Genomic DNA, 144,179 nt, shown 5'->3' on the forward strand with positions numbered 1-144,179 from the left:
AAACCGTCCGTTTGGTTATTTGCACAGAATGGGTGGTGTGAGTGAGAAAATGAAAATCTTGCAAAGAGGACATAAAAAGTCCAACTTTTCCTCCTCTGTTAGAAACAGACGTAAAAGGAATGAATAAAACATAGTGAACAGTGAATGAATGCTATTAATGTATGTTAGAATATAAATAAGCATTTATAACACAGATGCTGGTGGTTTGGGAAACTTTGGTATTTCCTGCTTTTGGTCACTTATCAGTGGCATATAAATCTGTCATCCAATATTGGATTTTATTAAATCTGTACTAACTAAATCTGTGCTGGTTGGACAAACTGTCCTTTCCTGGGCAATACCATGTGCTCTTCACAAAAATAAACACACAACTCTGGCCCCCTTTAGTTAACTGCATTTACTGTATAAAATGTATAAAAGTCATCTTGGTACCTTGTACAGACACATGTCTAAAAACACATTTCCTGACCTGAAAGTGTAATTCACGTTACCGTGTACTCACAGGATTACCAGTGATATTCTGCAGTTAAAAAGACTGTGCTGGCATAGACGTGCTCAATTCCAATCACTAGACCAGCTGTAAATTATCACAGAAAGTGCTTATGGGGCAGCGAGTGATTTAATATAACAAGAAGCAGTAAGTCAAAATAATAAAAAAGCAGGCACATAACTCTACCTTCTTTGAAACTGATTGAAATTTAGTTTTACAGAAACTTTGCTTTTAGAGGGAAGATTTGGATTGCAAGTATCACTGCAAAAATATTCTTAATTCAACCAGCCTGGATTTGATGAGCATAAAACCTGACCACTCACTGAAGTTCCTGAGTTCCCAGTCCACGTGAACACATGCACTGAGGAGACTTCAGAAAGACTGCAATAATTGTAAATCTGCCAGTAGGTTGTTGCAAAAAGATCAGTTTATTCTAATCTGTTTTTCAGTCATAACGGTACTGCCTCAATAGTGTTGTCTGCATGACATAAATGCATGTTTCTGTACATGAGACATTTTCATTTTTACAAACTTAACTCTATTTGATTTAAACTTACTGGACTTATAAAGACTATTTGGGTGATAATGAGGACATGTTTTGAAAGTTATTTTGCTTTAAAGTTTAAATTATTCTCTTACCCTCTCTTGTGCTTCTGGTCATTAATTTTACCTAAGCATGCACAAATGTTTGTTTTCTTAATTACATACAGAGTCTAACCATAAAGCTCTTAAAGGATGGAGCGGGATGTCACAGCCCAACAGCCCAAATAAGAGAACCATAGGGAGGGTGTGAATTAGTGGTACAGATAGGGCACATAAAATCTGGAGTCAAAGCACAAACACTTTTGTAGTATCAAGTGGTTACTGAGGAGTATAAATCCTACTTGCCAGAATCCCTTATTTTTTGCCTTTTGGTCATGGTACATCTTTAGACCACTAAATGTAAGACAAAAGGCAGCTGTGTCACCATGCAGCAAACACCATATGAGCTCCAGAGAGCTCTTCAGGGAAGGTTACTGCTGAACATCTGAGTGGAGAAAACATTTGTCTCTGACTCACTGGGCTTGATGAAAAAAAATACATATATTTGAAGAAGGTTTGTATGATAAAATCACACTTTAATTATGGTCCCAATTAAAGGAGGAATAAGAGGAGGGCTGGTGAGTTCCTTCCCATGAACTGGGTATCTCCAGTGTCCCACGGCACAAGGAGCTTCCTCCCAGGGGCCTCCTCCAGTCCTGGTGGGCCATGATGATGCCTTGGACACCTGCACTCTGTAGCTCCCTTTCTCCAGCCCATCACCGTGCCAGTCTGAGGGTGGATCCTCATGTGCTGATGTGGAGTCCACTCCAGCCAGTGGCCTTGATCAATGACACCCTGATAAACTGTGCTCTGACAAGAGTCATGGCTCTGAATGTTCTGAAGGTGTGGCTCAAAGCTCTCTCCTCTAAGCGATAATTTAGAGATCTGCAGTGTCATTTAGTGCTGAATTCATGAGGCCTAGGAAAAAGCAATAGCCCGGAAACTTAGCTGAGTGTAGGGCTCATTGCTTCTGATATTCCTCAGACAAATGACCTTCACTAAAATATGATTCACTAAGAGAAAAAGAAAAAAAAAAAGGCATGTAAACCTTCTACTGTATTTAAAACAAACAAACACAATTTCAGTCTAACATGATCTTGCAGAAGAGGGGACTTATTTTTGATTGTGAAATGAACACAATCAAACACCACTTCTGGGTAGATTTACAGTTATCTGGATGATCCGTGTGCGTATTCCCATACCTTAACTCATCTCAGTTTCTTTTAAAGCACGACTTTCAGTCTTTAGTTTGAGCAAACTACGACATCCTCATAATGAATTTTAGCCTCAAAGGCACATTTCAATAATCTCAACTCATGTCTAGTAGGTTTTTCCATCCCTTGAGAATATATGTGAGCTCAGTTACTCCTGAACATAAAGTATTTGTCTTTCTGTGAATTTCTAGCCTATGTTATGTTAGCAATTGAACTTTCCATCAGCAACAAAACCATAATAAATGTTCAGCTTCCAATGGACAAAAGAAAAGTCAGAGTAGAGTCTGCTTAGCTTCCTTTGCCTATGAACTAATGAACAGAGACCATAAATGATTGTCCGTGAGATCTAGTTATCTATCTCTGTGAAAGGAACATACACTGCAAGAGAAAATGAGATTGCAGGCAAGTGGGAAGCTGGAGGATTAATGACTGCAGGAAAGAAAACTCATTTAGAAGCCTAACATGATCATTATGTAACTAAGCTTTGTTCATGACCATTCAGATAATAAAGTGGTATAAACTGAGTCTCAACTAATGAACTGCTTGGAGTGCTTTAGAAAATAACATTTGTTTATATAAACTCTGACCAAACCCAAATCAAGATGACTGTTATTATTTATATATTATTTTTAAACGTGTTCTTTACACACCAAGAGCGCTTTTCTTTCCAGGAAATCCAGGTCTTAGCGTTAAAAAGACTAATGGATGTGAATTTTTCCTCAGAGAGTCACCTGCAGCAGCATGGAACCTGTAAGAGTACTGGCTCATCTAATTTAGAACAGGGATGCACAAATGCATTTGCTCTCTCATTGCACCTCACAAAACTACAGAGAAGAATCCTTAGGTAACACAAGTGACTAGCCAAGGCCATCAGTTGCCAAACCTCCACAGTGCAGCTGTGTCATGGCTACTCATGAGGACCATAACAGGAGTGAAAATGCTGTGTGGTGGGAAGAAGAGCTGGGGCTTCTTTCTTGCTTAGAGATTTTGCCTTTAAAGGATGTATTTGAATTCTTTTCTGTCTCTTATCTGTTTCCACACATTTCTTCCAACATAACTGGACTGTCGTGGCAGCAGCAGCTTGACTCAAGTCTTAAGCAGTGTGAATGACTGTCAGCTTGAAGAAGTCTTTGCATGTTAAGGAAAGTAATCACAAGCAGCCTACTGACTGCTCTTCCAAAATCAAATATCTTTTAACACCTAGCAAAACTCACATTTTGGGCAGCGTTATTCCCCACCTACTTAGGGAATCTGCTAGCTCCTCTGACCCTATGAGTGAGTGCTTGTTAGACTGTCTATCTTCTGCTAGATGGCAGCAAAACCAAAAGACCTGTCTCTTCAGAGTTGGTCTTGCAACCAACAAATGATTTTCCTTGTTTTTCTTTCCAGTAATTCATCCTGGTGAAGGCAAGTAGCCACATCCAGTTCTTAGCCCATTTCATGCCATGCCAGACACCTAGCAGTTGTTCCCCATGTTCATGTTGAAAATTATCTTGTCAAACTTAAGTATGAAAAACGAAACAGAAGAACAGTGAAATGGAGGCACAGACAAATTAGAGTAGGGACTGTACATCAAGATATAAATTAAAGCAATGTTGAACAACTCTAAGAGTTAGGACAACTCCTGCCTATTTCCATGGTCCTGACATGGAAAGGCCAGAAAGGCCAAAAAAAAACAAAAAACAAACAAACAAAAAAACCCCAACAAAATAAACAAACAGAAGTTACCAGTCAGCTTGGGACAAAGTCTGATTTTATTTCCCTAGGTGGAAATCTGAGATTCAACAGTATGTAGGATTTCCATGAGCACTTTTTCCATTACTCAAGACTTCTGTTGCTTCACTGTGCTTGAGAGATCTCCTCTAGGATACAGCATAAGAAACAGAGGTCCATCAGTACATCATCAGGGTATATTAGTCTGGAAGCACAGAATAAAACCCAAACCAACAGCAGCTTTCAATGTCTTCCAGAGCTTAGATGTAAAATAAACTCATGTAATTCTTTTTTATTCCATTTTAATGGTGCTCCCAGGTATAAACAGGATTCTGCAGTTTGTCTTAGAAATGATGAATTTCCAATTATATGAATCAATCATAACTGAAAAAAAATCACCCTGTAGCCTCTTGGAGTGACAAATACTAGTCCATGCAAAAATTGTTTATCTCCAGTGTAAAATTTTTGTAAAAAATGAATGTAAATTATTTCTTAATTGCCATAAAAAATTAGGCACTCACAGACAGCAAACAGCCAGCAATCACGTAGACTTATAAAGAAATTTAGAAGTGAATAGCAGCATGTATAAAGATTGATGTGAACGATGCATTTATTTGTGAAATGGCTACTGCTGTCCCTGATGGGTGAGCAGGATGTGAAGGATACGATGCCCTCTTAACATCATGAAGTTCAGAGTCATTAAAGTAGTAGCAGTATTTATGACTTCAAAACACATCGTAAACATTGGCTGCTGCATCCTCATGACATCCCTATGAGGAAGACACTATAAATGGGGATACTTACAAAGAGATGCAGTAATCTAAACAAGGTCACAAGTACAGTCAATATTAATAGAAATTAGTACACAGTGTTCATTAGTTTCTTAAATATTTAATGAAAAATATATTGCACACCATTCTCACCCAAACAGTTCTGCAGCTGTGACAAATGCTTTGTCTAGAAACAAAATGACCTTGTGCAGAATCATCTACTCTACCTCTTGTCAAGTATGGCAGTCTGTTTGGTTTGATTTCCATAGCATATAAATCTGCAGAGAAATTATAGTACAGTACTATTACCTACACTGTCTTCCACAACTTGACTGATTATTATTAAGTACTTTATATGGTAAATAACAGAATTACTTGAGAAAACCTGCTCTCAAATATCTGTCTGCTTATTCATGTGACATAGCTAACTGTCCTAATGCTCTAACTGAACAAGTTGGTAAAATCATTAAAGTTATATGCATGTTCTTCAAATTCATGATTGGAATCAGCTCCACTGTAACAGGGTGATAAATTCACTGGGCCAAATTCATGGGTAGACTTGATACTAAGGACAAATAGAATGTGCCAGTCAAAGAGATCACTGCTGTCACCTTGCTGCCAACCACTGGTCACCACTCTCCTCTGTTTATTTCCTCAGTCACTTCTGTTTGTTCAAACAATCCTAGTTGTAGGTATTAACTCATCTCACTTGGACTGATACAAGGAAGAAAGGGCTACAGGGAGTAGCCCAACTAACAGATCTGAGCAAAAAGTGAATCTTATGGCGGCCCAGCAGGAAGAAAAAGAAATTGAGAGAGATTGCAGGCATGGTCTCTGAATACTCTTCCACTACTGTGTAGTCCTGGATGTACATAGATTAAGAGACAAGTGGCTGGAATGCATTGTTGCAGAAAGAGGTCTGGGGATTTTGACTGATAGTCAACTCCATCTGAAGTCTTTAGCAGCCAAGCAGTCCAATAGTGTCAAGCAGTTGTTACTTGCATGCTGAGGCAACACATCAATGCCTCTTACGCCTTCAGTCATCAGGTACAGGGGATGCTTCACAGAATCACAGTATCACAGTATCACAGTACCACAGAATCACAGAATGGCCCGGGTTGGAAGGGACCTCAAGGAACATGAATCTCCAATCCCCCTCCGCCACATGCAGGGCCACCAACCTCCCCATTTAATGCTAGACCAGGCTGCCCAGGGCCCCATCCAACCTGGCCTTGAACACCTCCAGGGATGGGGCATCCATGACCTCTCTGGGCAGCCTGTTCCAGCACCTCACAACTCTTATAGTAAAGAACTTCCCCCTGACATCCAACCCAAATCTTCCCTCCCTCAACTTAAAACCATTTCCCCTTCTCCTGCTGTTATCTACCCTTTCAAAGAGTTGATTCCCCTCCTGTTTGCAGGCTTCCTTTAGGGACTGAAAGGCTGCAATGACCCTGCAATCACCTCACAGCCTTCTTTTCTCCAGGCTGAACAAGCCCAGCTCCCTCAGCCTGTCTTCATACAGGAGGTGCTCCAGTCCCCTGATCATCTTCATGGCCCTTCTCTGGACTCTCTCCAACAGCTCTCTGTCTTTCTTGTACTGGGGGCTCCAGACCTGGACACAGTACTCCAGATGGGGCCTCACAAGAGCAGAGTAGAGGGGGAGCTCAGTCCCACTACTACTTCAGCTCCATTATAGCATCAATCCCACTATACCTATAATCCCACATCTGATGCACAAAAGAGAAAGCAAGAAATGCTACACGGGTTGGCATGTCAGAACACTGCAGTCATGACCATCACTCCCATCTTCCAATTATTTCATCTTAAATCTAAATCCATCTCCTCAGAACTTTTTACTCCAGCTTCAATCCCTCGACGATTACAAATTAGGAAGAAGACAACAGCAATCTAGAGCTGACATGTGGGAGTTTAACCCACACCTCTTCTCTGATCTGCAGACTTACAGCACTGCTCGGCTTTTATTTCCATCATTCAGCATTTCCATGATTACTGACATTATTTGATTTTCTTATCTCACTTTTGCTGCATCCTAAGGTGCAGCCTATTTTCCTCCAACTGTAGTTTAGGTATACATTCTCAAAGGGAGAAATGAGTTTGAACATTGGTAAAATAGTACAGAGCCGTCTCTGAAAGAGAGCCATCTATATAACCACTGGAAACATCTGTAGATCATTAACATAGTTATAATAATTCTTCTCTCTTTTATCCTCCCAAGCTACGTTCCAACCTGTTCATTTTTTTGTGTGTTCATCTAATTGTAACAGAAATAAAACTGGCAATTTGATGCCTTTTCATAGTAAAGCAACATGAGCTCATTTCTTACTAGACCAGACATCCTTTCCTTCCATTAACTTCTGCATGTTCTGCCTCAGGTGTATGATTAATAAAGGGCCAAGGTTGGATCCGTTTATTTATCCAAAATAATCCTATTAAGAACAGTGGGAAGTCCAGCTGCTGGTAAGGAAAATAATCCACCTGTTGAAATGTTTGGGCCAAGTAAGAGAAAATGTGTTCCATCTGGTTTTTCCATATTCTTAAGTCAAAATGACTAGCTATGCAGGAAAATACATTTCTGGTGTGCTTTAATATTGTTATAGAACAGTTAGAGACCATTTTCAGACAGAGAGAAAAAAATCTGGAAATGAGTACAATTCCAGCTGCTGAGTTTGTAACAGCAGGGCATGGAGGTTTGGTTTGAGAGAACCAGCACTGAGCCACCACCACTATCCTACATTTGGAAAAATGGAGTTCTGTTTTTTAGTGCCATTTTAAGTACTTCCATTATTATAGATATCAGCAGCATGGCAGATTGCATCTCCTAAACGTGATTAATTATATTTAATAGTGTTTAATCTCAAACATTACACTCTGGAAATGAAGAAACTGCCTACAGAACTGCCAGACCTGGGGAAGGGAGAGCAAGGTGAAACCAAGAAATATTTGTAATTCTGGAATTGCTGCAGGATGGGGTCAGTCCCTAACTGATCAGTGGATTTTTGTCCAGATTCTGATTGGTTCCATAATCTACAATATTTTTTCCAATATATGCATTTCTACTAAGAAAAAATAAGATAATAAAGGGAAGGGGAAATGCCAGACCAAGAAAAATAGGCAATTGCCAACCATGCATCCGAACAACTGAAGCATTACAGATCCTATTACTGTTTTCAGCAACTGGGATTAGAAATGCCACAGAATACCCTCCTGCCATCCTTTTATTGACAGCACTCTCCAAAGCAGAGTCTCCAGATTAGGCCCATAGCTCTAGTTTCAAGGAGACTTCTTTTAAGACCCAAGTAAATTTCAAAGTCCTTATCATCTTGGATAGGCCCTTTGGCACTGTAAGTATCTTGGATCAACATCATTGTCTAATGGATAAGGAGGAGAAGAAAACCTGTTTCTTTTTAAATTCTGGTTTATTGCAGCCTAAGGTCCCATAAGTTTCCAAACCACATTTTGGAAACTGCTTGAACAGCTGGCATCATAACAGCAGTTTTGTGTTACATCTTTCTGGATTCTTTCTATTTCTCAAGCTGATAGCCTCTGAGCTATTCACCTGCTCCACCTTTCCAACAGCTATAAAGTGACTATATACCTTCCCCCACAGAATACTGCCTGCTAAAACTGTTAGCAGATAATGACAAGGAGGAATTGATCCTCCACTATCCCACAGATGCCCTAGTTATGCCCACATCTCCTGGGCGATTGAAGAGGCTGGGAATGCACAGAGGTCCTGGACCCACTTTCATGCAATGTGGTGTGATGGTGTCACACAATGTGTGGGTCACAAAGAGCATCAGACAGAGTGTGGGTGCCAACTCAAATGGAGTGTTGATGCCTTCCAGGTCCTGCCACATCCCCTGGGACAGATCTGATCTCCAGACAGGCTGCAGGCCACCATTCAGGCTCAGTGCAAATGCAGCTATCACCCCTCCAATTAATATTATCTGGCATCTCGTGTCCAGAAAACAAGTATAAGACCCCTGTCTTGAAATACTGCTGAGTGCCAGTACATGAGCACACTGCTTACTTTCAATGAAACACTCACAGTGGCCTGCAATAAGCTCCCACAAAGCAGTGCAGAACAAAAGCTCCCAGCCACTCCTGCTCACCTCCACAGATGTTTCCTTCCTTCCACATGGATGTTCTTGGGAAGAGAATCCACGCTCTGTTCTTCTTCAGGGAAACAAGATAGCTATCTATTTATAAAAATGGATAAACACACTTCAAAGTCATGCAGAAACTCTCGACTCTACAGTCTGTGTTGTTGCTGTAACCCTATGAAGCAGCATCTGGCTCAGCCCTGCACTAGCTGCTAGGAACAGAACTACTCAGGGTTTCTTGTGTTGTATGGTTAAAAGGTGGGATGCTGCTGCAGGGAGCCCTATCTGGGGAAATACTGCCTTCCTGAGCTCCCCACAACCTTGCTAGCTACCCCAGTGTATAGAGAGTCCATGCTCTGCAGAACAGCTCTTTTGAGTGCTGGAACAATTGCCTACTTCTGTACAAATTGTTTCTGTTTACATAAATTAAAAATTGTTTTTGTTTGTACGCCTGTTTTACAATGTCCATCTTAAAGATGATTTCCTGGGAGCTGGAACCCACCTCCCTCTGTGGCCAGGCTTACATAGCAGTACCAGGCATCACTGATCAGTGTGATACCTGGAGTCCCTCAGGGAGCTTGGGTACCTCAGGGACATGCAGAAAGTTTGGGAGTGTTACCCTTTGCAAAATGAAATCAATACAAACTCTGGAAAGGTAAAAAATGAGTTAAACCAGTGAAGCACTTGTTTTTTTCTACTTCTATAAAATGAAGTTTGTGTTTACACAAATGGATGGCATGTCCAGTAGGCAGACAATGAGAGGAAGAAGGCTTTCCTACACTTAAAGATACTTTTATACAGGAATGCAGTATACACTCTGAAAAGAAGGAAACTAACACTCAGCATGTGCTTTCAACTTCAAACAAGTGGGTAACTGTGTGAAACAAAAGCTGAATGTGTATTTTGATGTCTGAACAGGAAAACCAACATCTTTTACGGCTACAAACACCTTCATTTCGTAGGAACAACTCTTGAGTCTTGGGCTGTGTCTTCCAGGCTTACAGCAGGAAAGAGGACTTCCAGCATGCAGGCAACCTTTAGCACCTCAGGAATCACAGCATGGTCCATTCCTGGCCAAGGGAAGATGGACAACAGAGAAAGATGGGCGCTTTCTGGAGGTATGTGAAGCAAGCTGAAAAACAACTGCAACCTGGAAGCAGCTGTGCTGGTTAGGCTCTTTGGTACCTTGTGTAAGTGTCTGACATGAAGAGGAAGGAATCCAGGCCACAACTCTGAAAAACCTGTCTTGATGTCACAGCTGAAACTTGTCTTTGTGATGCCCCTTTCGATTTCCACCCATAAGCTGCCAATAGACATTTGCTTAAAGCACAGAACTAGCATGTCCAGAAAAAGAAGAAATAATTTCTAAGAAATAACTGCTGAGAAATAATATGATTGAAACAGACTTTCTCAAATGCTGCAGCTAGATCCCAGATAGGTGCCTACTACAGAAATATATAACAGGAGGTAATCAAAAAATGCCATGGAGAGGCTAAATACTACCCACGACACCAGTAACTAACTTACCGTGGCATTTACATACGAAGTGATGCACTGAAGGAAGCCATACCTCTTCTGCAAGAGCTCAATTGATGGCAGCTTTAGACTCAGGAAACTGAGGGAATCAGAGAACCATCAGCTAATGCTTACCTCCCTCTCTAGCGGGATGGGATCTTCCAGGGAGAATGGAAGCAGGCATAGGTGAAAAAGAGAGGTGGGAAGATGGGAACACCAATGAATTGTTTTCAGACCTCAGTGGACAGGCCTCTTCCACCTAGATTTGCGTTCCCAATTCTCAACCAGACAACAACAGAGTCAGAGTTGTATATTCTGTTCTGTACCTGCACAAGGAAGCTCACGGAAATCTTGGATGTATGTTTGCTATGAATGTACAGACCAACATGACAAATCATATTATCCTCATTGCAGTCTTGATGTCTCCAGAAGAAAAGAGAACCCATCTTGTCAGTATCTAGCTGCTGCGATGGCTCCCTTGCCAAAAAAAAAAAAAAAAAAAAGGCCTTTGTGAAACAGCTTTTCAAGTTTAAACTTTACTCTTATCTTACTTCTCTTCTGTCTACAGTGGAGTCACTTAGGTTAATGGCTCTCTTGTTTTGTCTGTAGTGTCCTCTAGACTGTTTGGGCACTGTGTGTCAGCAGTGTGTCAGACCAGAGCTGACGCACTCCAGTGAAGCAGCCAGCCAGCAGAATTAATCACAGCTTGTAAGCTCTACATAGCAAAAGAAAAAAAAAACAACAACCCTCACTTCTGCACCTCTGCACTGATAAACAAACAAACCAACACAAAAATGCTCCAAGTGCCTACATTTGTCACCTGCAGCTTCCTTGAAGTCCAGAGATAGACAGGCACCCTGAGAAAGTAATTTAGATCACAGAAGGACTAAATTGCGTTCTGGAATTCCTTGTCTACAAGAATCAGAGAGCTTAAGACAATGAAACCCTTAATTTAGGTGCCTCACTAAGTGCCTAAAATGAGATGGGATGAATTGGGGCAAAATTGTTCACAGCACTGTAATATCAGAATTGAGTGAGGGCTGTTGCTGTGTTTCTACTTGGAGAGAAGCTAAGTCATCATTTTCCCACGAGCCTTTGATCTCATCCCAGTGGCTCTGCTGAAGTCACTAATCCCCAAAAGCCCAGAGCATTCCATTTTCTTTTCAGTTTAGGAGAGTGGGTGTATAGAATGTACCAAAAGAGTTTGGGGAAAACAGAGAAGATGGAGAATATAATTTCAAAACCTTCAGCAAGGGATGTACTTCTTTCTTCTCTTGTGTGTTTCAGTCTTTCTGTTATTGCTCTAAAGGCTGAGTGTTTAAACAGACATACTGTCCTCTTGCCTGAGGACAGCTGCAATGCACAAAGCACATTTTAAGAAATCACCACTTTTATTAACAGCAATTATACAGAGCAGTAATGAAAACAAGAAAGGATTATTATCCAGTCCCTCCCACCTATCAAGATTCATAACAATAAGCATCACTTTATTGAGGTATAAAGCAAATAGTTTAAGCCAGCCAGAAATAGCCAATGTGGGAGTACAACTGACACAACTGCCAGCTTTCACACACCACATTTCTGACCAGAATTCTGCCCACTCGATGATTTCATGGTAAGTGTTCTTGTCTGGGGAGGAAGGTGACTGCACAAGAATGTGAAGGATTGTCTCACTTTTACACTGATGTATACCTTTCATCCATATATTCTGGGATAAGCGAAACAGAACACAACAATAACAGAAAAATATTAAGCTATTCAGAGACTAAGCTGCTATTGAGATTGAAGCTATAGGAACACAAAAATCTAGGTCGGAAGCCACAAGTTAATGGAAATGTAGATTGGAAGCCGTAAGAAAATGGAACCATACGTTGGAAGACAATGGAACATGGAGGTATAGGTCATCTACTCCCACTTTCCATTCAAAGCAGGACTGTTGCTATCCCGAGGATGGAGATTTGACAATGCTTCTCAGCACCCTGCTCCAGCACTGCACTACCCTCCTTGTGAAGAAGTTCTTCCTGATGTCCAGCTCTGGGTATCTCCCGGACTTATTTGTGCTGGTTCTGCAGTACTTCCAGTCTGCCAAGTTGCAGTCACCCATAAGGACAAGGGTGGCTGATTGAGAGGTATATCTTAGTTCTTCAGTCCTGCTGCAATGTTCCTTGTAATATAGCCTAGTATGTTGGTTGCTCTCTTTGCAGGGAAGGTGTCCTGTCAGCATCTTCCACCACAGATATCCAGGGCTTTTTTAGCATGCCTGCTACTGCCACAGGTACAAAACTTGGCATTTCTCCTTCTTAAACTTTTAAAGCTGTTTAAGTTGCCCTAGTCCTCTCGTATAGCAAAGATCCTTTGGATTGAAGCTCTACCTCTCATCTCGTCAGCCACACATACTAATTAAATATTTTTTACAAATTTGCTGATGGTTTATTACCATCAGGTTGGTGATAACTCATTACCAAGCAGGTTGCTAATGAAGACATTAAACAATTTGTCTCATAAATGGCTGCCAACCAGATGGGAACCACACTTTGAGCCCAGCAGGTCTCACTTTTCTCACACAGCGAGTCACAGTGTTGTGGAGGGCAATTCATGTTGACTGTTTCTCATAACCTTCTTGCCTGTTGTGTCTGTGAACAGCTCTACCTCTGCTTCTATCTACACAAATGGTAACTTGTTCAGTATGAATAAACTCTTTTTCTCCTGTTTATATCCTGCATCTCAGGTCAGGAAAATCAGAATCCTGTTACTCTGAGAAGCAGGGTCTCCTGCAGCCTTATCTTTTTTCAGGATCCTCTTCCCATTTCTTCAATCACACTGTGTGACTTAAACAGAACTGTGTTTGTTGGCCTCCTTTCTTATCTTACACATACACAGAGTTTATGTACCTCCTTTCAAACGGGCTGTTGAGGTTTTCTCCAGCACTTGGGTATCAAGTTATCCATTAACACAGTCTGTGCTGTCTGAGGTCCAAGTACCCGGTGGTTACACTTAGCACTGATTTTCCAGTCTCTCTCACTAACCAGGATGTTTATTTTCCGTAAGACTCTTATGAGTTTAATCTCCTCAAAGGAATTTGTATTTGTCTCCTGAACGTAAATCCCCTCCCCCTTGCACCTGGTGGCCTCTGACAAAGTAAGCTGCTGTTACGGGGCTCCCAAGCAAAGCCAAAGTCTCATCTTCCTGAGAGCCCCTTGGCTTTTGCACTGTGCTGGCCTCAGGAAGGTGCCAGTGTGGTGCATTTTGCAGTACCTTGAGGGCGCTCAGCTTGAAGAAACTGTCAGTACTATTTAGCCCCGTCTGCCTGAGCCAGCTGCTCATGAATTTTGCCAAGTGGCGTTTTAGTGAGATTTTGTGCTCTTAGCGGGATTTTTATAAGGACTTATCAATAATGGGGATTAGCCCTGATTTGAGCACTCGGAGACCAAGCTCTAGTTCAGGCATACTGGTGCACACATGAAGCCAGCTCCTTGCACACCCAAAGCTGATCTTCATTTGAAAGTGCAGCGTGCTCCGCCAGTGAAAGCTGCCGATTTCTGCAGCTGCTCAGAATTCAGCCCCCTCTGGCAGGTGTGTTACACCTAGCCCAGAGCCACGGAGCAGCCGCTGAGCCTTCTGCTCCTCAGCTTGCACAGGAACAGCAGATGCTTCTCACATAGATGCCAAGAGCTGGAAAGGGATTCTCTGTTGCAGTTGTACTTCGTATATGCTGTGCTGGCAGAGCACTTTCTGTTAGCACAACTGCATCTCCGCTCCGGCTTTTGCTGGCACAGATGTTCCATACTAAAACACATGCCTGTCCAGCAGCCAACATTCTTGTTGCTGCCAGCACCTTCAGAGTGAGCCTGGCTGGAGCTCGGCAGGCCGTGGCCGCACACAGCCAGCCGCATGCTGCTGGGTGAATCCTCTCCTGAAGCACAGTGTTCCAGAGGGATCTCCTCAGCAACACTCACCCAGGCATGGAAGCATTTCTGAATGCATTTTGTCTTTCAGTTTAAATTAACTATATTTCAGAGGAGTGGTCGATTTACATTAATTCCATGATCACCATTCCCATGATTCTTGCCTCACCAGTAATTTTTTTGGAACCTCGCATAGAACAGAAAGTTTGGAAGACAGCTGTTTTTAAAGCAAAGGCACTCCAGAATACCCATCTTCAGCCAAACAATAGAGGTTTGGCAGCATCCATAGCAGTCTAGCCAGCTTCCAGCTCCCTGTGAGCATGCTCACCAGAAAGTCACGCTGACACGGCTGCTGTCACACCCAGTGAGGAAAACGAAACACAGAGAGAAGCCCTGCCTCCCACCCCCTGCTGCTTCCCCCACAATAAATTCTGCTGGAAGATTATTTAAAGTTCCTTGTGTCTCAAATCCTATATTTGGCAATAATTCTTCATGCTTACATTTTTTGTAAGTGCCGCAGGGAAGAAAAATGTTATTAATTGTTACACTTTTTGTTGAGGGAAAGCTTTCTTCCCAAGGCAAAAAATAAATAAATAGACACACTTGAACTTAATCAGCTTATTGCCCGGGGCTTGCCTTAACAGAAAGCCATCCTGAACAGAAGGAAGCAGAATCAGTAAGGGGCAGAAACCTGAGCTAGCCAAAAGGAAATGCTTCCAGGAAGCGTGTGGTGTAACCTCAGCCTGCTCCTGGGGGTGCTCCGGTTTGTGCGGGGTGCTGTCCCCCCAGGCACCACATACTGCTCACCCTGCCCTGGGCTGTGGCCTGCCCATGGCCAGGCAGCTCACCTGCTTGCTCTGGCTGCCCCTGCAGTGTGCTCCCCTGCCCTATAGCTTTTATTGCATTGGTTTTTAAAGCTCCCACTTCAGTTTGGGTTGCACTAGCTTGCCTGCTACACAGTTGAAGAGAACTGTAGTTTTTTACTTTTAACCTTGTTTTCTAAAGTGTTTGCTCTCAGCTCATCAGCATAGGCAACCGCTGAGTACAGGTAAGCACTACTGGTTCAGGCTCAGCTTTTCTTCTGTTCCACATCAGAGGGGCACCTTGCATTTTCACTGTGTCAATCCTGCATTTTGCAGGTATTTCTTTCATACCTATCTCATGCAGTTCATCCTGCCTTCCCTGTCAGCACTGCCAGGCCCTAGGTCCAGACATCTGGATCTTGCCCAGCTGCTCCCAGCACCTTGACCTTTCCTTGTCCAAGGAAACTGGTTTCTGTGTGCCATGCTCCCAACAGGTTTGTAGTGGGCACAGACGGGCGGGATTTGGTAGCTGTGGCTGCAGGGAGGTGGCCATGTGCTGGTACCAGCCATGTTCCCAGCCATCTTGCCCAGAGCCTTGCGTAGTTAAGGAAAGGGACAGGAGATACAAGAAGAGACACAGGGATATCATGTAGCTGAGAAGAGCCCAACGTTCCTGGGAACACACCTGGAGCTGCTCTCTTGGGGGAAGCACTCTGTGCCAGGATTGACAAACAAGTCACCGCCAAGGGAGCTCTCTGCTGGAACCTTCCACTTGTCCTCTCTTTCCGTGTCCCCTCCTCCCACACCCCCAGAGCAAAGTAAGCACAGCCCACTGAACAGGGAAGCGAGGTATTTTCGGGTGTACAAAGAGCAACATCTCCATGCACAACTCTGCCTTACCTTATGGAGAATGTGGGGAAACAGTTGTGCAAGCCCACTGTGCATGTGGAAACCATCATTCCAAGGCCTTGGCTAGCTTCACTGGAATACCAGAAGGCCATTGCCTCTCCAAGGGCAATTTTCCTATAGAGTTTCATTCTTTCCTTACACTCACCCATTTTGACACCAGAGCTGTACGAAACAATCTATTGCTTTTCTCTTCCCCTCCCTCCCTTTTTTTTGCATCAGGTGAAGGGAGAATATTTTCCCCATCTGCAAAAAATAAATGAGCCTCTTTGCTTGCACATTTAAATTAATTCCAGAGCTAAAAAAAAAACGACCTCATCTCAGAGGCTGAAAGTTTCAGCAGGTAGTTAGCACCTGAAAATAGAACCGCCGAACAGGAATGGTGTGGCTGTGATGGTCCGACTCTGGGTCTCCATGAAGAACCAGGGGAAGGAGCACTCAGCTGACCCCGCTGGCTGCTCACCACTGCTCTTGCCTGGCTGCAGACTCACACCCCACACAAAATCTGGTATTAGCCCCTCAAACCTCCCACTTTGTCCCCATGAACCCACAGAATAGTGGAAAGAACTGCGCTACAGAGAAGGATTTCTCCTTCCCTCAGACTTCTACAGTGGTATGACTGTCTGAAGCTATCAACGTTAGTCCTAATGGCAGCAGATTTGCAGAGACTTAGTTCAGGTGTGTTGGAGCTCAGCCCTTCACAAATCTTCTTGAAACTCCACAGACTTACTGCTAATGGTGGCTGCTGAGAATCAAACCTTCAACCTCCAAAGCACAAAAATGTCTTTTTTGTTAGAGGATTTAGCTACTACTTAGATTCATTAGCAAAGGTAATTTTGGCCTAATTAGTCTTCTAATTTCTATGTTATCCCTTTTAGAAATATGCCCGCAGAAATTAGTAAAATGGTTTATAATTTATGCTAATCACCATAATCTGATTTGTCTTTAATTATAGATATAACAGGGAAACTAATTGAAAGATGGAGGGTATTCTGAAGGGCCAAAATGTATAAATCAGGAAAAGAATAGAATATTATCATTAAACAATGAAAAAACATGGAAGAATACTAGTTACCTACAGTGGAAACATCAGATTGCAGTATTTCTTTTGGAGCTCTTTGTTAGAGAAAAACTGTTTCTTAAATGTAATGACAACTGATATCTTGGTCTTACAACACCTGCTGGGGCGGAAACAGAATATTTAATACTGGGAGAAAATTACGGAAAGATTATCTACAGAATAGAAGGCAAAGTAAAAATAAAGGTGGGAATTATAACAGTGGTTTCCAAATGAAATTGCCAAATGAAATTTTCTGCTTGAAGGAGCCACGTCACCATTCACAAAAGGCATTTGGTCATTAAGCAACTTTTCAATGTGTTTGTTCCCTTTCCGCGGATTTAATTGGCAGTGGCAGAAAAAAAAATAGTAATTTCCTGAGCATTTATTATTTCAGCTCTTGAGAAGTGCACTTCATATGAAGCACTGTCAAGTTTTAGCTATGCTTGATCACATTGTTCGGAAGGCTCTTTCTGAGAAAATGACATCGGTATCTGACTATATTCAGCATTTCAGATCGGAGTGCATTTAGATTATGACAAAGAGACTCAAACACTCAAAATTTCCCCTTTGTACTTTCAGTCTGTGGCAATGGTGGCCACAGCAGTGGCCACACAGGGTGGTGAGGCAGAGGGTACATTCAAGCAGAGCCTTACCTCTTACCTTAGTTGTTAGCAAGTACGATGAGGTACAAAGACTTTCATTTGAGTTGTCCTTCAGCACTTAAGCAGAAAAAGATAATGCCCTGTTTGCTTGCTTTTGTCTCGACACAATAAATCTTATACTGAGGGCTTTTCCAGATTGCCAGTTAGTTTCATTTATACCATTTCTTTTGGAGGTTTTACGTCAGCAGAGGGTTCAGCCTAATGAATATCATGCGCTGACATCTCCTCACTTAGGCAACATAAAATACCAACACTTATATTTTTTAATGCCTTGTGTGTACATGAGGGAAGATCTCAGCCCAGCAGCTGAGATCCCAGCACAGCGGGGACAGCGATGCCATTGCATCCACTCATCTTCTTAGGAGAACAAGCGGAGCACTGGGATGTGCCTTCAAGCTTGTTCTTAATTTTTTAATATATTTTATTAAATAGGGGATTTGGGAACCAGAGAACATTCATAAATTTGCTGTTTCCTCTGTCAATAGGACAAAACCAGGCCAGCTATGCAGGATAAATTAAACATGAGACGGTTGAAATATTAATTTAAAATAATACTCTTTATAGACACAGATCTTTCATAACGACAAAACATTCAAAAGATTTTCTAATTGTCTGTGAATTTGCAATATTTGCTGAATAATTTGGACAAATAACTTTCCCATGAGGTACTACAAATTGTTTCAACTATCTGCCAAGTCTTCTTGTTTGGCTGCTAACTCGAGTCATCTGGTATTGATTACAGCTGTTGGAACATGAAGAAGCAGCAAATTTAAGCAAAAACAACCTGCCCCTTTTACATGCACTCACAATAATTAAATGCCTTTGTTACAGTGGGGAAGCCTTCAGAATACCGTTGCCTTTCTGAACATTTACAGTTATTAAAACACACAAGCAGCTGAGCCAAGCACAGGTGATTTTTTTTCAATAAGCAAAGTGTGTTGCTTAACATATTCATAAAGAATCTAAGTCAGACATCTCAGGAGTCGCTGGAAGTGGCACCCACTTCCAGTGGGATTGCTGAGGCTCTGCAATCCGCCTTGCCTGCCTGCAGTCCACAAGGCTGGGGCTCAGCCCTGGTCCTGCCATGCCCAGCACCCACTCAGAAAGCTGTGCACACGCACAGTCTGCAGATGCTGCTACGAACCATCACCTTACAGTTCATGGTGTGATCCAAACTCTGTCACTGCTGGTGACCTTCTCCTTTCAAGGAAATACTTGCTGCGTGCATTTAAACCTTCCCATGTAAGAGGTTTTGTGAGATGCAGTCTGTCTGCAAATGAAGCTACCAGCTGAAACGTAACTCTAAGGAAAAGCCAAATGGGGAAGGTAATCACCCCTCTCTGGTGGGCTTCGTTTGAACTTCATTGCATTTTTCCCCCACACGTATTGCTGAGCGAGCCCACGTGTGGCCTCACACCATCCATTATGAACACACACACACACAGAAGATGCAGCGCAGTGAAGAACGGTTTGAACAAATCTGGATGACATTTAACATAGTAGTTAATGGTCATATTGTTCTTGGGTCTTATTGAAAATTGCCAGGCGGGCTCTGGAAAATATGTGTTGTTGGGAATCTGTTCAGAGTTTTTATCAAAGCTTCTTTGCAATTAGTGGCAAATTACCGTTCATTCCTCTGGAATTCTTTGAAATAAGATCATCCTGATTTCAGCCCGATGCTATTCATGGCCCCGCAACGCGTGGCTCTGTGGGAAGCGAGCTTTAATAACAGACGTAATAGCAAGCATTAGCAAGCGGCAGCGATAAAATGCTAGTGCCCATCTTGGCATTCTCCCCCTCAGGAGACTTGGCGCACCTTAATCCACACAGCTCCCTGTGCAGAGAGCTGTGAGCAGCTTATCTCTCTGGGTAAGCGCCCACAGCACAGCTAATCCAGGGTGGGCAGGCCAGGCCCGATAAGCTCCAGCACAGCAGCAGGAGGTGCAGGCTGAGCAGCCCGCGATGGAAGAGGGAGCACAGACAGCCAGTTGGCTCTCTTTAGATGTCCACCTGCTTGCTGTCCACAGGCTGCATCACTTGTCTTCACACTGAGCTGTGGTAGGAAATGAGAATTAACTGTTCCTCTGTTGGGCAGCCACAAAAAGTCTTAATGCAGCAATGTCTACACCGTTTATGAATGCAGTGCCGGTGGGCCACCGGGCACAGAAAAATAGATGATTATTAGATAGTGCACTGGGAAAAAAAGAGCATTACGAGTATTACTGGTAGCTGGTTCAGTGCTATGGGGCAAAGAAGATGAACCACGATGGAAAGAGCTGGAGTGCTGTCAGTACGCTCATGGCTGTTCCTTGCACTCTAATTGCCAGTAGCATGAACAATGGGAAAGCATTGTTAATTTAAGCTGCAAAATATTTGCAAGTAATTTATGCAGCAAAAAAGCCCCTGACTTTTCCAACAGCCTGAGTGAAGGCACGTTATGATTTTAAAGGGAAAGATAATACTAAGAGCTCCTTTGAATTGATGAGACACATAGTTTCTTTTCCTCAAATAACAAAAAATGTTACTAATTTGATTAATGGTGAATCTTCAGAGATTAAAAATGAAGCATGGAAATCTTGATTAGCAATCAACTGCTACCCAAAGTTAATGATTGTTAATGATTAATTAACAATTGCTCAAATGAGTTCCTGCAGCAATTGGATGAAATTATATCGGAAATTACTGTGCCATGGTATGCTAGACAAATGATTCCCCCGGTGTATATTTATAGAAGTAAATTGCACAAAGAAAACAGCAGAGCAATTATCCAAATGAATTACTTCTAGAACTTGGGATCTTGTTTACCTTTTATCTGGGGCTGTTAAATGGACAGCAAATACCCATGAAAAGCAGTATCATCAGTGGCAGAACAGCATCTGGTAATGGATACCGACCCAGACTACCAGACTTTCAGCAGCAACATATGCTTTTCATGTTCCCTCTTAACCTTCTAGTTTTAAAGGAAACATACAAAATTGCAAGGAGTCTGTATTTTTCAATGATCAGAGTCGGGGATTGTAATGACAACTGCATTTCTCTTTTGGGGTCTTACTCAGCAGGGAAATGCCAACTGGAAGCTTTACAGGTCGATGTGTGACTGCTGGTTTGAAGGAAGCAATGCAGATCTATTTGCATTCATCTCACTGCAGGATCAGTTCTTGGTCATTTATTTTACTTAAGTGTGCTCGCAGCAAAGCGAAGGTGGAAACTGCTTGATATTATCTTGGAAAGGAAATGAGGGGAATAAGGAGGAAAAATTATGCAGTCATCAGAAAATGATTTGAAACAGCAATAAATTTTTAATAGTCTAATGAAAAAGTGGAACACGGAACTGCAAAATTTGTCACATGGCTGCATTTTTTTAATAAAGGAATTTATTTTTTAAGTGAATGGATGAGTCACATGGAAAAATATGTCCTCGGTGTTCATCATCTGTGGGAGAGTATTGTTACAACACGCATAATGTGGTTTCAGAGAGAACAGTTTGGCTGTGTGTTAAATATGTGGGCTTTAGCAGTAAGGAAAGTCTACATTACTTTAAAAATCAGTCAACGTTCCATAAATGAAACTTTATTTAATGGAAAAATATAGCATCGTTATTCCCAGCCAGTTATTATGGCTTGGTGTCATCACGCAGAGAAAACTACAGTTGGTTAACCATGCTACTGAACCATCTGATAGTCTCCTTGAAAGACACCATCCTACCCGCGTTATAACTTGGCGGTGACACAACCACGCTGTAATTATCTCTCCTCTCCCAATAAATGAGGGTCATAATGCTGCAGTGGGCAGAAATATCCATATCCTTTCATCGCTTCTTCTGGGCCATAAACCCCTCTGTTGTTGTGCATACTTTTCCTTTCTTCTTGCATTAATTTATTCAACGTGGAAATCTACTGTCAAATGAGCTTCTTATTTAAGTTTTTGAAGCCAAAAGCTTGCTTAATGGATGGAAAGGAAAGCACAGGTTCTTCGGTGCCTCCAGACCCAGTCCTGCCAGTGATTGCATCTGATGGGAACAGCTGGACTGGCCTTTGGTGACCACAGGGTGCTCGTACACAGTGTGTGGGGAAGGTACACTTGCTCCTGGGCACAGGACAGGAGAAAATAACTAGTTTAATTCATTAAGAAACAAAGCAAAGATTAAGCATAATTTCTGCTCTTTGAGCACGGTTTCCAGAGACATAATGTTTGTACCCAGCACACACAAAAAAGGAAATTTTCCATATATCTCTCATTCAATCTGAAAAAAAATGTAATACTTTTCATCCCCTCACAGAAATAAGATGGTAGAAAATCTTCCAGCGGGAGACTGCATCCATCAACAGGTACTACAGGACAGTAGCTACATCCCTGCATCATTGCTTTCCTGTTGCAATACATAAAGGAAGTGGACTTGTGTTTTGGCATGACTTTCAGCCAGGTTCTATCTTTCCTCCATAAACATCACTGACCACACCAAGTATGCGTATGTAAAGCCATAAAGGCAATCCATTTAATGTGTATTTTTAAAGTAACATTTCAGGATGAAATAGGAAAGTAAAGAATTCCAGACCACTTGCAGCCACACTAAAGGAGAAAAATGAACCTTTGAATAATATTTATATTAGTAACTTGTATCAGCATCGGCAATCCTGATACAGACTGAAGTAACACTTCTGCAGCCAGCTGTCATACATGCTGCACGCAGTCTGGAAAGATCAATATTTTGACACCTTTCTTTTGGTTAAACTTAAATTAAGACCCAAGTTGTATGTGTTACTGAATGTCCCCACGTGGGACACTGCTTGCTCCCTGCTCCCAGAAACTCAAAGCCATCTTTGTGCAGAAGTCTGTGAAGATCTACTCGATACAAGAGGAACACAGGTTCCAGTTTCCTCGGAAGTCTCCCCAAAGGCTGGGATGGCTTCACCAGATTTGTTGTGTCACCGGAGCACACAACGGAAATCTGTCCCTAATGATGAAGCTGAAGGAAATGGCCTTAATTGGTCTCTTTGGAAATGACAAAGGATTCAAGAAAATTGGTGAGTCACCAATGAACAAGGAAACGAGCCAGTACAGCCACAGAGCCAACAAGCAAACAAATGAGCTGCCCAAAACTCTGAACTAAGAAGCAGCCGTGTCTTTCAGCCTCCTTGTACCCGCAATGCTCTTGTGTGAGAACCCACTCTAGCTACAGGGCAAGAGGGCTGCTTCCTGCCCACCCCTCGTATCCCTTTGGCCTTCAGATTGCTTTTTAAAGCATATTCTTTTGTAAAACCCTAGTATTCCCTTCTCCACCACAAGGCATCTGATGCTGCTGCTCTTACTCTGAGCATGCCTCTGCTTGATAGAGACAGCCTCTCTGATGTTAACAGCCTATTTGAGCAAATAATAGAGTGAGCACTTCAAGATGTAGCCAGGAATAGTGTGCACATGTGCTTTTCAGACCCTCATGGGTATGCTGCTTGCCAGCCCACCCACACAAGCTGACTGCTGTGCTCTTTGTATGACCACTCTTATTCCCACATTGAGCGGAATGTACCAGCACTCCTTGTATTGCCACTTTCCCTGAACTATAAATAAACCAAAAGACATCTCAGAAATTCCAAAGTCTCGATCTCAGAATCAAGGAGCTATGCACAAGGAGGGCGGAGTGTGTTCTCTTTCTCAGTTCGCCCAAAGGATTGATGTGGGCCAGCAGCTCTTTCCTATAGAGAACAGGCACCTGTAGGCCTGTAGGCAGCTGTGCTGCAGTTCTACCTGCATCAGCTCATTAAGCTGACTGGTCAGGAGGCCCAGATACCCAAAACCCAAGTAACAGCTGAATAAGGGCTACATAGCACAGTTCTACATCTCAAACAACTCTGCAAGCTGATATTTAGCTATCTCACTCCAAACAGACTGCCAGATGTTACCTTTTGCTGAAACATCATTGCTTTCACAGGGAACTTGGAGCCCTGTGTCTCACCCCTCTAGAAATCAATTAAATACTTGTTACCAGAGCACCTGCTGCACAGAGCTTTGCAACACCCGCTGATTGCTCACCTGCAGGCTGAGGAACATCCCTGTGCTGCTGAGGTGACACTTCCCAACAAACACGCTCAGGCTGTTGTCAGGATTTTCAGCATCACTTGCCTGCGTTCAGACTCTTCAAACACATATTAATCCAGGAGGGATTGTATACAGTGTAGCTCTCCTGGACCTTAAGGTAAATCTTTGTGTTTGTGTTTGCTGAGCTGGGCCTTTTGTAGCATAACGTGGTACTCCAGATGAATAAGAAACCATCTCCTGGGAAACTGCATTCTTGTAGACATTTTCATTGGTCAGTGTTTAAAACACACACTTTGAGAAAATATGGAAGTGCTTTGGTTCCAAAGGGTGAGGACTGCAGAGTATTTTGTAAGCCTCAAAAGCATGAATACTGCAATTCTGCCACCCTTGCTGAGCTGCCTGGAACACATGGCAGGGCAGAAGCCCCAACAAGGAGCACAGTGCAGTTTCTGCGCTATACATCCACACCAGGGATCATTTTCACCTCGGAGAACCAAAGCCCAAGCCCCTTCTTCAACTCCAAGGCCTGACTACACTGTGGTGGCACCAGCCTCCTCCTCCCACCGACTCCTGTGCCTGAACAGAGAGCAAAGCCAGGTCCTGCAGCCACTGCCTGCTGCTGCAAAGCAACTGAGAGATACTCAGTGACCGACTCAAGCTTCATTCAGAATCACAGAATCATAGAATCATCGAATATCCCAAACAGAAAGAGACCCATACAGATCCAACTTCTGGTTCCACACAGGACTACTGAAGAATCAGACCATAAGTCTTAGAACATCATCCAGCTCAGTGCCATGACCACTTCTGTAGGGAACCCCTGGATGAAGGGACTTGAGGTACATCCTAACAAATGTGTTTTGCCAGGGACCTTACTTCAGGCTTGACTGGCTGAAAAATACCCACTGTATAAAGAGCTGCAACAGCCCGGGCATGAGGAAAAGCAGGGCAGGCAGCACCTTTTGCAGGACAGGTGGCTCTCCCCACCTGCTGCCTTCACAGTCCCAGGCTGGCAGCCTGGCGAGGACAGCACGGCAGGCTCATCCTATCCTCCTGGGAAGAGAATGAATTCTGGGTTTCCCAGACTCTTGTCCGCTGCCCTAATTGCAAGGTTATCCTGCACAGAGCTGCCTCCAGGGCAGCTGGCAATAGCATTTCTGTGAGAACAATCCTGCCTGTGTACAAAGCCCAGCAATGGAGGTGGGGCAGGAACATTTTGCACAGGATCCCAGCTGGCCTTGGGCATCCTCTACACCCCAAGGTGGCATCTATGCCAAGAACAGGGCAGCTCTGGGCCCCCTATTCCTGCAGCAAGGGGCAGCCTTAAAACTAGGAACTTGAGGAGCTTTGCAGCCAGGTACAAACACTCTTCTCTAACTGTCCAAGTCCTCTTTTGGATTTAACTGCAAATTTTTTTTTTTTATCCATAGACTGTACACAATGTGCTAATACACTGAGGAAAAAAAAACAAAACAAAACAAAACAAAACACAAAGCACTCCAGGTGCTATGGTGTTATATAAATATCTTATCTGGCATCTAGTGAATAACAGCAGCAGTGAGAGCTGCTGGTCTTAAACAAAGCCATGAATGCTGACACCACAATGCACAAGTACAGTGTTGTACATTATCTGCAAGAGTCCCCCTCCTGCTCACCCCAAATTAAACCTTCTGGGAAGACATCCAAGAAAGAGTACACCTAATACTCAGGCCCAGGTCCCCCGTGACAAAACTCTATAGAATGGAGCAGAATTGAGAGCAACGAAAACCTAAAGCAAAACAAAGAAACCCATTTTTAAGAGCTACACCAAGTGCCAGAAGGCTAAAGAAGACTTTATCTACTCCCAAAATAACAAATTGGTCCAGTGCCACGAGGAGTCTAGCAGCTCTGGAAAGCATGTGCCAACAATAATAGACACCTTCAGTCGAAATCGACCCCTTTACAGAGATTTGCCATATATGACTAGTTCAGACAGACTGTAGTACATTAAATGTCTGTTCCTTATTTATATATTGAATAATTTATAGCACAATGAAATTCTAACATTAATACATCGCCTAACAGTTTTATTTTGTATTTATATTCCAAAACTTCTTCCCTTAAGTATAGTTGAGCAAGGAAAAAGAATCAAACTATAAAATACCTCATAAATTCAATGGTAAACACGCTGCTTAGACAAACTAACATAATTTGATAGGAGTTATCTGCAAGGGCCAAGACAATAGATGTGTGCTCTCTAGTAAAAAAGAAGCTGTGGAAATGATGGAAAGATGGAAAGTGCTGCCAGTGGAATGGAGTGTGCACCTACTGCAAGGGCATGAGGTAAAGCACAGAGCAACTCCAGCATGAGAATAAATTTCTTATGTGCAGAATATATCGACACATTGCTGAAAGAATGGGAAGGTGGAGTCATCATCCTTGGAGGTGTTCAAGAAATGTGGAAACGTGGCACTGTGGGACATGGTTAGTGGGCAAGGCAGTTGCTGGTTGGGCTAGGTGATTTTAGAGGTCTTTTCCAGCCTTAATGATTCTGTCATTCCATGATTTGGTGTGCCAGCAGTGTTAACAAGCATGGTTTAGAAAATGCAGATGGGCATGTAGGCTTTGGGGTGGAGGCAGCAAAAAGACTGCCAGGCAAAGGGGCAAATGAAGGATGGAGCAACATGATGCGTCCTGCATTTTCCATGCAGAAAGAGCAAGAGCAGGTGAGGCAATGACAACAGAATGAGTAGCAGGAAGTGTTTGCATAAGCAAACGGGTAACCTAGAAACTACCTCCATATGGATTATGGAGGCAATTAGCTTAGAAAACATCAGGAAAGGATTATGTTTATACAGGTCTGAACATCACATGAAGTCATGGTAGCTAAAATAAATACTTCCCAGGAGCACTGACTTTCCTCATTGGAGAAAGATTCTGCTTGGCAGTGCAGGCTGCAGCGGCAAGAGCAGTGCATGGTGTCACTGACCACGAGCAGTCCCATTGCCAGGCTGGTGGAGAGCCTGAGACCTCCATGCCCAGGTGCTTGCAGCTAATTGGATGCAGTGTTGCATCTGATTTCACACCTAGTTGGTCTGCCTGCCACCTCTTGGAATGAGAGCTGCGCTCCTGAATCACAGCAACACTCGAAAACCTCTTCCTGAAATCTGAAATGGGTGAGAGCAGCCTGAGCACAGAGAGAGCTGATGTGTGTGTGAGGTCTCCTGGTGCATGCCCCGAATTTGTCAAGCTCCCTGTGAACACTAAAGCAGCACAGACTGATGGAAACCACCAGCATTTGTTACCATGAATGTGTAATTACCAGCAGCTGTGTCACCACTGGTTAAACCATTGTCTTTCTGCTGATCTCCCTTTTGGTTTTGGTACCACAGTCCCAGTGTGCAGCAGAAAGTGCAGTTGTTCCATCTCCTCTTCATTTTAGACCACAGAATGGACCATCAATCAATCATCAAAAATTGCACAAACCTGAAAAATAATCTTATTTTGCCTTGTTCCCTTTACAATTAAAAAAAAAAATTTCCTCTTATGTTTTGCATAAGATGACTGCTTTTTGGAAGACCTGATTGCCATTGGTTTCTATTAACCTTTCTGCTAGGAACACAATGCTGCACTGAAAACAGGATCTGCTCGCATGAAAACGATTACACGGAAATAAAAGTTGTAGTTGTGAATTTCAGCCCCGTGTAATTATCCGTGGGACATTACAAGCTGGTTTCGGAAAAACATGAGCAGTGCCAAGAAACATTCTTGAGGTCTGATTCCCACCAAACAACCACAGGCTGCAAACAAAGCTCTTTCAAGGAAGCAAACAGAAAGGTTAGATTTTGGAATGCAAAATTAATATGAAGGCTCTTTAATACTGCAGCATCTCACATGTTGGAAGCACGCGGTGCTTGTTGCTCCTTTGTCCTGCTGCTGTTCCTGTGGGGAGCTGAGCATTATCTGTGAGACACAGGTGCTGCAGCAGCTGCAGGCACCAGGCTGGAAGCCTGCACAGTGCAGGCAGAAGGCATGCTAGCTACATCCCAGAGCGGGATAGGGTGCTACTTTATAAAAAAACAAAGGGCTGAAAGCATGCTCAAGCCTCACTGAACTCCACAAGCCTCTTTTAGACATTATTAGCAGGTTATTGACTCAGTCCTGGCTGGACTGAGGGCAGCTCAGCAGCACCACTGGAGACCCACCAGACCCACACCTCAGCCACGGCTGTCCCAGGGTTCCGTGAGCCATACAGCAGCCACAAGACCCTTCTGGGAGGGGCTCTGCCTCCCACTGTTAGCCCCAGGACAGGGCATTCACCACCTCTCTGGGCAGCCTGCTCCAGTGCCTCACTACCCTTATGATAAAAGACTTTTTCCTTATATCCAACCTAAATCTCTTCTAGTTTGAAACAATTTCCCCTCGTCCTGTCACCACAAACCCTGCTAAAGAGGTTGCTCCCCTGCAGATATTTATGTATCCCTACATATATGTGACTATATCCATTTCAAACTTGAAATCTGTTACTTTTAAAAAAAAAGCACAAATTATTTTGAGTTTTGGGAAAAAGCTTTTTGGTGGTAAGGAAAAAAAAACACCGTTAGCTCATAAAATGCCAGTTAATTGTTTATTAAAGCTTTCAAACATCGGAAAAGGAGCACTTGTGGTCTTCTACTGTGAAGAAAGTCTTTGGACAGATAGCACAAGCGCCATGATTTGCAAGAAATACAGAAAATAAACATATTTCTACTTCTAGAAGCCAGGCCAGAGTTAACACACTTCTGAACTGAGGGATAGGAGCATAACCTCTGTCCACAAACCTTGTTCAGCGTTCACGTCTCAAACAACATTAGATGTTGGCTCTTTGTCCTCATCCAGAACACCTTATCCACTGGGGACGCTGCATGTTATCTACCCTGTTACCCCTGCTCCAGTTTCCCTTTTTCCTACTCATCTTTCTTCCCCATTTGCACATTTCCCTTCTTTGCTCTCTTTTTCACCCCACGCTTGGCGATTCCTGTGCTGCTCATTCTGCTTTCCCCAGCTGTGCCTATGAGCAATCTCCAGAAACCTTTCCTCAAGATTCCTCCTTGCTTCCTAACCTTCAGGCAATAATCCTCTTCAGCTTCTGTTTGTATGTCTTCTCCCACTTTAACTTTTATGTTCAGTAAGTTCTCTTTCTGACATGCATACATGTGTGCTATCTCTTGTTGGGTGCAATGCATCTTTTAATTAATGGAAGAATCTACATTCCAAGAAGGCTGGAAATAACCTTGTGATACACAATGACAGTTTGCAGCATTGAAGTTAGTGCTGATAAACGTCTCATGTGGGCTAGAAAAGAAAACAACAACAACAACCACAACAAGAGTTAATTGTTGACCAGAATCTAGAAAGATAAACTGGCTTCGAACACAAAGTGGAATCAATAAGAAATGTAACAGCCTTGTTTTATTGTGTTGCTCAGTGAAGGGTGAAAAACAAACTGACGCTGAAAAACAAACTGAGCACAAGGAGAATAGAATAATTGATTTTTAAGTGTGCTCCAAAAATGACATTTGTAATCCACTTAAGGAAAATATTGTAACTTATTTGGGCTTTGACCTGATCTCAGAATTTCCCTTTTGTTAAAGCTGGTCTTCTTTTCCAAATGATAAAAGATCTGTAGAAATCTGCTAGGCTTTTTCATTGCCTTTTTACAACAGCAATGTGATCTGTATTTTCATGGTGCCCCCGCTACGTGTGCACTGTTACAGGATGAGCATTATGTGACCATAGCTTTTATAAAGTGAATGCTGTGTTAAAGATAATTAATAAGCCAAGTGTTGAAAGTTGACCATCAGCACCATGCAGAAGAGGCTCTGACACCCTGTAGCTTCCTAGTGCTTGTGTTTGTGCCAAGAAAAATGGACGATTGCCAAGACTGCGTGATGTGCAAGAGCTAGCCAACGTGATCTCTTTAAGCACAGCTTGTTTTCACTCACTCTTTGTGGAAGGAGGTCATAAATTGTTATCCAAAGAAACCACAGAAGAGCAGAGTGCCTTGCAATGATTTGTTGCTGAGGATGTAGCTGTACGACCGGCCGGAGCCAGCTCTGCCATTATATATGATTTCTGCACAGTCTGCAAGAGCTGGGATCCATCGGACATCCCAATCAGTGCTCCAGCCAGTGAGAGGGACAGGGCATGGCCAGGGATGGGCACAGGGAGCAGCAGCAGGACCAAGGGCCCAGCAGCACTCCAGCGTCAGTACAACCACACTGCATCTCCAAGTATTTGCTCTTGGCATCCTGCTGGAGCTCCTGTGCATGGAAAGGCACCAGCTGGAGGCAAGGCTAGGGCAGATGCTGGGTTTGGGATACTTGTCCTCTGCTGTCCTACCACTGGAAAAAGGACACCTCGCATCACACTCATCCACCCTATGGTGACATCTGTTTGTCATTCAGACATCACAGTCAGCCACAAAGCAGGAGTCTGGTGCCGATCTCTGTTTAAATGAGAAGTGGAAAAATACACAATCCCATGGAGCCCCTCCACAGGCAGGCGGTGCCATTAAACCTCTCAGTAATGTGAAGAGACCTGCTAGAAGCTGCACACCAACTACACATAATAGCTCATTCCCCTTGGGGCTGGGCAGGTTTCCTGCCAACATTTCTTTCCCTCCCTCCCCTCAGACCCAACATCCCCAGCCTAGAAAACATGAGGCATCTTCCAGGTCGTGCTCAGGGGAGAAACACTAAAGATCTATTTTGTAGCACCAATGAGATCATCCTGCTTTCCAGCAGGCACCAGCATGCCGTTCAATCTGTGCACTGACCAACCTCTGGCTGCTTCTGGGGAGTCCGAAGTGCTTACCTTTTGAGGATGCAGGAATCTCCACAGTGAGAGTGGGATGCTTGGAGAAGCGCCTGCCCACCCCTTTCCTCTTTGCGGCAGCGGGCAGGGCTGGGGATGGGCATGGCACAGCTGCCCCCAGTGCTCTGGCAGGCAGAGCCGTCCCACCTGCAGACTTGCCTTTGCAGCTCCCCATGTTAGGACACGACACAACACGCAGCAGCGCTGGGCAGCTGTAGAAGGGTGCTGGCCCTCAACCTGCCCGCAGGAACAGGATGATGGGGAATATTTCCTGGGTTCTTGTCCCAGCCTAACCACTGCCTGTTTTTGTTATGGACTGTGTGTCTGCCATCCGCTTTCCGGGTAACATCAACCAGCAAATGCCTCAGCAGCCCAATGGGGCTGAAGAGCTTTGCAACAGCAGCAAACTAGACTGTCTCACCTTGTTATCCCCTCTGCGTCTGCTGTCTAACACTAACCACATTTCCTTGCTCTTGTGGCATTATTGGAACGAGTCACATGGGTCCTCATGTTCTGTCCTGCACTAATGAAACTGTCAGTCAGCAGCAGAGCTTGTACATCTCGGGGATTACCAAAGCCCTCATCTGCAGCTTTTCCCCTGGCAAGATGTGAGGGATAATCCAGCTGCGTGAGCATACAGTGAATAAATCAAGCTTTATTAAAGAAATCGATACTTTCAACCTAGATTATGCCTCCTGCCAGGAAGGTGACATCATTACTGGTGCAGGTATTAGTGTTCTGCTGAGCTGCAACTGGAATGGAGCCTGTGCTTTGCTAAGCTTCTAAGGAGTTGCCATGCAATACCTCAGCACTCAGACTTGGTAGCTGTGGTTCATGAAACAACGCTAGGTTGGATCGTGTTGTTTATTGCATGACCAAACTGCTGTTTCTTAAAACTGCTAGGCAAACAAGGCTAATGATAAGGAAAGCAATGAGCTTTGACGGCACAGCCTTCTCATTCTGAACGTCTCTGAGGTCTCTACTTGGGATTTAAGCAGCTGTTTTAAAAAGTCTTGGCTGCGGCAAACTCTAGAATTGTCTGCTGCATTTTCATTACTTTGTGCAAACTTCATCAAGTTATCATTGTTGAACTTACAACAGAAAAAAAATACAGTAGCACTACTGAGATACATGAATATTTAAACACAGAAATTAATTACATAGGTATGTCCTCTTAGAACAGGGGTATGGGAACTGAGCAGGAATTCGCTTTTCACTAGCTGATGTTGCACAGAGCTCATTTCAAAATCCCTTTTAACTAAGGGTGCATGTGGATGAGAAATCAACCAAGGTAAAGCTCTGTCTGTAGTATGAACATTTTGCTAAAATGATGTCTGGAAAAAAATGTAACAGAATTTGACTAAGCCCCCCTGCAAAGTAAAATGAGAACCATCTCAAAGAAATGCATGTAACATAACAGCAAGGGTTAGCAAAGGAGCACCAGGGGAGCAAGCAGATCACCTGAGCTGTAAACAGACTTGCAGGACCACACCAACAAGATCAAACAGGGATAAGATAATCCCAGGTGAGTGGAAAGTATTGAGTGGATGCAAAGGCCTGGGGCCAGTGATGTGTGACAGTGCAGTAAAGAGGTCAGACAGTCTGCTCATCCACTCAGTGCCCAAAACGTGGAGAACAACTTTCACATAAGATTACAGTACAGAGGACTAAAACAGAGGGCTTTGTTTCGAGGTGATAGCAGTGGGTAAACACGCTTTGGGTCATTTGCACGAAGGAGGGGAGGACAGGTTATCATACAGTGGCAGGCTTGCACGTGGCCACCAAGCAGAAGCAAGCAGAAGCACGGCTCCCTGCTCCCAGGCCCCACGTGCCAGAGCTGACCGACCGATAGAAGAAGCAAGCGGGAGTTGTTGATAAACCTCAGTGCTGCTTCTCAGAACAAACTGACCTGATTACAGACTGCCCTGCTCAAAACAGCACAAATCAGGAAGAAGCTGGCAGGCACCAGGAGCCCAGCTGTGTGTGGGCACCAGCTGGGCGTAGAGGAGGGCTAGGGGGCAGTGGGGCTGGCCAGGGAGCAGGAGGAAGCTTGGGGTAACAGGGCCAAGGGGAGGAATGTGGAAGGGTTGGATGTATGTGTTATCTTTAAGTGGTTCTGAACAACGGCCTCGGGAAGAACAGAGACCGAAAAGAGATCTGCTGAGGAGATAAAGTATGTGTGTATACATAGATAGATCTTGGCATATTTGGAGAATATAGACATATAAATAAGCATGCATTCAGACATAATATTTATGCATATTCATATATATTTATAAAGTGCATCAATAGAAACAGTCATTTTCAATAGAAATGAAACATGTGGTGGAAGTTTCCCCTCTCGTTTTTGGTTTCCTCCATTCCAAGGTGGGACCCCTAAGCTCTGCAGCAATGGATTCCTTAACACTGTTCCCACAGCTGTGGGCATACCAATGTCTGTGCGTCCCTCCAAGCTGCTCTGACAGGCTGACTACTGGACACAAGAAAAGTAATTGTTGGATGTGGAGTGCCAAAAAGAGTTTCATGATGTAGCAGCACTGTCCTTCAGTCACAGGGAGAATTTCTTTCTCATACACCCCGTTTTCCTGAACTGGAGAGATCCTCTCCCTTAGCGCTATCTCCAGCCCACGACACAGCAGTCAGTATCGCTCCCGCTGCTCTCTGTGCGCCCTCAGAACCTGCAGCAGAACGTTGGCTGAGGTCGGTCACCCTCTCGGCCTCGCTCACAGCCAGCACCATCCTACCCCACGGGAACCCACGCCGAGCGCTGAGCGCAAGCTGGGCACAAGTCCGTCATTCACAATCCACTGCAAATGGAAAAAAAAAAAAAAAAAAAAATACATAATAATAAATGGGAAGGAGATGGCTGGGGCTGGGGCCGGGCTCGCGGAGGCTCCGCCCCGGTGCTTTAAGCGGCTGCGGGACCGCGGTGCGCCGAGAGGTGCGGAGTGCAGCCCGTGGTAAGTAGCCGTGTTGGTCGGGTCCTGTCCGCCGCCCGCCCCGGGTGCTTGTGTAGGGACACGAGGGAGGTCGGGAAGGGAGCCCTCATCTCTTTTTCGCCCCCTCCTGCCGCTGACGGCCTCCGGCGGCACGCAGTCCGGCTTTCCAGCCTCAATTCTGATGCTTGTTGCAGAGGGTGAGGCTGACCCGGGTGCCTGGGGAGCTAGCGGGGCGAAGCCGGGGGCACCGTCCTCTGCCGGGCAGCGCTTGGTATGTCCTGCTGAACGAACGCAGCTTTGGGCTGTTCGGCTCCGGGACGGGTGGCTGGAAATGTAATTTTGTGTGCTTTAAAGATAACCTCGATTCTTTAGTGTTTGTCTTGTGGCTGTTCTTGTATGTAAGCTCTCTGCTAACAAACGCGCTGGAAAGGACGGGGCAGATGAAGTAACTGGCTGCGTGCAGAGCACCGGCTGGCTACTGCGGCCTCCTCTTGGCTGGGCACGAGCACCGCAGAAGCCAGGGGGTTCTTATCTCAGGAAAGTGGCTGCCAACACGCCTGCACTCTTAAGTCAGAGCTGCTTGTGCTGGCAATGAGATCACCTGGCTGCTTAATTACAGCTGCTGAGCTCCCTGGAGGCCTGCCTGGACTAGCCAAGAAGCCTTTGGCGAGCAGAGCTGCCTTTGGGCAGGGCGTGGGGCTGGGACCTGCTCCTTGTGGAGCGCGCTGTGCCCCATCACCAGCAGCTGGTGGGCAGCCACGCGTGCGTGTGTGCTGTCCTATGCCCGTACTTCCCAGACATCGCTGCCACGGGCAGCCTTTGCTGCTGGCTAACTGAAAAGGTGCTGCTGTGAGCTGGCATGGGAACAGCATGGGGAGGATGAGTGGAAGTCTCTTCTGTGGAAGAGCGCAAGGTTAGCATGAAGTACTGACTTCAGTTTCCTTTTGTTGTTTGTCTAACGAATTCCCAGCATCCTTATCAGGGTATCGGAGCCAGCTTCTGGGTGCTGGGTCCTTCAATACTCTGTCCTCCTGGGGAGGGGTAGAGGGGCCGCACCCCATGTTGCCGAATATTGCACGGGAAATGTGGGATGAAGCTGGAAACCCGAGCCAGGTCTTCAGGTCTGGTGTGTGTGGAAACCAGATAATGGTTTGTTAGTGGAGTGATTAAAATAGTTTAAGCTGAAGTAAATGCAGAAAGGGATGCGAGTGTGGGGATGGTGAGAGGAAAAGGCAGAAGTAGTTCTTGAGCCAAATTCCTACCACTTCTACTTTGGAGAGTGTACAGAGTGGAAAGGAGTCTCCTCTCTGCTTTTTTTCCAGTTAATGGTCTCCTTTTGCAAAGCTTTGCACAGCCCATATTCCCTCTGACTGAGGACGCCGTCTGCCATGATTGATGTCAGCTGCTGTGCGGTAGCACGGCCAAACACTTGAATAAAAGAAATGGAATCTTAATTTTTAGACTGTACGATTGTGCCAAGAATGACTGAGGCAAAGTGGTAAACGTCATAAAACTAATTTTATGAGCTCGGTCAGAGTATTAGTGCTAAACCACAAGCGGTAATGGTGTTAATCCTGTGAAAGCATTGAACAAAGGAATATCTCAGTAATTAGTGTCAGTGCTGTAAAAGGCACTGCTCAGCCATTGATGAAGTTTCCTAAGCCTCTGGTTAGGAATGTACCAGAGATGCCCCAATTCACGTTAATAAACTAATCTTATTTTCCCACATGCCATAAATGGCTGCTTGCATATCTGGGACAAAGCTCTTTTATCAGACACTTGGCACTGGGTCATGCTTGGGAACCGTGCAGCTCTCGCTCATACCCAAAACTGCTGACCCGGTCAGGGTGCTTGGCTGGAGCATGGATGAGGTGGGTCCCTTTGTTGTGGCTTAGCAGAGTTTGTGTTGGGATTTATGAATCCTAAGGAGTTGGGTGCCCATGAGAACCAGGCTGTGCACCAGGAGGGAGCAGTGCCACCGGGGGGGGGGGGGGGGGGGGGGGGGGGGGGGGGGGGGGGGGTGGCAAATAGCTCATAGCTTTGGTAGTGGCAGGGGGAGGAAGCCCCATAAAAGCTAAGGGTACTCTGTGTTGGTGCTTCAGCCTAGGGCAGCTCATGAGACTTGCTGAGAAGGAGAGGGAGATCCCAGTCAAGCTGCGTGGAGGGAAGGCATGAGGAGGGGAGTGGGGCAAGTTAGGATGGGATGCTGTTGCTTCTGGCTTTGTGTAGGAGACTGCTGCTAGGGCTGCAGCTGGACGTGTCAGGGTATCTGTCCCTCTTCACCAGCCTCCTGGGCCTGCTGCAGATCATGTGGGAGAGAGAGAGCTCTGCTGCTGCTTACAGCAGCTGCAGGCCCTCAGACACTTGCTTTTGGCTCCTGTACCTGTTCGTCAAAGCCAGTTCATGCAACAGTGATGGGTCTGTGGGAATCAGTCTCCCTTCAGCCCCTTTGAAGCCCAGGCATGGTCTCAGAGGAGTTCAGAATGCCCCTGCAGCCCCAGCGAGTGGTTCTCCAGTGGGCTGAGCTTTGGCTTGTGCTCCGTCCCAAGTGATGGGCCCCGCAGTAAAACAAAATGCTGCTGTTGGCACAATTGGTTTGCTTCCACCAGTGAGGAGCCTGGAGCTAATGAAGCATAGAAACTGAAATTACATCCATCTGGGGGGATGTTAGCTCAAAGTACGGTAAAACCCTTGTGCGTGAAAGTGTAATTTGTGCATATGCAGTTTACGTAGCTTTGAAAGCCTTGAGTATGGACTGGGAATCATCTCATGGGCTCAGTGTCTGCTTTCCTCGCTGCTGGGCAGCAGCAGCCGCTGTTCCCTCGGGCCTGTCAGGTCCTTCGGCTCCGGCTGAGAAGCTGCTCTGAGGAAGCACAGGTTTTTAAACACTTGGTGAGATACCAAGCTCATGCCTGACAGCTGGATGCAGCAGGTTGTGTTTGAGGGAGCACCAAATCCCAGCGTGGAGGCAGGGCCATGAAGGACACTGTGTCAGTGCAACTAATGAACCTCTCCTCCCCACAGCGCCGCCATGCCGAACTGGGGAGGTGGCAACAAATGCGGTGCCTGTGGCCGGACGGTCTACCATGCTGAGGAGGTGCAGTGTGACGGACGGAGCTTCCACCGCTGCTGCTTCCTCTGCAGTAAGTACTGCCCTCCTGGCCCACCAGAATCACCCCAGCAGAGCTCAGGCCTGCAGCTGTGAGGTGGTGGCCATCTCATGCTGGGCTGGACACTTGCAGGTGCATAGTGCCCAAGGGGAGCCTGTGCCATGTGCCTGGAGAAGTGCTGTCCTACCTGCTCAGCACAGCGTGGGTGAGATGTGCCCAGGGCATTGCTGTGCTGTCAAAGCTTTGGCATGGCCGAAAGCCGAGGCTCTCTTGGCACAGAGGCCTGTGGCTTATTTCAGATGAAAGGAGTCCAAAGCACTGTTCTCCAGTCCAGCCAACGAGTCCACTGAGGCATTGAAAACAGCTTTCTCTGCTGAAAAGACTTCTGATTAGATGAAAGAAACAAAGGGTCGCTTTATGGTTTTGAACGCTTTGCAAACCAGCAGCCTGTCTGACCGAGTCAGAGAACTTTACCTTATTACAAACATGAAGTATTGTTTTGTCTTGTTTGCTGGTGCTCAGTGCCCGCAGACAGAAGTTGGGTTTAGCCTTCTCTATGAGCTGCTGCTGCAGCTGGGCCTCTGGGTCTGGTTTGCCATTAATCTGCATAAGGTCAGCATAGTGGGCTGGCATGGGAGCCTGGGCACACCTACACTCCTTTTCCTTTGCTCTACAGCAGCCACAAAAAAAAAAAAATCAGATGTCTCAACTGCCTCATTTTCAGCCTTTTATGGGAATTTCTATTAAAAGAAACCTGGAACTTACATTCAGACAATGGCTCTAGTGTGTCTGCCTCTGTGTTTGCTTTTGCCTAGTGGATAATTCTGCTGGGGTTAAAGTCTGCATGCTCTAACAAATGTGCATGAGTTGATTTACTTATTGGATATTTGTGTCTTATAAAAAGAGCCTTGGAGCTAATGAACACCGTAAACAAAGGCCGCCATGTATTTTGAAGATCTTAAATTCTTTTTGAAGACAAAACTTGTAAGGTTTTCTTTATTTTACTCTTCCCAAATCCACATTCTTCATTGCAGCAAACTGTTGTTGCAGACTGAGAGCACATCAGTTGAGTTGAGTTACAAAAGACGGCTTAAGAAGAGCAGGAAATAGTTCAGCGTTCGACTGTAACCTTGAGCAGGGTGCTTACGCTGTGCTGAAGTACGACTGCCAGAGAAGACAGGCCCCTCTAGTGACAGCTGTGAAACAGTACCAACTGTGCCCCAACCCAGCACTGGGCAGGAGGGTGAGCTGGGGACTTTCCTGCACAGATTTGCTCTGTACTATATGGCATCTGTCCAGGGAAACTGCTGACTGCTCTGCTGGTTTCTGAGCATGGCCATGGGAAGGTAGCAGGGCACAGAGCCCTTTATGAGGCTATGCATAATTCACCAATTCAAAAGACAACCCACGTCTAATCTCCAGTGGTCTCACAGCCTAATCATAACATTCTGGACGAGGAAACCCCTGTCAATGTTTCTTGCTTGACTTCAGGCTTACTGCATGTGCTGGTGGAAGTGGGCGCTCAATGGCGTTTAACTTTTTTCCCTCCAGTGGTCTGCCGGAAGAATTTGGACAGCACGACTGTCGCGATTCACGATGCTGAAGTTTACTGCAAATCTTGCTATGGAAAGAAGTACGGCCCAAAAGGTTACGGCTATGGGCAAGGGGCAGGCACTCTGAACATGGACAGGGGAGAGAGACTAGGCATCAAGCCTGAGAGGTGAGTTAACTAAGCCACAGCGTGTGTGAGCTGTGTTCACCAGCAGCACTCGCAGGCATCTTTCAGGCTGGATTTTGTCTAATTCGTGCCTCCTGGAACAGAAATGCTGCAAAATTCCCCAGTGTAACCAAGTGCAGGGCAGTTAGCCAGCAACGCACAAACCTTCTATAGTGGCTCTGGGTAGGCCCTGTTAGGGCAGGTGTTGGCACAGGTGAGGATGTGAGAAGTGAGCTGCATGCAATGCAATGGGATGGGATTGCTGACCCACTGAAGGTTCTGCAGGAGACATTGGCTGGTCGGCACCCTCTTGGTTTTAAGGATGCTCTCTTAAATAAGCTGCAAATGCAGCTGCTCAGCAGGTTTGTGCAGGGACGGAGTCAGGGGAGATGCAAATCTGGGGCTGTAAGAATGAGTTTTTAATTGGTAAATGGAGAACTGTTTGGGCTTAATTATAGCCAAACCGAATGACTTACTAAACAGTAAACATTCCTAATCTGATTAAGTTCTTGCTATAAAGCAAAGCATGTGAAAAGCGCCTGAGCTATGCCTCACAGATGATTTTATGCAAGTTCCCAAACTGTTGCTTGACTTTGTCTAAAAGTCCTGCCAGAGCAAATCCAGAGATGCTAAATAGCTCTGTACTTAGGGTCACTGATCAGATCCAGATATGATCAGATGACAGAAATTTAACATAATTGTTTCTAGCTTGCTATAGCTAAAATAAATCCGTGTCCTGATACAGGCCTTGGTATCAGCATGCTTCTAGCAGTGAAAAGGGGAAGGGCCCTTGGAAAAGTAACTTTTCCAGTAGCTCCTTAGGGTCTTTTGAAACTAGGGAAAAAAAGAGAAAGCCTTGCTTGGTAAGCATCTCTTCAGTTTTGAAAAAGTATGGTATTCTGTTCTGTGTGTTGCATGCTGCATGGTTAGTGTTGTCGGGAAGAGCCAGAGCCCTTAAACTACAACAACAAAATGTCCTTTTTCAGCACACCCTCTCCTCACCGACCCACCACAAACCCAAATACTTCAAAATTCGCTCAGAAGTTCGGAGGTGCAGAGAAATGTTCTCGGTGTGGGGATTCGGTTTATGCGGCAGAGAAAGTCATAGGTGCCGGCAAGGTAAGGGAATGTGACTTTTGTATCTATCTGCTAAATGAACTCCAAAGTAAGTGAAGTATGTTATGAAGGCTTCCTGAAGCGTGCTGTTCAGAACTGACCGTGGCACGGTCCTTAACACTGCATTTCTCAGAATTGGAAATGATCAAATCAATCTAGTCTTCAGTTTTTTGAACTTGAAATGGAAATTCTGGGTAATGAGCTCTCAAGTTGTTTTTCAGAAGTAAAACTTCAGTACCTCCTTAAAGTACCAGAGCCCTCCAGATGAGGGAATGATGGTTGTTTTTCTTTCTCATAGAGCTCAGGAAGGGCTGAATGTTCAGCAGAACAGGCATGTTCTCTGCAAGCACCGTGTAGCACTGTGCGATGCATTCTGCCAGCTGTCTGGCTCACTATTCGATAGCTAAGATCAGAATTGATTAGGGCAAGCTCAGACCTCTCAAAACACTTCTTTAAGTGGGAAGCAGTGTGGAATTCAGGCCTTTGTGCCATCCAAAAATACAGACACTCCTAACTGGTTACTGGTGCGTGCACCCCGACTGGTTTTCATTGCACCAGTATAAGTAAACAATTCTGATGTAGTCATCTTTAGTTAACTCCTTTTTAAAAACAAACTGAGGCATTCTGTGTATTTAGACTGTCTTTTCCATTTCCCCCCCAGCCATGGCACAAGAACTGCTTCCGATGTGCCAAGTGTGGGAAAAGTCTAGAATCTACAACCCTAACTGAAAAAGAGGGAGAAATCTACTGTAAAGGTGAGAAAAGAAACAAGATGATTGTTTAATCCTAGAATCATAGAACGGTTTGGGTTGGAGGGGGCCTTTGAGATCACCTATTCTCACCCCCCCGCTATAGACAGGAACATCTCCCTCTAGGCCAGGTTACTCGCAGCCCCATCCTTGAATGCTTCCAGGGAGGAGCATCCACAACCTCTCTGGGCAACCTGTTGCAGTATCTCACCACCCTCACAGTAAAGAATTTCTTCCCGATATCTAGTCTAAATCTATCTTTTTCCAGTTTAAAGCCATTTCCCTTCATCCTGTTGCTACCTGCCCTTATAAAAAGTTCCTCCCCAGCCTTCCTGTAGGCCCCCTTCAGGTATTTGGAAGGTCACTATAAGGTTTTCTTGGAGCCTTCTCCAGTTTGAAGAGCCCCAGCTCTCTGTCTGTCCTCGTACGGGAGGTGCTCCAGCCCTCTGATCATCTTTGTGGCCCTTCTCTGGACCCACTCCAGCAGCTTGACTTCCTTCTGGTGTTGGGGCTCTCAGAACTAGATGCTGTACTCCAAGTAGGGTACTCTCCTCATGAGAGCAAGAGTAAAGGGGCAGGATCACCTGCCTCGACCTGCTGCTCACACATCTGGTAATGTAGTGTAAGGACAGAGACAGAATTTATTCCTGTTTCAAGAAACTTCCGGGCTTCTGTCAAGATGATAGAAATGGTCTGTAAGTCACAGCAGCAGAGCTGAGTACTGTGCTAGTTCTGAGTCTGCTAATGTGGCATACGTATGCAAAACCTTGCTGGATCTGGACATACTGAGCTGTGTAGTAGCAGCCCATGCCCTTAGACAGGTCAAGGAAGAAAGCAGAGGATGGGCTTTGTAACAGTCACCATGCCATACCTCCTGTGGCACCATGGGTGACCCACACCACGGCTGGGTGACAGCGTGCTTTGATGTGTACTCAGTCACAGAGCTGGCGTGTGAAATGCTTTCACTGAGCATCACCTAAATCAGGAGCTACCCTGACGAAAGAGATGTGGGTGTTCAGCCATGCCATTTACCCAGAAGAGGTTGTTAGGGGTTGCTTTGTATTCCAGTGTTCTGATAAAGAAAGTGGCCAAGTGGCTTAACCTTGAAAAACGCAGCTCTTCATGAACAGCTCAGAAGCCTCAGCTCTTATCAGCACCTCTCTCTTGCAGGCTGTTACGCAAAGAACTTCGGCCCTAAAGGATTTGGCTATGGTCAGGGAGCAGGAGCCCTCGTTCACGCCCAGTGATGGAGCACAGCACAACCTGCACAGCTCTGCGCTGATTCAGCTAAAGGAAAGTTTCCAAAATGTTACTAACTACTGTGAGACAGATGCTAGTTGACTGTAGTGTTTGGGCCATACTTTTAGATGATTTTTTTTTGAAGCACTGCTTTCTTCCTTGCTTTATGTACCACACTTTTCGTACTGTGTATCAATTCAATAAAGCTTTGCTTGTTGACATATCTTAAAGTCAAATGTTATCTTGCTGTCAGTTGTGAAAAGGTTGTTACATATACTGTTACTGGGGTGCTTTGGGGGGAGCTGGATAGAGAGACAACGGCTTCACTGAGAGCCTAGCAGGACTGGAAGCTGCAGAGGTGAGTAACCACCTCACTACCACAGGGATGCAGCAGCAGGACAGGACATTCATCTGCTGCTGCGAGCAGTGGTGTAGAGCTGGGTGTGCTGAATTTAACTGGCTGTACACATAAGTGAGCAGTTGTCCCTGCCCTGGATTCACTATGGAGGAGAAAGCAATCCTTGCTCACCAGAACCTTCTGTGGGATTACACCTGCCTTGGTATTGAGTTTTTGTTACGTACAGGGTTTGCATGGTTGCAAAGCACTAACAGGCTCAGATGAGTACCACCCCTACCCCGATGACACGCTGGACAAACGTGAAACACAACGTTAAGAGAAGCTTTTGACCTTTTTCCAGTAGTTTTACAGTCCTCCATTCCCTCAAGCCAGGGGAGGGTTGTTTGGGGTCTGCACCTGTGGTGCCACACAGAACAGAACAGTTCTGCCTTCAGGCACTGGGGTAGACAGTGGGACATGGGGTCAAGCTGGCTGGGTGAAGAGCACAGACAAATAAATGCGTCACACGTAGCCTAGATTTAGTGTGATCATTCCAGTTGTGTGAAGGCCCCTGCAGTCAGCCAGGGTCCTTGAATCTGCTAAATGTCATAATAGGATTTGCTGAAGGCTTACTGAAATTACTTTGTGCTGTTGTCACATCTTAAGTGAAAACCTCCCAGAAGAGATGGGCTACTCCTAGGGGCTGGAGCATCTCCCACTGATATTGCTAAACTTAAGTCAACAGCACCTCAACTTTCACTTCTTGTAGAGCAAGTAGGGGTCACTTCCTCAACAGCAGTCCCGGGTCCAGCCCAACACAGCAGCCTTATGTGAGAATGAGGTACTAAAACTGAGGCAGAAGTCACTCACTCAGGCTGAGGGAAGCTGCCTCCTCTTCCTGCAAGGAATCAGAATTAGTAGAAATAGCTTTGCTGTTTTTGTTTTTAAAAACATCCATGTTCCTTGAGCACCAGAAACACTTTCACTGGTGTGCTCAGGATCCTCATCCAGGCTGCCATCAATTACATCCCTTCACAAACTTTCTGCCTACTGGAGGAAGTGCTGAGGATCTGGGAATCAGCTCCTTATCCCACACTCTGTACCTCAGGAGCACACCTGAGCTGCAGCAGGTAACAGGTTGCAGGAGGAGCTTCTTCCCATCCCTTCCAGTGCAGAATAGACTCCTGCACAACAAGGAGGTCAGTCAGGTGCAGACTCGAGTTACAGCACTTACAGCCCAAGCAGTGGTTGGAGCAGAGGTGGGATGTTGTTTCTCTTCTCGTCCTGCCCAACAGAAGTTGTTACAGAAAAGATGAGAGCTGAAACCGTCTGGTTTTGGGAGCCGGCTGATACCTTTGGGGAAAAAAAAGCCTTTACAGAGTGAGTTCATGCAGACATAAGCACGACTAGGAATGCTGCAATAAAATGGTAATCGTGTGTGAGCTTGGGCTCAGGCAGAGGTTCAAGCAGCGTCTACCGCTCCAGTCTGAGGTAGTGCAGCAGCGCCAGCCAACTGCCTGATTAGAAAAATATGTCCGAGTCAAAGTAATCCACAAAGAGAATTTTGTACGAGTTAGGGAGGAACAATGTGGATACGAGGAAGAGCAGACAGGCAGATCAAAATGTGAGCCAAGAGCTCGCATGGCTCACACACAGGGAAAGATTACAACTGAGAACGACACCAGTAGTGTACAGGCAGCACACGCTGGGGTAGCAGTGAGAGCACAAGCACCAGTGCAAGCCTATGGTCCTTCATAGTGAAGAATTTAATACTCTTCTGCTACAAAGTGATTTTTTTCCTTTGCTGACTTGACACTCGTGCAGGAAGGCTTCTGCGCCTCCAGCCCTCCCAACCACACCAAAGGCTCACACCTCCACCGCCATCACCGGCCTCCAGGGAGTCTGCCCTTGTGCTAACCACAGAGCTGAGAAGCTGGCCTCTGGGAAAAGGGGAAGAAGGCCATTGCACAACAAAAAAAAAAAGTTGAAATAAACTTTCTGAGCGACTCAAAATGAATTCCTGTAGTTAAATCGTAACTTATCCTAAGCTTTTATATAAGCTCCTACCAGACTTTTGCATTACTATATACAGTAGTCACAAAAAACTGCTTTCAGTGCACAAACTCAGGGTCCTTTAGGAAAGACATTCTTAAGTAAGTTCTTGCGAATTATGACCATTTAATAGCATATAAGCCATTGCTCCTAAATGAAATTTTACTTAGTGCGGGTTTTGTCACTGTAACCATCATGTTCAGATGCCACCATCTCAAATGTGTAGAGTGTCTCACAACTGAGGACAGAGCTACTCTTCAAATGCGAATTTAAGAGCTAACTAAAATGAGGAAAAAAAAAAAAAGAGCATTTGATCAAACTTCCTAAATACATTTATGCACACACACTGGAAAAAAAAAACAAACAATGTTTGGTCACTGTGTGCAGGCCAGAAATACAGCACAAAATCTACTTATTTCAGAAATCTCTACAAGCACTTCCAACTTAGCTCAGTAAAGGGTATGCTGTGTGTTCTTCCTAAAATCCTGCAGTACTGCTAAGACTTTTATTGTCTTTGTTCTCTTTATTTCTAACCAAGTGCAGGGAGGCGTGCAGCAGCATCACTGCTTCAGCTGACGTCTGTGTGCACGGCCTGCTTTAGTGAGATGAGTTTGAAAAGGCCTCTCCTCCTCACCAGACCCGTTTCATAAGGTCATTTCACAGCTGAGGTTTTTTTCAGAGTCACCAAACAGAGCATCAAAAGCATTTCAGAGAATACAGTGCACAGAGTACTGCAACTAAGATTGGAACTATAACTGGAAAACACAGACAACATGCTGTCTGGCTTAGTGATACTTAGGAAAAAAAGACACTGAAGGGGAAATAATGAACTGATGCTTTCTGCCTCAGCTCTAGACAGCAGCTCTGCCTGTCACTGACCAGCAACAGTCCATCCAGACACCTGTGATAGATGTGGCTCCCTTGCAAACAGTTGCAAGAAGGAGGAAGACTAATTCCAGACGTAAACTGCATCTCCCTCCTGCACCACGCAGAGGCTGAGGGCAGTGCTCAATGCAGCCTTTGCAGCCGAAGAGTCCCCTGTCAGGCACAAGGCTTCCCCCCACTGCAGAGTAACCTGGACTGGGCCAGCTCAAACTTAGGAGCCGAATCCATCCCCAACAGCTGAGGACACAAAGACAACGACAGTAGCACTTTTCTGTAGCCTTGTTACATGATGGAAGTGCTTCCTCTTAGTGACGTCCATTTCCAGAAAGACTTCTGAGAATGGACAAAGCCAGTGCTGTGCATAACCACACCAGAAGTCAAGACAAACACTGCATCTAAGAGTCAATATTTATTTGATTAATAACTTACAAAATTTAACAGATTTAATTTATGTAAGGAGAGCTAATTTATTAAACATTTTACAGATTTTATTGTTCACAATGTAATACATCAAGATCTTGACAGTATTAAAATAATACTTGGCACAGTTATAAATAAAGAATATACAAAAAAATCCATAGCTTAAAATGTAGTGATGCTGTTTTACACATTAATTAAAAAAAATAATCTGGTGGACATCAAAGAATACAGAAACCTGCAAACAAACAGCACATGTTTAGGGCCAAGACAAAATTCCCATTTATTCTACCTGGATCAGATCAAGCTGGTCTGATCTGTTGTTGGTCTGGATGAGCTTCATCGAGTTTCAGAAGCAGTGCAGTTTTGGTTCAACAAATGAATTGCAAGTTTGATAACTTGACAGAAAAATGCTGCATAGTTGGCTCCCCCCGCTGCGCAATTTTATGACTCCTGATCCAAAAATTCAGTGTTACTCAAGACAAGTCAGTCTGCACTGGAAACTTCACATCCCAAATCCACACACAGGTTAATATTAATAACAATCAATATTGCCCCAATTCTACAGGCCTTCACAAAACCGTCACCAGAGAGTTCTTACCAAGTGAAAAGTGCAGAATTCACCACGTATTACCAAAGATCACCTTCTCTGCAAACTTTTTAAAAGGACTGCGTGACAATCCATGGCAGTTAATGCTACTGGACAACGAAAACCAAAACCTGTACCACGTGCTGAACCGCTCTTCTGGTGCGAGGTGGCTTTTAACAAAGCGGACTTCAGTTCTTCAAGTCAACCAACCCCAACAGAAATGTGAGAAGTGAACAAGTATGCAGAACATTACCGATAAATAAATAAATGACGTTGCAAAGTCTTCAAGCTTTGTTCCGAGATTACAAAAAAAGATGAGGAACTGATAGCAACTGTTTTCACTGAAATGGAATTGGGATTACAATTTTGTCTGACAAGAACAGCAAAGCTTCTTGCCTCCCCTGTACCCACACCTCTCCATCCAAACTGTGTCCACGATGATGTTGTTTGTTCCAGTATCAAACATTCAAGTACTTTAATGCTGCACTTCTGTAAATCCTGATATCTGGTACTTGCAAACTAAGCGTGTGTCTCGAGATCCACAAACAACTACAGAAAAAAAAATGTTTACTTGCAAATACTGAACATCAACTATTTACAGTTTCACTGCTCCTCTTACTAAGGCAAGGGGCGGGAATACCACTAGATTGCTTTATTACCTGTAATCTGCGTCTTACAGAAAACGCTAATTTTGCCAAGCATCAAACATGCAGTGAATTTGCAGGGCGTAACGCCTATTAACAGCAATATTTAACATCACTAAAAGCTCATTAGATATCTTCCTATACTTTTTGGTTGAATAAAATGAAAATGAGCAGCTTTAAATATACTAAACACACACTCACAGAGAGAAAACTATTTGATAAATTATTTATGTACAGATACACATTCTTTACACTGGTCTCAGACATCGGCTTTCAGGTCCCCTCCCCAGACTCCCCTCACAGGATTCTCGAACCACTAGGTTGCTACAGCACTTAGAAAAGAACTAACCTGATTCTCAGTCTCTCTGTAAACAATAGTTAAGGAAGCAGTGAACAATTCACTATGAGTATATGAAAACACCATAACAAAAATCAGTGCATCACATTCAAGAAAAGCCCCCCTGGAATGCCATTTCAGTTGATTCCTTACCTTCCAGACATTTCTGTAGCATGAGAACTTAAAAACACTACGGGTGATTCCCACTTGCCAATACACCACCTTCTTCAGAATGTTGCAATACATTTTCTATGTGCGTGTGTTATTTTGGAGATATGCTTTTTTTCTTGTTTGTGTTTTTTTTTCTTTTTAAAGTTTGGTTTCCATTATTTTACAAAATAATCATTTCAGATGACTGTGGCTTCTTCTGCATTTGCAGCTGATTTGAAACTATTTTACTTTATATTTTTATAACTGAGATTTTTGTTTTCACATCTTTGGTTTCCCCCATGCAACTACTCTTCGAACACATTTGCAGCCACATTACATTGTGCTGTCTGGGGACCAAAGCCAGTACTGAAGCACTGCTAGTTTGTGAAACGTTTATACATTTACTTCAAAGATAATTATTTCTTTTACACTTTTTTTTTTTCCTGAACATTATATAGTGTAACCTACTTCTGCAGGTGCATCATGCATTTAAGCACGGGTTCAACTTCGACAGAAGAGCTTTCCTTATTTGTGCAATCTTTTATTTCAGACTATACAATCTCAGAACAGGGCTTCCACAAGTATTTAGTTGTACCAGTAAACGGTGACAATAATAATCACCAAAAAATGTGGGCAATGTATTTTTTTTCTTAGCATTACCAGATGTGCATTACTGCTATAACTGAACATTACAGGGGATCCCCGCCACGTGATGTTTATCACAGTATTGAAAAGCACATTTTTCAATGTACATAATACTACAGAAAATCTGTAATTAAAAACAAAAAAAAAAAATCACATTACAGGAACTACACCAAAGCAATCAGTGAACTTTGCGCCATGAAATTTAGCTTTATATTCTAGATTCTCATTTCAGTGGAATTATTCATATTGGGAAATGATTTTTTCTGCTCAGCACAACATAACTACTTATGTCAATACTTCAATAATGTCATGCTCCATTGTGAAAGATCTTAAATAAAAAAAAAAACAGCAACAAATACTGTGAATATGCTGTTGCGAATAATTCTCATGTTAAGAACTGTTAAAATCCCTTTTTGATCTTCCTCCTCTTCCTTATCAGGTTTGGCAGTTTATTCTGTCCATTTTTACTTGTGTTAATAAAATTCTGATGAAGAGAAGGTACCTTAAGATTCATCACCAGCCCTACACATAGCATGCTACTCTTCAAGGGATGTGGTTTCGAGAGAGAGAGAAAGAAAAATTTCAGGCACCACTCAGATATGATATGCTCACAGGATGAAGGTGGTGCTACACCAGCTGGTAGCCTGATCCTGATGTCTGGTCGTATTCAATCGTATACTGCCTCGTCCAGTCCACGATAACAGGCCGAAAAAGACCACAGCATCTGAATTCAAAGAAGTCTATAATGTTCCTTATACAACCATGGCTAAAAACAGAACAGAAATACGTGTAAGTAACAACAAAGCTCTTCTAACAAAGTACGTTGTTTTTTCTTTGTACACGTTCAGTTTCTCACCCTAAGTTCCCAACTGCACAGAACCAATTCAGATAAAAATTGGCTTAGTGCTTGCTGATGGAACAAGCTCTAAAATAAGTCACTATACTGATGAATTTTTGTCCTTGGACACAATCATGACACTACATTTCCTTCGCTACCTGCTCTCTTATTCCTTCAGCTATCCACTGTTCTTACCCAGAATCACTTCTATCTTTCCTAGCACTTATTTCTGTCATACCTAGTTCACAGCTGTGGGTCTAAGATCAATTAAGTTCCTAGACAACACAAAATTAAGGAAGCATTAAGGAAGTAGATGACACGTTCAAGGGCTTTCTGCTGCTGAATTAGTTCACCATCATATGTTTAAGATGCTTGCATCAGAACTCCAACACTTTTTTTTTTTTTAATAACTGCACACAGGCTGAATATGTTCATGATTTTCTGGAAGAGAAGCCTATGTAATAACACACCAGAAAAGGTCAAAGCAACAAGATGACTACTCCTTCATTTGACAGGTGATGCCAATTAGTTATTTTAGATACATGGTGTTAATTTTTATGAGTCCTTTTTATAATAGCAGCTGTTCCACCAAATATGGTTTGTGAATTGGATATCAATATAGGGATAAAACCAGTAGTTTTTTTTCCTATCCTGCCCACTGCTCTGTGTTCTTTTTTTCAGAAAATGCAATTACCTGGTTTTGCTACAACTTTTTTCTATGGGAAGATGTCAACGATAGAGAGATGCTTGTCTTTTTCTCAATTAAGGTTTTATATGTAAAGATATTAAAAGAATCATACAAACTTCTATTCCAGCACAAAAATCAAACTACATACAACTAGGACTTCTACCTGCTCTTCCTTCGGGTACTCTCTGAAAGAGCAGCAGCTCCCACAGAACTGACAGCATTCACTGCAGGATGAAATGTGCTTCTGTCCTTTCTCTGCTCCTTCATAATATGCCCTCAACCCACCAATATTCCAGCTTCACTCCTTCATTTATTTCCTGCTTTGATCTACAAGCTTGTCCATTCTGCCTTATTCCCCTGCTACAAGAGCTAACATCCCAGTGCTACACCATCCTGTAGCTCTCCTCTCTTAGCTTGCACTCTTCTCACTACAGAAACTAGAACCTCACTATACCCTACTCTTCACGATAATGAAAAGCCTGTGTGTTACCTACACAACATCCACTTCAGCTCCTGGGACATCCTGCACCCCTCCCCACCAGTATTTAGCTATGTTCCGTTTCAAAAAGCTGCACAATTCAAACATGAGGAGCAACACAAGTGAGAAATGCATGTTTACGCTTTAACACTTACTTGAATGGGCTTTCAATAGATGTGGTTGTAACTTTAAAGTGCTTGTATCGTCTTGCATTCATTCTTTCATTTGTAGTGATTCCTAAGCAAGATATCTGAAGACAAAAAAAATAAAGTAAGCAATCTAGCCAACATAAAAACAGGCAAACAAGCCCTGTGTCAGACAGGCAGAAAAAGAATTTTTTTTTTTTGTTACATTTGTTCCTTTGAAGAACAATTTTTGTCCTGCTGAAACTGCTGGATCCCAACATAAAATGCCATACAACCGCTGTACCAGATTGTGCAAAATATTTAGTAGTGATCAGAAATAAATCATGATCACTGAACAAACTGTGCCTTGCTAGTTCATAGGGTAGAGATGCCGTTATTAATCACCAACTGAAGTGCACTGTAAATAACAGATTCAGGAGTTTATACAGCATTTGAATCACTTTCTTTTCCTCCTGACATTCTCATAATAGTATGCTATTATGACAGTGCTATATTTCCCTCTCATTTAAAACTCTGTAGCAAACTTTTCTGTCATTAAGACAAAAAGTTGACTAGAAAAAGGGTTTTTTTTTGTTTGTTTGTTTCAAACCACAGTCGTTTGGCTAAAAAGAATACAATTTTATGTAATAACTTTCCAACTACTTCAGCCTAACAGGGTACATATAAAACTGCAGTTTACTGCAATGTGGTGTAATTGGAAACAGAACTGTGAGAAATCCTTTAATAGTCTACAGCAAGATAAAATCTTATAATTCCCAGTGGAATATCAAATCAACTCTGCTACATGTTACAAAAACATGAACACTGAGAAAATTAAACTTGGGCTTGCTTGCCTCATTTGGATTTACTTGTCTCAAGCATTTTTCTCTCCCTCCATGAAACCCAGTGGAGTTTCATTTCCATGTATATAAATGAGGTGTTAATGGCCAACTTCTGAAGTTGAAGTACAGTTTTTTAATTACTTTTATTTCATACGTAGTACTTTGGCAGGAGTCTCAGCCAGTTCAGTGTAAAGGGCAAGTAAAAACTTGATAATGGAGGGAAAAAACAAGGAGCAATAGCAGAGACTGTGTAGCTGCACAGCCAAAGAAATAATCTGGAGAATAATTTCATCAATTCCTATGTCAGACTGGACAGAAAGATCTGTCAAACAAGATCCTAAGTTTTCTAAGTGCAACACTGTATTAACATGAGTATGTTTTTTATTTTATTTTCCCAGGATTAATAAATAAGTGCTAAGACTATGTTGCCTAATTACACTAAAGATACAAAATACAATGCAATGTGTTTTTCCAAGCGTTGCATAATTCAAAGATTCATCTGCACACAGATGATATTTACAAGGATTCCCAACGTGGAGCTCAGTGGGTCACAACAAATATGACAGAAGGCTCTCTGCAAAGTTACACACTCATCTCATTTGCTATAGAAGTCTTGTGGTTCAAACTGGCTTGAAAGCCACATGAAATGACATGTTTATCTTTGCTCATTTGTTTTTCTAAGGGTCTTCTGCTGGTCAAGACAAATGTCACATACACAAGATTCCTGAAATTGGCATATATTGTTAATAAACATTCTACAGAAAGGAGGAGAAAACCCCAATTTCCTAAGAAGTTGTACTTAAGTTTTAGAGTGTGATTTTTATTTCCAGGATCTGTGGACAGATCAAATCAGTGTCTGGCTGCTCATTAATGACAAGTAATATTGAAAGGCTTCCAGCATGACTTGTCTTTCATTAAAAGGGATACAGAAAAAAATGGGTTTGGTCAGATTACAATAAAGTCATGTGATGATGAATCACCCTGAAGCAGTTTAAGAAATTATTGCATCCCATTTGAAGTTACCACCCAGCTAATGACATACTGCATTATTCCTACTTCTACCCACAGATTTTATCCTCTAGGCTTCTATTAGTCTTTATTGCCTTTCTCTGGTCTATTTTGCCTTTTTGTCATTCTGAGAATGGAAAGTGGGAGGTAAGTATTTTAATCTCTTACACAAAATAAAAGAAGTGCAAATGAATGAGAAGCGAGTGATGCCTTCTATTATGCAGAGACAACAGATGCCTCCCTCCTGCAGCTGTGGCTGAGACTGAGCACTTGGTCTTGCATAATGAACATGAACATTTAATCAACAACTACCCGATATACCTATGCACTCCCAAATGAAATGCTCTTCCATACCTGATACATCTGACACATGAGTAACACAGCCACCCACATGAAGTGAAAAACACTGTTTAGAAACATCCAAAACATCCAAGGAGAACAGGTAGCAATCTGTGTAATATAGGTCCAAAATCCATCCTTTGCATAACTTGTCTCACAGTGGAAACCCCAGTCTGAGAAAAAAAAGAAAGCAACAAACACCATAGAGAAGATTTAAGATACGTTTACTATACATCAATGTAAACCTCACATCAGAACACGTTACATGAAATATGAAAACAGCAGTGTACCAAAAGAGTTTTACTTGTTCTGGCTTCCTTTTCCAAATCACTGAATATATGACATAGACACACACATGGTTGTGAGGAAGACAAAAAAACAGGACAAGAAAAGATCTTTTAAGTTAAATTAACATGGGAAATGATTAATATGCAGTTCAAGTCCAGCATCAAGAATATAAAAAACTCTGATAAGGCAAAACCCTGTAGAAATCCATACTGGGAGATGAAGTATTTATAAGTAATTAAAAACAAAACAAACAAACCCCCCACATCTACTCACAAGAGATGCATCCATAAATCATCCAGCAGATCATAAACAGCAGGAAGAACAAGTATCCCATAAAATAGCGATGATTCCCTGCTCCTAAAGTTGCACAACAACAACAGAGATCAAATTATTCCACTTTCAAAAGACAAAACACATCAGGAAGCTTAACTTCCTATTATAGGCATCCTCTCTCATGAGTTAATACAATTATTAATATACAATATTTAGAACAATGTCGTTAACAGCTTTACAGAACCCAGAACAATGAGGAATTACACATCAGTATGCAATTTTCTTTAGAATGACAGTAGAAAAAAATCATCAGATTGCAGAGTTCTTCAAATGAACAGGAATACGAAAAAATACACCATCTCTGATGAGAATAAATTAACTCAAAGCTTAGCTTCATCAAGTGTGTTTAAGCCCAACCAAAACATGTAGCACAAGTCAGATAAAAACTTCAGACAAGGCCTAACTGACTGGCTAACATAATGAACGGCACAAAAACAAGTACAACATTTTAACTGGAGTTAAAAACTAGAAAAATCAGTTTTAAAAAGAACGCTCTATTCTAAACGTTAGTACAGCTAAGATGATGTCTCTTACACAAGCAGGCCCTAATTCTGAAGGACTCACCCTTCCATCTATAAAATATGTCCACTGCTTTAACCTCCTAACAGCACTAGGCTGTAAGTTAAACCCACAAAGACTGTAATGGGCTACAAAGATTTGGCTGTCATCATCTACAAGCACAATATTTACTTCATTATATCAGATGTTTTGCCTGCTAAATAAAGAGGATCCTCTGGAGGCAGAAAATAACCAAGTGCTTTCTGCAAGCAAACTGAATGACTATACATAAAAAAGATATGAGGAAAAACACCCATAAACGCAAGCTAGACTGACTACAAGACATTTCCTTCAAAATCAAACAAGTTCCTTTGGATGTAAAATACACTGCAATGTTGCCTTCAGTCAACTAAGAGTATATAAGGAGGAGTGTTGGGAATGCCCGTAAGGTATTACTGCCACTTTTGGAACTGCTTGGTTTCATAAAAACAAATTCAAAAACAGGAAGTTAAATGGTCACAGAATCACAGAATCACAGAATCACCCGGGTTGGAAGGGACCTCAAGGATCATGTAGTTCCAACCCCCCTGCCTAGCAGGGCCACCAAACATACACATTTAGATCAGGTTGCCCAGGACCCCGTCCAACCTGGCCTTGAACACGTCCAGGGACGGGGCATCCACAACCTCCCTGGGCAGCCCGTTCCAGGGCCTAACCACTCTCCTCGTAAAGAACTTCCCCCTAACATCCAACCTAAATCTTCCCTCCTTCAACTTGGATCCATTTCCCCTAGTCCTGCTATTGTCAGCCCTTATGAAGAGTTTACTCCCCTCCTGGGTGTAGGTTCCCTTCAGGTATTGATAGGCTGCAATGAGGTCGCCCCGCAGCCTTCTCTTCTCCAGGCTGAACAAGCCCAACTCCCTCAGCCTGTCCTCATAGGGGAGGTGCTCTAGCCCCCTGATCATCTTAGTCGCCCTCCTCTGGACCCTTTCCAAAATCTCCATGTAAATGGAGAAAATGTAAATGTAAAATGGAGAAAATGTAAAATGTAAAATGGAGAAAATGGTAAATGTAAATGGTCAGACCAAGAGGCCCAACTGATAGGTATTCAATGAAGTGTTCCATTCAGTAGCATCTCAGTTGTATGGCAGCACAACTCATGTCATAACAGTAAAAGTTCGGTTATCGCTTCTTCCGTGCTGTTTTTTGAAAACTAGATTTCTGTTACAAGTCCACAGTTTGCATCTGAAATGGCATTTGCTTAACTGTATTAGTTAATAACCACCTGTGAAATATGTGTATTGTCATTCTGATATTCCACTAGAAAGACAGCTACAATCAATCACCTTCAGAGACCCGCTCACTGCAACATGCAACATTAATGACATTGTTGCAGATATGATGAAGATAATTTTTCCTTACTGCCAAACTTCTTTTTTTGAAGCCTGTCCTTCTTTTCATCTGTTTGCATAGCAAACAAACCCCAAAGAGTTTATTTTTAGAGTGTCTGTACACACTCTTTCCTCAACCTTATCTTTAGTAAAATTCTTGTGCTTTTGACACATTTCAAGACTATACAAAACATTTCCAAATTTAACCTTTCCATCATAATTCATGTTTCCCTATATGGGAAACATGCCATGAATGCAGTTTTAAGAATGGATTCTGTTTTGTAATCCTGTGCTCATAGTCACCATCTATGAACTGGAGGCAGAAAAGCCATATAAGGTCATCAGACCATCATTCCCTTCTCATGGTGTGACTTTTTTGTTTTTTTCCAGCATACTTTCCAGTTTCCTAATGTTTACTTTTATCAACAGTTATCCCGATTTGTTCAAGACCAAGAAGGTTCTGTTTTTCCATCTAATGTTTCTAGGCGGGGGAAAAAAAAAAAACCAACAAATCACCACCACCACTCTAAAAAGAACCCCCCAAAAAACACCAAGAAAAAGTCCATTACATTACCTCTCTCTAACCCAATCCTGCTACACACGTACTCTGTTATTACTCACAAACTAAGAGGCCTCTTTTTTCCTTTCCCACCCAATCTTTCTGCTTTTCAAATTACTGGTTAAAACTCTGGATCTTTCTGTCCCATTGACAAGTTCTTCTCAGCACTCTCACAAAACAAATATCAAACAGTCATCAGCAGCGTCTCCAAAATCTGAGCTTGTGCCCACTCTGCCTTTTTGCTGGTGTTCATTAACGATTTCTTAGTTCTTCACTGTAAAACATCTAAAATATAAATCAAAAGTAACTCACAGAGTGACAACAGCAGTAAATGACAAATATGGAAAAAATTGTTCCATAGAATGGAACAACCCAAGCCCATCTCCATGAGATCTTAGTGTTTTGTTAACAATTCAAATGTCAGCACTGCCCTGTCCCTTAAGAACAGTCACTATCTATTATTATTAACACTTGAGGGGACTACAGTGAAGCTTCTGTTAATGAATCCAGGTCCTAATTCCTTCCCAAGATTAAAGTTATCTCTACTCATGTCTTTAAAAAAGTAAATAAATGAAGCAATTATATTTATTTTCTCACTATGACACCCCTGCATAATAATGGCTTTCAAGTAAATTTTTCAAGAAGAAAGACAGGGAATTGCAGCATTTAGAGACTTGATTCCTGTTCTGTATCATTCTCTATATTACCACTAGGGAGAAAAAATGAATTTATTCTGGGAATTACAGGGTGGAAGGTGTGAGGGGGTCAAGAAAAGAAATATCTCAGTAGTAAGCCATTCTGTATCTGTACTGTAATTGCATTTTTTAATATGTACACTTTCCCACTAGAAAATTCTTACGAAAGATCAAAAAATGTACATTAGGCAAATGGATAAGCAGTCAGTGGTGGAATCAGTAGATGTTCTTCGTGTAGAAAGGATTAAAAGCTTAACTAACCTTTTAAATTATCAGAATTTAAGTTAGTATAAATATACATATAAGAAACTGAACTAGACAGAAAACAATTTTGAGTCTGAGTATACAACAGACACTACAGGTAAAAATAAAACATGGAATCAGATGTAGAAAGAAAAATTAAGACTAACATTAAAAATTATCTTCCTTCTACCAAAAGTCCTCTATGGTTTTTCTGCCAACTCATTTCCACCATGAAAGAAGAACAGGCCAAATCCCATACAACACACAGGATCATTTCCAGAAGGTTTTGCCTTCTTGATCTATTACAGATTTCAGCAGATTACTTACCTACACAATTGCCCACCCACGGGCAGTGGTGATCAAACTTTGCTATACATCGATTGCATACACCACAGTGTTTAGACCTCACTGGCTTCCGTATCTGAAATGTTTATTAACATTTGTTAAGAACACCAAAAGAACAGTTTAATGCAAAATAACTTATTTTGTTAACTCCCCAGATAGCTTCAATTTTTAACTCAATCTTAGCTATCAGTCTTAACCTATATGTTATTTAACACAAACACACAGACCGCAACCTTAATTTTCTTACATAAAGGATTTTTTTTCCCCCCCAAAGTTCTTCTATCCCCTCCAGCTCTTGAGCTTTGTACAGCAACCAGTTTCATTTCAGCTTTTCAGCAATGAATGTACAGAACGAGTTCCAGTTCCACGATTCTGTCAGCAGTATTCATAATGAAGCCCTGAACTGTTCTGCTTATTTTCTAAAGACAGGAATGCTATTCAGCAACTGCAACTCAAAACTCTCAATTACTCTCAACTATTTTTTTCAAGTTCGTGTTATGAAAGAAATATAAAATAGCAACAAAGAAAAAAGATCTGATATTAACTATTTGGAGACATACACAGATGCACACACAATTTTAAGTTGCTGCATTTGTCCATCATATTCCAGATTTGATTTTAAGACTATAAAATCATTCATGTTCTACACAGCTCAGATCATTAAAGCGCAATACTGACTACCCTGATAATTAGGAAGTTGCCTTTTTTAAAAAAGAAACACATTCATTTACCACAAATACTTTCCTTCCTTATTGTTGCATAAGGCTTTTTGTGTAAATTCTTTTGTTCCTTGAAAATACTGCATGAATCAAAGATTGCAAATAAATTCTGCCCTTTATATGGAATTAGTAAAGACAAGAGTGTGTTCAGTATAGGATCATCCAGTTTTGGCACAGAAAAAAAAGATATATATATATACATACCAAGCAGGTACTGCAGAATATACTAAGGTCCAGACTTCCTGTCTCTGCAAGTTCTACTATTGTCTGCAGGAAAAAAAAAAAAAAAAAAAAAAAAAAAAAGAGGATGAAATAGGATTTAGCATACAAACAAATGTTGACAAGAACTGTAACGTGTCTGACTCAAAGGCTGTGAACTCTAATGAATTTCAGGTACTCTTTACATACAGGAGTAAGTTAAACTCAGTTGAAACTGATTTTAAACATACTCTGTTAATCCAATTTAATTCAAGCCTGATTTCTAAATTTCTACAGGGGAACACAATGAAGATCTTTCAGGAAGGTAGCAGGATCAGCTAGTCTAAAAAAGACCATTTCTAGAGGTATCACATCAAAAATCTTAAATCTGCCTTTACCTCTTTCCTCAAACATTGAAGTTTCTAGAAAGAAAAGAATGCAAACCAAACCTCCTGCAGACATTATATTATACTCGTGGCTTAACTGAAGAACATAAAGAGGTATCAGCTAAAGCACCCCTATTCCTTCACACTAAATGGTAACTTTTTATTTAGTGCACTCCCTCAGTATCTACTTCACTGACAGAACAGAAGAACTCTTCAACTCCATGATATGTTTTCCAACAAATTCCAAAATTCAGCAGCTGAAATGTGTCTCACATGAGACTTTTAAATGATGCTTGTCACATATGGAAAATATCCTGAAATCATCTTCTGCCAAAATAGCCTTCCTTGATCCAGAAGGAATTCACTCAGCATAAAATGCCTAACAGTAAACAGATCTATTGCTCCCTTCCAAACAACATATAGCTTACGCATCAACGCAGCTTCTCACTGGAGAAGGAGTAATATGCTTCTTACAAGTATTATTTCATCGCAGCAATAGAATTGTCACTTCCCTAATGAGATGACAAGCGCTAACTTGACCGAAGGTGCAGAAGCTTTCCCCACAGTACTACACTTAATTAGTCAGGAACATTTATGGGATTCTTAGCCTCAAACTAGATGGGAAAAGCTACAGTCAACAGTCCAGGGGTAAATAGTGTCTTAGCGCTTCTCCTGCTGATCTCAGAGGAATGAGGAATAGTCTGATACAATTTTCTAACATTTCTTAACTAAGCTCTGGAAGTTTGACTTTTCTTTTGCTTTGCTTGCTGTGCTTCCGATTGCTTTTGGCGCAGAATTCATCTCCATCAAAGCAACCTTCCAGACTCTCACTCCATGCAACCACAAGTAGTTCCTCTGACTTCAGTGGGAGTTTGCACTATACTACACACCAGTGAGAAGATACACAAATGAATTTACATGCGATGATCAACACGGGAGTTCAATATAGCCACGAGCAACATCCTAAAACTCATGAGAATAGAGCTGAAAAGGTCATATAGAATGCTTTCAAATCAAGCCTTCCTTTGAACTTACAACACAGAGAGATCCAGTAGGAGATGTTACAAACATACTTTTGTGCTTCATGAGACCTGGGGGTCTACCTTCTGTGCTTTCAAATTATTAACATTTGATTGTGAAAAGTGACTGACTGACTTTAAGAAAAACTCAGGTTATTTTGTAATATAGAAATGCTAAATTAAAAAAAAAAAAAAAAAAAGACATATCATCCAAAGAATAAACATCTGAAAATGCTGCTTACAGCAACATTTCCAAACATCCTTAACTCAGTCATCTGGAATTAAAAGAATTTTTTGCTTACTTATTGAAAAGCTAAAGGCAAACTTAGTGTAAACACACTTGGAGACAACTTATGGAAACATGAGAAAATACTACAGTGCACCCCATTAAGATATATCCTACAGAGGTTTATGCCCCCAATAATAAATCAGTTTACACTTAGATGTTACACTTAGATGGGTTAGATGCATTATCACATTAACGATTATATGCATCTAAATGAAGAAGCTGTCTTTTACGATTCCTGTACAGTTCAACAAGGCTTTCATAGCCATGTATAACCACTGGTGCACGTGGATAAAATGAATTGCATGTTTGTGCAATTTGCTGAATCTGAACTAATAAGCAATTGTGGACTTAATTTAGCCCTGTTGAAGAAAGAGAATTTAGCCTGGATTTTACTTTGGCAAATTTGCAGTAACAGAAAACTTGTACACCAATCAACAGAACTCAGTAACAGTTTATCAGAAAAAAATCATGCAAGCCATCACAACCATCTTTTAAAGTCGCTGATATCTTCTCACTTCTCAAGGCCATTACTCCAAGTGGCTTTATGGTAACCCACACAGCTGTTGTCACAAGCGAGCAAAAAATAGGAACACAGAGCTCAGCTTTTGGTGATATGTGAGCTTCCAGAAAACTTAGAATGAAACAAAAAAAACCACATTTCTGGTGCATTTGGCATGGTCAGTGCTCAGTTTGGCTGCTGAGAATGCACAGAAATTAGAGGTAATGTCATTAGTGATGAAAAACATTAGATCTCATAAGATCATCAATAATTCCTCTAATTTTTTTTTTTTTTTTTTTTTTTTTCAAAAGCAAGACTGCCAGTGGTTTGGGATGTTTTATACTTGAAATCTTCAACAACTTAACGCTTTTAATTACAAACGTAAGAAGAAATAAAGGTGCTTTAAAGTCTGGAAAGTTTTTATAACATCAAACCAGCAACACTTAACCCATAATGAATCACTTCTTACAGTAAGGTAAAATTCTAAACCTTTACATTTTTATCCAATGATTGTTTAAACTTTTTCCTATTGAAAACAAATTGAAAATTTATATATATATTTTTTTCTCGCTGAGAACAACCTAAATGCAGCTAGGCTTAAATGCTTATTCTGAGCAGAAGAGAGAAACCTGGGAAACAAGCGAAATGTTCAACAATTCAGATTCTTTCTTACACAACACTTCATTGAAAAGTCATGGATTATACCGCATACTCCAACCAACTGGCAGAAGGCACCTGAAGAACAAGTCTGACATGCTCACAGCTTTACCTTTTTCTTTTGTTCTTCTGTGGCTTTGATGATTCCTGGATCAGACTTCCAGGATTTTCCAAAATTGTAGAAAAGTGCAACGCTATTAGCAAGGAATGGAAGATGGATGAAAAAAAAATTGAGATGTGTTTGAAGTCAAGGAATTTAAAGTTTAAAACCGAACTTCCTCTTGAAAACACCCACTAATAATTCTGAAATGAAATTAAGATGATGCCCTTGTCTGAAATAACAATACACAATGTTGATCTTTTTTTTTTTGTCCTCAGCATTTTCTATTGCTCAAAATCCCAAACTCGTAAAATGCTCTCTATGAGATACTTCTAAAGTACTTAGTTCTCCAGAAATGAATAACGATAGAAATGAATAACGATAGTTAAGTTTTTGTAAGTATTTTCCTCTTTAAATAAATTCCATTAAATGTATCTTCTCAAAAGTACTTCCTGTTTTCACAACAAACATCTCAAAGTTCTATTTATAAAATCATCACTGGACTAATAAGTCTTCATTGGCTTGAAATTCCAGTTAGATGACAAAAACTCCTGTTTCCAGCCTTTTAAGGAACTGTACTAAATGGAACAATGCTGGACCGTGATCACAAATCATGTCAAAACCATCAGTTATCTCCAAGAAAGGTACTATCTAAAACCTGGTCCTATCATAAGGCATTAGCCATATTTCACACCAATGAAAGTTATCTTTAACATACTAATATATCTAATGCTTAAAAAAAAAGAAAACAACCACAAGACTCAGAGGTCCCTGGAAGTGTTTATAAAGTCAATTTACCATATTAAGGCAGAAAATAACCATTAGGTTTAAAATATATTTCCTGTGTTGAATGATTCTCCATAACATGCATAGTCTTGCAACATTTGACATTTCTTCACAGAACTAGAACATTTCTTAGCGATGACGTTGGAAAAGCAAATCCTTCAGATATGCCTCTGCCCCTAAAACTGAGTATTTACTCTGTTCAGTGACCCTATAAAGTACTTCACCAACACTAAAGATACCTGCCAGCTGTTACTCACAAATGCAATGTGATGCTATATCTGAAAGCACTGCACTAATTATTTTGTTACTCTGAGTTACCTGGATGAATATTACTCTCTACTCCGGTAGTCATTGAGACTTCCGTAATTAAAGCTTAATATGGAACTGTTTGTGTTAAAAAAAACTCTGCATACAAGCAGAAAGCATTATAAAGCTGAAAACATCATGTGGAAACTTGTATAGAACTAGTATATAAGGCTTTAGAAGCAACATAATAAAAGCATTTTTGCAAGCTTTACAAAAATTGATTTTGAACCTAGATGTTCAAATATATTCCACTATATATTCTATTCTGTTTGTATTCTTGGAAAAACAGATTAAGAAAGGCATTAAAAAGCATTAGAAAAATATTATAAAAACCATTTGTAAATAAATCTATGTGGCACAGATATAAGCAAATATTAACTGAAAGAAAATTAAAGTTCTGAAGAATAACAGTAAGCCTCTCAAATCCTTCTGCAACACTCTGGTGGCGTGGAAGAACCCTGAAATATCAGTAAATGCAATTAAGACTTCTTTTGTACTTACAAAATCATAGAATCAAATAATGGTCTGTGTTGGAATGGACCTTAAAGACCATCTAGCTCCAACTCCCCTGCCACAGGCAGGGACATCTCCCTGCTCATGGTTTTGGGATACCTGATCTGATATCTAGATCAGGTATCCCAAAACCCCATCCAACCTGGCCGTGGAGTCTCATTAAAGACTCACCTTTCCTCTAACAGCTGCTTCCAGGGAAAAAAAACAACTGACCAGCTGTACTATAAACTGAACAATGTTCTTTTTGATACATTACAGATGAAAAGCTCTGACTTCAGTATATGTACAACCTACTTTCTTCCTCTTTTTTTTCTAAATTTACCTGCTGCCAAAACTAAGCTGGTTCAACTTAATTTCTCTAAGGCTATTTAAAAAAAAAAAAGTTTTCTATATAACACTCATATTGTCATTGAGTTTTATTTGCTGCAACAGTGAAAACTTCGCATTACAAATGCCTTAACCAGACAGCTGTTATAAACAATAAAGGTACAACTAAAAAAAGTTATGGACCGTTCCTAATTACTGTACGTCATGTCTAGACTTCTAAAAAAGATAGGAGAAAAACCAATTTATTTTCTATCTAGTAAAATGGTTTTATAACATTAAGGTTTTTTGAATTTTTTTTAACTGATCACAATTTGTACAATGTAGCATGTCTATGGATTCAAGCCACAGGAAATTCAGCATGCAGAATTTTTCTACATCTGCCCTTCCTACATCTTACCCCATAAAATACATGGGAAAGCCTAAGAAATTTAGAATCTAACACAGATTCTAAATTTTGCCTTCTACCATGGTGGTATGAGATGAATGTAATGCTGACAGATATAAATTGTGGCAGATAAATACCACAGACAGGAGATGCTGGGAGATCACATGAGAAAGGTGATTTATGTACAGGCAAGCTATTAGTACATAAATTGTGAAGACTGAAAGAAAACCAGTATCTTCAAATAAACCCAAGATATTTCTCATAAATTTTAAACCAAACTGGGGAGCAGGGATACAAACCAGCCACAGCTTGAAGGAGAAAGAAAATTAAGAATTGTACTTTCCAATACATTTCTCGAATCTCATGTAGACAAACAACTCAGATCGTGAGACTCACTTCACCTACCTTCAATCACTCAGCAACATATAGAAGCACAGGGGTTTAGAAGGGACCTTTCAACAGAAAGTAAAGCCACATCCTAATGTCAGCATTAAGGCCCTTAAGTCAGACAAGCAGTGCCATACAATTTCTTCTTTTTTTTAAAATCATGAATTCTCCTCTGACATTTACTTCCAAAGAGATCTTAGCAACTTGTATCACAAGCATCTCTCAAAATTCTCCATACATAACAAAATCCTTGTAACTTTGTATTAGCTACCCAGTAGAGAATTGACTCTCCAGAGAGTGCCTCATTTTGTCCTAACATCCTCATTTGCAACTGTACAAAAAAAAAAACAACCTATTACCATATTAATGGCTGAAAAAGCATGATACAACACTTACCTCTGGCACCATACTAATCTTCTGCCTTTTATAAGGTTTCCCCACTTTACACTGTGAGAGATGAAGCAGAAACAAACACAAAATGCTTCCTACCTTCAGTCACAGTCAATAAGGTTGTTTAAGAACAAGAACAGGCTGAAAATCATTCCAGGAAACCACTTGGAACCTAAAGAGTGCCTCATTAGAAAGAAACAAAACCAAACAAGCAATCCCCATCCCATTCCAAACCCCATGAGTGATGCAAATACACGATCAGCTAATATTTCATCCTGACTTGCAGCCTATTTAGAATGGCCCAATCAAATGCCAATTCCTGGTATCACAGTTACACATCATACAATAGACTAAAACCAAGCCAGAGTGCACATTATATAGCAAGATGCTCCCTTCTACTAACTAGAAAGCCAATAATAAATTCTTTTCTCCTAAAGATCTGCAGCTAGGATCAGATGGCAGATCAACACAAGCTAATTAATCTGCCAATTTGTAACAGCTGTACATTCAGATCCACACCTACAGGTATACAAGAGCTCTCATATGGCTAGATATTTATTAGATGATATCCATGTTTACCAGCTAAAGATTGACAAGGCCTCTACATCTGACCTCCATCCTCTGTTTATAAAGAAAAATCCCCTTAGGATGGACCTTAGGGTCCATCCAGTTGCAGCTTTCCACCATGGGCAGGGCTGCCACACACCAGCTCAGGCTGCCCAGGATCCCATCCTACCAGGCCTTGAATACCTCCAGGGATGGAGCATCCACAGCTTCTCCAGGCAGCCTATGCCAGTGCCTCAGGGTCTCCAGAGTATGCTACTGTAACAGCTTCGTGAAAGCATGAAAATAATCATGCATTCTCCTAGAACAAGTTTTAACAACTGTTTAATTGAAATCATGTTTTCCTTCACTTAAAAAACATCAATACATGAAGCACATTAGTCATAACGATAACCAATAAGGTCAACCACAATTCTTTAACAATTTTGAATTTGCCTTGCATCTCATTACCTCAGCATTGCAAGTGGTACACCATACCAAAGGAGCATAATGAAAGAAAATTACATCCTAAAAATTGCATTAAATGGAAGCATTAGAACAGAAAAAATTATCCTGTGATTATTTTGGGTTATAGCAATCCCTGAAATCTTAAAAAACAAAAACAAAAACAGAGCAGCAAAAAACCTCCAACACAACAAGCTCAATTTGTTCAGCTGTAGTTGGAAGATGGCATGAACAAGTGACAAAGGAATTCAATACGTGTGCCCTGAATTTCTATAGGACACAAGAGAGCATTCTACCTACAAAATGCTAAAGGAGAGGAATAAAATACTCTACAGATTTATTATTTGTAAGTGTAATTTCAATGCATTTTTCCCCCCTAAAAATAAAAGTAGATTAAAATACGGTAATTCTGTGTATAGGACTTTTATTATTATTATTATTATTATTTAATAATAACCCTGTTCCACAAACAGCAGATAAACTAAGAGCATAGGACAACTATCCTTCATTACAGGCAAAACAGCAGAAGTGTAAATGCATGGTTCAGGAATTTCTTCACTCCTATAAAGAGAAGTATTCTATTTTAAAAAATAAATCAGTCTCAGAAATCACAAGGAAAATTCAATCGAAAGGAAACATGCACAAAATTAAGCAAATCAGTCATATAAATTGTTCAAATTTACTTTCAGGATTGGTCTTTAAATGACAGATCACAAAGTCATGTAATTTATAGAAGACCTTATTTTCCATGCAACAATCATTAAATTCAAGAAATTACACCGATCAACTTCAGCTTTGTACGTTCTTTATGATACGCTGCTTCTACTGCCCTTTCCTGCCTCATTAGGATTAAAACCAGCAAACTGGATGCTGTTTCAGACACCTTCAACAAATCTGCAAGAGTTCTCTTGTTATGAGAGTTCTTAACAAGAGAACTCTTAACAAATACTTGAATATTAAAGTAATGCTTGCAGCAATGACGACTTTTATATTATTTGTAATATTACATCTGAAGTTCCAGGAAGGCATTACTTGACAGTTTAAAGTTCAAAACATTTTTCCTGAGCAAAATATTGTCACAATTCATGAAATGACCAGGACAGGTTTCATCATCGGATGAACATTACAGTGTATAAAGAAGTACTCTGGTTTGCTGTAAGTAATTATATAAAGCTGTAAAAATAGAAGAATCTTTTCCCCAACCACAGCATTGTGCCTCATGCTATAAAAATAGAACAAGCATGCAATTTCTTTTTTTTTTTTTTTTTTTTTTCCCCCTTCAATAAAGCTACAGGGCAATTTTCCAGAAGAAGAATGGATCTGGAATCTTATTGCAAAGACTTCCAATTTAAAATCATCAATTAAAGGAAGATGGCCCCAAGTACTGTCTCCAAAGCTGCTTGTCACACAGAATTGTGTCAGCTCTAATGAATGCAATCAGTAGAAATGGAATCTTTCAGACTACTTTTGTGTCTGAAAAAGCTTTTGCAAAGGTTTTGATACAAACTTCAATTACAGCAGCCGTACAGTATTTTATCAATGTTCTCAAGTCACAGTTTCAGATTAGTTAATTATCTATGCTCACTGCTTCTAGTGAACATTACCCAGTGACAAACGCCAAGTTACATTAACCAGGATGGCTATCAGAAATAAAAATCTGAGCAAGCTGGTACACACTAAAGACATCAATTTTCATTGGAATATGAACAAACTATACGCTCCAAGAAAAAATATCTCATAATTTGCTAGCCTTAAGACACAGCTTTTCACATCAAGATGGAGGCCATCACCATGCCATGCCAGCTGTAGAAGCAATTCTAATCCAGTGAAGGACTCCGACTGAAAACTGAGCACATACTTACATACAGTTCAAGGTGATGTTATGTTAGCACAAGAAAGCTTTTCAAGGTAGCTCAACATTTGCTACTCAACCACAAGTTCCTAAACAAACTCTACAAGGCATAGAGAGATCAGAAATGAGATGCTGCAGTTGTTAAACCTGCCTGAGAAAATTTCATTTCACTACTTGCCAGAAGTCAGGCATGTTTTCTCACCAAAAAATAACAGAAAAAGCAACTTCACTCTAAAGGCATGGTGTATTTAGACTATCTACTCCATTCTGTCAAACATGGAAAATTACACTTCCATCTTAAAACTATGAGCTAAGACTGAAGAACATACTGAGAAGATAATAAAATGACTGCACTGCTACTACCTTGTTTCGTGGTATAATTTCTCTGAAGCAGAAAAACCCTTTCCAGGAAATCACAGAATGACAGAATATCCCAAGTTAGAAGGGATCCACCAGGATCACCACAACTTCTAATTCCACACAGGACCACACAAAATCAAATCCTATGTCTGAGAGCACTGTCCTGACACTCCTTGATCTTCACCAGCTTGGGGCCATGCCCACTGCCCCGGGCAGCCTGTTTCCAGGGCCTGACCAGCCTCTGGTGAAGAACCTTCCCCTAACCTCCAACCTGATCCTCCCCTGACACAGCTCCATGCCATTCTCTTGTTGCTGTCAGAGAGCAGAGCTCAGTTTGCCTCTCTGCTCCCTTCTTGAGGAGTCGTATGCCACCAAGAGGCCTCCCTTCAGCTCCTTTGCCCTGGGCTGAACAAACCAAAGGACCTCCTTACACATCTTGCCTTCAGACCTCTTCCCACCTTTGTAGCCCTCCTTTGGATGCTCTCCAGTCTTTATATTACGGTGCCTGAAACTGCACAGCTTATGACCAATATCCATCATAAATGTAAAATTCACTTCAACTATGTGCAAACATTAAACATTTTAAAAAAACATTAAACGTCTATTCAGTTTTTAAGTTATTGTATCTGAAATACAAAAGAAAGTTGTTTAAGAATTTCAATATGTTTCCTTAGGGGGCTAAGGGACATTTTTCATTGAACTCTGAAACAGTTTCTACCACAGTGAATACGTAAGTTCATATCTAGGCAGACACTCAAAAACATAAAAAGATGGGTAATGTAATCTTTAATCTAATATTGCTAATGCATCCATATTCAAAGACTGAAAATAGTTAAAACCAAATTTATCTACTGCCTACTGTTCTTTGTGAAGTTAAAATTCATCAGCTCACAGCCACAGCATATCTTATGGACTTGCTTACATTTCCCCACTTAAACTGGCAAAGCATAGGAGATTTTGCAGACTGCAGTAAGGCAGTTTTGAGGGAAATCTACTTTCTGAAGCATAGCAATATCATATTTTTTAAAGTAAAAAAATAACTACCATGAAGACACAAAACAATTTTTAATGAAGACAGGTCCTTCAAAATTTTAAGTCATATGCTTACTCTTTCATGAAGAATAACCCTGGGCTTTACCTCACACTACTAACACGAAGAAAATATTACTGAACACAGAAAAGGATATCATTCCAAAACCAGAAGAACCACGTCACATACATCCAGAATTTTGTTGCCAAGTATATCCCAAGAGGCAATGCACTGTGCATGGAGTGATCAAAGAATGACCTGTAGAGCAGAAGCAATGTCATAAGTACATAAGAATGTTGTACATTCGTTTTTTTAAGTAAACCTCCATACCAGATAAATGAGGTAAACCTGATTTGAACACCCTGGGCAAGATAACAGCCATAACAGAAACATGTATTTTTTTAAAAATAAGATGTTAATAGTTGATTTAAGAAAAATCCATCAGTAACTCTTAGGTTATAATGACTCATCACCACTTTAATATGATCTCATAATATTTCCTTATCTGATTTAAAAATAGTATCTTTGTTACATACATTAAATCAAAATGATCGGTCTTCTTAACAGGAAAACAAAAGTCTTCAGTTGGTTTTGAAATTGTTCACAATATTGACAAACTCATGTTTTTTCTGTTGCTATTTTGGAAGGTACCATGGTTCACTGAGCATAATGCTTTGAAAGCAAACAGCACTGCAGCAATCAAGAACTACACAAGAAATGTGAAATGCTTACTTACCTAAAGCTACACTGATAGCAGTTACACATCTGTGAGATTCCTAACCTACAGCATGGATGGTGGTTGCAGGCTGCATTTACACACAAGATTCCAATGCCAAAAATACTTACGAAACCCACACAATGGAAAATGGATGTTAAAATTACTTCAAGAAGGAAAAGGTTTAAGAGACTTTGGTGTTATCAGCCTACATACTTGAAATATTTCTGATTCTTGAATCTTCCACTTCTGTAAGAGTTTCCATTAGAAAATTAGAGGAAAATTAGGCATTTCCCATAACAATAGATGTGCCAATTTGCAAGCCTGAGTGCTACTACATTAACAAAAGCAAAAATAAAGCCATCAGAATTCTTCTTCTCATTCTCTGCATTTTAAAGAATATTCTGCACAGAATTTGAATTTAGTTGGGACAAACTATGTTAGTGACTTGGTAACTCCATATTCAAGGAAGAGCTGCTAAACATATGAAAAGTCATCTTCTAAACTGCTTAACTCCTTGAAATAAAACTTCTTCCACTTCCTGCTTAAACATCCTTACATTGAAGCTTTTGGCTTTCTGTCCTGACAGTGCCTCTGAGCTGCCATGGTTATCTGCACACTGCACAGCCTCCATTTTACTCCTTTAGTCCCTTGCAGTAACTCTCCTCTAACAGACATTTAATAGTTTTCATTTTACTCCTGTATTCCTTTGTAGTAGCTCTCTCTCCTTTAATATAAGCTTTTTAAATCTTTTGAGAAAATCTTGAAATGCTAAGGTGATGAGTTAAGGTGGCAAATAAAATGTGAATATAAATTTGGATAAACAGCAGTTACACAGCAGTAATTATTCCTTCAGTGATCCCTATACACTTTTTTTTTTGGTGAATAGAGAGGGAAGAAAACAGAGCTAAGCAAATTTGCTAAAATTTAAAAGGCAAAGGAAATATTACTAGAATAACAGCAAAAGTTTCATTCAAATCTCTACTTTATGAAAAACACTTTGAAAATCCTGCATAACTGAACATTAAGCAAAAGATAAGAGAAATAATGTTAATCCTGAGCAGGTATCAAGTAGATAAAAAATAGAACAGAAATGATGCCAACGCACATCTTGAGAAACTGAAACGTCATCCCTGCCTGTAGGAAATGTGGTTGAGGATCTGCATTACCCAGGGATCTAGCAGTAGAAGGAGGTCAGTAGATTGAACAGCCTCAGATAACAAAAAGACTGAACAGATTTTCTCAAAGATCTTTCAGAGGCATGAGTCTGATGACCACTCTTCCCATATGTATTAACATCATATAGATTCCATGAATTTGTTTTGTGGAGCAGAAATATTTTGTATTCCTCTACATAGAAAGGAAGGAAGAGCAAATGGTTCTAAAACAACCCCATGATATTCAATGCCAGAAAAGGAGGTAGCTTGTAAGTACAATTATATAGCAGGTTCTTCTACAGACACCACACATGACAAAGAAAAGCAAAGAAAAGCAAAGCACAAATTAAGAAGTCTAAAGATCCTGAAAATCTACAGAGTACCTGTGCAGGTATACATTTATGTACATCTACAGTCATTTAAGTAATCACAAACATTTAAAGCTCTCTAAGATCAGTTAACAAATCAACACTATTAAAAGGCAGCTGTTTTCTTCAGCCACCTCTTTGCACAAAAACAGGGTTTTGATTGTATACTTGCACAGGTCTTTTTTCTGTCCCTGTAGCTTTTCCACTGACTGCTTTCTATACAATTTACACTGATAACTCTTTGTCAGACAGACATTCAGCACCCTCCTCTGGAGAATGACTGAATTTCTGCTTTGCTGCTAGCTTTTATAAACTCAATGTAATCCAACCAGGGTAATTCCATATGTATCTGCAAGACAATGGAGCAAAGCGGCACGAGTCCATTCCAAGGAATAATGATACAAATAAGTAAATAAAGTAGCATGTCTAAAAACACACATGAAAGACAAATTTAAGATTATCTATCCAACAAATGAGATGCCCAAAAACACTTACTTTGAAAGAAACTGCACCATAGCCCAAACACCACCGTACATCAGCCCTTTAATGAGCCAAGAATCAATGTCTAGGTCTGCTATGAACCCAACAAGCCAAATAACTAGGAAAGGAGTACCCAGCATCACCTTCTGACGGAATTCCTGCATAGAAACAAATAGCTGTAAGTAATTCTGCTTTTAGGAACAGGTAGTAAAATAATATTCTATAATAAAAAAAGACAGACACAAAAACTTGTACCAAGTTCTTTTTTTAATCAACCTATACTTACGTATCTGCAGCATATATGCAAAAAACATTTCCTATAATCTGTGACAAATTAACTATTTGTTTTATAAGAATCATCTTTTGGAGATTTTACTAATCCACAATAAAGGCAATAGCAGTTCTTTTTTAAAAGCACTGGAATGCAGTGAGATATTATAGACTACAGTGCAGATAATCTCAGGTCACGTTAAACTGCCTAGACGAAAGTGTTGTAAGAGACTGCCAAACTGAAGACTATATGAAGAAAGATAGGTCATATTAAGGAGGTACAGTTCCTGTTTAAGGAACTTTCAACTTTTTCTGGACACTGTAAGTGCACACACGCAGATAATGCAACACACAGATCACATAAGGGCCATAGCTGCTGCATTACTGTATGGCCATACCATTACAGCAGAGGCTGTAGCCAGTGCCGTAACCACCAAGATGCAATGTCTATTTAAATCAAGAAACAATTACAAACTACAGCAACACTTCATACCCAGCACGGTATTTTCACCAATAAGAAAACATTAACAGTACACAAGTCCTCAGACTATGGGCAAACAGAATTTCCTCACACTAGTGTGCCCTTTTATACCCTCATTTCTCGTCTCCTCCTCTCCACAGCATCAGATACTAACCTGAGCAGAAAAAGGCCTCCACATTAAAGATTCTCATGACATTATAAGACTGTCAACACCAACTGTTTGAATCACTGAACACAAAATACTATATAACAGTGAGGAGATCAGTGATCTGGGTATATAAAACACTGTTTTCTCTTACATACTTGAGAATCAGCTTTGAAATAATCTTGGATTTGCCCCAACAGAACTGCTTGGCACTTCCTTAATGTTTAAGCTGCACAAAAGCTAAAGGTTACTGTGGAGGCTTATGGTGGGTTGCAGTTTTGTTGCTGTTGTTGTTTGCTCTGCTGTTTCATTTTTTCTTTTGTAATTATTTTTAGTGTAAAAAGACAGCATTTCCTAGAACTAAAACATGGGGAATATACATCACTGAATTGCTTGCAGTCAACAAACATGACTCCCTCCCCCCACCCAAGTCAGCAGTAACACTGCTATACTACTTCTCACCTTATCAGCTTTAAGTTTCCTCAGAAAGGATGGACTGTCATATCCCTTAGCCTGCCTTGCTTCCTGTAGGTGATTGATCATCCAAACGTTTTTCCTCTGTTTTGCTAGATCAAGTGGTGATTCTCCCTGCCAAGAGCATAAAAGTGAGAAAAAATCTGGTTTAAAAATAAAATGCATTCAGAGCACTTTTGAAACAGAATTATGGCATTGATTTTTTTTTTTTTTTTTTTTTTTTTTTTACTTTACAGCATATTTGACACTAATCATCATTCATTCATCATCCCTTTTGATCTTTTTCACACTCTCATAACTATACAAGTGTTCAAACAGCACATTAAATAATTCTGACAATACATGTCTTGACATAGTAGTAATTGTTGCCTTTGGCATAACATATCTGTTTCCTTGCTCTATACACAGCCCACCAGTCTGTAAAAGAAAGACTGTGCTTCTTCCTTAGCTATTGACAGGCAGCAGAAATCCAGCAAAGAAATAGAACTCATAACCCACTGGATCACGGAAACTCTCCCAGTCTAAAGCCTGACTCGAGTTAATTCTCTGCTTTCTTGGCAGAGTGAGGTTACTAATACCATAGAATTTTTTAAATAAGGATTTTTTTTTCCCAAAAGCTTACTGTTCTAAGTTTGTCTAGTTAATGAAGATCAAGGAAGAAAATTGGAAAGAATTAACTGATTGCTCATGTACAACTTATTCCATAAGTCTGAGCTTTGATGCTTGGCTTGTGTTTCACATACTTCAGGTGCAAAGCCAGCAACAGTGCATGCTTTCTCATTCCCTACCTTACGAGAACTGACAGACAAAGCAAAGAGAGAGAGAGAGAGAGAGAGAGAGAGAGAGAGAGAGACAGAGAGAGAGAGATACAGGGGCCAAAGGAGCCTAAGAGACTGATTTGATATCACTACTTTTTAAACTTCCAGGAAGAGAACTAAATGAAAGCTACTGACTGGGTCTAAAATTATAGAGGAGGCAAGAGACAACCAATTGCAGGTACCTCCAGCTTCAGTTTTGCATTTGACTCCTCCTCTCTTCTACTGGAGTTAAATCCCCTCCTAAACAAAGCACTCATGGAGGCTTGAAAAATGGGTGAATCCTCCATCGCTTGGCCCCTTCCTAAAAAAAAAGTGAGACAGGTACCAGAAACTGAAATTACCCACAAAGGGCAATCATTACTATAGACAGAAGAGGTGTCAAAAACAAAAAAGACAGTTAGCTATCTATATGGCACAGAAAGACTTAGCTGTCATCCTTGCCTTTGAAATCTTGCTCCAGATCTCTAAAAGAAGGGCAAACAGCATAAGCTACAGATTATGAGGTGAAGTGTTTTGCTGACTAACAGGATCTTGCAGGCTGCCTGTCCAAAAAACTACCAAAATTGGTAAAAAGAAAAAAAAAAAAGAATATCCTTTTGATAGATAATTAAGAAACAGACTGAGGCCTCTTGATTCTCAGCAGAAATGCCTGAAATCAAACTATGGTGCCTGCTTCATCACAAAATGTAATGGCATCTCATTTTGAACTGCTAGTATCTGGAAAACTCCAGACATCACGCAATTTTCTTTTTTTTTTTTTTTTTTTTTCTTTTTTCTTAATATCACTTTATATTTCCAGACCATAAAGATTACCTGTGGACAAGCAATTCTCTCTGGGAGCTCATCTCCCAAGTAAATCCTGAAGTTGTCTTGGGGTCCAGCTGAGCATCCCTTCCACTAGAGGGCCATGAGACACCTAGGAACTGCCTAGACAAAAAGATTGAGGGAGCTTTAAAGAAATCTTTGACTATGTGTCTAATCATCTGGGTATTTTAGTATTTTCCTTGTATTCACAGGGATGGATGGCTGACTTGCTTAAAAAGCAATTAAAAAAAAAAATCAGGGATCTTGGTCTAGTAAACAACTTGGACTGACAGAAAGCAATAAGGTTTCAAGAGTGTATATTTTGAGTGATTAGACAGAAAGAATAATCTGAAGCATCATTACTACAGGGAACTTTACATGTAGACTTCCACAGACAAACCTATGGATACGCTGCATAATCAACAAACTACACCTAATATCTACTCAGCAATTTATTAACAGATTTTAATTATTTAATTCCAATTATAAGCTGAGTTGTTGTGAAATCCTGTCCTCATCTGCCCAGTCTGTCTGCTACTAAGGCAAGATACTTAAAAACCCACAACTCTCCCCTGACTCCTAAAAAGCTTCCAATTCTAATTGTAATCTGGGTCTCCAACAACAACAAAAAAAAAAACAAAAAACAAAAAGAAAAAACCAACCCTTTCTTACTACCAAAAGAAAATTCTTATTTTCTTGCACAGCATAATACAAATAGGATAAATAACAAGAACAGGACAAATCCACTTTGATTAACTTGAAACAACTGCACCAAAGATATATACACATTTAGGTGTTAATAATCCACATTGCTGATTTATATAATTTTATTTCCAGAATGCACATTTTCTTTCTCTTATTTTTTTGTCCTGCAAATTATCAAGATTTATTCTGGAATAATAGTGTGATTGTATTTTCCTTTAATTCTCCACTATAGCATTCAAACTCTCATGCAACACAGAAGTAGGACCTTACTGAGATGACTGATTCCAACCTGCTCCAAAACTAGAAAGCCAGCAACATGCCGCTTTCTAACATAGGCTGCCTAGAGCTGATAACAATTTCATGTTTATTATGTGCTTGTGATGAACATATACTAAATCACCCAAATCAACACCCTTTATAAATACTGACAGGATGGTGAAACCATCTCTGCTAGAAGGATTTTGACATCTGAAGATCCTAGAAACCAACAGGAAGGCATACAAGTAATCCTGACTCCACTGCAGATAATGAAACCAGGCACGTGCCTCTTCTGGCATGACTGGAAAGACATCATGATCCAGCAGGTTCAAAAGCCTATTTTTCCTACTGACTGCTGCTGTCTGTCAATAACGTAACTGCTGCAGGCTAGCTGGTATCATTTCAGTTGGCCAAACATATCAATTTGTGTTACAGATCTCACAAGAGTCCAGAAGTGTAGATAAGGTGAGGACTTCAGGTGCACTAATCAGTTTGTCATGGGAAGCAAGTTATGACACACTGATCTTTTTTCCACAAAAAACCCTACTTACTAATTTTTACCATTAGGTGGCACAGAGAAGAGCTTGAGCTTCTTAACAGTTTGCAAGAAGTGTGGCTAAATTACGATTTGTCTCACAACTGACCTTACAAACTAGGAAATGTATTTGCATATATACATAACTATTGCATGTAGAACCTAGAAAGCTGTAAGTAAATTAAAATGCATCCCTAAAAACACTATTACATGCTGTTCAAGAAAATGGATGATTAGCTTTGTTTGTTTCTAGCCCATTTCTATCACTTATTCCAACTAAAGTAAGGCCTGGCCATCTTAACTGGTAGGAAAAATGGTGAAAGGTCAAATTAATTAGATATTTAATCTTTTATAAATGCAGGTGCGGACCTGACTTTTTGCAGTCTACCTATAATATTTTTAACATTTAATATTATGTGAGAAATACAAATATTTGAAGAGAAAGGGAGTAGTGGAAAATTCTTTTTCTAAATTTGAATTCTGACACCACAAAAGAAACAACTCAGGTGATAAAGTACATTTGATTTGCTACACAAAAAGAAAGAACTTAGATGATAAAGTACATCTGATTTGCTATACATAACAGTAATGGACAGGCTCTGGACAAAAACACTGCAGAGCAAAGATTGAATAGGCCCACCCTCCATCAGAGAAGCTTCTCTTACAGACTCCATGCCTACCACATAAATCCTAGCAGCTTTGTGGCTGGTCTAACACATACTAAGGATGGGTTAAGTTAGTGCAGAACCAATTTTCATGAAGTGCTTCCGGCAAAATAACCAGGCAACTTGAAGTTCCGATACGAGAAAGAGCCCATTTTTGTAATCTACTCTTACTGGTATTTTTCAGTCTTCAATTTCCTTGCCACTGGGAGATGAACTTTCCCACATCTCAATATATTTAAAAAGACAGTCACCCCAAAACTTCATAGAATATGTTCAGCCAGATTTTTTTTTTTTCATCCCAATAAATGGCTCATCATGCATGCCATCTAAAGGTGCACCCCACCCCAAATATATTTGTACTTAACCATTCACAAATTGTCTACATGGGTACTTTTGAAGGTTCAGATTTAGTAGTTAGGCATCACTGTTCATAAACACTGACACTTGGATAAAAGTTAATGGCATGATTTTTGCTCCATCTTCATGATCCCATCATACCCACAAGAATAATTTATTCTTCAGATTTCTATCTCAAACCACTTACAATAAAAACAGACTGTTTACCTTTATATTCTGAGCATCAACATTAGCTCCAGCTTCTAACAGAAGACTAATAACTGTAGTATTTCCTGCTAGAACAGCCCAGTGCAACGCTGTGTTCTTGTGATACTTGTCTCCAAGATTAACAGAAACATTAAACGTAAGTAGTAATCGGGTTGGATCCACACTGGAAAAGAAAAGTCTTATTAGATCTACAAAGGAATTCAATACATTCCAACTTCCTGTTATTGAGTTCAACTTCTATACAGAATATCCATCACCGACATTATGTAGAAGTGACATATTTGTTGATTATCAATGGCTCAAATTCTACTCCCACCAAAGAACAACTGCAATTTTGTTGAATTTTAAAGGAGTTTCTTCTGAAATGTCAGGCAATACATTTAGTACATAATTCTGTTATCGTGCCTCTGAACAGTATCAACATAGATTTGTGAAAGAAAACAAACGATTATATCAAACAGTATATCAAAGTTCTAAATATTTCAGACTTCCACTTCACATTCCAAAAGATGCACATTAAAAATGCTGGTGGCAAATGGCAGTATTTGCAAAAACTTACTTATGCTTCATTCAAAAAACAAAGGAGACAAGTTAGTTTCCAAGCAGGAAACTAATCCAAACTAACTTGTTCTTTGGAGAATTGCCTTTTTACACCAATTTGTTCCAGCAGTCTCCATAGGAAGACCTACTCAGTTTAAAAAAAAAATAAATCATAATACTGAGTATATCTGGATAGTACCTTCTCTCTGGAATAGATCACAAATTAAGAAAGATAAAGTGGCAGTTGTGAAAAGTACACTGACTAATTAAACCAAACCACTCTCAAAAACTCAAAATCAGTCATTACTCCAAGCGACGTATGTAGTTAACACCCAGATTAAGTAAAAATTGCAGCGAGGATATGAATTACCTATGTGTTCTGTAAGCTGCCCACATTAGAGGTGTCATTCCATTTTGATCCATCATATCTACATCCTAAAAAAAAAAGTTGCTGAGATAAGTATGTTTGTTCAAGTAGATAAAACAGCAGTACATAGGACATCTGAAATCTGAAATGATTATTTAACTTCTATCAGAAAGGAAAACATCTGCTACCTACAGTGTTTCGTCCTGTTACAGATCTCTGCCTATAGTGAGGCAAGGAAGTTGGTGGCTCCTATATACATTCAGAGCCAGATCAGACCCTCAAGCCCATGCAAGCAAGTTCCACAGCCTGGCAGCACAAAATTACTCTAAACTAAATTTAATTCAAGACCGCAACAATTGTACTTAGAGGTGGCAGAGCTACATCAGTATCTCCTATGTTATTTCCTTCAGCCCTTACTAAGAAAATTAGTTTGAAAGTGTTTTAATAAAACCATTTACTTCAGAAATTCTTGAGAGAAACTCAAAATATAGAAGTAGCTTTCTACTTGCCACTTCTCTGCTCTGGTATCTGCCAAACGTTCAGCAGTCTGGGACTCCCACCCACTGTGCTACTAGCCTGAAACAGACAAAAGTTATCCAGAAAATCCAACTTAGTTCTATTAAATAAATAAATAACTGCTTTTAAAAGATAGCCAGATTGCAGATACCTGTGCATTTTAGAATTCTTACTCAATTGCTAAGTTAAAAATAATAAAATTAAAAAATCAGAAATAAAAAGCGATTGATAAGAGGGGAGGAAAACCACTACTTTATTGCCCAGCATATTGAGAAACAAGTTGTGCATACTAAGACCAATATTTAGGTCTATTTCCTCTATGTATGCACATAGACTGTATTCTTTAGAACCTCTTAAAGTCACACAACTGTTGGCATTCGCTCCCTTCAAGCTCCTGTTGCCAAGATTGCGAAGGAAATTAGAACCACAGCTGAGCCTCAAGGTCATGCATCCTTAAGAAGCATGACTTCAGTTCACAGGTCGCACTGTGTGAACTACATGTTTTTAAACATTTGTGTACTAACGAGACATAGACAATCACTCTCTTAATTTTTAGATTATACGCAGAAATGCAATGCGTTGTGATCAACAGACACCTGATTGCTTGGAAGGAGGTAAAAAAAAGACTCCTTCAGTGATACCACCAGACAAACTGAGATTATGTCTTGCATACTAGGTTACAGTTAAAAGAGGAAAAAAGATGATGAGCTCCAAATTACTATACTAGATGAGCAGGCTATATCTATTACTCATACTACGCTCCAACATGGGCTGAGGCAGATCCCTCTTCAAAGGAAATGTAGCAACTGAAAAGAAACTAAGACTCGCACACAGTTTTATGTGCATGATAAAATGATGCACAACATGCACAGAAGAGATGCTGTCTACCAAAGCTCCTGTTAAAAATTCTTTGTCATTCTGCCAGATGAATGCTACATTCATACAACAAAAAAGTACGTTTCAGAAAGTTCTGTTGTTCTTCTGTATCAGAATGCTGAGGCAAAAAAGTAAACAAAAAAGTAAACAACGTATAATGCATCAGAAGACTGTTCTTTTCTTGTGTGAACCAACAGGCATCTCAGCATTAACTTCTTGTTAACTCCTGGTGACAGGTCAATCTGATAATGCTCTTGGACAGCTGTCCATGCTGCTAAGGCAGGAATTTGAGCATTACAAGAGGCAGATTTCAATACTAAATACAGTGATGCAATAATAAAAAGTATACTTATATGCCATGTATACAATTCAAATGAGAGAACACAACAGACCAACATCAGTTATTATTTAAAATGTATCTGAAATAGGATAACTCTTTCTCTGAAAGAGAACGACTTTAAAGATTAGCCAGATTTTAGTTCTACAGCATTAATACAGGATTCCACAAGAAGGGTAGAAAACACAGGGGAGGAAACAGCTTCTTACATAAAAAGGAGCTGTGTCAACTAATTCTGCTGCTTGACACCACTTTCCAAAGTAACACAGCTGATGAGTTTGATTTCTGAACAGTCACTAGAGATCACAGCAACATTTTGCTTACCAGGGCTTTTTAATAGTGGTGCTCAAGCCAGTCCTGTGTTATAATACAGCCTTCTCAAAAGCAAAAAAGCATAAAGGGATTCCAGCCAAAAATACACTGAATTGGACAAAAACAGACTGGAAATTTGATCATCTTCAGAAACATTACTGGTTATTTCACATCTCATAGGCTTTATAAAAAGATCCATCATATGTTTATAAAGAACAGGAATCTGAACAAGGTAAAGATCTCTCACATGGACTGTCAGCCAGAGAAAATGAAACAGACTCTCAAAGAAATAGAATACATAAAAGCAAATAGTAAAGAAAATTTACCAGGAAGGTGGAGGTACAACTGAAAACATTTTCTAATTTGTGAAAGATGTACCAGCTATTCTCCAAAAGAAAAGACTTTATAGGATTCTAGTAAAACAAATCCAGTGCAGACTGACAGGCAACTTAACAAGCCAGGTACGGCAAACAAAAGAAGCTGCTTCTGCACAAGAGGCTGCTCTGAGCCTAGTCCATCAGAGTCTGTTTCAACAGCCATAAAGAAGAATCATGATTGGCCTCAGAATTCTGTAACTAATGCACTCCTGTTTAAGTTTAGGAAGTAAATGCTTGGTTTAGAAGCTTCCTCTGGCCTTAGTGCTGCTGCAAGAATGATGCTCAGTGTTGACAAGCGACGGAGAGCTGGCACAGGTTGTTGCCCAGAGAGGTTGTGAAATCATCCCCCTTGTGGATTCAAAAGCTGCATGGACTGGGTGCCTGGCAGCCTGTTCTAGATGTTTGTATTTGATTAGGAGGATGGACCAGACGGTCCTTCCAACATGATTCTGTTTAAGCCCACGTGCCTTTCATCACCCAGATACTACAGTTAGGTTCGGAACAAACACAAGCCTATTCTCAGAAATGTAAGAGAGCCTCATCTCTGTCAAGGAAAAAGGAAAAACGCTTACAAGACTAATAGAGTAAGTCCACATGAGCAAAAGTAGTTTAAGTTTCCAAATCCAAATCATTATATTATAAAGGAAGTAAATATTCATGTCAGCAAGGAGCAGGGTCTGGTGTGACAGGACAAGAGAATATGGTTTCAAACTAAATGAGGCGAGATTCAGACTGGATATAAGGAAAAAGTTTTTTTGTTTGTTTTTTTTTTTAAGAGTGGTGAAGCAGTGGAACAGGTTGCCCAGAGAGGCAGCTGACGCCTCACCCCTGAAGTTATTCAACATCAGGCTAGACAGGACTCTGAGCAACCTGATCTACCTGTAGGTGTCCCTGTTCATTGCAGAGGAGTTGGACGAGAGGACCTTTAATGATCCTTTACAACTCAAACGATTCCATTATTCCATGATTAACAAACTGGCATGCACTTTTAAAGAAGAGTAAAAAGTAAAATCGTGTGTTTCACATTGCCTCTACAGAAGCTGAATAGTTACCATAGCATAGCTAGAAAACTTTGAGTTCAGGGATTGTTATTACAGTGTTATTTATATCTTTTATAATTTTATTATTTTATTTTAAGTATACAAATCAATACATAACTTTAATTCATCTTTTCTGAAGTGCTTGAAGTGTTAACTCAAACACTGAAAGGCACGCAAAGGACACTGAAATCATGCTTGATTACACTGGGGGGATTTATTAAGACTTATCTTTAAAAGAAAGAGTTATTGTCAAGAAACCTGTTACCAAGATAATAGGACTCAAATTTTAAAGTAAGATTTTTGCACCCATGTACATACACATGTACACAACACACACAGCTTCTCTCATAGTGAAGCATTATGTGCTCAAATAAATAAATAGGGCAAGTCTGTATATAAACATCAGGGCAAGTAAACATTCACAGTGAGATTTCATAATAATGACAAAATATTATAAGGGATATCTATACTTCATTAATGCTATGACAACTTTGCAATACAGAGCACTTGCAAGGTTTTTCTGATGTAAGAACATGGGTTTTTCATTTTAGATAATTTATGAACAAAATATGAAACTTGCTCCTGACCAAAAAGTTTTTATTATCTTGCAAAGATAAGATAAGAGCATTATTTAGCTTGCAAAACAGTGATTACGTAAGACTGGCCTCCTCTTATATCTACCTTACTCTCAACCATACCCTAAACACTGTTTCACCAAACAATTTTAAGATAAAAAAAATGATTGTTGCAAAATGCAGTTTTTAAAAATTGTATACACACAGATCATTTTCTGTAACAAATCTAGTTTTGTTTTACAATACAGTAGCACTTTGCAGCTGAAAACAGACCTAAATCAATTTCATACTCATACTCTATCAGACGCATTGGATTGTACCTCACTTGATATTTGAAAGAACAAGTACAACATAGAACTGGAACAGTATTAGCAGGACTGTAAAAAGAGAGAAGGATTTTGACTTCTCTATATGGCTTACAAAGAAAATAAAATCTGTGCTTCAGGAACATACCTGTGGTTGAGTAAATCTATGAAGAATAATGCAGAGCAAGTAGCAAAAAAATGAACAATGTTTTGAGCACAGAGAATGAAGGATGGGAGACAATGTGAAGAGTAGTGAGCACATGTGCTATACATACACATCTTACGTATCTATCAATAATACAAGAGGCATCAAGATTGTTTTTTTTTTAAATCTAAATATGTATGTCAACTCTTAGTTATTAAATTCTTTACCAATGCCTAAGCTGATGTTTCTATGAAGACTTAAAAAAATATCTGCTATAATAGTCCTGGTTAATATTTAAATACTAACTTAATTGGAAATAAAGAATGATAAAGGAATACATTCTAGAATTTGCATATATTACAGTAAGATGTAAATTTAAGCCAAGGTACCATTGTTCCAGGAAAGTAAGTTAACAGATACATGTGCATCAGGTAAAATACAGCGGTCTACAGTAAAAGATACTGATTCATCTTTAGTCAGGTGAACGCTTTGCACTTTCTGACCGATAAATACAATTTTTAATTGTTTCATTATTCCAGTTTTGAGTAGAAACTACTTTAAAATGATATTATTTAAAATTTACCTGTCCCTTTGCTATCAGGTAAGCAACAATTGAAGTATGTCCAAACTGGGCAGCCAAATGAATACAGCTACATCCTTCTCCATCTATTAGCGACGGATCTGCCCCATATTTCATCAGCTGTACAACCATGGATAAGTGACCCTGCCTAAATGCAACAGAACACAGAAAACAAACAACTGAATAACTATACACAGGTATGCCATGCAATTTTAAAATATTTTAAAACAACAAACATGACCTTTAATATATACTTGGACAAAAGTGATCACCATGACCTGAGTCTGCAATCAAGTTTTTAAATCCTTTCACGTGAGCAAATTCTATGCAGCCAACACACAGATCATATGCAATTGGCTTAGGTATGTTGTGAAAGGTCAGTCAGCAACAACAAAGTTATTAGCTCAGATATTTAGCCTATTGTGGCTTCTTCCCATCCACATCTGAAACCTGTTATTTTAAAAGATGCCAAACAGATTATATATATATATATATTTGTGGGGTGTTTTTTTTTTTTGCAGTATATATCGTTTTTCTACTTTTAAAAACAGCAAAGGAGAAAAAAGCCTACTTTTTCTCCATACATTTGAATCTCATCTATTTGATAGACTTATTCTTCCAGCAGATAGGGTGTACAATTATGAGCACACTTACCGACATAGGCTAAAAAACAATCTGTGTGTGTCAGAAGAAGCTTTGCACAATGCTTCACAGAACAGATTATACTTATGAATACCAGGAAGTGTAATCAAACATTCGTGTATTAACATATAGAAAGTAGGATGTGATCTGTACCAGCAAGAAATACCCAAGCTATGATTTTTAAAGGGGTCTAATAAGAAAGTTCTCATCTTTAGTAAAGAAATTATCTTGATACAAACTGATTTTCTACGTCTTCTTTACTTTCCTGCCTATTTGCTACGAATTGTCTGCCACTACTGAAGGCTGACTTCAATTCTTCCAGCCAGTCATCATCCTCACACCACCTTCTACACCATAAGACTGATTTAAAGTGCCTCTTAAAATATCTACACACAGACTAGAAAATTGCAAGGACAGTGTCACACAAAATCAACCCAAGCCCCAGATGGGCATACAGTGATCTTCCAAAGACTGATAAAGCAAAGATCTTCAAAATAAGAATAAAGCAAAGTGACTACAGACTCTAACTTTATTTTATTTTCTCCTGTCACAGAAATCTTCCTCCGCATCAGAAAGAGATAAGAAAAAATCAAACCACGTGCTGAAAGCTCTTGTAAATCAAACATGCCACATTCACAGCACTCCCTGTCATCAGTGACTGAGTTCATCCCTGCACAAGTATTCCCATAAATACAGCCATTGTATAAATCAATCCGCAGTGGATACCAAGTTAAGAAAAACACAGAGGAAAATCCCAAGACTTTTCCTCACCTTGTTGCCCAGTGGAGTGGGGTAGAATTTAAATCTCCTCCAAGCTGATCGACGATTGCACCTTTTGATATATAGTATCTGCACGACAAAAAAACAGTAAATGTTAATCTTGTTTCAATGCTCACCTTGTTTCAAAAGAAAGGACACACAGTAGGCATGTTGTTCAACATTATGGAAAACACCATGTCTTCATTTAAACTTCCTTTTCAGAGATCAATTTTTTTCCTTTTTGATATGGGTGAGAAGAATAGATATACCTCTTCCTGTATATTAAGCATGCTGCTCTTTCTTATCTAGGTTCTAAAGCAAAACACAGTAATTGCTATGTATATTAATAAAAACCACGCCACCATATAAGTATCTTTAAAAAAAAAAAAGTTTCTTCTAAATTTGTTGGGGTGCTCACTAGGATAAAAAAATAATTCTGAATTAATAGTAAAAGAAATGCTGCGAGAAGACTAGCATACTTAGAGAAATTTGGCAAAGATGACAAAGCTATATGTAATTCATCTCACAGCACATATCATCACCACTGGAACAGCCCTGCTAATGTCACTGCTCCAAGAGTTTCTGCTTAAGCTACATTTTAAACCAAGTCTTAAGATTTTACACTTTTCTCTGTTGAAGTACAATATTAAATAAAGAACAGAAACATTTGAGTACTTTAAAAATACTTTAAAACGACAGCCTAAAATTCATTTCTTCTTCCAGAACATTTTAAAACAGACAAGCTACCTGTAAGAACACAGTAAGTAATCCGTTATTTAACTGTAGCAACTCATATTCACAGTCATTTGTAATGTTTCTGCAAACTGCTTTCCTTGCTGTTTTATTTGGCACACAAAACCAGCAGTATTATTTTTCCTTTGTGAAAGAAAATGCACATATTACAAAAACTCATGTTTTTTAAAAAACAGTTTTCTGGTAAGGCTGAGAGCACTGATTCTTCATTCAGTACCATAAGTGCCAATGGCAAAGAGTTACAACTAATAGATTTTTGAAAAGTGCCACCTACCTACAGATTTCTAAGTGCCTGCACACTTCAAGTACCTGTGCCTGTAGACTTTTTGCTTGCATAATACCTTCAAGGTCTATGTGAACCCTACTCTTCTACCCACACAAACCGTCCTTCAAAATCCTCAGCACAGAGTTTCTCACTCCTCAATTTTTCAAGGCAGATGGCAAGGAGGATAACAGTCTGAAAACCATTACTCAAAGCAACTACCTTCTTTTGCTCAAGTGCTTATCAATTCTCAGATTGAAGCTTCAAAGAGAGTCCAGAGGATACTTACAGAAAGAGTAACTGAAGAATGCATTAGTTAACAATATCCACGCTAAAAAGCAGGGTCCTTTACACAGCAGGTTTAAAGGTATCAGATATAAAGACTTGCCAGTGTCAGACAAACAGGTTATCTAACCCTGACCAAAGCAGTACAGTCCACTTCACTGCTTTCTGACACCAAAGGAACAAATCTGCAGTATCTCCCTGCTGAAGCTTTTGGACAATTCAACGAGAACAAGCAGGATTTTTTGAAAGACCTGGTCCTATGTAAGTGAATAGACAAAGCTTACATAAGCTAAAGGGACTTCATTTCATTGTGAAGCAAGATTCAGACACCAACATATAAATTTCAAAAAGACACCAAGAAGCAGATTTAGTCCATTTGGGGAAGAAGCTTCCAAGACAATCTGTCTAGAGAAGAAGACAACACAGAAATTCACAGGCAAAGCCTGGATCCATCTCACTGATGTGACAGCCACTCATAGGGAGGTGAACATTAAACAGATTGTCTCCTTTCAAACAGTAGTCCCTGCAGAAATGCAGAATATGTTCAGATTTTACTGAGCAGCAGTGTTGCTTGTTGGCTAGTACATTTTATTTAGAATGACAAACTTACAGTTTGACAACAGGGAAAAGATAAGGCGACTATTTCCTGCCAGATGGTGCACTGAAATAACTTACGTTTATTTAAGGGTGTTCTAGACTAAGTTGGGATTTATCACTCCAGTATACATAGATGGTGAGTTTTTTGCAAAACTAATCGAATAACTTGATCTTGCCTAGGTAAATCTCCCAATTTTGTGCTTGGTGAGAATGTTATTGAAAGGAGAAACTAAATGATTCGACTCTCCTTGAGTCATTCAGAAATCCATGCCAGGTGTGCAAGTCTTAGTTAAGCAAACTACTTACATTCAAAGCAAGCAGATCTTATAATAGGTTGGCTTAGGAAGAAAATACTTCCAGTGATTTCTGCATTAGAATCACTAAGTCTTGGCCAAGCACTTGACAACTGCCTATGCTTGGATTCAGTAGCTGCGGAATTAAAGTGCATGCAGTTGCTGTTGGCAGAAAGTGAAAAAGCAGAAGACAGATAGATCCTTGTCTGGAGAATATTAAAGGCAGCATCTGACGATGTCAGTCACAAGGTAACTGTAGAGGTATATGGCTAATTTTGCCTTTTCATAACATTGAGTCAAAAACAAACAAAAAAATCAGTGCAGTCATTTAAACAGAAGTATATTATAGATGTCTGACACTTACGGAACACTTTTCCCTGATCCTGTAGAAATAAAAAAGGGTTCCGTAGTTTTCATTACAAAGCATCCATGGACTTCACACCTACCTAGGCTGAACCCCTAGTTTTGCAACAGAAGAACATAAAGAAACAAGGGAAGCCTAATTCCAGGTTTGCACTCTCCACATACAAACTGCTCAACTCCTTCGTCGGGATGACCTAAAATAGTCCACAGCTAGTAAGATGGGCACTGAGATCTGCTATTGCAAGAGAAGCTCACTTAGACCTAAACATCACCTATGTGATACCAAGCTCACTAGACAACATGTTTCTTGGAAGTAGCCACTGCACCTAATGGTCTTTAAAAAAAAATAAAATCAGCATTTTAAAGAATGTAATTAGTTTATATAAATCCTTATATATAGTACATACTTCACCAGATCTATCCTGTTGTTGATTGCAGCCCAGTGGAGAAGTGTCACATTTTCTTTATCCGGTTGTCGCACATCATAACCTGCTTCCACCAACTCTCTACATCGTTCATATATTCCATACCTTGAAGAAGAAAATATTATTTTCAAAGCTGTTATCTTGGGAAAAAAATGAATTAGACAAACACCATAATGATTATGATACTCTATCTTCAACAAAATGGAAATGAAGCAGAAATATTCAGTTTCTAAGTGAATACAGATCTGTTGCAGCAACAGCTTTCCACTTGTAGAAGTTACATGAACCAACTCAAGACTTTACGAAGGACTTCTCTCCACAGGAAACTATAGAGCAGAACAAGGTGAAATACACATCAGTAAGAAGGGTGAAATAAAACTCCTCCCAGGAACTCTCCTGTATTTGTTTCTCACATGCCCGTTTTCTTTCCTTTCCATCTCTGGAAGGCCTCAATAGTTAGACCAACCAGTATGAAAATATCTTAAAAAAAAAAATCAGTACAGCAGATAACAAGATCATCAGATCAGCTATAAACATAACAAACATATTTCAGACATTTACCATTTTGTCTTCTTAGATAACAAACAAAGAGCACCTAACTCTAATATTAAATATTTGTCCTGTTCTTAGTGGCAATAAAAGCAATGTAGTAAGGCTTGTAGAGACTACACTGGAATGTTTGTACAACCCACAGGGATTTCCCAAGTCAAAAGCAAAACCTGGAATCAAGTCCAAACCTTTCTGTCCATGCAATATCTGACTTCTGCTGGAGCAGAAGTTTAACATCCTCTCAAAGATGGAATTTAAGTACATTTTCCTTACGCTGCTTCTACGTTTTCCTTTTTAGTGATGACACATACTTAGACAACAGAAGGCCTCTTTGCTCTACTAAAGTCAGCCAGTTTAACTATTGTTTAGACTTTTTTTCTTAGGGTAATTACCATTCTTACTTTTTCTTTAATACAGTTGAATGGATCTTCAACCCAGACCATAATGCCACAGTGACATTTCAATTGACTCAAGTCAAAGTCAGTAACACTTTCCAAGCCCATAGCTGGACAGTATTAAAAAAGAAGTATTAAAAAGAAGTACTAGACAGAACCTACTAAAGTATGCTGTTCTCAACTTCTCAGGGAAAGTTACACTGGAAATCATAAAAAACAAGATACTACTGTCATTTCTCTAATCTTTCGAAAGCTTTGCCAAGGAACAGGACAAAGATCACTGCCTGCCACACATACTAATTGCAACCAGATACAGCTTGATTCCTCAGACCTAGCAGAAAAGCAGCTATGCCACGAATAATTTGGACAATAAATCTTTGTTTTCAATCAGGTGGGGGGAGAAGGAGGTGCACGGAAGGACAGCGTGGTTTATGAAGACTCAGAAGTATGCAATCAGTTAGAACACATACTCAGGCAGGTGTAAAGACACCTGCCAAGAAAATCAAGAAGGTTCTTAGTCTGGCCAATCTTTGAAGTTCAAGTCTAGATCAAAAATGTGATTGCTCAAATGGGTTAAGACACAATTCCTGGATGTTCATGCAGTCAAAAGCACCACTGAAAAAGGTTTACGGTAACCACAGGCAAATCAGCCAAAAATGAAGATTAGTGAAAAAACAGCAAGAGGGGTGATAGCAGAGCTTCTGAAAGCAAGATAGCTAATTCTGGTCGTAAGGGCAGTACATAGAATTGAATAGGGCAGTTGGAAGGGAACACTTCCAGTCAGTGGGAACCTCCGCAGCCTACAAAGGGCTGCAGTAAATCACTGAGATGGATCCAGCTACAAAACATCACTAACTCCGTCAATACTACGGGGTGAATCTCATCAGATCCCATGAACATTCAACTGATGGTCCCTTGCAGCTGAAAAGTTGTTTCTTTCCCGTGGTCTTCCAGCACAGAGGACCAGGCAGCCCAAGTCATTAATGTTAAACACTGAAGTAAAAAAAAAAAAACCTAAAAAAAAAAAAAAAAAAAAATGCATTAAATGCCTCTGCCTTTTACTCATCCTTACTTCCTAGGTGACCATCAAGTATCAGTCCAATGTTTTCCTCAGACCTTGCTTTTTTTCACTGTCTGACATTATACTGACAAGTTGAGCTCTGGCTTTTTTTGTTTTCTCCCAGAAGAGGTAAACTGCAGCACTGTACTGCCCCTGTGAAGCAAGACCTTGCTTCCAGATTTATATTTTCTTCTGCTGCCCTTGTTCTAAGAGTTCCCCATTCAGTCAAACCAGTCTTTTACCCCACTTGCTTCATTTGTGGCAGAGTGGGATTGCAAACCGCTGGGCTTTTAAAAGATGGTTCTTGAAATGCAATCCTCTAAGAGACCTGCAAACCCATTGGGCGTGATTCCCAAGGCACACTGACAGCTAATTCCTCAACCAGTTTCAAGCTTGCTCTCTGAAAATGGGTGGCAACTCAACTGATTTCCTTTCTCATTACATCAAAAACTTTGAGCTCAACTATTTCACGATCAGTGTGGCCAAGACAGCCAACTACCTTCGTATCTCCCATAAGGCCTTCTCTATTCTCAAACAGCAGATGTAGGAAGGCACCTTTCCTGGTTAGCTCACTAAGTATTTGTAACAGGAAATAGTCTTCAACATGCTTTAGGAATTTCCCAGAGCTGCTTATCTCACACTGACATTTTACAACGTTCAGAGGTTGTAACTGATTATAAAAGATTTAATGTGAGGTGTGATTTAGTAACTCTATAGTTTATTGTCACAAGAGGTCATAAGGTTCTAAACATACAAAAATCACCAGGCAGAAAAGATCAATTTACAGCAATTCATTCCTGTTCCATGAAAAAGCATGCTCTCCACAAGAAAACAGTGAATTTGATGCAGTTCTGGCTTCTTGAGCTCTGCCCTAGAAGCACAGCACCCCTCTTTTACATAACAGCTAGTCTTCTTTCATCAGTTTGCTGCAGTTGACTTGGCACTATCTTCTGCAAAAGTTCATGACACACTGTTAGATTACAAAATGCACATTATACTCACCACACTCCTAATGTAGCTGTAAAGGAGTATAGAATGGCTCGAGTTGGAAAGGATCTCAAGGATCATAAAGTCCCAACCTCCCTTTCACAGGTGGGGTTGCCAGCCATTACATCAACAACCAGACCAGGTTGCCCATGGCCCCACCCAACCTGGCCTTAAATACTCCCAGCGATGGGGCATCCCCAATCTCTCTGAACAACCTGTTCTGGCAATTCCTTTCAAGAAAGAGGAAGGAGGAAAAAAATTCAAATCTCATAAGAGGTTGTACATCAATATAACAAATTCTGCGCTTGGGTGAATTCTAGAGGATGATATTTGTAAATATCAATGGAGTGTAATTATGAAGGTATATTACTAAGCTCGTCTTGTTCTTGGGAAAAACCTGACTAGCTCTTCTAGAGCAAGAATAACATTGCATAAACTCATTTCGTTATTACAGTCTAATGTCAGCAGTAACTAATGTAATATCTCATTTTTCATAAGTCAAAGATATCTAAATTCAATTAGAAACTCATTTCAAAAATAGTATTGTAGAATCCCTTTCCATTTTAAATATGGAATCCATTTTTGTCGGCAAGCACAGTTTTAGAAACAGACACTGCCAGCTTTGCCATAAGATCAACACAAAGTACACAATACTAGCAAGGAATCTCTTTTCAGAGAACACATCACTATGGCAAGCCAAGAGTTTACTCCCTCATCTTGCTATCTTTGCAAATTCAATCAAAGCTATTTTAGCTGGAAATGCAATTAGTAACAAAACGATTATTTTTTCCCCTAAATCTTTTCAAGTCTCATTCCATGAATGATGGCAGTTATTAACACACAAACAATATAGGAATATGTGAAACAGAAAGGCAGCTTTGTTTTTAACAGCAAAGCTGCTCCTTAGCAAACTCAAGAGCTGCTTAATGAACCACGAACAATGATGTTGAGAAATGAGAAATTCAGTTGTTGCATGCATTCCGAAGTCTCAGAGCGGGTAGGCAGTTGTAGTTATATTGGTAATTGGTTTACAGAACAGGAAATTCACACCCTTCCACTTGAGCTTTGATTATATTGCTGAAAATGGTATGGGTATATACACATAAAAAAAAATCCACAGGCTAAAACAACAAGCAGGTAAAGCGCATGCATGCCTCTGTCAAAGTCTGCCCATCCTGTCCTCTGAACGGTTGAAAACAACAGTGGTATTTGTAACATTGGCCAGCTCTCACCAATTCCCACTATTCTGGAGGATTTTTTTTTTCTTTCTTAAGTATACTATGAATGTTCTTAAATATATCCAACTTTCTTTTTTCCCCAGGAAGCTTCAGCACAGATTCTGCAAGCACTGCACCACACTAAAACTAAAACTAAGAGAAAGTTAATCTTGCAATAGGAAAATCATACTTAGGGCACAAGGAATCAATCTTGCAGAACCCAGGAAAGTAGTTCTGTATATCGTTAATGTTTAACACTAATGTTCAGAATATTATTTAACACACTTCCAGCATAGCTGGATTAAATTGTCTCAGAGGTGGTTCTAGTCATAACCCACCATATACGTCTCGATCTGTGAACAATACCTACCTTTCCGTAGCTTCATGGCTTGACCAATTTTAAACAGTCAGCAATCAACTTGAAGTCACTACATTAACATGGTACCTCTTCTAAGTCACATTCAAAGTTAACTCCAGTCTTGAATGATGCAGGTGCTTAACATAAGAGATGGAAAAAGTACCAGTATCTTGTCTATTAACTCTAACTAGATGTCTTCGGACATGTTATAACATTCCAGTGAAAAATGCCCCTTCTTACTGATGTGTGTAAAAACCAACTACTATCATTTTTACCTCAGCAGAAGTTTCTGCAAAACAAGGAAAGTATTCTGCTGGTAAATCAATAGATCCACTTCTAGGCAAGATCTGAGGAGGAATGTAACAGGAGAAACACAGTCCTCTTTGCAATGAGAATATTGACTGAACTGTTCTTTCCTATACCAAACTTTGATGATCCTAAGAGGTTATCAGATTGTGTAGTTCAGTGCACAAGCACATTAACTGAATAGGTGTCCAAACTACAAATTAGGATAAAGCAGATGAACATTCCAGCAGGAGATGAACGGCAAAGAATAAAAATTCTTCTGGAAAAGCATGTAGAGTTTGCAAGCTTTCATTTTCACCTGCTGAATGCATCATTTTACTAACTTTTATTTCTCTGTAGTTAAGAGTCAAGAAAGTCAACATTTTAAAGTCAAATTTTACAAACAGCATATATAGAATACAGAGAAACTAAAACATTTTCATTCATTTTTTTAATCAACTTTGTAGTTTAAGGAGCTGTTTCTCATTTCAATTTTGTACAATAACAAACAGCTGACTTCACAGCAGAAACTTTTAATAGTGCAGTACATGAAAAACAGCATGAACAACAACGACTGACAATAAGCTAAATAACTGACTAGCTACTCAGAAGTTGTGACTGCTTTCTCCATGGATTATCACAAACTTGAGAGCCAACAGTTCTACTCTACACTGAAACACACCTTCCATCTGTCAAGAAGCCTACAGTTTCAACGGTCTTACTTTAAACGTCAAATATTTCGGATGACATATTTGTCTTTTGAAGCATTGTGGGTTTTTATTTTGTTTTAAAAAGAAAGAGTAAGACATGCAACCGTATTATAATTAGCTATCCCATCAGTCCTGAGACCAATTGAATTTCTTCCACTAACAGTAAGCACCCCAGCTATCATTCAATGTTATCATGCTATGAAAACCATAACATTCTTCCAGGGGAGGTTGAAAATGTTCTGAAAGGGAAAAAAAAAAAAAAAAAAAAAAAATGTGCTGCCAACTTACATTGAATGATATGCATTCAATGGAAAACATTGAAATGAAAACAAAGAAAAAAAAACACAAAAAAGCCAACAAACCACCACCAGAACTTAGAAGAATGAAAATAAATCCTATTCTGTTTTGCTACCTTTTCCTTGAACTTACTGATTTAGAGAAGGTCTAGAAGGCAGATAAGCATTCTTTTGTATTTTTACTTTTTAGCAAAGCTTTTTGTGGCATCTAACTTACATTAGCAATGAACTGAAAAGTAAACTAAACCACTTACTTTAATCAAAATGAACAATGAGTTTTGAGGACAAGCGCTAGAAGATAAGGTCATCTATTTTCATTCAAGTGAGAGAGGTTATATTTCTACTAAAGTTACTACACTGTTCATTTTAATATCAGTGCTGCACCTCTTCCCAATAGCTGCTCATCAAGTGAAACTTCACTTTCGATACTAATGCGGACATCGTATTTCTAAAGACTTTGTTGTTGCTGATAAGTTATCACTGAGTTAATGTAGTAGCATTTATTTTATGTAGCATTTATTTATTATATATTATTTTATTCCAAGCCTTACAATACTTGGTAAGCTTATTTTCTGCCTTAAACTTCAGTGTTTCCCACATTTTATGTAACAGGGCTTTCAAACTGCTGTAAAAACTTAACCCAGTGAAAACAAAGTAGAGGTGAGGTTTCCCTCTAGTCCGATTGTTTCCATGGAATACTACTAACATAACTTGATCATATACCCATGCTGACAGCCACCTATCCCTGAGCTATGATGGCAAACAGAGTCCTCTCTTGCAGGTAAGAGAACATAGAATAGTAGAATACACTGAATTGGAGGTGACCCATAAGGATCATCAAGTCCAACTCCTGGTACAACACAAGACCACCTGAAAAAAAATCAGACTACGACTGAATTCATTGTCCAGATGCTTCTTGAACTCTGGCAAGCTCAGCACCATGACCACCGCCCTGGGCTGCCTGTTCTAGTACCTGACTACCCTCTAGTGAGAACCTTTAAGTAACACCCAACCTGACCCTCCCCAGAAGCAGCTCCATGCCACCCCCTCAGGTCCCATCACCACCACCAGAGAGAGTAGATCAGTGCTGCCCCTCTGTTCCCCTTCTGAAAAGCTATAGGCTGCAATGAGTTCTTCCTCCAGTCTCCTCTACTCAGGGCTATACAAACCAAGGAACTTCAGCTGCCCTTGATACATCTTCCCCTCTAAACTCTTCATCTTTGCATCCCTCCTTTGGAGGTTTTCTCAGTCTCCCAAAACTGCACACAGTACTCAAGATGAGCACACACCGTGCAGTGAAGAACAGGACAGTCACTTCTGTTGGTCTGCTGGTGATGCTGTGCTTGATGCATCCCAGGTCATGGCTGGTATTCCTGGCTGCCTGGGCTCACTGCTGACTCACGTTCTACTTGGTGAGAGTGGCTCACCAGTGCTTCATCCCCCAGTCTGCATATACAGACATCTCACCAACCTCATCACACCAGTACTGTGAAGGAGGATAACAATTAACAGGCCTATCAGTTGTATGTTAGAAGAGACCAGAAAAGAATTAAAATCCATTAGCTGTAAGCACAGATCAACCTAAATTTAATGGATAATAACAAATGTGTTTCGGGTTTTCAAGCATATAATGAGCTCAGAAGAACAGAAGAAAGTAACTTGCAAAATCATCACTTCTGCTGTCACAGTCCAATGTCTTTAAGAAGCACCTTGTTTCATGTTATACCAATGGTTTCATTTCAAGGAATCCCCTGCTAATAGGATTATAGGTTAGTATTACTATTTAAATCTTTAGAGTTACAATTGTAGGTTCAGTGTCTATATCAGGAAGTTAAAAATTCCCATCCATTCATAAAGTGAAGGAAAGCACACATCTCCTACACCTAAATGTGGCATAAGTCAGGAAATAAGCTGCAAATGTACTAATTAAAAATAATTTTTAGGAAATAAATGGAAATGTATATAAAAATATACGTAAGAGGCAAATAGTTTGGCAATATACATAATCATGCAGGCATTCAAAATAATGTAAGACTTCTTTTTGTAAAACTATCATGTTTTCAGCTAACTGAAGAAGATAGATGGAAGTGATGTTGCTAGTTTCTGAACAGTAAATAATGGAAAGTTGAAAGGTAGCTCAATGACAATTCTTCAGAATGTCTTGCAAATGAGAACTACTACAGGACTTTACAGAAGACAAATCTGTATAATCTGCACTAAGAAAATAATTGTACGTTAGATTTTCTCTCCATTTATTCTTACAGTCCTTTCTCTTAACAATAACTCAGTTTCATAGCAGCGTTGAAACTGCCAAATAAGAAACAGAATTCACCTGTACGTAACATATTTGAACCTACAAATGATGCCAAGAAATGAAGGAAGTCCTCATGTCTGCTTATCAACATGTTGCCCACCTACCTTTTAATCGTCAGTTAGAGAAAATAAACTCCAGCACAAACATGAAAAAATTGCTTTCTTTTCCAACAATCCTCCCAGCAACCACCTGTATTTACAGTTAACGCCAATGCTTCACACAGTGCTTACAGATCTAAAACAATACAGCTCATTTACAAGATCTTGCATTACTATATACACAAATACAGTCAGCCTTAAACTGCCTTCACGTTAAAAAATACTATTCAACTAACACAGAAAGACAAATCTAAAGCTCAAAAATAAGCTTACTGTGTGGCTTTGACAATGTCCCAAGTGCTGTAATCATCAATGTGGCTTTTTCGTCCAAGAGATTCACTGTATCCATGGTTATAATGGCTTTGAGGCTTTATTTCCTAAAAAAGAAATGTATTGTTAGGACACCAAAATCAGCACAGCTAAAAGATCATTTAAAAAAAAAATGAAATATAAGTGAGTAGTACTCTATACATGCTGTAAATCTACCCAAATCTGGTAGATGACTACTCAAATTTCTTCATTTTTGTAACTGACACCAAATTGCAGTCAAGTATCTTCTGTAAGCTAAATACTAACTAAACAGTTAATAATAGTGCCTAGAATCTGCTGATACTTCACTGATTCTTCAGCTCAAGTCCCAGCTTCAGAGGTCATTTATGTATATTTCATCAACAGGTCCCTTTTTGATGCAAAACATAAAGAATGGAATTTAATACTTTGCCAGGGCTCCTCAGCACAGAAGTAGATGGCATCAGTATGAAGTTCTTTGTCACATAGCATTCCCTGTTTGCTTAATTATTTTGATGAATGGAAACACTTCAACCCTTAACGTTGAATTTACATTAAAATACTGCACTGACAAATCACTCAGGTAGCAACATTACATTTTTCTTTAAAAACCGAACGCATGTAGAAATTTGGATAAATCAGCAAGCTGAAATAGAGTGGATTTTATACAGTTTACAGTTTTCTGTATCTTACAAGTAACACATAAATTGGTAGTGTTGGGTAACAACTGTTCAGTTCAGCATAGCTGCATAAAATAGGAGATCTGGAACAGTAAGGCATCCAGATAGAGTAGTAAGCTCCCTGAAAGTTCAAAAAATGCATTTGAACTGATTTTAATAAAATGTTATTTCCTTCTCATACCTGTACTTTTATACAGTTTCCCTTCACAAGTATTTACATGAGCAGAAATTGTTTATTTAATGTATTTACATGGAGACACTTTGAAATGCCTTTTGAAAGGTTATTAAAGTTGGTAATTGACTTTTTCTTCATACGAGACAGATTTCTATTTACAAATAAAGCTATCCTGAGCCAAGACAATCATGCTACAACACACCTAAACTTAACAGAAAGATCTGCAGTCTCAAATCTCCACAAACTTCTTGAAAACAAACATTCCCCAGCTAACCTAAGTGACTAAAGATATATTAGCCCTGGGGACATGCTGCTATCAAGATGAGCAGCTCTGCTACTTCATACACTCTCTCATCTCTGCACTTACTTCTGGAAAATGAAGCATTAGCATCTCCTTACTGCACCCACTGACTGCATCAGGAGTATCATCTCAAGAACAAATGACCTCTATACACAATTACCAAAACAGATTTATTCCTGTTCATAGGCTTTTGTTTTTTAATAAATCCTTTTTAGAAGGATTTTCTTTAGTTTTCCTCGGTACTCAAACAACCAGAGAACATCCATACACGACCGCAACGTTTTCCGTGGTGCTCAATCTTCTCATTGTTTTTCTAAGCCTGAAAATTAACTAGATTAACCACTTAAGCATTGCCAGCCCAGCAGGAAGGCTGCTCTGTTGCCATCTCTACAGGATAAAACCTAAAACTGTAACAGGGCATCTGCTGCCATCCAAACTGCAGGTCACAACCAACTGTCTTACTACCCAAAAGCCCTGCTTCATTTTAAGGCAGCAACAGCTTAACCAAACCCACTCCACTCCAGCTACTAGAAAAGCCAGCGTGCTTCTGAAATAAAGCTGCAAAAAGCACCAAACAGATGATATTACAATGAAAGCAAAACATAATAGCATACTAAATTCATTATTATGTGCCATGCAATTTTCTCTTTCTCCTCATATTAGAAAAAACAGGATTTGTACCAACTCTGTTCTCCTGTTACACTATAAAAATCACACCAGTATTTTTCAAACAATAACTCTCAGACCTTTAAAATCTAAAGGAAAAATCTAACAGGCAGAGGCCAGAACAAAGGAAATCTGCTGTCCTGGAATACCCCGATGAGGAGATATATTTCATAGAATTACAGAATTATAGGGACTGGAAGGGACTTCTAGAGAACGAGTTCTAATCCCCTGCAAAGCAGGCCCCCTACAGCAGGTGCACATTTCTTAGCCTTCCAGATACTGAAAAGGGGAAAAAAAAAAAATAAGTCTGCCATCTTGTTATCCAGCAGATATTAAAAGCAAACTGAGAAACTTATGTTCAGACATTTGTGAGTTTACTAGGTGTTTCCTACTTCCTATGACTAGGAAATTCCCTATTTACTAGGAAATTTACTATTTCCTATTTACTAGGTGTTTCCTATTTCTCTTCAGCTGCATTTTCCTGAGCACTGTCAGCGCACAAATCAGGCTTCCCATCCCCTGAGCCCAAACCAGACAAGAGAGCTGCTCATTTAAAAGTGGTGATTGTGTCAGCCCCAAGTGACCATGAAACCACAGCCTTATGATACTAATGCTTTCACAAAAAGGTTTATAAACATATAGCAAACGCCTGAATATTAATTATTAATAATGTCATATCAAAAATAAAGTGAAAAATTATATCTATTAGCCCCTACTCCTACTTACCTACTAGGTCTACTAGGCACTTAAAACGTTAAGGACACTGTCGTTACCACTGGAAATTTAATTTTCAATATCTCCTTCTGCACTGTTTTCAACAGGTGAGCCCAAAACCCATGAACATAGACTGCCTCAGTCTACTGAACACAGCTTCCCTTGGACTTCCACCTTTTGCTTTAGCACTCACTACCAGCCTCAGTCATTTCAGTGAACAGTTTGATTTCTCTATGTCTCTGCTTAATCATTAAAATCACAGAATCATAGAATAGCCCAGGTTGAAAAGGACCACAACGATCATATTTCAACCCCCCTGCTATGTGCAGAGCTGCCAACCAGCAGACCAGGCTGCCCAGAGCCACATCCAGCCTGGCCTTGAATGCCTCCAGGGATGGGGATCCACAGCCTCCTTGGGCAGCCTGTTCCAGTGTGTCATTAGACTGACCACTAACTTCTCAGGAAACTATAAGCTGTTGTATTTAATCACCTCAGATTTCCTGACTTGTGATATTCCAACCTCTGGCCAACAGAACTCAACCACGCTACCTCTGCTTTCGTAAGGACAATATATAAATGGATCAGGGAGGGCAAAAATAAAACCCAATTTCAAATAAAGATGTTCTATGTCCTGCTCATCCCTGGTAAGACTGATTACAGTGGTGGTGTACCAAAGATGAATTTCCCAACACCAGTCACTCAGCGGCTACAATAGAAGAAATCATAAGTCCTGGTATTCAGACATCTATTTTTGGAGGTCAAAAGAAGATTAAAACGCACAAAAATACAGATTATTTCCTCTGACTTGTTGGAAGAGAAAGCTCTGATTAGAAATCCCCCTCTGATATAGTTACACACTTTCAAAGGAACGGGAAAAAGCATTAAAGCAAGTGAAAAATGACGCCCTGTTTACATTATGCACGTCATAGAACATTTTGTTTTGTCACTTTCACTGTCATTTCCCTTCACAAACAAAAACAGATAAAATCCTTGCAATCACTACAGCTGTTTGTTTGTTTTGCAGTGAGAATGTTTTTTTAATCATTTCTAAGCATATGACAGACTGAGAGTAAAGTAATATGTAACAGTAATGTAACAGTTATTTCAAGAAACATCATTAATTGTATTAATATCCATTTAAAAACCACTATCAGCTAACTAACAGATGAAAACATGACTGAAATTTTGTTTTATATTTATTTTGCTATCTGCTGTCAATAGGTTTCCCATCTCCCACTGTACACAGCCTGAATGCCAGGAAAGCTAAATGTGAGGTATTAGAGATGAGGCCTGACTTTACTGCCTCCAGATAAGCAGGCTGCAAATGCTGCATCTCTACTGCTCCCTGTTTTAAGCAGCCAATTCCAAGGGCTGGACTTGAGGGACTGGAGCCAAAGGAGAAGGACAGCGCTTCTAGAAGAGAAAGATCAACGCCCCATCCAACCTCCCTGGTGCTCTTGGCCATGCACTCCCTGAGCCCAACTCAGCCAGCCTGGATCCATCACATCACTGCCACAATCAGCCAGTGCCATTACGAGAGGAAAACAGACTCGATTCTGCTGTTCCTTGTTTGATTCTTCTCCTAGGGCAGCATGCTGAATCCATTTTTGCTGTAGATACAAGATCCACAGCCACTGGTAGGGAAGAAACAAGGAAAGAGAAGGCACCAAGAGCACAATTGGCAGCTGCCACTCTGTATCTGACAAAGCAATCAGAGACCTTACACAAGCGCTGAAATACTGAAGGACACTGGGCTGACAGGATGAACAGAACGATGCTGCATCTAAGAACAAGTTGATCGGCTGGGAAGGATGCAAGAGAAACAGATTTCTGTTTTATAATTGAACTTGGTTCCCTCATTACTTCTAAGGGGCACTTATTTGAGACGAGCTTCCCACTTCAATGAGTGTCCTCTGACAGCACCCTAATGACTCGCATGCATCTGTGGTTAGCTTGTCATTACTCATTAGTCACAAACTGTGCAGACTGCATGCACAGATACATAAGCAATGAAGGGTGAGGAAAGAATAAGGCAGAGAAAAAACAGGGTGTGAGAGAAAAGGGAATCTCCTCTGGAAAACAGGAGCAATAAGCTGGGGAAACAGAAAATAGAGCAAAATATGGAAAACATGGCTAGAAGGGAAGGAGGAGGTGAGGGAGGATGACTCCCAAATGCAAGCAATACCAGCATTCCTGCTCACTTTTCATCACCAAGGGCTCCAGCTATGCCAATTTCCCCTCAGTACTTGAATCTTAATCTCTTCCAATTAAAAAAGCCAAACGTGACATAAGTTTAAAGATAATTCCAAAAACAGTAATTGCAGGGGAAAAAAAATTATGTGTGAAAAAATAAGATGACAAAGATGGAATTGTTCTGATTTGTCTCCTAATTCTCAATTATATTTAGCAGGAGGATACGAATAGGTCAGTGTGCCTGTTTGGACATAAGGAAGGGAGGAAAACACTGCTGCTTATAGCTGCTGCATATGGCTAGGGTAGGCATCAGCAGATGGCTAGGGCTGCTTTTCCTTTAACATTATGCAATATTGCTGCAAGGAAGAGATATAATGATCGAAGTCAGCCAGTCAAATTCTGAATGGGAACCAAGTTAATTAACAGACGCTTGGAAAGAAAATACTAACAAGGTCCAAAATAAAAACATAGAAATGGAAGCATTACCAGCAATAAAATACCGTGCGCTATTTCCTGTGTTTTTAAACTGAAAAGAGAAAAAAAGAACATAAGATTTAGGCAGTCAGATATATTTTATATATACACGTCGTATGTGGCTGCAATTGAAAAAATCTTGATAAAATCACAGACAGCAGCCAGGCAGTCAGGGTAGCTAAATAATGAACCAACTCTTGTATGTGTTTACTATATTTAATACAGACTATTAGGCGTTAATACTAATGAATTCCTTCGCCCACATTATATATTCAACTTCTATGTTCTCCATTCGTTAGAATGCACTGGGAAAGCTTCTTCAAAGCAATGCTCCTCCCACTGTTAAGTGCAGGAATCTGTGAAGACCAATGGATTGAAACCGACTGCATGTAACACATAGACTCACAGACTCACAGTGGTGTCTTAACACATGCCCCTTAGCCAGCCCCTCACACATTAACAGAAAAATACAAAATAATCAAAGCAAATCAGTTAATAACAGTACTAAAAAAGATCATGTTGCTGATATAACACTTTTACTGCAAGTCTCTTTTCTAGACACAGGCGACACTTTCCTTTCCCTGCCCCTTCAGCTGCCAGTCACAGAAACAGGGACTGAAGTCACGGTGCCTTGATTTCAGGCAGAATCACATCAGCACAGTCTCTTCTTCTCCAGAAACAGTGCTAGCACTGCAGGTGTACAGCTAACCTAACTGCTGACTGCCATCAAACGGGAGCCTCATCTTTCTTACATTCATGCACATGAAGACCCAAACAAGAATAGCCTGCAGAGCTGTACGGGTTCATCTGCTGCAGGACACAACTATGAGCTGTTTGATTGCTGAGCTGGAGTGATGTGTGCACACGCCTTCCATTCAGATAATACGTGCCAGAAAACTCTCATCCAAACCAGTCTGCATTGCCCATGAGAGGATGTTCAATGCCACTTTCATGCGAATCTTAACTAGCCAAGTAACACCTTAGAAAAAAGCCATCTTGGACACGCACAGTGTACCTTGGGATTCTCACTGCCCTTCAAAACAGCATTAAATTACACAAAATTCATGTGATTTGACAAAAGTTTTCCACTCAATGCCAATTCTGTCACTGTTTCCTGTTACTTTTCACATTTGACAGCATCTTGTTAAGTCTGTTTCATGGTTTCTTAAATTTGCCCTATTTGCATGGATCCTTGGCATACCCACAGAAAGCGAGATAACTTATGGAAATCCCCAGAGAAGCTAATTACAGAATTAACACACAATGGAAAAACATCCTGAGGCTAAAACAACATTCTGATTGTATTTGGAAAGCAAGTTACAGTTGAAGATGGCGCTTTCTTTAAAAGGTGAGATAAACTGAGCAAAGCCTCATCTCAAACACAACGAAGTTGTGCAGCTGCAGAAGAGTGAAGCTACTGCAGAGTTCCACCTACAACAGCCAGCCATCGTGGGAGTGAATAACCCCACACACTCCAATGCAAAGCTCTGCTTTTACGTAACAAGGAGCCAGAGCCGCTCAGCCAGAGCCTTTAATCCAACCACTGCACAGAGGTCAGAGATCTGGGGATTGAAGGCACAGCTGGCAACAGCTCAGTCTTGTTTGCATAAAGCAAGTGTCCATCACCAGCCAGCCGCTTCCTCCTCATTTACTTACAGGTGCTTCTGAATTGAAGATGATCATCTTTTTGTCCACATCAGCTTCACACAGAGGCTAATCAGAACGCCTCCCATTTGCACAGGTTGTGTCACCAGAAAGCATGAAGACAGACACGTTTACTAGCATTTGAAATAGTTAAAACGATTAAAAGCTTACAGTAATATCATTTAAAATATACTTAATCACACTATTACCCATTCAAATGCCTTCAAGTTCTCAAAAACAGTAAACACAGGCGTTACAGTTGGAAAGAATATTGTGGAGAAACAGAAAGAAACAGGGAATGCTAACCCGTATTCAAAGATTCAGGCTCACGAAGGAGGGATCTCCAGAAACAGATCCTCCCCCAGTGGTAGTCAGCCCTTCAGTAGGGTCTAGGATTTGCCTTCACCTGCGCTCTCACAGCTGACCCAGTCCTTGCCTCAGGTGACCAAGCAGTGCTTCAGGCCGTGACTCAACAGTTCACATACAACAGGTTTATTGACAGTACAGAAATTCTTAGGTACCCCATACCAATAACCAGCTCCAATTGTAGGTATGTACAAATCATTACTTACTAAGAGAAGTGTGAGTTGAAGTGCTTTGCTACATTACTTACAGGTCTAAGGAACTATCTGAATAGCACAAATATCCCACATTCTGTGGTATTTTCTAGTTGTATGCTTTGCTATTTCCTCAGTTCTTTTATAGGTGAGCGTATTACAAATAAATGAGTTTTCTGTCATTTTAAGTTATGAAAACAAAATGTCTTTGCCATACAGCAGCAGAAGCTTCTCTAATGAAGTATTCAGCATGAAACTGTCCCATCACCAGTTAAAACCAGCAACAGAAGCGTGCTGGAGAGAAGGTTGTTCAATCAGAATTAAAAAATCCAGTTTATATGCTAGGAAAGTGAATAAACACAGGCAAAATATAACTGCTGAGTGCTAGGAAATGTTAAATTGACTACATGCTTTACTCTAAACATTTTTTCTTAGCAGTGAGAAATAGCAAAGCTTTTCAGTAGCAATAACCACCAGAAGCAGTGGTGCCACAGAAGGTTGGGCCACAACCAGATGCATGCTGAAATCTTCATCTCTAACTTGACTCTTTGAAGCTCCTCTCTGGATCCCTGCTACACTTATGCACTTACAGGACTTCATATCAATAACCAAAGATTCTCATAAATACATAGCAATAAGATGTTGAAAAGAATAAGGATTTCCTGAGCTACCAATTTCTTCGTTTTGTGTATCAAGTCACGTAATTGCCTTAAAGACCGCAATAACTACAGATACTCACAGCTCAAAGTCCACTGACATTACCAGTTCTAACTCCTTTCCTCCTAGCAAGGTAAGTCCATACAGCTGCTGCCTTACTTAGCAATTTCTACTAACACATGCCTCCATTCCCTTGGCTTTCTTTTCAAAAAGTTTTGCTTTGTATTCTCATCCACCACCAGAACATTTTAATAGAAATGAAATTGTATTTTTCCAAGTAATTTAAACATATCCAGGTCTCAAGAGCATGAGAGTTTGCAGACCTCACAACATACATCAAACACACCCCAGAGACCCAGCATTAGTATTTAGCTGTTGTGAGAGTAACTTAAAACCAACAAAAAATTCTCCTTTTTTACCCTCCAAGTTCAAATTTCATAAATGCACTTAAGCACATACGCAGCTGAATCCTGACACTCAATGACTTAGAGAAAAACAACCCTTCAGAATTCCCTGAAAGGAGCAATCAGAAGATTCTTTAGACTCTTTTAGCCTAGATATCAAGAAGAAATTCTTTACTGTGAGGGTGGCGAGACACTGGAACAGGTTGCCCAAGGAGGTTGTGGATGCCCCTCCCTGGAAGCATTCAAGGCCAGGCTGAATAGGGCTGTGAGCAACCTGGTCTAGAGAGAGGTGTCCCTGCCTATAGCAGGGGGTTGGAACTAGTGATCATAACAGGCCCTTCCAACCCAAACTATTCTATGATTCTGATTCTTTATTAAACTCTCATACCATTACATCATCAAAAATTATTATTTTTTTTTTTAAAAAAAAAAGCATACTGAAAGCTCTGTCTTATTCAACAGGCTGCCAAGGCACAGACATCAAATGTAAGTGATGCCACTTAGTGAGTCTGTAACTAACTCATCTCTGAGAAACAGGGAAAAAAAATAAATCAAGGATTACCAAACTGGCAAGCGAGCATTACAGAACCAGCCATCTGCCCAGCTGTGAACCTCTTCTTTTCTCTTTAGCACATACCAGAAAACAACAACAAAAAAAACCATTAGTACAACATGCAATAAGCCCTCACGGAAAACTTCAATCGGCCAATCCTCACTCAGCAAAAAGACCTTCAGACCTATGGCTGCATAACTTCTCATTCCCACTTACAACAAGCACAGGCCAGTTCACCTGCTTGAAGCAAGAAGCACAGGAAAGGTACCTGCAGTCTGGTAGGTGGCCAGAGGTCAGGTATGTAACAGTTCAACAAATCTGCGGGGTGCTGCTGTGTGTGGGCAGTCTCACTAACTCCTCACCTTCCAAATTGGTCACACCACTCTTCCTTCGTTCTTCTATCAGTACTGAAGCACATCTCACCCTTCCAGTACTTGAAGGGAGCATATAAACGGGAAGGGGAACGGCTGTTTACGAGGGTGGATAGTGATAGGACAAGGGGGAATGGTTTTAAACTGAGACAGGAGAGGTTTAGGTTAGATATTAGGAGGAAGTTTTTCACACAGAGGATGGTGACGCACTGGAACAGGTTGCCCAAAGAGGCTGTGGATGCCCCATCCCTGGAGGCATTCAAGGCCAGGCTGGATGTGGCTCTGGGCAGCCTGGTCTGCTGGTTGGTGACCTTGCACATAGCAGGGGGTTGGAACTGATGATCATTGTGGTCCTTTTCAACTCAGGCCATTCTATGATTCTACAATAACCAGGACTAGTGAACTCATGTTGTTTTTCATGATTTTCGTTTTAAACTGTATGGAATTAAACCTCTCTCAATTTACTTCCCAGAACTAGTTCACTCTATGATAAGTCAAAGACACAGAGGAATGTGGCCAGAATTGTTTAAAGGCAAGCTTGACTCAAGTCCAGCTAAAACTGCCCTGCCACCAGATGGGGTGCTCTCACTCATGGTCCTGGCCACCCATTCTCCATCACCCCTCCCTCTCCCTACCAGCTCTCCCAACAGCGCAGTCAGACCAGACCACAGACCCATAAAGCAATCAGTGTCCCAGCTCACCTACTGACCGCACACTGCAAGAGGAAGAACGAGGCACTGCGTTTGCATCGCTCTGCGCTTTAGATCAGCTTAAGCACAGTACAGCAATAGGGGCTTACAAGGCACGCTTTGCTGTCCTCTCTCCCTTTACACTGTCCCCCTTTGAGTCATCTTCCCCTGGGTATGACCCGAGCAGCCCTCCGAGCTGACCACAGCCTCTCACCGCTCTCCAGTCTTGGTACCTCCCTCCTGAACAGAGACATCTGTTCAGACATCTTAGGAGCATAGGAAGGAATTACTAGATCTCAAGATTGTACGAGACAAATTGTAATCTAATGTTATATCACACAACAGGCCTGGGGGTATGGTTCAGACAGACTCCCCCTCTAACATGACAAGTTTTTTGAGCAGTCTCCTTTCTAACAAATTCTAGAGTCTTGCTCAACTACAGGGATGCTACAGAAGTTGAATTCTTATTTCATATCATCTTTAAAAAGCAGCACAGGATAGAGCAAACACTGACATCTAAACATGGCAGCATCAATAACAATGTTAGCTAGTTTTTAAGCAACCAACAAACCTTTTAAGCGTTTTCCACCTTATTCCCTTAAACTAAACTTCTGAGAAGTTTACCTTAGTGTTACCCTCTCCCTAATTTTTATGCCCCACTGATTTCCTGAGCAGAAGGGTACACAGACACAGTGAGATACATGCTGTTGAAAGACAAGAATTACATGTAATCAGAGAGACTAAGAGTGTGTACAACATACAAAGACAAATGGAGTCAACACAAAAATGTTGCATACATATTCAAAGCTAGATCAATGAGATTTACTGCTTATTTTTTGAGTACTATACAGACTGTCCTTAACTGTGTGGACCAAAAGAAGGCTGTTCAACAGCTCATACATATTTTTAAACCTTCCATGGAACGCCAATGTGAAAACACTTAAATGGCACTAAGCATTTTACAGTTTGTATTTTGATCCCATTCTTCTTCATGTTTCTCTACAACCCTGGAACAAACAACTTACAGGCAAGTTTTGATGGTGAGCAAAAGAATTGATAACAAATCAGTCAGAAATCACCTGAACAAGCTTCCAACAAGACTGCTACAATGGCCTATACATACCGAGCAAGAACATGAAGATGCTTTACAGCTGCACCCGGCCCCATGCAAATGCCAGGAAAGTGCTCTGTTCTCAAACCCAGTGCTGCTCCAGAGTCCACTACCACACTGTTCTAAGAACAACACTATGAAAACTGTTAAAGGAGGAGGAAAAAACACTCATATCTTAGCAAGATACTCAGGAGATTTAGTATGACTGCAGACCATAACTGCAATTCGGGATCTGATAATCATGCAAGTATTAACTACTTACAGACAGATCTGTGTTTGGACAGATATAACTCAAGACAAAGTGATCTGAAATAAATTTAATTCATTCTAAATGCAGGTTGAAGTATTTAACATAATAATTAAATTTAGGGGCAATTTGCCCAGCTATACAGGAATAACTGTTACTGTAAAATTGTGTTTATTTTCTTCTTCACAGTAGCAGCAGTATCCTGGTTATAAAAAGAATTTTTTCCTTGAAGAAAACCTTTCAATGGTTGTTTTAGAAGGTCAGATTAGATTTTCAGTCCCCTCAGGCCTCACAGCCTATGAGCCAACTGTGATACATTAAATAAGACAAGATTACTTTCAATATTAAGCATGCTAACTTGCCTGAGACTTCATGGTTCCATTTTCTTTCCAAAAATAACACAATAAATAATAACTGGTCTGAATAAGATCACAAATAGATGTTTAGCTCCCAGAGAGTCCCTGACTAAATTAAGGAATAATTTCCACTCATTTACAGGACAAGCAAGAACAACGTGCACCCCAGCACAGCCTCAATGACATTAACCAAATCTCACTGCAAATAGACTCGGACTGTGAAAATCATCTATTTCCTAAGATGGAAAAAAGGAGAGCCAAAGTTAGCTGCAGTAGGTTTACCCACCTCCGTGCTTCTGACTTCCTACATTGTCACGTACCACAGGGACAGAAACAAAAAACCAAAAACTAAACTAAACATAACATACTTCCAACTGGGATAATATCTATCAGAACACACAACTCTTACAATTTTCTTTCAACTTCGCAGGAAGATTTGCCTCTGACTTCAGATTAAACAACAAATCTAAATTCCCAGCCAAGACTTTCCCAGTGCCAAACGATTTGGTAATACTTGACAGCTTCCACTTCTCTCACAGACACCCAGCACAAAAAGAGCTGCAGAGCACCTGACACAGCAGTAACAAAGCAGAGCTTCCTCTCCATCAGCTGAAAACAGGTACAGCCCTGGACAGCTGAAATACCTTTGGCAGTTCAGGCAGTATCAGCTCGCACACTAAGAATATTTTGCAAACAAAGAGAAGGAATGGTAAAAACAAAAGCCAGTTCCTAAATATTCCCTCAGAGTTCCTTTATTTCAAGCCTACCATTACCTACTACAGAACCAATCAGGGTTCCAAGAACCATCAGAAGTTCCAAGGAATTTAAAGTCAGAAGGACTACTACAATCGTTCAGTACAAACAGCACAACCATTCCCATACTACAGCTACAGGCACAGCTGGAAGCTGAGCTGCTTGCCACTGTGACTGCCATATGTAATGTGAACACTGAAAGGTGGAGGCAAACCAGCAGGGCCTGCTCCGACCATGTATGTGCTGTCCAGGGTGCTCTGCGCACACATCCCATCTCCTAGAGAAGAGCTCTCACAGCCCAGGACAGCTGATGGCCTCTGCACCCATCAGCACCACGCTGAAGGATGCATGGGTATGAAAGCAGTGACACGTCACTCAGAAAACCAGAGCCAGCCCATTGTGGTACAGCTCCTTTGTAGCCATGGATCTGAAACACCAGTTATTCATGTACCAAATTCAAAGACTGCATCTAGTCTCCAGAAAGACATGCAAACTTGATCTGAAAGCATCGAGAGATGGGTAAGCCACCATTTCCTTTCTTTCTTTGTCACTCACCCTCACTGTTTACTACTTGTGCCTTTCAGTTTGATCCCATCTGTTTCCACTTTCCAGCCACTTGATCTTATTAAGTATACACTAAACAGTGCATCTCACTAAGCGTGCTGCACAGAAGTCACTTCTCACTATTTCTAATAGCATGCACAGTTTTTCCAACACTTCCACCGTAACACAATATTAAAACCAAATCTTCAGTGCAGGACTTCATTGTATTATTACACACTTAGCCAAAAAACACCTTGTTCCTAATCAGTAAACCACCTTTAAAACTAACCACAGAACACACTGCACTGCTTGTTCATATCTACATCCACCTGGTTACAGCACCACCTGACAGCCCCGTGCCCACACCCCTCACCTTCAACGTGATTTGGAACATGGCTGCACAAAGATGGACTTTGCTTGAACATGGGTTCTAGATGGGTCTGTGTCATTGTTTTGTCCTCACTGCCTAATATCTATCTGCCCTGTTCATCTGCAAGTTGCATTAATGATAATTTTGTAATTCCTCCCAAATTATTCATAAAAATGTTCTAAGTCTAGTAGATTTGCTCCCATAAGACTTTCAGGAACAGTTCTCTCTATTCAACCACTCCTGAGAAGCTAGTCAGCCAGCCAACTCCATCCATTTATTATTGCTATATGATCGTGTAATGCTCATACAATGCAAAGTGGATATTAATTATCGTACTTTGTGGAAAAAATGATGTTTATATGCTTTACTGCATTATTAGTCTTATAACTATGTTAGCAGAAGAGTAGAATCTAGCAAGGTCTGTGATAATAGGACAAGAGGAACCAGGCAGTTTTAGGTTGGGTGTAAGGAAAAAGTCTTTTACAGTGAGGGTGGTGGGGCACTGGAACAGGTTGCCCAGAGAGGTGGTGGAAGCCCCATCCCTGGGGACACTCAAGGTCAGACTGGATGGGGCTCTGAGCAACCTGACCTAGCTGTAGGGATCCCTCTTCGTTGCAAGGGAGTTGGATTAGACAGCCTTTAAAGGTCTCTTCCACCTAAAACAATTCCATGATTCTACACTGCAACACTGATCTGAACTTTGATTATTAAAAAAAAAAAAAAAAAAAAAAAGAGAATGTCCCTTGAAACAAGTTTTCCTGACAAAAATCAAGCTGCCTTTCTAGTGAAGGAGGGAGACTCACAATGATAGCGTATAATCAACAAAAATGCAATGGTGTGGTTAGGCTGGTATCTTGAGATCGTATAGCTAGAAACATCATCACGGTGGAAAAGGATAATCGAAAATAAATGAAAATGCTCACTGCGTCCTGGGCTCCCAAGAAAATCCCAAAGAGAGCGATCTCCAGGAAGGGATCCTTCCTCTGTGGCAGTCAGCCCTTAAATGGGGTCTAGGAGAGGGGCAGCCAGGCTCCACCCCTTCCAGTCACACAGCTGAATTGCCTTCACCTGCACTCGGCAGCTGACTCAGTGCTCACCTCAGGTGATCAATCAGAGGTTCAGGCCATGATTCAACAGCTCCTATACACAGTCAACAAGATACCCTCCCCATTCCAACACCCACATCACCTCCCCTAAAAAAACACCACATCCACGTAAAAACCGATCCCATCACCAGTAGTCACACTTTCAGAGTGGTTTTTACCCCTTCTTAACAAAAAATTATTGGAGTCACTTTCTGCTGTTCCTTTCACAAATAAATACATCTTTCAGCACTTGAGTATTTAAGTAATTTGTATTTCTAACATCATTCCTACATCATTCGCAGACAGTGCTCAAAAACACCTCACAGGAAAATGCAAAACTATTTGCATAAAAACACTTTCCTCTTCAGAAAAGCCCCTTAAACGTAGAAAGTAGTACAAATCAAGCAAAAAAAAAAAAAAAAATAAAAAAAAGAACAACAAAAAAGGGAAATTTAAAAGCACAAAAAGATATCTGAAAATGATGTATGACGCTGAGATTAACACTAGCATGAAATATGAGAAAGTGGGAAAGGTTATGACAGTCCTATAAAAAGCATCATTCTCTGTGTATACAAACGTAAGAACAGATTATGTGCTCCAACGTCACCACTTACATAAGGATATGGTGCTATTTCCTTAAAAAGTGGAAGTCATTGAGTACAAAGGCATCTGAACTTCAGAAGAAAAAACACAGATGGCACTACATTGTTCACTGAACAGGTCTGCAACAATACAGCCCTGTGATGGTACAGAATCCTCAAGTTTCTAATAAAATTAATCAAACAGAAATACACTTTAAACAACCATCACCACCAACATTGAAAGCATCCTCCTCTTTGAGAGTTAATCTGCATAAAGGAATTTTAAGGCTGAGGGAACACCCACTGAAATCTATATAAACACTCCCCTTCAGTGCTGTCAGATAGTCAGTCAGATATGCAGTCAGTATAGTCAGATGCTCAGCATTTCCAGCCAGATCCATCTATAAAAACTCTAGACTAGTGGTATTTATTGCACATTAACAAATCAGGGCTGGTGCTGTGGTATACAATATGTTAGATTAACTTCCTTCCTCATCTATCATAAACATATTCCTTCAGTGTATACATCACATTCTACCAGATCACCTAACCCAGAATCTTCCATCAGTTTACATTAAGATACTTCTTCACTCTGCAGCCCTTACTTAAAGTTAATTTACTGAATACTAATTTTCAGTCTTAAAAACAATGAGGCTTTCTAACACGCTATGTGTTTGTTACTCCATTTTATAGCTTTCATCCTCCCCTCTAAGCTTTCAACAAGTTCAGAACATCTTCTTCCAAACAAAGACATCGGTTTGGACGGTTACTGTCAACTTCTCTCACTTCTGAAAAACACAAAAAGAGAGTATTTCTCCTGCTACTCTACAGAAACACATAGCACCAGTCTTTGCACGTCACTTAAAATAAATTTTAAGAAACCATCAAGCCACGTTAGGAGTGCATGCATCAATCTTCAAATAGACTGCTGCATTTCAAAGTCTTAAGTATGCACAGTTTGGAGAGGCAGAGAAGAGTGGGTAGAATATACAACCATATACAGATGCCTATGGAGCCCCTTCAGTCATCAAGGAAACTAGAAGTGCCTTTAAGATGTTGTTTACAAAAAAAAGAGTGCCATCTGTTTAGCAGAAAGTGGAGGCAAGCATATGCACTCCTCTTTTTTGTAGGCTGAAAAATTAGGCTGAGGATGGTAGGGACTATCAGGTAAGAAGCTCACATATAAAGCATTACAAACCGTTCAAAACACCCTTTGAAACAATCACAGCAGTCCTCAAGAAAGTACAGGTGCCGCTGACAAAGGCGGGTGGCACAAAGGAGAAGAAAAACACGACACGAAACGATCTCTGCACGTTACCTGTCAGCATTCCTCCCACCGCCCGGCCGCCACACCGGGCATGGAACGCGGCCGGCTCCTAATATAAACTCACGCACCGGCGGCTGGATGGGAGTAGAGCGGCGCGCAGGCAGAGCCACGGAGCCAGAGGAAGCGCCCGTTCCGCCCCCGGAGCGTTTCCCTCGGGCCGGCGGGGCCGGGCGGGCTGCGCGGGGCGGCGCCGACGAGGAGAGGCGGCTCGGTCGCAGCGGGCCGGGGGCGGCCGGGCCTCGCCCCCCTCCTCGGCCCGGTTCCACGCAGGACCCGCCGCGCGCCTCGCTCTCCACCACACGCACAGGGACATCCGCGCCCTCCTCCACCCGGCCCGCCCCATCCCGCCCCGCCGCGCACACCCGGGCCGGGAGCGGGGGGCGGCGGCGCACCTCGCGCACCTCTCGCGCCCCGCTCGGCCAGCCCGCCTCGCCTACCCGCGGCGCCGAGCGCCGCTCGCTCTGCGCCCCGAGCCCGCCCCGAGCCCGCACCTCGCCGCCGCGTCCGGCGGGCCCGGCCTCACCTCGGGATGCAGGATGGGGACGCAGCCCGCTTCTTTCTCATACTCGTCCAGCGGCGCCGCCATCTTGGTGCGAGCCGCCCGCCCGCTGCATGCCGGGTACTGCGCGCGCGCGGCCCCTCGCGCCCCCGGCGGCGGCTGAGGGAAGGAGGCGGGGCCGGGCGAAGGCGGGATGCGCTGCGCCGCGCTGCGCTGCGGGGGCGTGCGGGGCCGGAGCGCGGCCTGAGCCTGCAGGCCTCTGCTGCGCCCTGTGGGCTTCTGCTCGGCGTCAGGCGTCGGGGCCAGCCTGTGGCGTTTTCTTTATGTGTTTAGTTTTGGGTTGGTTTTTTTTTTCATATTTTGAAATAAATATTCTTCTGCTGTTTTAATGGCCATAGTATGAGTATGTGGTGCTCATGACAGCCATTCCCTGCGGTGCTTCTCACATCTCACTCCCAGCAGGCCCCTGCTTTGCCACACAGCCTGTCCAGACGTGGCAGTGCTCGCTGCCTGCTCTGCCACTTTCTGTAGCAGGTTGGCCACATGTGCAAGTGCCCACCGGGCACTAAAAGCTCCTCCAATGCAATCCTTAAAATCAGTCAGTGACCAAACAGGCTCAAAGCAGCCACTCCGTGGACTGAACCTGCCAGCAGGTTCAAAGCCTGCTTGGCAGTGAAGAACTCCGGTGTGCTGTCCCTTAGGCTGCCTGCCTTAAGGCCTGTCCCAGTGGCTGCCAGCACACCAACAGCCGGCTGCCCTTCATGCCTGAGGGGAGGCAAATGTCCTCATGCCGGTGCTTTTGAAAGGAATATTTACTGTAATTTAGGTTTGGGGAGAAATTTCAACTTAATTAAGTTCATTCTAATTTGTAATGAAAGCAAAATGAGGACTCCTCTGTGGTTTATGTTAATTTGTTTCCAAACAAAGTAATGCTTGTCCGGTTCTCTTTGGAGGTTATGTTCATGGCTAGAAGTAGCCAAGAGAGCATAGGAAGAAATCAAGAGTGATTTCTAAGGTTACTGAAAACTCACCTTTCTAAGAAAGTCTCCAAAGGATTCTTTCCAATCACAGGTACTGAGATGAACTGATGGTTTCTTACATCCTGTCACATACATTATCCAGACGGACAAACTGTCTGCTGCAGATTTGGAGACCAAATTAGATCTTGCTAGGCAATAGGTTTTGTTTTGTTTGTATTCTCTGTTCTTACTACCTGTGTAATATGCGTACAGCCAATGCTGGCAATCTGAAAGCTCTTTATTTAAAAATTATCTGTCTTTATACATTATGTTTTATAAAAAATGTTTTTCCAGTTACAGAATGTTAATGTTATTGCTGGTTTGATTGCTGCTTTATGTTGTCATATCTATGGTGCTCTCACTTGCCTTCCTGAGAAAGGGACTTTATATAATACATTTTGTTATATCATAATACATTAAGCTTGTAAGCCTAAAAACTCACAATGAAATGTTCATTACTCTCCTGTCTCATATAAAATCTGACAGAGAATCACTAATAAAATTTGACTACGGTGTTATTAAAATGTTAAGCTGTAAATATCCTTTTGCTGTATAAATAAATGTAAATTTGCAATTGTCAAGAAGAATGACATGAGATTTAGAAACCAGAACTATGAAACGAGCATGAAAGCATAGGCTTTCAACCTTGAGGTACTGAAGTGCTGAAAGAGCAGAACACAACACACAATATACAGAAGAGGATTTTTTTTAACTGTGTATATTATTAAATGTATGAGAGTTTAGATATAATTTGCAATCTGATTTGTGTAAAGAAAAGGGTTTTCAACCTTCTGCAAACCTCAGAAACAGAAATCCTGTAAATCACTACTGTTCTTATGCATAATAAAGGAAAGGATCATAAAGCAACCAAAAATCTTGATAGCATTTTTACTATAAATGTCGTATTTCTCCAGAAGTCTAAAGAAGCTGTGCTTCACTCCATGGCACATTCAATTTCTGCTCTGAACTGGATTAAATGCAAGCCCTGACGTTTCCTTATTTATACTCCGTTCTTCACAGATCCACACTTTTTGTAACTGATTCTGTTCTCAAGGACATCTGCACGGAGAATGTTTGCCATTACACTTAAAGCTCTATCTGTGTGTATAGTTCATGTGCGGCCCATTATATCCTTCTTCAGAACTGAATCTCTCTTTTATTCCCGGTCATTTCCTGCTCTGTAATACAGTTGCTCAGAAACATGGTTCTTTACTGTCTTATGTTGTCACTGCAGATACACTTAACAACTATGTAGAGTAACTGAGCAGCAGGAACAAACCTAATGACCTGCTTTGATAACAAACTTGCACCTCCTTTGCACAAATGTAGAGGGCTAGAAGGTTATTGCAGGGCAATACAAGATTCTCAGATTAAAAATGTCTTGTAAATGCCAGGAATTACTGTTGAGCAATAGCAGAAAATGCTATTCTGGTTGGTTTCATAGAATGATCAATTGCTGATATGTGAAATGTTTCCCATATTGACCAAAGATTTTATCCAATGCTACTTTCTAGAAGGAGGGACAAGTCTATAATATTGACCAAACACGGTGTGCACTGAAAAATGCTTCTACATTTTAGTCTGAAAATAAAAAAAAAAGGGAAAACACAATTCATTAATACCATGGACCCACAACTTCTCTTCCATCTTCCTTTTTCTTCCCTACTTCCCAACTTAACTGGGAATTAGCACAGATTCCTATGATTCTCTATTACACAGCATGAATTTCAATTTTCAGAATTAGCTATTAGAAAAAAAAAAATAATCTTTGGCAGAGACAAGTCACAGTGTATTTGCAAAATAAGCATCCAGATACAGTTCCTGTCACTATAGATGATTGTACAGGTATTTTATAGTGTATCTTCTGCTAAACTTTGAACCATGAAATAAAACACATATGTCTTAGTAGTATTTTTGTATGACTAAAATGACTAAAAGTGCAATTGAACAGTGTTTATATTTGTAGTTAAATACCACAGCTCAAGGCAAATGTTTGCACTCTTGGCAGGCAAAAACTTGTAGTGAAAATACTGGAAATGTATTAGTGCAAAAATAAGTACTAAGTCAAGAGTACCCTTCCTAACTCTACAAGAATGAATATCTTTAAAAGAACTGCATCTGTCCTTCACTTTTCACCTGCAATTTTCACCAATCCTACTCTAATTAAAACACCATGGATTGGATTTACCACCATATTGAGGCCTCTCTGAAATGTCCCTTTCCTCAGTCATCCAAAAAAATAGTTTCACTGACAGTGGCTAAAATATCTGTGTAAGACTTATCGCATTCCTGTTCTCTGGGTGTGTTTGCAGAGCAGCTATGATCAGAGTGAGTAATGTAATTAACACAGGAAAAATGAAATACTGCTAGAGTGACATCCTCAGCACTACAGTGACCCTATGTTTTACATCTTTGTTATTAGCTCTCTGCAGTGCGTTTTCTAATCTTGTTAGTTTGTGTGCTCTGTGTTTTCTCAACTGATAATTGCATCCACCCATCTAAATATGGATGAACACGTGAAACATGAAATTCTGCTCGGGTTTCTCCAAGTCTGTGTTTACTCTCTGCGTTCACTTCCAGGTGGAAAGCACCCAGTTCTCAAGCAGTGCTGACCAGCTTGGATCACCAACAACCCGTGAGTACAGCCACTCCCAGGTGCCCTCCTTTTTCCAGATGTTCAGGGCTCTAGTTCTCTGAAATCTTTGTGAAGGTACTTCTACAGGGCAAGCTACTGCAGCACACTATCACAGAATCATAGTATCATAGAATAGCTCAGGTTGGAAGGGACCTTGAAGACCATCAGGCTCCAACTCTCATGCGTGGGCAGGATGCTGGATCTTCACAGGAGAGGTGCTCCAGCCCTCCCACCCCCTGGACCTGCTCCAATGGCCCCACATCCATCTTGTTCTGAGTGCCCCAGGCCTGGAAGCAGGGGTCTCGTGAGGGCAGCGTAAAGGGAGACAATCCCCTCCCCCTGTTGCCACCTCTCTTTTGGTGCAGCCCAATGGTGGCCTTTTGTGCTGCAAGCATACACTGTTGGTTCATGTCCAGCTTTTTGTCCTCCAGAACCCTCAAATTCTTCTCAGCGGATCTGCTCTCATGCTTTAGATGTTAAAGAACACTCATCCCAAGACAGAATCCTGGCAGACACCACTCATTGCTGGCCTCCACCTGGACACAGGGCCATTGACAACAACTCTCTGGTTCCAACCATCCAACCAATTCTTTACCCACCTTTATCCAGCACTACCGTGTTACAGAGTGTTTAGGTACACGCTGGACTCAAAATCACACCATTCTTTAAAGACTGTATGGCTTTTCCTTCTCTGTGAGGATCAGCATGTTTTCCTTTTTTTAGCATCTGTCTCTCTCCCTTGGCTATGACAACACCTAACATACTTACTTTCATGAATGTCTCCCATCTCAGTTTTTGCTACTGAAAAGCCAGCCTAGCACGAACAGTGAAACTTGCTTCAGTAATTTCATTTTGAATCCCATGCTGTAGGCCTTTCACATTTTTTAGAAACTCTAAAGTCACTAGATCTTACTTCAGTGTAACAGGAGATAAATGCAGGGAAATTTCAGATGAAATTAGTGAGCCCCTTTCAGTAAAAGAGAGAGCAACAAAAAACTCCATTCATCTCTTCTCAGTGACCTCTTTCCGACCAGTGTGGATGAAACTGGAGAAACTACTACATCTGGTATGACCATTTTTCTTTTTGAGGAGAAATGTCTTTAGTGATCAGTAGAAGCCATTTACATATGAATGTCACAGATAGGATCATGCTGGTACTACTGAATTTCCTTTCACACCTTCCTGAAGTTAAGATGGGCTGCGATATCGCGAAACGCACAGTGTAATAAATCAGAAAAAATATTTAAACTGACAACAAACAGTTCTTCCCCTGTACTGGGCAGGGAGTTATATCTGAATTCAAATTAGAACCAGTCACTGTAAGAACAATCCAAGTGAAATCCACAGTTGGGAAAATTAAGATACTTTTTTAAGCCTCCTTCTGCCCAAACAGCTCCATGGAATTTGCCTTCAGAATTATAACCCAGATGAGGATGCTCTCAAAGCAAGCACATTAGGGGGGATATTAAGTATCCAGAACTCACTCATATGAGAAATCAAAGAGTTGGTGAGGATGACTGGGGACAGTAGCAACTCAGCTGTGTGACTGCAATGTGCCACCGTCCGTCAGTCAAAGTTCTGAGTGTGAGAGATTAGTGAGTGCTGTGCTTTGCCTTACTGCCATGCACTGTCAGGCTCCTCTTCTCTGCACGGCCAGCAAAGAGAAATAGTCACAGTGGCTGCACTAGGCACTTGTGGCAGACTGTTTGTTTCTGCAGATCACATCAGAGAGCTTGACAGTTCTCTTACACCTGCTTTCTAGTGATGGGTTTCTGAATTTCAGTGCTGTTTGTTTTGATTTACAATGGTGCGAAGAGAGGAAAGTCAGACACAATGTCTATACTACCTTCAGTAGCTCTCATACACTACCACATTTCATACAGGGCAGTTTTAGATACCACGCAGTGATCCTCCCAGAACAGAGGGAAAATGGTAGAAAAATCTCAGCTTAACTATTATCTGATGTCTGTGCTCTGTTAACCACTGGAAATGTAATGGTAAATGGTAATTTGTGACATGGACAATGGTACTAACAGAGATGGCTGCTTTCTTTTCCACAGCCCCTGTGCAAATCTGCTGGAGGCAAACTTGTTTTGATGGGAAAGCAAGCCATGACTTGGCTATTGCTCTGCAGGTCACAGGTATTCTGCAAGACTGTAGGTATGAAACAGGGAAAGTCTGCCCAAGGAAGTCTGCTTTTCTCCCGTGGAAATACTTGAGGAGAATGCAGTCTTAAAAGAAGCTGGAAATCCCATTTCAATGTTAAAGGATGTTACATGTTTCATTTGAAGGGAGCCTTTGCTGGTAGTGCTCCACATGCTGACAAATTCGTCAGTGATTCATAGTGATTTAGAAGTATAGAAAAATGGGTGGCTTCATCTTATTTAACATTCTTATGCCACTTTTTTCCCCTCTAAGACAGTGTTCGTATCTTTCTCACTCATCTTAATTTGAACATTTGATCTTGATATCATATCATATTCATGGATGGCTTTGCTGCTATCAGAGCATAATCTATTTTTTCTTTATTCACTGTAGCCAAACTTACTGTTACTTAATGTTCTCACTGCTTAGACTGCCTAATTCTTAAATATGTCTGAAAGGAACACTAAAATATATTTTTTTAATGTACTTATTAGTCTCCTCTGAGCTTTACCCTGCAGCTCTTTTATTAACACATCCAGGAACACGCTGCAGATATCAGTTTGTTCTGCTAATGTCTGCCTGTGCTCATTCTCTGGGGCAAACCTACACCAGCCCTGTGCAACAGCTGATACTGGATTATGTTTAATATTTGTAAGGCAAGATGAACACATTTGGGGCTGAAGGCTGACTTACTCTTCACAAACATTCACAGCTGTTTTTCATTGTCCATTTCTTATCCCAGACCTCTTTTTGCACTTGTTGGGCATGCTGGGCACAATAATAAGACAATTTTATAAGTAGCATGATCATGGAATACTTTCTGTAATACACGTAATCAGGAACAGCAGTCATGAGCATCATGACAGTCATCTAGATAGACATCTAAAGACCATTGTGAGAGGCAGCATATTGCCAGAGATGAACCTGCTCATTGATTGAGCGTGGAAGGTTGTTTGCATTCGTGTGAAAGAAAAAAAGGAATAGCATCAGGAACAAAATATAAAAGATCAATACTTTCATCAAAGTATTAGGAAAATGAAAAATTGAAACCAGAAACCTCCTGCTATTCCTATTGTCCATTTGCTTTTCGTGGGAGATACTTTATTTCTCTGTGTTTTAAATTCTGTTGGCTGTTTGAAGTATTTAAATCATGCCATGAAGGTATTTTAGATTTATTATATCACTGGAGTTAAGGATAGTAAATAAGAAGCTAACACCACTCATGAAAATTGTGATGGGAAGTGTTGCATGAGTTACCATCTTATTTAGATTTGTGATGAATAAATATATATTAATGTCATTAATTGTTACAAGCAGGCAAGTACTCTGTTCAGAGGTGCTGATGTGATGTAGGCTATGCTTCAGTCGGAAAGAGGGGTAGAACCAGTGGCTGTACTTGACTAAGCAAGGATATGCAGGGAGAAGCAATCTCCACTGTCTCCTTGATAGAGCAGGGGGAAGAATGGACAAGGTTTTAGGGTTGAATTTCCTGTATTATATTCTTATAATAACTGCCAGACTACTGAAGCTACCAAATGAAGAATAAATCCCCACAGTTAGGCTTTAAAATAAAATGCAGAGCAAATATTGGATGAAAACGGCCAATCTGAACTCCAAACTCAAGCTTTCATGTGCATGATTACCAAGAGAGTGGTGAGGTGCTGGAACAGGCTGCCCACAGAGGCTGTGGATGCCCTATCTCTGGAGGTGTTCAAGGTCAGGTTGGATGGAGCCCTGGGCAACCTGGTCTAGCACTAGATGTGGAGGTTGGTGGCCCTGCGTGTGGCAGGGGTTTGGAGCTTGATAATCCTTGAGGTCCATTCCAACCCAAGCCGTTCTATGATTCTATGATTCTATGATTCTATGATTCTATGATTCTATGATTCTATGATTCTATGATTCTATGATTCTATGATTGATATTCAGTATTAGTGGTATATTATATTAGTGTATTAAACTATTGCATGAAATTTCCTTCTTAAAAATAAAAAATGCAGACTACTGAGTGGTACATTTAGACAGCATGCTTGGGACTCACTAGAGACACGTTTAGGCAGTGTATAGCCAGTATAATCAAGCTCAGAAGTGGTAAGAAATGAGCTGCTTTTAGAATAAATGCGAGAGAACGAAGCTGTCATACAAAGACTGAAGTGCTGTTGCACAGCTCTAATCTGCTGTACAAATATTGGGATTAGGAGAGGATGATAACCTACAGATGCACTATTCCAAGGCTGCCTTTCTTAAAGTACAGATGAAAATAAAAAATCATACGTGGTCAGAAACATTACAGAATGTTGGGAATGCAGATAATTCCAAAAAGGTGGGTGATTTAATCCTCTTCCCCATTTTTTTCTGAAAAAAAAAAAAGGGTCTCTAGATGCTAAGACATTTTAAATGAAGTGAGTGTGTTATTTCCTTTACGTGCTGAGGTAACACAAACAAAATAGCATAGATGGCTCCTATGATGCATTAACACAGATTTCCCTTGAATTGCTGCAAAGGCCCTGTTCTAAAAAGTGCCAAAATGTCTCTTGAAAGAGAGACTTCCCAGCACTCTAACTGCACAGCTTGATGCTAATGGGCAGTGCAGTGCTCAGGAACTACCAGGATCAAGACCTTGGTCACTTTGGACTTAAATTACTGCTGACTTTTTTATCAGTGTACAAAAAAAAGACATTTAATACAGCAGAACTAAAAGGTTTGGCAGGCAGAATGGTGTTTAATAGATGGGTGTATAGCTGGGCTTTAAAACTGTTACAAATGGTCACACGTTATACGGCAACAAAAACTTAAGCAGTTTATTGTAGTGTAGCCTGCCACTGCTAATTCATAAGCCTTTTAGTTTAGGTTTCAGCATTTGCTAGAAGCACATACATGCTTCCAGCATTCTTGGGAAAAAATGACAGAACACTTCTATCAGGAATGCTGCACCGTAACACTGAATTTTAATAGGGAAGGAGGGGGCTAACAGCAAAAATAATCAATTTCAGTTATAGAACTGCAGATCAGCATTTGTAGGTGAGCCCATTCCATGCTGCATGAATGTGAGCTCCCCTGTATAACACTAATGGTTTCAGAGAGAAATGCGGCATTGTTCTCTAATGATGAAATGAGAAATAAAGCAGACCACAGCACCATGTGCTTAATTTCTTAGAAATGTCTTCCTTTTTCCTGACTGCTCATGTCTGGTGTTCTTAGTTTTCAACTAAGTAATGCTTTTTAGCACCACGCTTCAGAGCTTCTGCGTGCTGAGGCAAAGGAGCAGAGCTGCTCCTTTCTGGGCAGGGCCGTGGGGAGCCCTGCTGTGGCCTTGTGGCTGACATATGGGCCTGGGGATTGCCCCTGGTACTTTGCAGGCGCAGGCTGCGTAGCATCCTAAGGCTTTGGGGTGAGCAGAATCAGTGCACACAACATGTGCATCCAGCCCCCTCCCAGCTGGGGATGGTAACATGCAGCACAGGCTGCCTGTGGTCAGAGATGTGTGCTAGAGCCAAGCTCTGAAGATTTTTACTATACTGGTTTTACACAATTGCTGTAGATGGAGTCAACAAATCAAAACAGGTCTTTGATATAAAGGAGAAAATGAAGAGACTTCGCAGACAGAAATCCAGAGTTGCCTCACACAATAATGACCAGGAGTCACCTGTATTGTATAAGCATAGTGCTGTTTAATTGGAATGTCACTCGGTGCTCATAGCTTGCCCTTTGCAAATGTTAATTTCCTGTTCTAAACTGTGGGTGAATCCACACAGAAGGCCAAGCAGAAGTGGAAAATACACTGAAAGGACCCAGCTGCTTCTGCTTTATTCTGGAAAGGTAGCAGTGCTGGAAGAAGCACAACACACCTGTAGTCATCTAAAGCTGAAGGTTGCCTCTCTGTAGGTTTTGTGCTTGTAAGAAATTTTTATGGACATTATTTTTGATCTAGCCTAGAATTCACTTTCCAAGGCATCTGAATTGCTTGGAGATCTGAGATCCATTTTAAAAATTGTCTTGGCTCCTAAATAATACAGAATCTTTGGAAGTACTATATTTATACAAAAGGATGCTGGCTTGAATTCATGTGCATTTATTTAGTAGTGATATTTCAAGTGCTTGTCAAATGCATGGGGAAGAAAGCATTCAGAATGGCTGAATCAACAAATAAATAAATTGATTCAGACTGTGAGAATTCTGTAGATCTCAGAATAATTTTTGCCAAAATAAGAGAAGTCGTCGTAGGATTAGCATTTAGTGAAAATACTAGCTCTATCCTCTAATGTGCATGAGTCTGCCGAATTCAGGAACCACTGGTATTACACTGAGCAGGTCTGTTTTCAGCCTTGCAGCTGAACTGCTCATTCTTTTCCAAAAACTCCTTCTTCTTTCAGACCAAAGCACACCAGCAGCCTGTAATTTCAGTGAGTTGGTTACCCAAAGCTGCCAGCTGGCAAGATATCTCCCATAATACTGAGACCAATGAGTCTAGACTTATTCCTTCAATTGCTGCCTTTTAATTCATTAATGCGTGTATACCTTAAAATATCTGAGAATGTCCACTACACGCACAGAATGTCATATGCAATATTCCTGAGAACTCATGCATTTCTTTACACTGCTACTTCACTATGGAGTAAAGAAAATTTCTCCTACCACTTTTTGGCATCCTGATTTTCAAGGCCAGAAGAAAAATAGGAAGCAAAGCCTGGGACTGAAGATTAATTAGAAAGCTAATAAACATACATAACGGCCATATTTGTAAGGCTGAGAAATTGTTTGTATGTTTCTTTGCACCTAAGTGCAAAGCAGATGAAGTTTTTCAGGATACGAAGAGGATGAATTAATAGAGATAGGGGCAGAAAGAACAAAGTATGAAGATATGCAAAACTCTTTGCCATCCTGTAGCTTGTTATTCTGTAGTAAAGATACTGTGTAAGAGGTGAGCTTGGCCTCTGTGATGCATCACAACAGCAGAAAAATGAGAGGAGCATTCCGTTATCTGTCATGAGTTAACAAGACGAAGGTCAGCAAGAACATGAAATGAATTTTTATGAGAATACTGGACATTTAAAACCACTCTATCTCTTGCCTGGATTATCTCTCTGGCTGTTCTTTCTGTATTTATGTTTTTGATTTCTAGTGGGAAAAATTAAGAAGAAACAGTAAGCCTCTGCTGTCCTGACATAAAATCTACAATAAAATTCAGCCTCTGGAAGAAAAGCTTAGAATCCATCAGGGGAAAAAATACATCCCCTTGGTAATTGCTTAGCAGTGGCGGAACACTGAGGACGCTCTAAGGATATGAGGCATGAGATTATAGATCTAATAAAAACGTCTGTATAGTAGAAAGTAATTGAGATGTTTTAGAATACATTCAGCAACCATGAACTGACACAATAGGATGAAAATCTATCAGTCTGCTTGAAAGAATGGAACCAGCAACCTTCCAGTGTTCCCTTCAAGGACAATAGGGGGATGGTATTTTTTCTGTTATACCTTGGAGGAGTTTCCAGTTTTTAAAGCACAACAATGCTGGAGCGAGTTCTGTCAAACATGAATAATTGAATTTGAGTGGAAATGCAGAGACTCTCAAAACACAATGGAAGACTTTCGAAGGCATTCAGAGGGAAATATATGGGCTAGGTTTACTACTCCTGATCTCATTTGTATTGCTAAGCTTGGCCTGTTTCCAATGAAATCAGCGAACTTACACTGGTGCAAAATTTCAGCAAAAATAGCTGTGAATCAGGTTCAGTATTTGCAGGGATCATTTCTTAAGAGAAAGGAGCAGTGAGTATTGTTGGTACCTTTGCAAGCACTGAAATAGACAGTATGAGTTCATTAATAGCAATAGGATCATTGAAAATTTCCATCACTCCGTACACTGTGAACAGCCTTTTCTCCCATCTTCCTCCAGTGGTGTTATCACTCTGTATTTGTGCTTACTGCATTAGACTAAGGAACTTCAACACTTTGTCTACAAGGACATAGTACAGATTTCTGAAGTCTACTGGCTTCCCAAACCGTTCGTTCTTTCAAGAGTTCATTCGTGGAGTGAAGCCAGGTCCTGCCCTTTGCTCAGAGCCTTGTCTTAAGTTGGCAGCAACCTTGATATAGAGGTAGAGATGTAGAAATAGGAACAGAGTAAGCCAAGGTTCAAAATGAAAGAGTGGGTGACTGGGAACACGTGAAAAAAAAAACAACAGAAAAAGAGCTCTGAGTGGAAAGGAAAGAGCATGAGTCAGTAAAGATTTAGGGAACAGAGAGAGAATGGCAGGCAGGGGGACAATTTACCACCCAAAGCAGGCAGTAAAGATAAAGAAAGGAGGTTATTAAAGAAGCAAAAGGTAGGTGGAGAAAAAAAAAGGGGCATTTCTTACTCACTATCCCTTGAAAAATGTTTAATTTTATCAAGTGTTGGTTAATTGTAAAGTTGCTGTTATTTAATCTAATTTTTGAGTTGTGCTCTATCTTCTCACACACGATGCATATAGCCTATAGGCTGGGCCAAGGGAGCAAGGAAGCAACAGGGTCTCATTCTTTCATTGACTAAGCAGTATTTGAGCTTTTCTGACTTAGGAATGTCAAAAATGGCATCGAGGTTTTAGTCTGTTTCTAGGGTTCACAAATCCCAGGCTCTCAAAAAATAGAAAAGAATTGCCTTTCTTCCCCAGAGCTGCAGAAGTAATGTTTCCAAAAACAGTGCAGGCAGAATTAGAAAATCAAGCAACAGATCCTCCTTTTTACCCACGCTTGATGCTATCAAAACTGAAGACTGTGCGCACAGTGTGTGGTTTGTACCATCGCCTGAGAAGTGAGTGATTAAGAAGAGCTTTACGCTCCACGTGTGAGCCTTTCAGAAGAAGGCCTCATGCAGACAGTTCCTTTTATGCATCTATGTCTGCATTTTTTACTCTCCCACGCTAGGAGAACAAAACATATTTTCTTCAAATTCTATTTACTCCTGTGGGGTAGATTTATTTCACATGAATAATGTCAGGTAGGTGGTCTAAAGGTACATGAGATGCAGAAAATATTCTGCTCCAGCCAGAAAAAGGCCTGAAAGTTTTCCTAATTTGAAAAGTCGTTGATTATTGATTTGGGATCAGTAGGAATGGAAGCCAATGCTTCATGTCACAAGAAGGCTAGTCATCCATCCCATCCCTCCAAAGACGTATAGCAGTTTGTTTTCTAGGCCAAGTGCTTCATGAGATTTTGAAAATAAAAATCACATTACTTTTGTAAACGTCCTCTCTGCTCGCATTGATTCACTTCAATTCTGACCAGTTTTTAATGGCTACTGCCTATATATTATTAGGTTGTCTCATAAGCAGATAGAAGAAGATATATCCACATAAGAGAAAACTAAAGAGTAGCAGAGAGACAGAAGAATAAGACTGAAAAGGGTGACAAATCATCTGTCTGAGCTGACCTGGTGTGAGGCAGAGTGTAGGGCTGGAGGGAAGAGGGAAGCTCCAGGGTCCCTGAATGCAGCTCGTCGCAGTTATGCTGTGATGGTGTTGACATTTGGCTCAGGTGGATCCTCTGAGTGTCTGCTGCTCCACCTGTATCACGTACCACAGAGTAGTCTCTAATAGCATGTAGAAACTGCAACGCCATTAGTACAGCAGGCAGAAAGCCTCAAAAATTCACTATTGCTCAGAAAGTGAACAGAAGACATGCACAGCACTGCCATTAGCTGAAATATCCCCGGAGAATTTCGAGCAGATGGACTCCGCATCATGCCCCAAAGGAAAGGAAAAGCTGTTCAGTCTCTGCCAATCTGACACCAAGGAAAAGATTAATCTTCACATTAACCCCAAATCTGTCAATTTGCTTAGCCCGAGGAATATGAACAAGATATGGCAACTGGCAACCTGAGAAGTCTGTCAGATTGTTGCCCTGACCTAGCTCTAATTATGGCCAATCTATGATGTGTCTAAGAAAGCAGATCCACAGACTTTTCTCTCTGCCCATACCTGGCATCACAACTGCCTAATAGAGGATATTAGCAATACGGAGCTCAAATTCTGTGACATATACAAGATAAAGTTTTTCATTATTTGCCTCCTTCTCTCCTGTTCAAGATCTGACGTGTGAGCTGCAGCGCTCTCATAAGGCTAGCAGGGGAGTGGGAGATTTGTGCTTTGGCCCCAAAATCTTGTCCTGGTGAAATGATCGATGATGCAGTGACTGCTGCACCAACACTACACCTGAGACAGTCTGTGTCCCTTTCCCCATCACCTAATTGGTCATTTGGGAGCAGGAAAGCTTCCTAACAGAGTTCTCTCGAGACTAAATTATGGCAACACTTACCCAGGAGCCTTCTAATTCAGATATCAAAATCTACCTTGCACACCAATCCTGGCCAACCCAAGCAACCCAATAAAATAAAACCAGCCCATACTTCTTTTATGTACAGTCACAGCCTTTGGTTCTCAACATGCAAAACTGAAACCATAAGCCCAACATCTGTCTTCACCTTAGGCCATCATTCCCCACCCATCACACCTGTCCAAGTAACATATTCCAGTGCTTGCCCTTTAATCCAGTCTGAAAACTGTCCAGCTTAAGGCTGCTCTCCTCTCTTACTGGCAACATCCTCCCTCCAGCTCCAAAGGCAAACACACTCTTGATACATAACTTCTAAGAGTAGTGAAAAAGGCCAGAGTCCTTTCCAGATCTTCAGATTTGAAAATATGAAAGTTTGAGAATCAGACAGACCAGCCTGACACAAGCCTACATTTTCCTTCCCTAAATTGTGGTATCCAAACAAGGACAAGAAAGATGAGTTGTTGGTTACAAGTACAGATGAATAGAAAGAGAATCAGCATGCAATCATTTTTCTGACTGAAGTAAAAAGCCAACTCTCTTCAATGGAGCCAAGATTTCACTTGTATGGAATAGCTCAAGCAAGTCTATGTTAGATTTAAGCTATGATCACAGCCCAAGGTGAAGTATCATTTCAGTAATTGAGACACAGACAAGGATGATGCTGTCCTAGAGTTTGGTTTTATTATAAGAACTTGAGAAATCCATTTTTTTATCACAAAAATATCAAAGAATGCCAAGATGCGATGTAATTTCATGTCACTCTTTACCATCACCATCCTATTTCCAAGCAGTTTGCTTGCCATTAAACACATTTATGTGGTCTCTCTAGACTGTTTTCTTCAGCAAATTCACTGCTCAAATTTACCGGGCACACCAAACAAAGCAATAGAGGAGCTGGACTCCCAATGGGGAGCAGTTTACAATGCTAGCAGACAATTAATGTCAGTTCTGCATTTGGTGAGTCCTGTAGCTCTATTTGGAGGTAGCCCATTTCTACCAGTTCTGTATTTTAAGGAGATATGTATGTTTACTTAAAGGAAGGGGACCAAGAGGAAATTGATAGGGTAGATGAAGAAACCAGTGTTACACTTCCTGAAGGACTTCTGTTATCTGCTTTCCCAGGCAATGACCTTTTCTACTCAGCACAGAAATAGATCTCCATTGGAAAGCCTGCTAGATACACTGCCTTGTCACTGAATGGAGAAGAAAATCTCAGAAATTAAAAAGCATAAGAGTGGAGCTGGAAAGGAAAGGAGGAAGTTGTAGCCTGAACATGAAACTCTTTATTTTAATACACTCTGGAGAAGTAGAATAAGTGCTTCCTAATTAACTTGTATTTCAGTTGTCATATTTATGGCTGTCAGTGCACGAGTAGACCAATACATGAAGCATTTTACTAAAGGGTCTCCAGAGAAAAGCATCCAAACCTGCCAGCAACCATGTTTCAGATGTTTAACCTCTCCAGCCTTAATGGTTCAGTTAATGTTCTCTCTCCATGCATGCAGATTACATCATCCTACTGAGCAAAATGCATGCTTGACTCAGGTAAATATCTTCCCTATTTAATATGCAATGTTTTCTATTTGTGGTCATGGTTTATTTGGTTTGCTCATAAAAGTTACCAAGTTAAATAAAAGTATGGTAACAGAAATGCTTAATGTAGCTGTTGAGTAGGGAAATTAGATGCAGCCAGCCACGGTGCTCCTGACCAGAAGACAACTGCATACTGAGGAGCTGGTGGTCCATGTAAGAGTTTGCCTGAACAGGCAGAGGCGTGTGCCACGCTGCACTCATCTCTTGGCTGCAGGACAAGCTGAAGACAAATGACTTTACCAGAGGAGCCTGCAGACAGTTCCTCCACTGTCCCCACAATTACACCACCTGCATGTCCTTCCCTTTATCTAAAACTGCAGCAACACGTTCCGATGTTTTGATGACAATATAGAAATGATGAATAGGGTTGTTCTCTTGTAAGAATATCATGTAACTGGACTGACTGGCTGAAAACGGCGTAAGTCATCCGTGGTTGGGGTCTTTATGGCAGATCAGAGTCCTGTTTGATGCTGCACAGTTCGGAGCTCCCAGCATCTGAAGGGACATGTGGTTAGCTATACTACCTTCTCTTTCTTTATATTGTTAACTCTAATAGGGAGACTTTCTTATTGGATTCATAAGAAACTATCATCTTCTGGTGCAAAACAGCAACTAAGAAAGTAATATCCATGTCTCTGTTCTTAACTATGTACAGGACTGATGTCCTTGTGCCTGCACTTTTCCTATCAAAGGATAAATAATCAGACTGAGAGAGTTATATCTTGCTTGAAGTGCCTCTCCATCAGCAGGAAGACCATATACTGGAAGCACCACCCAGTACAACTTCCACACTGAATTTTTCGTAGGTTTTGGTTGCCTTATTTCCCCCAGTTTAGCACTATTAAGACACAGTACAACCCTAGCAATCTCTCTCCTTCTCTCCCTCTCAGGTGTATCATTGTTTGCAATGACAATTTTTTGGATCACAGACCTCCATCATCTTGCTGCCCTCCTTGCCAAAAAGCATGGTGCTTTCCTAATGGCTCCTCCATTCTCCATGGGTATTCTTGGTTGCACAAGAGCCTTCTGAGCACTGATAGGATGCTCTGTTTTACTCTGAGAGTGAACATTTTTCAGTCTGTTCCTCCTCTTATTCTCTACTAAACTGGAATATACAGACATTAGATATTTGTATCTGGCCCTAATTAGCAAGTACCACCCATCAGAGTCGCTAAACATAACCTTGTTTCCAAAACCTGTGGAGGTTTCTGTATCACTCCATGTAAGCTCTGTGTTTTCCTTCCAGATTATTCCTGCATTTTCTCCTGTGGTGGAGCATCATCTCTTTTAGCGCTTGCTTTCAGCCAGAGATCCCCTTAGGGAGTCCCTCAGATGCTCCTTCAGAAGTCTCTTGGTGCTGAGCAGCCCAGTGGTGCATGTGTGCTGCTGTGGACTCAGATCCATCTGCATAGAGCACATCCTGAGTTCTCACTGGCTAATTAGCTCTGCTGAGAAAACAGGTACATTAAATCTCAGCAAACAGCACCATACTGCAGATAAGTGCTTCTAACACCTAAGCATAGTGCATTTTTTCCCTAGCAATAAAAGTTCCTAGCCTTTGCTTGCACAAAGTTTGGTGCAGTTTGAGCAACTACTTGTGAAAACATGTTCTGAATATTGTCTCTGTGCTAATTATTCCCAAACCCACCGGTATGCATTGGACCTCTCCTTCTCCAAACTGAAATGTTGCTTTTGGGGGGGGGGAGGGGGGAATGATTTGTTTTGTTGTGGTTTTGTTTGTTTGTTTGTTTGTTTGTTTTGTTTTTTACTATCTCCTCATGAAGTACCTGTAGCAAAAATGTGATCAAAGTAGCCTACGCTTTTTCTCTCTCTTGCTGGTTGCCATTATGAACATCCCAAGTGATCTGACAAGAAAACTAAAAGATACCATTAGCTTTGTTTCCACTGCATTAGCTCGAGAAAAGGGGAAAAGAAAATACTTACAAAGCATTACTAAGCAATAAACTGAAAAGATAGCTTGGTTAAGAGGTGACCCAATGTAGCAGAAATGCTGAGTCACAGCCTGAAGCAGTGACTGAGCACCTGCTGGGAAGGCAGGGCCAACCCATGGGAGCTCAGGTGCATGCAGTGCACCTCAGTGACCAGAAGGGGTGGAGTGAGGATCCACCCCATCCCAGGCCTTGTTTAAGAGTTGGCAGAGGAGGTGAGGTTATCTTGTTACAGATCCCTGTGTAGCTGAAGCATTTTCAGGCTAAGAAGAGGTTTTTCTTTGTTTCTGTGTCCACTGTTGTATTTAAGCATGTTGTCACTTGCTGTAGCTTAGAACTTTGCTACTTTGCTGTTATTGCTGCACTGGCCATTATAGTGTTATAGTCAACAAAGAAGGCGTTAAAGATCTGAAATGTAAATAATAGTAATAATAATTAAAACAAAACAGCACTTTTAAGCTGGGGAGAAATTAATGGAATCAAAATGAGCAAACTTCTTGGAACCCACATGTAATTAATCTACCATTATTTGTACATGGTAAATGATGACATTTCATTGCAAGAACTGGGAAACATCCAAACTGCTTATTGCAAGCTGTAGTGGCTGTGTACAAACAAGAGATGAAAGATTTCAACTTGTCATTCTGAAAACATACCATGAATCATCCTCAAGTAAGCCCCATGCTGACTAAAGCAAAAAGGGGAATGTAACCTGAATCTCCAGCAAAGAACATGAATAACGTGCTTAGAACTTCTACCTCTGGCTTTTGCTTACTGTTTATACTGGTTTTAAGGACCTCAGATTAAGGACTGCTTCCTCGGAACAGGGAGAAACCAGGGGTGCATGAAGATTTATTTTTGCTGAAAGGATGGGAAATATCATTTATTTTGTAAACTGAAATAAGCCATGGAAATGTTGAGTAAACTTTAGACCTCAGCATCTAAAATGAAATGTGACTGTGTGCAGTTTGAGAAATCACCTGATGAAGTTTAATCACATGGGTGGCTCTGATAAAATTGGATGAGTGAGGTGGATCTGTGCTGTGCATACACAGAGAAAGCAGAGGGCAGCCCCCAGCCATAGCAAAGCTAGCAGTCCCTTACAGTGATACCAAAGCACCTTTGTTAACAACTTTAACAACTAATTTACTTTTTTTTCTTGTATTTTAATAAAAATGGACTTAGTGGAAATTGGGAAAAAAATAATAGAGGAGCACTATTCCAATACAGTCATTATCTCAAATCTCAGAGTAACTCTTTTTGTTATAACTCAGAAGCAATCATCTAGTCATGTTATTATGTTAAATACTATTATGTTAAATGTCACTAACCATGGTACAAAATTGTATTTACTAATGAAGAGCAATTCTATAAACAATGCAGATATTGCTCTTGAATACTGTGTACTTAATTGGGGTCTTGGTTTGAGAAGTTCTCCAGCTGATAGTGAAATAGGTCCAGCATTACCCTATACAGAACTCCACTGCATTTTAACTGCTGTTAAAATGCCAAGGATTTCTTCAGAATCTCATCTGCTGCTTTATTTATTGTAATAGATAGACTGGAACATAAGCACAAGCCATGGTAATGGAGAAAACTAGAAGAGCCAGCACCACCTTGCAGAGGATCTGCATACGGGGGTGAAATTAAACGATCTATTCTGATGCTGTATTTAGACAACTCTGTAAGTGGGCCTAGATAAAATTCATCTGTTATTGAGAGAAATATTTGCAAGAAACCAAGGATACTTCCAACAAATAAGGGAATAAAAACATTGTTCTTTATTTATTTACCTGTAATTAAAATCAGTGTGCACGTTGAAGGGGATCCAGCAGTGAGGGACTTTCTGACAGGATGGAAAAATGGAAGTACATCTCAAGTCACAAGGGACCTCTGGAGGTCACTTGGTGCAATTGCTGGCTCAGGGAAGATAGAGTAAGAGCAGGCTGTTTAGGGTACTATCAGGTCTTGGATATCTAATCACAGAATCACAGGATGGAAGGGATCTTAAGGATCACGAATCTCCAATCCCCCTCCTACAGGCAGGGCCACCAACCTCCCCATTTCATACCAGCCCAGGCTGCCCAGGGCCCCATCCAATCTGGCCTTGAACACCTCCAGGGACGGGGCATCCACAGCCTCTCTGGGCAGCTTGTTCCAGCACCTCACCACTCTCATAGTGAAGAACTCCCCCCTGACATCCAACCTAAATCTTCCCTCCTTCAACTTAAAACCATTTCCTCTTGTCCTGCTGTTATCTACCCTTTCAAAGAGTTGACTCCCCTCTTGGACATCTCCAAGGACAAAAGCCCATAACACTCAGAGAATCTGTTCCAGCACCTGAGTACCCTCAGCCTCAGAGTGCAGCACTGTTGAGCCCAAAGCCTTGGGTGAATCCAAGGCTAAGTCCAAACCTTCTGTTGACTGCAGCCTTTCCGTGTTACTGTGATAGCATGAAGAACTTTGAGTGTTGCCTTACACTGTTCTCCCAGTTAGTTTTTGTTATTTGTATGGTGTTCGTCATTCTCAAGACTCCAACCTATGTCTTTTGCCTCAATACATATGGACAAGGAAAAGCTCAACTAAATGAACCAAACTCCTAACTGGTCATTTCTGCTAAGGATGGGAGTGTGTGGGCACTCATTTCCACTGAGGCATCACCGAAATCTTAGTAATTATCACATCCTTACAGCTGTGGGATCCTTTCCTTCTGGCATACATTTCACCAGGAGCAGAGGGGCAGCAGATCTGCATCAAGCTGTCTGGAGACACCACTTCTGTGTCTGCAGCAAACCTGATGACTCCAAAACTGCTGTTCTGCAGCTGGTGAGTGTTGATAATCGCACTTAGCAGCCCTTCTCCCACTGGGCCTAGATCCTGGTAAGATGATTCACTGACCCTGGGCATTAATTTACCCCTGGCAAAGGACCTGAATGTGGTCCCCTCTGCTCTCTATTGGTTATCCCTTGCTGCTGAGCACTGTGGCCTTACAGCTGACACCAGCCTCCCCACCCCTTACAGCCTCCTGCTGACAAAACAGCTTGCCTTCTGACTGCTATCTGGAGAATGGCATTGGTGCAAACGCCACACTCTTCCCTGTGCATTAAGAACTCCGCTCATCCCTCAGGACAGCCTGCACCCAGCACACACTTACCTGTTTCTGTCTCCACCTCAGAGGGTGGCAGCAGCCTGAAGCGTGGATCCTACGCAGAGCCTGGTCCCCGGGCTTGCACTGCCTGGCCACAAGCCCATACTCCCTGGAGCAGTACAGGCACTCACTCACTGTGATGGGTAATGCCAACAGCCACTCTCACCTTTTCCTTACAGGATGCACTTCTTGGCTTTTATTCACCTCAGAAATTCTCCCATCGGTGTAATTCTACAGGTTACTGATGAAATGAAGCTGTATAATTCACCCCCTCTCCCCCCCACTTTGCAGTTCTCACACTGTGAGATGTAAAAAGCATTCTGCAGATCATTTCATTGTTGATCTCTTGTTCCATCCTTGGGGGATCATTGCAAAAATGTCCATCCCTTGTTCTCATCTCCCTTGGTCCAGATTTGTTCAAGAAATCACTAGTTGGGTTTGTCAGATTCTCTGAGGCTTTCATGCATATTTTCTCAGAGAAGTCCAGGAGACAAGCGCTGCTGAAGGAGGCAAGGCCACAGGTTTAAGCCTAGCATAGATATCTTCTGAACATGAAAGTTTCCATACTCAGAGGAAGGAAGTGTTGCCATGTCCTGGGACTGCCTGTCAAGTGTGCGCAGCGCTTCCTAACCCCATGTGTCACCTCTCTTGCTCCTTATAGAAAGGAAGGAAAGAGAACAAGGGCTCACAGCAACTACAAAACAGGTCCAGCTCACCAAAACCCCTCCTGACACAAAGCCCCCACTGCTCTTCCCCCACCTCCATTCTTCACACCACTGCTCCTGCAGGAGGGTGTCTCTGCTCTATCTGCTGTTCCTCGGCACAAGGGAGCATCTGGTCACCATCATCTGATGAGTCACATGTTCCAGAAAATTAGAGCAACCTTTCTTGCACAGATCTAACAGCCAAAGGCATGGAGGGTGCAGCTGAAATGTGACACAGAGACATTCTCCAGTGAACAGAAGTGCCTTTTGGCACCATGCTTACAGCTGGCTTTTAGTTGTCTGAGTTATCAGACTGTGTTTAACAGCAACAGTGGTATTTGTAGTAGTCAGGCGGTTTCTGTAGCTGCTGCTGTAGACGTTTGCGCTCGATACTGCTTGAATGAATACCAAGTTTAAATTCAACCCAAATTCAACTAAAGCCGTGGGTGAAGACCTAAAGCCATCATTGCTGAAAACACAGTCTGCCATGTCTTTAGAAATATTCCAGCCGGAAACTCAGGAGTCACCTTAGGCAGTGTAATTTCAAAGTGCCAGAATGGCTGAGATTGGCAGAGTCTCTGTGTCCATCTGCTCCAACCCCTGCCCAGCAGGGACTCCCAGAGCAGGGTGCCCAGACCCATGTCCATGTGATGTCTGAAGATCTCCAGGGAGGAGTCATTGCAGCCTCTCTGGGCAGCTTTTGCCAGTGCCCCAGTCCCTTGATCTTGGTGGCCTTCCACTGGTCTCTCTCCAGTATGTTCATGTCTCTCTTGTACTGGGGCCCAGACCTACACACAGTACACCACTTCTCTGCAAGGTTACCTAACATTTTTCTCCAATCTGTCTTCTTTTCCTCCTTGTTTAGCATTAATTCAACTCCTCCAATACTATTTACCTTTATCACAGCTTTACTCCTAGTGTAAAGCTGTGACAATAGGGTTCTTAACAGGTACGATGGATGGGGACCTCAACAACCTGATTTAGTACTTGATCTACTGTCTATCCACCGTGCCTGTGGCAGGGGAGCTGGAAGTTGATCCTTGCGGTCCCTCCAAGCCATTCTATGATTCTATGATTTGGAATTTTATTTAAGGTTAATATGGTTAGTTTTTTCAACCATTCTCCCCAGGATTTCTACCATTCTGCCAAAATGCTTACTCATAACAAAAGCCAAGATGAACCACAAATAACCCAAAGTAATTTATTAATCAGTGATTAAAAGCTTGGATGACGCAAGGCTAAATTGCCAAAAGTAGTATTTTGTACCCTTCCAGAAAGTCGTGGTGACGCAAAAGTGAACATTTCAGAAAACCAAGAAATCGAAAATGAAGTGTCAAATCCTAAATTCAGTAACTCATCCAGATACCTACTTTGAGGTATCCTACATAAGAGGAGAATATGCAATGCATTAAAAATACAGAGGCCCCACTTCTCTACGTGGTCACACCAATAAATTATAAAAGCTCCTGGCAGCATTCTGCTGCCATAAAACCAGCACAGCTTTGGTGGGCTTGAGAAATGTCTCTCATTAGCTGCATGTTTTCAACTAAGTTTGCCATTTGGCTCTTCTTTATACATCTTTGCTAATTAAATACCGCTGTGCTTTACTCTGTTGAGCACACACATCAGCTCATTCCACCTGTTGAGCCACGCGTTGGCCCAGCAGAGGCCCAGGCAGCAGTGGCAGCAACCTGAGTGCCAGACTTCACTCAGAGCTATGGACTGCCATAGGAGATGCTGCCAAGCTCACACTATCTCTGCGTAATTACAGCTTTTAGTGCAGTGGGGTGTGATTAGCTCAAGCTGTAACTCATTTAGTGCACTGTAATTACAGTGCACTCAGCCTCATAGTCAGTTTTGACCTAGAAAGGATGCATTTCTGGGGTTATTTTTAACAAACTGTCAGCAGTGCTCGTAGGTACTGCCAAGCCTCACAACAAAAACATTTGAATTTCGACAGGCACTTGACAGTCTTGTTAGCGGATGCCAACGTCAAATGTGTTTGGACATCCCTGAGTACTGGGAAGTACCCTTGTTGCTCTCATTTGTGTGCCTTTACCTGTCATTTCAAGACTGTGTCTTCTATCAGAAAGAGATTCCCAGTGAAACAAACCCAAGTACTCTGTTGAACACTCACTGCAAAGGGTTCGACTTTAAAAAATTGTGTATAAAAAAGTGATTTTGTTTAACTCCAGCATTGAAGTCGCTTGCCAATTTTTGATCAGAGTTGTCAAAAAGATGAACACGCAGTAAGTGCTGGAGTTGGAAAACAGAGCCATTATGGGAGCTGCATGTGGGAAAAGTCTCATCTCATGGTGGGATGCAATTACTGCAATGAGAGCAACTGGTGCCTTCAAAAAACACAGCTTCCACCAAAAAAGATTATGTTACTTTCCTAGTATACTTATGTATAAAAGAAATGGCAGTAAAGCCACCCTCAAAGGACTGTCCTCTTTTGTTTATTTATTTTATTGCATTTTTAATGTTATTATTTATTACATATTTCAGTGAATGTTACTGCACAAACATTACCAATGTGTAGGACAGCTGCCAGTTTACCACATTTACGTTGTAGTGGTTTGGTGATGCACAACCCCACGTGCCAGTCACACGGAAGGATCTCTCCTTTATTTTTCTATGCTGAAAAGAGTCTTCTGGACAATCTCTCTCCTCTGTGTTGCTTTCACCAGGTATTTCTGGGCGTGCGAGTGGTGCTAGAATTCTTCTGCAGGACCAGAACTGCTTTCCACCTGCTAGGAAGGAGGAATTGGTTACTTTACCTGGAGGAAAAAAAAAAAAAAATCAGCTGGTATTTCTTTGATCAGTAGGAAATGAACATTCTATATTCAGACTAGTATGGAAAATTGGTCATTGCTTTTAAATCACACATAACTGAAAACAATGACCTGAAATACCATGAAAGCCTGGTGCACTTTCTCTTGTTGCTTTGTATGTCTTTGGGCTGCAGGCAGGGATGCAGATGGACCGACATGGGTGGGGCTGAGTTTGTCTGCAGCAGAATGTGTAACAGATACGCCGTGCTTCTGTTTCAGAAGACAAATACTGCACCTTTGCTGACATCAAAAATCTCCTCTCCATGAAAGAAGTGGTGCTGAAAATCAACTTTACTGGAGGTGACCTTACTGTAGCTGGATGTTCTTGGCTGGTGGGGAAATGGGAGAGCTCAGATGCACGCCCACTTTTCTTGCAGAGTGATGCAAGGATAAGCAGCTTGCCCTGGAGGCAGCAAGCAAATCTTTCCGATCAGTAAGCAAACTGTGCTCAGTTGTGTGCCCTCTAAGTGCTCAGTCCAGAAGAGTGCAGAAACCTCTCTGCAGCACGGTGGAGGTGTCCAGCATGTTAGCAGAGCACTGCCTGCACCAGGCCATGTCTGCCTTAACCCAGGGTTGCAAAGCCAAGCTGCTGTGCTTTCCTGCACAAACAAGTCAAAAGAGTGCTGTCAGGCAGCCTGACAGGGAACCTGAAATGTGAGCCAATGACCTCCGGAGCGCCTCTTCAAGCTATGTGTGCTTGTGCACGCTGAGCTGCCTCTCCAGCTAACCAACAGCATCAGTGCTGCTAACTGCAGTGGGAAACCAGTGTGAGCATGCTGCAGTGACATAGTGATAGATGGAGGCTATGGGAGCAGTACTCACCAGCCATCCACCAGCATAAACACAGTGGCTACTGTCTGTACATCATTATGGCACTATTACATGTTCCAAAGAGTAGGAAAAGCTTCTAATCAAAGCTTGTCCTACTCTAGCCCAGCATCTGCTGTTTGAGACATCTCTCGAAGAAGAGGCCAAGTAGGTCTCCTGCAGTTCAATGAACGCATCATCATAAGCTCAAGTGTGCCTCTGTTTGTCGTGCTGGGAAATGCTGTGAGCAGTCAGAACAAAGAAAAATTAGGCTTTGGAATCCTTATCACAGGATGGACTTGATTCAAAGTAAAAATAGATTAATTCCTCCTCTCTGTTGTTCCCTTTATTCTTCCATTGTCACTTCTCTGTGCTACTACTTCACAAATTCAGTTTCTAAAGCCAGGACAGAAAACTGATTACAGCACTGTGAAACACTGCACATGGCTGATTTTATTGCTAGAGGTCCCAAGCTCCCACTAAAATGAATGAATAACTAAACAGAGAGAGTGTGGTTCTTCCCAAGAAGAGAATAGAACAAGGCTAGGTATTAAAACACCAGTGTGTGTTAATTCAGACAGTGTCACCCATTAGATGCCATTTCAATGACTTTCCATTGACTTTCAATGACGGATACTCTTAAGTATCTGTAGTATGAGCTGTATTCGGTACAAGGTGGTACACTGAAGTCAGCAGAAGTTTTGCTGGAGTGAAGTGGTCAGCTTCTCAAATATCTGCAGCACCTCTAGAAATGTGGTTTCTGCAGTTGAGCTGCTGGGGTGACAGACTGGGCCTTACGCAGATGCACTGAGGTGTCTCTTTTGAACGGGCTGCCCTGAGTAAATAACTCTTCTCTAGAAGCGTTCACAAATCTGTGTGCTAGGACACTGACAGCAAAATACAAACATAGAAAAGACAATAAAAAAGATTCTCTCAATTTTCTTATTAGAGCTGAACCAGCAAGCATGCAGCAAAGATGAAGAAACCCAAGGCAGGGAACCAGAAAACAAGAGAAAACATGAATCTGTTTGCAGGAAAAGAGGACTTGATTTGAATGGTGCAAAGACAGGAACTCACTTCCTACCCCATCTTTCTCATCTTTTCTCTATTTCCAGAGAAAAGGAGAATTTTCATCTATGTTGTGCTCCTCTTAATGAGTAAGAGGAGGGTACCCAAAAGTCAGGTTAGGTGCCTGTGAGAAAAGGGAACCTGTCCTGGCATTAGGAGAGAGCTGGGATTTCAGGAACACTCCCTGCAGTGTGTAAACTTGTGGCTCTCTTTTCTTCAGCCCATCTTCTTAGCACACAGCCTTCTTATTCCATTTCTGAATTTCCAGCTCCCCATTCTGAGGGCACATGTTCCTTACTTCAGGTATGGATTTGAAGATCTGCCTCTGAGTTTTGTGGATCCAAGGTCTTTGAAGTAAGAAGACATACATAAAAATGACAGACTACTTACTTAGGAGACTATCAGGAGCCATATTAAAAGCAACTTTCATCCTCTTTGGCCATCCTGCAAGACATAACACTGCACAAAGGCCCTCATAACGTGTAACTGATGAAAGCAACTCTTCCCCACGTGAGAATAGTGGATCATCTCAGACCACTGCAGACTGACTACTGTATTTCCTGCAATCCTTTTTCTTTGAGTGATAAGAATTTTCCCCTAATAAGGGAGGTTAGTGCCTAGTGCATCTGCACTCATGCAAATTGCCTTCTCTTTGTTACCTTTCTGGAATACATTCTAGCTACTCGCTCAGTTTCCACTGACTTGAGTAATGAGCAGTCTTATTCAGCATCTTGTCTGCTCTCTGCCTTGAGTTTTGCTTTTTAATGAGCTGAGAGGGTCAGATGATTAGCATGAAACTGCTCCAGTTGCTGCTGTGACTATCCATACCTTCTAACAACAGTACTTCACTGGTGCCAATTACAGATGTTCTCCTAATTTTCTCTTACTTGCCACAGATACAGACAGTATCCCACTACCTGCTGACTTCACAGAAAGCTCCTGTGCATATCTCTCTCCCCAGCAGTTCTGACCCAATCATGCATTCTTCCCCAGAAAGAGTCCAACACCTCCATCTTATGAGCTAATCACTCCCCAGCTTCCTTCACCACATAATGAAGTCATCCTTGCTCCCTGTCACATGCAGGACTCAACCCAGGCACTTGCTTCCCTTACTCTGCTCTGAAGAAGGGCAGGCACACATGGCGTGGATGCTGCCCTCTGTCTGCAGAGAAGGAAGCCTTTAGCCCTGGGCTCAAAAAGTTGACACAACAAAGAGAGAATGGGAGATGAGAACCTCCTCCACACCCCCCAGATAAAGACTTAATTTCAAATATGAGGCAACAAAAAGACTAAAAAGCACAGGCCTTTGTTAGACTACAATTTGAAGTGTCTTCTAGCTTGACTTTCCTTTTTTAAGTCTTTCGTCTGTATACAGAAACTCCCCCAAATTCAGAAGGGGTTAGAAGATAATTTGTAGACCACATTAAGTCATCCATTGATTTTCTGTACTTATACTACAATCTTCTGGGCATACTGGTTTTAGTCTTGCATCTGCACTTGAGCACATGATACCCTTCCTTATTCACATCAGAGGTGTAACTGAGCTATCCATCAGTGTCACATTTGCTTATAGATCTGGCTATCACTCAGCCAAACGTGCTCCAAGGAGCCATCCTTTTGGCAGTTACAGCTTTTCTTTACTGACTGTGCCTTGGCAAAAACTTGCTGCTAATTTAGCAGTAATTGTTCCTTTCAGGCATATGTGTCTCTAGTTTATCTTTCCACCGTATCGCATCTTTCTTAATCCTTGAAACCTATGTAGGCATATAACTGAATATGCACTTGTAGATTTGTTAACGTTCTCTCTTTAGAGAGTAGAATAACCACTGCATCCAGAAGATGCTGATGATTTAAGCTGGTTTCTGTGGTAGATGGAATATGGTAGATGCTTTGGGTTGATGCATAATGTTTAGTGACAAGTAAATTGTATGGTCATAACACAACCCAAACAAGCAAGAAACAAAACAAAACAAAACAAAACAAAACAAAACAAAAAACAAATTGAGATATTGATTAAGCTGTAAGTGGCTGGACAGGAGAGAACTGGCAATATTAAACAAACACAACTTCCTCTGATAGAGTAATGTAGTCTTCAGTTTCCAGACAAGGAGAAAACGTTAGTAGAAGATGGTGCTGCCAGACCTTAACAAATGTAGGTCTACTGTTTGTTTAAGCCTGGAGAGGTCACTCAGCAATCTGCCAAGAGCACCACGTTGCTCTTTATTAAATTGAAATGTACACAAATTCTTGTCCTGTCTGTACTGAACATCCAGAGATTAATATCAGATCACAGCCTCATAGTTGTTATTGTAAAGCCTTTCCTCCAGAAATCAGAGAGCCTCAGAGTTACTCATAGGTGAGACCTGACAGTATTCTTCTGGCAGGAGGAATGAAGGAAAAGTGAAGTGCAGAAGCAGCAGTGAGCAGGAGCACTGTGAGCTTCTGCTTTCACTGAAAGGTGTGGTGGATCTGCAGGTCCATTTGCCGTTTCTTGCAGAGGCCTTTTAGCAGCAGCAAACAAAACAGCAGCTGCAGGAAAAGGTGCCATGCTCTGATATACTTTCACAACAGGAACACTGCTGCTTTTGAAACCCCACTCTTGATCTTGGGCTGTATTGCTCCATCCCTATTCTCTGCTGTATGGGACAATGTTGGATTCCCTATGTCCAAAAGCACAAATAGCTGAGCCTGCCACAAGGAAAAAAGGCTGAGCAGAAGGCAATCTCACATATAAGTTAACCACACAAACAGTACTGTTTTGACAAGTCAGTAGCAGAACCACATTTTTCTTCCACATATTCCACACAGGCACAATTAGCTCAGATGCCCACTGTGAAGAAAATATGTATTTGAGAATGCTGGGGCTCTATTCAGCTTGACTTTGTCTCCGGTTGAACCAGTGGGCTAGCAGCAAGGATGAATCTTCTTGTGGTCTCACACAGGGAACAGCAGAGTGCCAAATCAGGTGGTTACATGCTAGAGCCCATTTTCACTTCTCTCTTTGTTCTTCCCTTTTCATTCCCCACTTCCCCCTCCATCTGAGCAGTTAATTTTGTTTAGCCCTTCCGCAAAGAGCTCTACACAGAAAGAGTAATGAAACTACCAGTAGCCTGTTAATTAAACTCCCTTCCTTTGTTCACTGTGCCTGGAGCACTCTGAAGTAAAGGGAGAAATCTGGTGATTTTATTGATGACTGAACATTACCGGTTCCTCTACATTGTTAACACTATAAAAGAAATCACAGGCATAACTGTCCTACAACAACAATTAATGTGGGAAGCTGGAGGGCAAATTCTTCTAGAAAGAACAGTTGTACAAGAGAAGATACTTATGTAGTACACTCATGTAGGTGTGTAGGAGTTTGCTGTTTCCGGTTGTACAGCAGGTCTGTTAAGGGCTCATGAGAACACTTGTCATCTTTGTGTTTATTTTTACTAGCCCTGACCGGTCTTATATTTTAAATTACTTTCTTATTCCCTGTTCCCTGCTCTGCCTCTCACTATCCGGATGCCTTGAGCAAAATCTTCACAGCTCTAATTTCTTGCTATTCTGACTTCTGTTTCTCGTATCCCCTACTCTTTAATTTCCATTACTGTTCCATTAAAATTATTAGGAATTTTGCTTCCTTCCCTTTTTAAAAGTTTTAAAAGCTTTTTGGTCTTTCAATGTTACATAATTACAGTTACTTTTCCTTAGGAAAATCTGTTTTCCAGCATTTCAGTCTCTTCTGAAAGCACCTGAAAGAGCCAAATTCGTTATCTTTTTCCATCATCTGAATGTGTTGGCCTTCTTCCCATAGCTCCAGTCTTCATTCTCAGTGCTGCCCTTTTTCACTCCTCTCTGCCATCTCCTCATAACTCCTGGCTGTTCTCCAGTTCTTGTCCTGCTTCTGTGATTGCTCTAGGAGAAGGAACACAGGTAATCCCTGTGGGATTGCTCGGCCCTTGTTGCTCTCGGCCCTGGTGTCAAGTACTGCATCAATCACAAGCAGCTGCTGCAGGGCTCTTAGTCTCTGTGCTGCAGCTTGGGCAACATATGTGCTTGCCGCAGATCGCATTTCCTGCAAGCATGGGTACCAAGCTCTGACAAGTCTTTATGGAGCACATATTAGCTGAGCTATTACAGAGATGTATAACCTTTTCAAAATGGGCTGTTGTCAGGAGACATGAAAATGGCACATTTTTGACATGAGGTCATCCTCCTGCCAAATATCAACTTCCATCTCTAAAGCAGGAAGGCACCAGAGAACTTTTTATTTTTAGTATGAACCAAAACACATTTTCCATTATTCTTGTTCTCAGAAATGCACCTCGCTGATTTCTAAAGTACTGTTGAAATTGTTTACATATTCGTGCTGCTTTGACAACAGAGGTATATAACTGGCTACTTGACCTCCCCAGATCTTTAGGCAGCATAAAACTTGTCTCTGTGCTCCAATCTGGCCTCACTAAGTGCTGTGCCAGCATTGCAGGTCCCTGGCTATCTTATACTAGTTTCTTGAGGCTTTGTCAACCCAACTAATGAAAGCTGCTACAAGCTGCTTGTGGACGTGGAAACCGTGCTCAGGGAGATGGAAGTGACCCCTTTGGAGCTCTCAGTATGTTCAGTGCTTGCTGTGCATTGCTGTAGATGGTATCTGTCACTTTTTGTGGTCACCAGGCTACACCAGGGTCAGCGTCCCCAGTGATACCAGCAGTATCCAAGTTTTTCTTTCACTGAAGCCTAAAAAGGCAGAGAGACTCCAGTGAGGAAGTATCCCTGTGCACAACGGTAAGCTGTTCCTGTGAATATCAGCAAGCATGATGGAGACAAGGCCCAGGAGACAGCAGGCCTCAGCAGGACCTCTCTGAGAACCTCATCCTGCGCGCAGCAGGCACTCGTAGGACACATGCATAAGGCACAGATGAAGACTCTGTCTGAGTCCACCTCAGACAGATGCTCTCCAGGCCTGCAGCACCTCCCTGCTGTCTTCACCCTCAGCCTGTCTCTCACAGCATTGTGGGGACTGCTACTGCAGTCACCAGAGAGGCAGAAGAACAGCAGGTTCAGAGCAGCACTGGTACCAGCACTCAGCAAGGCTGCCAAGATGGGATGGAGCTTCTGTCTGCTGGTGGGGGTGGTATGGAAGCCTCCAGGCCTCGCTGTTGTTGGTTGCTGCTATTCTAAGCTCAGGGAGGTAGAGAACAGGCTAACCAGGGTGTTAGTGCTTGCCATGGGAGGCTCCTGAGATCACAGTGAAGGACTGGGTTATTTCTCCAAGCGACATGAAATCAAATGGTGGTGGCAGCAGTCACGGCTGTGTCACCACAGCGCTAATTTCATCACACAGTTTCAATTCTGCTCTGTTATGTAAGGAATGTTTTTGGTTCCTGAAACAGGGCAGAGGTATCTCCACCTCCATTTATCCCTCTTTTCTTTCTACCAGTAGACTTTATCATCTTCTCACTCAATTTATCTCCTTTTCAGAAACACACTCCCTGATGCCTTCCCATCTTCTCATCACAGTCACATAAAATCTCATCATTAGGATATAATTGGTTGGTGGTTTAGTAATGTACCTCAGCACCTAGGGAAAATAAAAGTGAGCACTCAAATCATTCCTTCTGTGCATGGCTGTATGGGAACTGCTGAGTCACAGCCTGAACCTCTGATTGATCACCTGAGGCGAGCCATGAGTCAGCCAGAAGAGCACAGCTGAAGGCAATTCAGCTGTGCTGCTGGAAGGGGCAGAGCCAGGCTGCACCCCTCCTAGACCTATTTAAGAGCTGGCTACCAGAGGGGAAGGATCTTGTCTGGAGATCCCTCCTTCTGGTGTTTTGTGTTGAGCCCAGCATAAGGGTAAGCCTTCCATTTATTCTCTCTTGTTATTGTAGTCCGCTTTGCCTAACTCTCTTGTTTATATTGTGATTGTGACATCTTGATATCCATTGATTATACAATGATCAACAACTTTTCTATGAAACCTGGATCTGTGAATCTAGCTGTGGCAGAGAAGTCCTGAGAGGAATGGCAGCTTCCTCCAGCACCCCACCACATGTCTGGCATAGGTCTTGGGAGGTGAAACACTGAGGGAAGGAGTGCCTGGATGGAAACTATGCATCCATGGCTTAGAGAAATCAACTCAGTATATCAGGCCAGAGCAAAGGTCACAGAATCAATAAATATTATTTATTTTTAGAGATATTCTTCCCAAGTCACTCCCTCTGATAGCTCTGGGAGCTTCTTCCTGCCTCCAGCTGTATCTCCAG

The 144,179-nt window shown here is 41.2% G+C and overlaps 2 protein-coding genes across 5 annotated transcripts; one reads left to right on the plus strand and one right to left on the minus strand.

Moving 5' to 3' along the window:
* Nucleotides 1-36,584: 36,584 nt before the first annotated feature.
* Nucleotides 36,585-41,492, plus strand: CSRP2 (cysteine and glycine rich protein 2; the record flags this gene model as incomplete). 3 transcript variants are annotated; one of them, XM_079540249.1, is made up of 5 exons in its annotated part: nucleotides 36,585-36,696; nucleotides 38,215-38,383; nucleotides 39,367-39,499; nucleotides 40,158-40,251; nucleotides 41,416-41,492. In XM_079540249.1, the coding sequence occupies 5 exons, from the start codon at nucleotides 36,585-36,587 to the stop codon at nucleotides 41,490-41,492; spliced, it is 585 nt and encodes a 194-aa protein (XP_079396375.1). The 3 variants fall into 3 exon arrangements, with proteins under 3 accessions (XP_079396375.1, XP_079396376.1, XP_079396377.1); XM_079540250.1 differs by having other exon boundaries at nucleotides 40,158-40,245; XM_079540251.1 differs by having other exon boundaries at nucleotides 39,367-39,481.
* A 6,675-nt stretch (nucleotides 41,493-48,167) lies between these two features.
* On the minus strand, nucleotides 48,168-111,803 carry ZDHHC17 (zDHHC palmitoyltransferase 17; the record flags this gene model as incomplete). Of its 2 annotated transcripts, none has more annotated exons than XM_079538423.1 (17): nucleotides 48,168-48,306; nucleotides 49,700-49,794; nucleotides 51,874-52,031; nucleotides 52,420-52,503; nucleotides 56,193-56,286; nucleotides 57,134-57,196; nucleotides 60,090-60,202; nucleotides 67,567-67,679; nucleotides 70,157-70,299; nucleotides 71,500-71,625; nucleotides 75,861-76,023; nucleotides 76,771-76,835; nucleotides 81,834-81,978; nucleotides 83,244-83,321; nucleotides 86,192-86,314; nucleotides 94,752-94,855; nucleotides 111,741-111,803. In XM_079538423.1, 17 exons carry the CDS (start codon nucleotides 111,801-111,803, stop codon nucleotides 48,168-48,170), a joined length of 1,869 nt encoding a protein of 622 aa, XP_079394549.1. The 2 variants fall into 2 exon arrangements, with proteins under 2 accessions (XP_079394549.1, XP_079394548.1); XM_079538422.1 differs by having other exon boundaries at nucleotides 60,090-60,214.
* Between the last annotated feature and the right edge of the window lie 32,376 nt (nucleotides 111,804-144,179).

The sequence above is a fragment of the Tetrao urogallus genome, assembly GCF_951394365.1.
Source record: "Tetrao urogallus genome assembly, chromosome: 1".
NCBI lineage: Eukaryota > Metazoa > Chordata > Aves > Galliformes > Phasianidae > Tetrao > Tetrao urogallus.